We start from the raw sequence: 144,179 nt of genomic DNA on the forward strand, positions 1-144,179 counted from the left end.
GAACAGTGCAGGGTCAGAAAGCGAAGTTTCTTCAGTATCGTCACCAGCACAGGACAGCACAGAAAATGAATACCATTATACACTAGAAAGGGCAACACCATCTCCAAATAAGGACAGCGGAATCGAATCTGACAACTCCCCAGTATCCAGCTATACAACAGAAAATGTTAACAAGGTAAGGCTTCAGACCATTTTATTGCAATATGCAATTCGACCATTTTCATTAAGATGGATTTAAATACCATCTGAGCTATAATTATAACATGATTAGACTGTATCAAACTGTAGTTACTTACAATTATATTGATAACTGTTCACACTACATTTGTATATATGTTAAAGTATGAGGTGACTTATAGGCCCTCAGGGCCGGGTGCAAATAATTTGTTATATGAAAGTTGTATTATCTATTTGTAAATTGCACATGTCACGTTAATAAACAAACATTTACTTACTTATACACAGTAAAAGAGTACACAGTAACATAGAATATGTATCATGTATACTTTTATGTACACATTAAATTAAAAAAATGCCCTGCATAAAGTTAAAGATGCAATATAATCATGTAAATTGAAACACGAAGATACACGTATATGCGCAATCGTAGTGTATTCTGCTTAAAAAGTAAATGTGCTATTAAATTGTACTTCTCTGCTCTCTGTGTATATTATATAGAGAATATTAGTACAGGAATATTGACCAGTTAAATATTATACTTTTTTTTCAGAGTTTGCGGGAACTTGAGAAGAAAGCAGACAAAATAAAGGCATCAAAGACCACCACGACTGACAAGCCATCCCACTCGTACATTGCTCTTATCGCCATGGCGCTTCTCGACTCACGTGACCGGAAGATGACATTGGGCGACATCTATCGACATATTATGGATAATCATCCATACTACAACAATGAAGAGAAAGCATGGCGCAACAGCATCCGATACAATCTAAGCATTAATGAATGCTTCATCAAAGCGGGAAAGGATGAACTTGGTAAGCATAACCATATATAGACTTGCTCTACCACAGTCGCAATCTTTTCTTATTTCTTATCGGTAGCAATTTCACGTGGAATCATCAATATTCAATATACATGTCTGTTTGTTCTGCATGTATTTTTTAAACAGAAATTTAGTTCCAACAATGCTGTTCCAATTTATTAATTGATTCTTCCAATTAAATGAAAAACAGTTCTCGATGAATTGTTTACCTTGAAATGTTCACGCTGAAAATATTCTTACTTGTTTAGCAATGTTGTTCGACCGCAGATAAATCTAGTTCATGATGATTTAATCATTGTTTTTACATTATTAGCAGGAAAAGGCAACCTGTGGGGAATCCATCCAGCCTGCCTCGAAGACTTCAAAAATGGAGACTTCCGGCGGCGACAGGCACGCAGAAGAGCAAAGAAAACACTTAGAGGCATTGGACCTGCCGACTCAAACTCGGCATCAGAATATTCAGCTCGTATCAGCTCAGCTTATCAAACTATGACACCATCATATGTAAACTACCATCCTTATGCTGCTTCCGGTTTAATGCAACGTCAACAACAAATGACAGATTACACACATGCGTATAACGGACATATTCCAATGCCGTCTGCTTCATATTACAACACACTTGGACATTACCCAGCAGCGCAGTATACATCAATGGGCATGTCGAACTATTCTCAACCAACATATGACTATATTCAACAGTTTCCACGTGGTTATTCGGGGTATGAAGTTACCAACGCAACAGGAACGGACAGTGCTGCCAAAAGCAGACATGAAGAGTCAGGACTAAAATATTACCCTTATTCCACCACAGACAGTATGCCATCTCCAAACGACAGCGTTCCTTCCAACAATAACATAGAAATCTTGTAAAGATATCACAATTGTAAAAATGTGCTTTTTACCATAATGTGCATATGTGCTATGTATATACCGATGTATAAATACTGTACATAGAAAGACCAGAAAAATCAGAAAGCCTGTCAATTGGAAGAATGGAAGATTTTATTTCTTAACAACTCAAACCTCTTAGAATTTTTACTGAGACTACGAAAACGATTTTATGTTACCTGTATTGTTTTATAATTTTTATTTGTTTGCACTGATTTTTAAGTTTTCAAATTTTAATGATTATAAAAATAAACTTTGCAAAAAGTGTTGAATAAATGTATATAATTCTAATTTTACTGAGTTCTTACTTTTATACTTTGTGATGTAAGACAGTGTGCAATGTATATAGTGTTTACAAATTACCCATAACTACGTTCTTTTCCCGATAACTGAATCCATTTTACAATGACTAGCCTTTACAAATTACCCAAAATTTTCTTTTCCCGATAACTACAGCTATTGTGCAATGGCTAACACAGTTATTTTCTTTTCTCAAACATTGTCGCCGGAGTGGAATGGCTAGTCCATAGTAGTAACATTCCTTGTATTCGTGAACTGCAGACCAATTTGCAGTTTGTAATTCGATCCGGGAACTGCGAACTTCGAACTGCAGACCAGTTTGCAGTTCGCAATTCGAATTGTGAACTTCGAACTGCAGACCAGTTTGCAGTTCGCAGTTCGAATCTGAAACTGAGAACCGCAGACTAGCCGGCAGTTTATAGCTCCTATTTAGCAACCATTTACTAAATACTAAAATTATAAGGAAAACGTTCACATATACGTTCATTTTGAATTATAAACTGCAGACCAGTTAGCAGTTTGCTATTCGCATCGGAAGCTGAGAACCGCGGACTAGCCGGTGTAATGAAGTATTTCGACCCCCATAGAATAATGACCCCCGGTCATTATTCTATAGAAAAAGTGACCCCCCGGTCATAGTATTATGACCTCCAGATCATAGTACTATGACTCCCCCACGTGAAGTAAACTGAACCTCACGAAGAATATTGACTCCCATAAAAAAACGACCCCCGGTCATTTGGTCAAATTTAGTGATAACTCATGTATCTAAGGCCTAATTGTTGCATTTTATGCCCCCACTCGGGGGAGAGGGCATATAGATTTGCCCTAGTCCGTCCGTCCGTCCTTCCGTTTGACTATTAGCCCCAGATACTATCACTTGACACAGAAATCAGAGCATTCCGCAACGGGAAAAGGGATTCTATTTCTAGACTCTGTATCTTGGTGTATTCATTTTTTTTCAGGAAAATAACAATTCACAATACGTTCACAAAACACACCAGTGTCAATAATCCCTGCAAACTTCGGTATGAAGTAATTCTTCAGAAGAAAACTGCACAAGAAACTGCTAGCATAGAACTTAGTATTAATAGAAGTTGCAATACTTAGCAGTGGCAGCAAAGTACGGTAGCGGCAACAACAGAAAGTAGTAGTAGTAGTAGTAGTGGCAGTGGTAGTGGCAGCAGCAGCAGCAGCAGCAGAGGAATAAGTGACAGCAACAACAGCAGCAGGAGAAGAGGTAGATGTACAAGACGTATTAGTGGAAGCAGGTATAGTAGTATCAGTAGTAGCAGTTGTAGTAGTAGTAGTAGAAGTAGTAGTAATAGTAGAAGAAGAAGTACATGTAGTAATAGCAATAGAAGTAGCGGTACCAGTAGTAGTAGTACAATCAAAATGTTAACTATTGGCAATGGAGGGTATTAGAGTTGTAGATCTAGTAAAATTGTCCGTTAGGTTTGGTGGGGATCACTTTTTAATAGACATTATCGTCGAAAGTCTTTTTAGGAGCCGGTGTTTTACACGGAAACTTTTTTAAATAGAATAATGTCTGGGAATCGATATTGTATGAGAGTTCGAATGTAGTAATTTCGGCAGTGAGTATTTTATATGGAAGGAGTCACTTTTTCTATAGAATAATAACCGGGGTCGTTATTCTATGAGATTCGAAGGGAGTCATCGTTAGGGAGCCAGTATTTTACTTGGAGGCGTCAGTTTTTCTATAGAATAATGACTGTGGGGGTGGGGGGTGGGGGGGGGGGTCGTTATTCTATAGAGTTTTCAAAGGGAGTCAGTTTTTTATAAGGGGAGTCAATATTTTACAGGAAAGGAGTCACATTTTCTATAGAATAATGACCGGGGGGTCGTTATTCTATGGGGGTCGAAATACTTCATTACACCGGCGCTTTGCAATTCTAATGGAGGAGGGAATGCAGACCCTTAACCTGCATTTAACAACAACTTATATAGTTAGTAATTAAATTATAAGAGTAATGTTCCTATATACTTTTATTTTGAATCGTGAACTGCAGACCAGCCCGCAGTTTGCAATTCGATTCAAAAGCTATGGGCTTCGCATTGTGAAATGCATTCTAGTCCGCAGTTTGCAGGGCAGTGCTGATTAGACTGCACTTTAATATTTCAATCGTAAACTGCGGATCAGTTTGCAGTTCGCAATTAGATTCGCGAACTGCAGACCGCAATTCGAATCGCGAACTGCAGACCAATCTACTGTTTGCAATTCGATTCCAAAGCTATGGGCTTCGAATTTTGAAATGCATTCTAGTCCGCAGTTCGCAGGGCAGTGCTGATCAGACTGCACTTTGAAATTTGAATCGTGAATTGAGCAGGCGATGGTTGACCTATATAAAAATTATTAATAATTATAACTAACTCAAAGAAGAGCGGACGCAGTGGTCCAGTGGTAGCAATGTTTGACTACGAAACCAGGGGTCGTCTGCTCGAGCACCCGCTTCTAGAACTTAAAATTTCGTAACAATGGGATAAGAGTTCCGTGTATGGGTGATTTACATCTGACACGCTAAAGAACCAGGGAAGCTTCTAGAATTGGAACGTCTTCTGTACCTTGCACTATTACTAACAGTCTTCCGGAGAAGTCGCCCATATGGGTTGCACCAGTGTCATATATATAGGCCTACATTCCATGTCAAAAACGATGATAATGAACATGTTTAAAAATTTACCCAAAATGTATGTACACCATTAAGTAAGGCTGACCCTAACCTGTAGTCAGTATATTATACGCAATGATACCTAACCTAAATCCCTGCTCCGCGGCTATTAGACATTTGCGAATTAAGTCTACGTGGACTGTGAACACCTAAGACGATCGAATTTTCAAGGGGGCCGTCTCCACATGATAATTTTAATTTATGTTTGGTAGGAAAACATTCCTATAATGATGGTAAGATCTGGCTTATTATGTTACCGCACAGGATAAGATTTGGATTTGTCTTTCCGTCCGTCTGTTTACCATAGAAATGTTTTGTTATACATATCGCAAAAAGTATTAGATCTAGCGTCATAACACTTTCCTGAAATGTTCTTTAATATTATAAGTTGCGCATCTGCGACAAAGTTGAAAAGATGAGCTAGTCTGATCGCAATGTATCCGTATTCCATCGCCGTCGTCGTCCGACATAAAAAATCTAAATTGGGTCAGCTGGGATCAAAATGTAGGTCAGTAGGTAAATCATTGTGAAAACTGTAGAGAACGTAATAGCTTGCGTCTCCATTCCTCTGTTGTTATTATACGCCCGAGGGGACGTGTTTTGGGATACAACAGGTGTTCATCTGGCCGTCTGTCAGTCTGTGTGTTTGTGTGTGTGTCTTTCCGTTAGCAATTTCGTGTCGACTCCGCTCTGTAACTGAACCCCTTAAAGGATTTAAAACAAACTTGATACAAATGTTATCCACATCAAGACGACGTGCAGAGCGCCTGTACCAGGTGGCTCGCTTTAAGGTCAAGGTCACACTAAGGTTCAAGGTCATCTGACTTTGTTTGTGTCCGCTCTGTAACTCTTGATCTGTTTGAGGGATCTTAAAGAAACTTGGCACAAATGTTCACCACAATGAGACGACGTGCAGAGCGCATGGCTCGCTTCAATACTTTTGGCGATATGTGTAGCATAACTTCTCCCACAGAACAAGGGCTGTCCGTAAGGCAGCGCGCTCGACTTTTCTTAGTGCTTGACTCTGAATTAGAGCTTTGCCAGTAAAAATATTCCAAGTAAAAACGGGACATAACTTTGTCAAAATTCAAATAAGAGTAATGGGGATTAATTCTCCGCGTGTAGACTTTGATAGTAAAACAGTATTTTAAGTTTCAAGTCAGAAGTTTTAATAGTAACAGAGATATTTGAATTTATCAAAAATTTTAACAAAACATTCTAAGTGAAAAGGGGGCATAATTCTGTCAAAATTTAAATTAGAGATTGTTTTTCCTGGTGTAGACTACAATAATAAATAACTGTTTAAAGTCAATAGCTTTGATAGTAACAGGGATACTTGACTTTATCAAAAGTTTTAACCAGATATTCTAAGTTAAAACGGGACATAATTCTATCAAAATTCAAATCAGAGTTATAGGGATTATTTCTCCTGGTGTGTGTAGACTTTGATAGTAAATAACTATTATCAGTTTCAGGTCAATAGCTTTGATAGTAACAGAGATATTTGACTTTATCAAAAACTTTAACCAACGGCGACGCCGACGTCGGAGCGAGTGCAATAGCTCTACTTTTTCTTCGAAAAAGTCGAGCTAAAAACAGACACATCCGAATTTATATCACCTACCGCATAATGATGATATAATAACCCAAACCCTATTGTCGTTATAAACTCTTTTTCCTACCGCACATAATATAAGCAAATTATGTTGAGACGATCCCCTTGAAAAATCTATCGCCTTAGGTGTCCACAGTCCACGTAGACTTAAGGATGTATGAGCGTTTTTTTTTCAGGATATCCGCCATTTTGAAAAATGTTTCTTCGAATATTGCTTTCTAACAAAAGTTTTGCCAAAAATTAATGATAAATAATTAAAATATGGCTAATAATGTACCATTTAACCAAATCTATCATGCTTTTTGCGAAAAAAAAATTTTCACCCTTATTTTTGGCTGGCTTTGCCTAAAATTGACGTAAGATTTACAATGGGGTAGGGGTAGGTAATTTCAAATATCTATTAAAGCAGATCAGGTTTGGTTTTGATATTTTTCTGACTGATACATATAATGTTAAGCTATAAATAAAATAAAAGTTTTCAAGATAGCACTTTATATTATCTAGGAAATATAAATTAAAAAAAAAAAGAACAAAAAATATCAAAATTCACCACTTTTTAAGTTTTTTCTTAATAAATCTCTTAGATGCACGGTGACCCCAACTTTTTTTCTTTCCATTTTGAAGCATTTTTGTGTGTCATTAATGCTGCAAAATATTTTGAAAATCTTAACGTCAGATTTTTTTTAAGATCTAAATACGTTTTTTCCCATTGAAAATGAAGTGGGTGGGGTAATTATGTCAACATGTAAAAACTAAAGAGATTTGTTAGTGACATTTGTGCTTATATATAACTGACATCACCATATATTCATATTAACCTGAAAGACCTGAAATCCCTATAAAATTAAATAGGATATTATATGTTTTATAAAGTACCAACATTATAGGCTATATACCAATAAAAGAAATTGTTCTTTGTTTCATATAAAATTCAGCTACTAGTATTTCAGAACAATTTTGTTACAGTTTCTAGATTTTCACTCCGTCGTAGACCTATTTTCCACAAGATATCCATACATTTGCTTCAACAAAACGAAAAGAAAAAGGGGTGTTGAATAGTATGCAGTGAAATGCAAGTCAACTGAAGTCAGGTACCCTCATATTGCCGCATTTCAGAAAGCGGTCCGCAGAATAAACACCCTACTTTCGTTTTCAAGTAAACAACTCGAAAACATGCAAATATTAGCATGAAAAGTGTCCTATTTTATGTAAACTTCATTCCACGAGTAAAATAATGCCCATTTGGTCCCCGATTTACGTGCAAATGCGCGAAAAATGGAAAAATTAGGATCTATTTATTAGGGACTTCTTTCGACCGAATTACTGCATTATAACCTTTTCAATTTTACAAAATTTCAGAAATGCGTAAACAGTGGGTGAAGAAAATACCCTATAAAAACGAGTTCGGTGACCTATGTTTTTTCTGCTCTTGTTTGTCTTAGAAACTATTGTTCTTCAAGCTCACAGGGTATGAAAAAATTCTTAACGTTAGAAAAAATTCGCTCGTACATCCTTAATTCGCAAATGTCTATTAAATTCTAGTCTGAGTCTACTGTGTGTATGCAACCCATGATTACAATAGGTAACAGTTAACGGCTACGTGCCACACGTAAGCACGCAAAACCACAGGCATTTTATATAGAATTTTAAATAAAATAGACTCTATTTTGACAGGCGTCACTGTTCATAGTCTGGATTTTCATACTTTTTCAGTAACAATTAAAGGTTAAAAGGTAGGACTGGAGCAGGTCCTTAAACATACATACTTCAACGGTGTGCATATAATATACATTTCAACGACTGTAAAGGTTACAATGCAGTAATTCGGTCAAAAATGTGCTTCCGTGGTGTTTTTTTTTGGGGGGAGGGGGGGGGGGGGGGGGGGGGTGGAGGGTTAACATCGCACCGACACAATTTTAGGTCATATGGCGACTTTCCAGCTTTGATGGTGGAGGAAGACCCCAGGTGCCCCTCCGTGCATTATTTCATCACGAGCGGGCACCTGGGTAGAACCACCGACCTTCCGTAAGCCAGCTTCCTCACATGAAGAATTCAACTCCCCGAGTGAGGCTCGAACTCTCATCGATGAGGGGCAAGTGATTTGAAGCCAGCGACCTTAGCCACTCGGCTTCCGTGGTGTAGTCAAAAGAAGTCCCTTATAAATAGATCCTATTTTTTCCATTTTTTCGCGCATTTGCGCGTTAATCAAGAGCCAAATGAGCATTATTTCACTCGTGGAATGAATTTTACATAAAATATGACACTTTTCATGCTAATATTCGCATGTTTTCGAGTTGTTTACTTGAAAACGAAAGTAGGGTGTTTATTCTGTGGACCGCTTTCTGAAATGCGGCAATATGAGGGTACCTGACTTCAGTTGACTTGCATTCCACTGCATACTATTCAACACCCCTTTTTCTTTTCGTTTTGTTGAAGCAAATGTATGGATATCTTGTGGAAAATAGGTCTACGACGGAGTGAAATCTAGAAACTGTAACAAAATTGTTCTGAAGTAGCTGAATTTTATATGAAACAAAGAACAATTTCTTTTATTGGTATATAGCCTAAACAAGGAAGAAAATTTGTGTAGTCTCCCCTTATTTAACCTGTAGAAAAATTTAAAACTTCCTGTTTACATGCTCTAATGTAAACTTTGGACATTACCAAACTGGTCAATATCAAGGAGTATTTTTCATATCCAAGCAAACAAATAAATGATTTATTGAAGTATTAGACGTAATTAAGCTGTGTATAATATCATGAAAAGGTTACCTTGTAATGCATTTAAGTAAACAAACCAAATATGGAGGTGTCAGGACGTACAAAATCCAACCAGGAAGATGGAAAAGAAAATATTTTATGCCAGCCGTGCCACGGTGACGGCGATAATGTACCAGCAGAGGGATACTGTGAAACCTGTCATGAATATTTTTGTTCGTCATGTCTCAAATTTCATCGTAAACAGTCTGTAAGCAAGAATCACGTGATCAAATCTAAAGATGAAATGCCGAGGGTCAAAATTCAGACCGATCCGTGTTCTGAGCTATGTGCTTTCCACCATACCGAGATAGTGAAATTCTACTGTCAAGGACACAACTCAGTGGGATGTGGTGACTGTATGGTGTTGGAACATAAATCCTGCAAGGTTCAGTTAGTTTCTGATGTATCTGGTAACTATGGTAACAGTGATGAACTTGAACAAATAAAGAGGAAGATTGAAGATCTCCGAAAAGATATATCAGCCTCAAAACATGAAATAAAGCGAAGTTTGCAAGTTGTTGAAGATGTAAAGATCAAAATTATCAAAGATATAAAATCCTATCGTAGAGAAATGAACAATTACCTAGACCGTGTGGAAACAGAACTTATACAAGAAGTTGAAAAGCTAAATGCTTATGATGTGTCTCAACAAAGTCAGTTTCTAGATGAATGCAAAACCATGGAAAACGAAATCAGCGACTTTCAGGATAAACTAGACAATCATATGGACAAGATTAATGAATTGTTCGTAACAGCAAAGCTTGCACGGATGAAAATAGAGAAATTTCAAAGGGACTTTAAAAAGGTTGCTTCAAGTAGTCAAATACATTTGTGCAAGTTTGAACCCTGCAAAGAACTAGATTTGCTGAAACGAAACCAGACCCAACTAGGAATCATAAAGACACAAACGCAGAAATTTACTGCACAAATCAAGAAAAGTATAGTTGATATGAAGGCACATTATGTGAAGAAGCTCGATGTAACAACTACAGGCGACATATATAATTGTTGGATTACAGGATTAGCAATGATTTCTCCTGATGAACTTCTGCTTGTGGATTATCATAATGATTCTCTGAAGATATAGAATGTAAAAGACAATACAGTCACAACAAGGTATAAGACACCTGGTGAACCATGGGATGTAACAGTGATAAATTCTGAAACTGTTGCAGTCACCTTACGCAATAAAGGGAAAGTCTTGTTTATGAGCACCAAAAACGGACTGACTGAAAGTCACAGCCTGAAAGTTAAAATAGAGTGCAGAGGGATTGATCACCGTAATGGTGTCATTGCAGTGTCCTTTATCGAGCCAGCAGCTGTCCAGATACTGAACATGAAAGGTGATATTCTACATACAGTCAAAGATACCAGCATGTTTGTGTATCCAACCTACATAGCTTTCAGAGGTGATAAGAGTATTATTGTGTCAGACTATTGTAAACAAGCAGTGTATGAGCTAACAATAGATGGGCATCTAAAGGCAACGATGACGAGTGAGAATCTTAAATCTCCAAGAGGACTGGCAGTGACCAGTGATGGAACTGTTGTAGTTTGTGGGCAAGGTAACAGCGGAAGAGTGAGCATGATAGTTCCAGATTCAAGAGAAATTCTGCCTCTCTTTGTACAGCATGTCCAGAAACCTCTGTCAATTCTTGTTTGTGAAGGAGACAACAAACTGTTTGTATGTGAACACAGATTCAGATGATAATCATATTAAAATGTATGATCTAAAATAAAGCCCAAAACTAGTAAAGAACTCTTTATTTTGTACTTAAGCAGTATATACTGTGCATACCTCATAAGAAATTATTAAAAGTCATGTTTATTTTTGTTAAAAATTGTGTAGACAGGTAATGCAGTTTATATAACGTTATTCATTCTGTACATGTAACTTGCTAATAAGGTTGTTGCACCGTTTACTTGATTGAATTTTAGTTATGGTTTACATTAGTTATTGTGCTTCCGGTTACCTATAACAAATCGTTCGTAATGCATTTGAAAGGTTCCCTACAGAGAGAGAGAGAGAGAGAGAGAGAGAGAGATATGAAATATGCCTGTCATAAATTTAAGTTGGGTTAATACACATACACATACAGAGTATATGTCAGTTTGTATGTAAAGGTTTAATACCAGTATTTAGGGCCTTAATACACTAAATCACGATATAAGACTATAGTCTGTCTCATTTTATTTTGGGTAAGACAGACGTTCGTACCACCAAAGTTTATGTTATGTTATAATATTTAATATGTTTTTTCGTTGACTATAATTTTGAATTTCAAAGAATAATTTTAGCTAGATAAATGTTTATAAGAAGATGCATATTGTAACGTCAAATTGGGACAGTGTAGTAAAAATGAGCAGAAAAAAATATTCTGTTTGAGTTTTTTTCCCTCCAAATATTTGTATACTTACTTTGCTACATTTTTTAAATATGATCATGTATGTGGCATTGTAACTACGGGAATCTGAAAATCTTATTATTGAATATACCTAGACTGGCGCCCGTCCCAAGGTTGTTCTATGATGTTCCTAGTATGTTAGTTTTCTTCATTAACTGTTTAAGTAACTCCAGCAGGTTGTTTCTGTCCTTTGCTCCAAGTGTTAGAGTTGTAACGTACAAATGTTTGTAATAGTAAGCTTCATGCTAGAATATCCCATGTGAGCCATTTTCTTGTGACATTGCTCATAATCTCATGATGAGACGATACAAGAGCTGTAAAATCGACGCTTACTAGGTGTTTTGTCCCGTATAATGCATGATAGCCCTTATAGAATTTAAGACAGTATCAATGTTACCATGTGGTTGATAGATAGAAATACGTGTTTGACTTATTTATCCATAGGTATTTGTTTATAAGCTGTATAAAATAAGTAGGCAATTTCATAATTTAAAAAAAGTAGTCCTACCATATATGATTACAAAATAATCATTTTGGTCAATATTTAACGTGAGCTAAAAACTGTAAATTGGTTTTATCATAAAAATGCAACCACAATTATTGGACCAGCGTGTATTTAGCAGTACAGCAGTTACAGCTGTAACAGCAATATTACTGCTATAACGTTGTAGCAGTAGCAACAGTATTACTGCTACTACTGCTGGAACGTTATAGCAGTAGCAACAGTATTACTGCTTCTACTGCTGGAACGTTATAGCAGTAGCAACAGTATTACTGCTATTACTGTTGTAAAGTTATAGCAGTAGCAGCAGTATTACTGTTGTAAAGTTATAGCAGTTAGCAACAGTATTACTGTTGTAAAGTTAGAGTAGTAGCAGCAGTATTACTGTTGTAAAGTTATAGCAGTTAGCATCAGTATTACTGTTGTAAAGTTATAGCAGTAGCAGCAGTATTACTGTTGTAAAGTTATAGCAGTTAGCAGCAGTATTACTGTTGTAAAGTTATAGCAGTAGCAGCAGTATTACTGTTGTAAAGTTATAGCAGTTAGCAACAGTATTACTGTTGTAAAGTTAGAGTAGTAGCACCAGTATTACTGTTGTAAAGTTATAGCAGTAGCATCAGTATTACTGTTGTAAAGTTATAGCAGTAGCAACAGTATTACTGCTGTTAGTGTTGTAAATTTATAGCAGTAACAACAGTATTATTGCTGCTACTGTTGGAAGTTATAGCAAAAACAGCAGTAGATGGAAGTTGTGCGAAATACAATATGAAATTAATTTTAGCAATTTATTTATTATTGGTCATCTAAACATTTTCACAGCTGTTTTAAAAAATATTTTTGTCTTTTTATGTCTAAAGAAACGGGCTCGAAACCCTCTTGCTGCTGTTATTCGCAGCTGCATTCCACGATATCGATATATTGTTGATATGTTGGTTCAAAAGAGACTACATATTACATCTCCGACGGATGTTCAGGATACCGACGGCATCCTGTTTTTTTTTTTAGAATTTTTACATGTCCGAAAATGGGCTCGAATCCTTGTTATTGCTGTAATTAATTCCCAGCGTCCAGGAGGACAACCATATGGAAATTGCTGGTATGTATATCAAAATAATAGTACATATAACATAGCCGACAGAAATTAAGAATGCCGAAGACATAAGTCCAAAGAAGGCCTCATCACGAAATTAGAACAGGTTTTCGTGCTCAGTTACTGCTATATTCTGCGCCGAAACGATGCCCGTAAGATAATATTTGGTTATCTTAAGTCATCGTTGGGGTCTTTATAACATACGAAATTAAATTTATTTTTGCAATTTATGCATAATGTTCTGACAAAGAACAGTGAAATGTGCGGAAAATCGCAATTTTTGCCATTTTTCAGGTGTTCGAAAATGGGCTCGAATTCTTGAGGACTTGAGGATAAATTGAACCACATGGATACATTACTGGTATGTATGTCCAAGTAACAGTATATATTACACTGCCTACGGATGTTCAATATGCCGACGGCATACGTCCAAAGTAGACCTCATCACGAAATTGGAACATGTTTTGGTGTTCAGTTACTGCTGTATTCTGCGCCGAAACGCTGCGTTTAAGCCATTTTTGTCATCTTAGGCCATCGTTGAGGCCTTTATGAGATATGAAATGAATTTAGTTTTAGCAATTTATGCATTATGGGCCGACGAAGAACAGTGAAATGTGTTGAAAATCGTAATTTTAAGCATTTTTCAGGTGTCTGAAAATGAGCTTGAATCCTTGTTACTGCTGTAATTCACTGCGTCCGGGAGGACTTGAGGATGAATCAAACCATATGTATATATTTCTGGTACATATGTCCAAACAATAGTACATATTACATTGCCGGCGGATTTTCAGGATACCGACGGCATACGTCCAAAGAAGACCTCATCACGAAAATGGAACATGTTTTGGTGCTGAGTTACTGCTGTTACTGCGCCGAAACTGGACGCCCTTAAGCCAACATTGTGTCATGTGAGGTCATCGTTTAGGCCATTATGAGATATGAAATGAATTTAGTTTTAGCAATTCATACATTATGTGTCAACGAAGAACAGTGAAATAATATGTTGAAAATCGTAATTTTAAGCATTTTACAGGTGCATGAAAATTGGCTTGAATCTTTGTTACTGCTGTAATTCGCAGCGTCCTGGAGGACTTGAGGATGAATCAAACTAAGTATGTAGATTTATTGCTGGTATGTATGTCCAAATAATAGTACATATTACACTGCCGTCGGATTTTCATGAAAACGACGGCATACGTCCAAAGAAGACCTCATCACGAAATTGGAACATGTTTTGGTGCTCAGTACTGTTGTATTTTGCGCCGAATAGATGCCATTAAGCCAATATTTGGTCATCTTGTTTGTGAGATATGAAATGAATCTAGTTTTATTAATTCATGCATTATGTGCCGAGGAAGAGCAAGTGAAATGTGTTGAAAATCGTAATTTTAAAATTTTTTAGGTGTCCGAAAGTGGGCTTGAATCCTTTTTATTGCTGTAATTCATAGCGTCCGAGAGCACTTGAGGATGAATTTAACTATGTGGATATAGTTCCTGTATGTATGTTCAAACAATAGTACATATTACATTGCCGGTGGATTTTCAGGATGCCGACGGCATGCGTCCAAAGAAGGCCTCATCACAAAATTGAAACATATTTTGGTGCTTAGATACTGCTGTATTCTGCGCCGAAACGATCAAAATGAGCCACGATTTGGTCTGCTTAGGTCATCGTTGAAGTCTTTATTATATACAAAATGAAAATAGTTTTAGCAGTTTATGTTTTATATTCCGTCGAAGAACGGTCTGATCTGTTGAAAATCGTAATTTTAAGCATTTTTCAGATGTCCGAAAATGGGTCTGAATCCTTGTTACTGCTGTAATTCACTGCGTCCTGGAAGATTTGAGGATAAATTAAACCATGTGGATGTATTGCTGGTACATATGTCCAAATAACAGTATATATTACAATGCCGACGGATTTTAAAAATGCCGACGGCATACGTCCAAAGAAGACCTCATCTAGTAATTGGAACAAGTTTTGGTGTTCAATTACAGCTGTATTCTGTGCCGAAACGATGCGCTGAAGACAATATTTTGTCATCGTAAGTCATCGTTGATGCCTTTATGAGATATGAAATGCATTTAGTTTAAGTAATTTATGGATAATGTCAGGTTGAATATGTCTATGTTCTTGCATTGTTTTCTCTAAGATAATAAAGGTATGATCTGTTCTGTTCTTTTCTGTAGTTTACAGCAAACCGGGTTCTAAATGTGGCCACTGGAGTGTAACCAAGCCTTACTATGATTTGACACAGTATGCAAGTTCTAGACATCAGTTGACTAGCTAGTTTCAAGCTGTTCAAAATGTAATTAGATTTCCTTAATACAAAGTTGATTTAGATTTCATCAGGGTAAATACTCCAACAGTGATCCATGCAAATTCGGTACAAAAAGCGGCTTTTGTTAGATGTTTAACAATGTTACCCAGTGTGATCTAAACCAATGATCCATTTTTAGCTCCACTATTAGGAGAATAGGGGGCTACTCTACTTGCCCGGCGTCGGCGTCGGCGTCGGCGTGAGCTTTCTTGGTTTTTCGGCAACCTTTGTTTTTCTGTCACATCTTTGTTACTATTGCTTATATCTTACTGTAACTTCACATAAACATTGTCCAGCATACAAACAAAGTATATGCAGGGGCTGGGTCCATTATACCCAAGGTCAAGGTCACAAAGTCGTTACACTTGGAATTATTTTCATGTTAAATTTTTTTGAAAGCTTTGTTTATAGACATATCTTAGGTTCTTTAAAAGATAATGTCTTGAAATTAAAAATATTTCTTTATTATTTGTGTTACAATCCCCGTAACTCTAATTGTATTTTTGACAGAATCATGCCCCTTTCATACTTTTGGCAATCTTCGCTTTCTTGATGTTAATTTAGTACAATATAAGATAAAGACTTCAAACTTGAACTGTATCTTTATCATCATCATTTGCATGAGTGGTAACTATCCCCATAACTCTGATTTGTGTTTTGACCAAATTATGCCCCTTTCATACTTAAATGTTTTGACAATCTTCGTTTTCTGGACATTACTTTGGTACTAAATAAGGTTATGACTTGAAACTCAAAATATATTTTTACCATCATCATCTGCATGTGTGGTAACAATTCCAATAACTCTAGTTTGTATTCTTGACAGAATTATACCCCTTGGTGTATCTTCCTTTTAAAGTAGAGGTCTCTTATTGAGACATATATTCATTTTACTGTCAAATCGACGAATAGTGGAGCGCGCTGTCTTACAGACAGCTCTTGTTTTTTTATTCGAGACCCAGAATCCAACTCCCCTAGAATTATTGGTTTCGAACTTGATATATCTGGGTAAACAATCTGATCAATTTTCACGTTAACCAACTTGAAAATATGTGTTTATGATGTGACCTTGTGACCTAGTTTCTAACCCCAAATGACCTGGTATCATTTAGAAAATTGGGAAAACATACTAACTAGAGTCCGTTTCATCTGTGCTGATAGCGTGGCCTCTGCTATTAATTAACAAAGGAATTGTTGGCGACGACACACGGTGCATGAATAGCGGACATTGGGCGATCACAATAGCTGAGCAATTGGTAAAATTCTTAGTAAATAAATTTCTCCAAACAACAACAACAAATCACTCACTGGTGAAATGCATTCTAGTCCGCAGTTCGCATGGCATTGCTGAACAGAATGCACTTTGATTTGAATCGCGAACTGCAGACCAGTTTGCAGGCGCGAACTGCAGACTAAATTTAGTCTGCAGTTTGCAATTCGATTCAAAAGCTATGGGCTTCGCATTGTGAAATGCATTCTAGTCCGCAGTTCGCAGGGCAGTGCTGATTAGACTGCACTTTAATATTTCAATCGTGAACTGCGGATCAGTTTGCAGTTCGCAATTAGAATCACGAACTGCAGACCAATCTACTGTTTGCAATTCGATTCCAAAGCTATGGGCTTCAAATTTTGAAATGCATTCTAGTCCGCAGTTCGCGAGGCAGTGCTGATTAGACTGCATTTTGAAATTTGAATCGTGAATTGAGCTGGCGATGGTTGACCTATATAAAAGTAGAGCGGACGCAGTGGTCCAATGGTAGTACTGTTTGACTACGAAACCAGGGGTCGTCTGCTCGAGCACCCGCTTCTAGAACCTAACATTTCGTAACAATGGAATAAGAGTTCCATGTATGGCTGATTTACATCTGACACGCTAAAGAACCAGGGAAGCTTCTAGAACTGGAGCGTCTTCTGTACCTTGCACTATTACTAACAGTCTTCCGGAGAAGTCGTCCATATGGGTTGCACCAGCGTCATATATATAGGCCTACATTCCATGTCAAAAATGATGGAAAGTGAACATGTTTAAAAATTTACCCAAAATGTATGTACACCATTAAGTAAGGCTGACCCTAACCTGTAGTCAGTCTATTATACGCAATGATACCTAACTTAAATCCCTGCTCCGCGGCTATTAAATTCTAGTCTGAGTCTACTGTGTGTATGCAACCCATGATTACAATAGGTAACAGTTAACGGCTACGTGCCACACTTAAGCACGCAAAACCACAGGCATTTTATATAGAATTTTAAATAAAATAGACTCTATTTTGACAGGCGTCACTGTTCATAGTCTGGATTTTCATACTTTTTAGTAACAATTAAAGGTTAAAAGGTAGGACTGGAGCAGGTCCTTAAACATACATACTTCAACGGTGTGCATATAATATACATTTCAAGGTAGCAGGGTACACTTTCGAATTTTGGCCCCCGTCAATATTTGTTATAAATAGAACATCGTGATTTTGGATGTCTGTAAATTAAGGTGAGAGATAATGATTATTAATTCTTTAGAAAATTTATACAGCCGACACATGTAAAATTCTGTTGTCAGTTGGAAAACTAACTGCTGGTAGCTTTGTATGATCAATGAGACACCTTTTCGCGGAAAAATTCAAATCACGGAAGGGTTCTGTGCTTGTTGATTGATACTCAGGAACATTTTCGTTATTTTGTGAAAAAACGAGCTGGATGGGCCCCCATTCCGTTTATGTCCTGACGTTCAGTAAGGACCATTAAACTGAGAAATGCAATAAAATTGGACATTGATCTTGCAGCGGGATCATTGTAGGCTGTTCAAAAGGTGCGAAATTGATGATTTTGGCATGCTATTTTTCATGGATGGTGTAAACCTTCCGTTTCGATAACTTTCTTTATTCTTGTATGAGAATCCTGATCTTGCCATTAATTAAAAGCACAAAACATGCACGCAATTTATAAAATGGCCACCCTAATTTTGCTCATAGGTGAAGTGCAATATTGCGATTCGCTACATGTAAGACCGTCCGTGCCCAAAATTTTCGCATCTAAATGTACCTTGCTACCTCAACGACTGTAAAGGTTACAATGCAGTAATTCGGTCAAAAATGTGCTTCCGTGGTGTAGTGGAAAGAAGTCCCTAATAAATAGATCCTAATTTTTCCATTTTTCGCGCATTTGCGCGTAACTCAAGGGCCAAATGGGCATTATTTCACTCGTGGAATGAATTTTACATAGAATTTTAAATAGGGCACTTTTGATGCTAATATTCGCATGTTTTCGAGTTGTTTACTTGAAAACAAAAGTAGGGTGTTTATTCTGTGGACCGCTTTCTGAAATGCGGCAACATGAGGGTACCTGACTTCAGTTGACTTGCATTTCACTGCATACTATTCAACACCCCTTTTTCTTTTCGTTTTCTTGAAGTAAATGTATGGATATCTTGTGGAAAATAGGTCTACGACGGAGTGAAAATCTAGAAACTGTAACAAAATTGTTCTGAAGTAGCTGAATTTTATATGAAACAAAGAACAATTTCTTTTATTGGTATATAGCCTAAACAAGGAAGAAAATATGTGTAGTCTCCCCTTATTTAACCTGTAGAAAAATTTAAAACTTCCTGTTTACATGCTCTAATGTAAACTTTGGACATTACCAAACTGGTCAATATTAAGGACTATTTTTCATATCCATGCAAACAAATAAATGATTTATTGAAGTATTAGACATAATTTAGCTGTGTATAATATCATGAAAAGGTTACCTTGTAATGCATTTAAGTAAACAAACCAAATATGGAGGTATCAGGACGTACACAATCCAACCAGGAAGATGGAAAAGAAAATATTTTATGCCAGCCGTGCCACGGTGACGGCGATAATGTACCGGCAGAGGGATACTGTGAAACCTGTCATGAATATTTTTGTTCGTCATGTCTCAAATTTCATCGTAAACAGTCTGTAAGCAAGAATCACGTGATCAAATCTAAAGATAAAATGCCGAGGGTCAAAATTCAGACCGATCCGTGTTCTGAGCTATGTGCTTTCCACCACACCGAGATAGTGAAATTCTACTGTCAAGGACACAACTCAGTGGGATGTGGTGACTGTATGGTGTTGGAACATAAATCCTGCAAGGTTCAGTTAGTTTCTGATGTATCTGGTAACTATGGTAACAGTGATGAACTTCAACAAATAAAGAGGAAGATTGAAGATCTCCGAAAAGATATATCAGCCTCAAAACATGAAATAAAGCGAAGTTTGCAAGCTGTTGAAGATGTAAAGATCAAAATTATCAAAGAAATAAAATCCTATCGTAGAGAAATGAACAGTTACCTAGACCGTGTGGAAACAGAACTTATACAAGAAGTAGAAAAGCTAAATGCTAATGATGTTTCTCAACAAAGTCAGTTTCTAGATGAATGTAAAACCATGGAAAACGAAATCAGCGACTTTCAGGATAATCTAGACAATCATATGGACAAGATTAATGAATTGTTCGTAACAGCAAAGCTTGCACGGGTGAAAATAGAGAAATTTCAAAGGGACTTTAAAAAGGTTGCTTCAAGTAGTCAAATACATTTGTGCCAGTTTGAACCATGCAAAGAACTGTATTTGCTAAAACGAAACCAGACCCAACTAGGAATCATTACGACACAAACGCAGAAATTTACTGCACAAATCAAGAAAAGTATAGTTGATATGAAGGCACATTATGTGAAGAAGCTCGATGTAAAAACTACTGATGACAGATTTAATTGTTGGATTACAGGATTAGCAATGCTTTCTTCTGATGAGCTTCTGCTTGTGGATTATCGAAATGATTCTCTGAAGATATTGAATGTAAAAGACAATACAGTCACAACAAGGTATAAGACACCTGGTTACCCATGGGATGTAACAGTGATAAATTCTGAAACTGTTGCAGTCACCTTACGCAATAAAGGGAAAGTCTTGTTTATGAGCACCAAAAACGGACTGACTGAAAGTCACAGCCTGAAAGTTAGAACAGAGTGCAGAGGGATTGATCATCGTAATGGTGTCATTGCAGTGTCTTTTGTCCGACCAGCTGCTGTCCAGATACTGAACATGAAAGGTGATATTCTACATACAGTCAAAGATACCAGCATGTTTTTGTATCCACCCTACATAGCCTTCAGAGGTGATAAGAGTATTATTGTGTCAGACTGTGATAAACATGCAGTGTATGAGCTAACAATAGATGGGCATCTAAAGGCAACGATGACGAGTGAGAATCTTATATCTCCAAGGGGACTGGCAGTGACCAGTGATGGAACTGTTGTTGTATGCGTTCAAGCTAATAATGGAAGAGTGAGCATGATAGTACCAGATACAAGAGAAATTCTGCCTCTCTTTGTACAGCATGTCCAGAAACCACTTTCAATTCTTGTTTGTGAAGGAGACAACAAACTGTTTGTATGTGAAGACAGAGATTCAGATGATAATAATTATATTAAAATGTATGATCTAAAATAAAGCCCACAAATAATAAAGAAATTTTTTACTTAAGCAGTATATACTGTGCATACTTCATAAGAAATGATTAAAAGCCATGTTTATTTTTGTTAAAAATTGTGTAGACAGGTAAAACAGTTTAAATAACGTTATTCATTCTGTACATGTATCATGCTAATATGGTTGTTGCACCGTTTACTTGATTGATCTTAGTTATGGTTTTAATCAGTTATTGTGCTTTCGGTTACCTATAACAAATCGCTCGTAATGCGTTTGAAAGGTTCCCTATATATATATATAGAGAGAGAGAGAGAGAGAGAGAGAGAGAGAGAGAGAGAGATGTTTGCAAATATGAAATATGCCTGTCATAAATTTAAGATTGGCTAATACACCTACACATACAGAGTATATGTCAGTTTGTATGTAAAGGTTTAAAAATACCAGTATTTAGGACCTTAATACACTTAATCACGATATAAGACTATAGTCTGTCTCATTTGATTTTGGGTAAGACAGACGTTCGTACCACCAAAGTTTATGTTATATTATAATATTAAATATATCTTTTCGTTTACTAGAATTTTGAATTTCAAAGAATAATTTTAGCTAGATAAATGTTTATACGAAGATGCATATTGTAACGTCAAATTGGGACAGTGTAGTAAAAATGAGCAGAAAAATTATTGTGTTTGAGTTTTTTTCCCTCCAAATTTGTGGATCGGATACCTTCAATTGGTTTTATCATAAAAATGCAATCACAATTATTGGACCAGTGTGAAGTTAGCAGTACAGCAGTAACAGCATTATTACTGCTATAACGTTGTAGCAGTAACAGCAGTATTACTGCTTCTACTGCTGGAAGTGTTATAGCAGTAGCAACAGTATTACTGCTATTACTGTTGTAAATTTATAATAGTAACAACAGTATTACTGCTGTAACTGTTGGCAGTTTTAGCAACAACAGCAGTATTACTACTGCTGTTGGAAGTTATAGCAGTAACAACAGTAGTTGGAAGTTGTGCGAAATACGGTATGAAATTAATTTTAGCAATTATTTATTATTGGTCGTCGAAACATTTTCACAGCTGTTTTAAATAATATTTTGTCTTTTTTATGTCTAAAGAAACGGGCTCGAAACCCTCTTGCTGCTGTTATCCCAACTGCATTGCACGATATCGATATATTGTTGATATGTTTTTTCAAAAGAAACAACATATTACATCGTCGAAGGATGTTCAGGATACCGACGGCATCCTGTTTCTTTAGAATTTTTTACATGTCAGAAAATGGGCTCGAATCCTTGTTACTGCTGTAATTCCCAGCATCCAGGAGGACAACCATGTGGATAAATAGCTGCTGTGTATAACAAAATGATAGTACATATAACATAGCCAACGGATATTCAGAATGCTGAAGACATACCTCCAAAGAAGGCCTCATCACGAAATTAGAATATGTTTTCGTGCTCAGTTACTGCTGTATTCTGCGCCGAAACGATGTCCTTAAGCCAATATTTGGTCATCTTAGGTCATCGTTGGGGTCTTTATAGCATACGAAATGAAATTAGTTTTTGCAATTTAACAACGTGACCCAGTGTGATCTGACCCAATGATCCATCTTTTTTATTCGAGACCCAGAATCCAACTCCCCTAGAATTATTGGTTTCGAACTTGATATATCTGGGTAAACAATCTGATCAATTTTCACGTGGACCAAGTTGAAAATATGAGTGTTTATGATGTGACCTTGTGACCTAGTTTCTAACCCCAAATGACCTAGTATCATTTAGGAAATTGGGAAAACATACTAACTAGGGTCCGTGTCGACTGTGCTGATAGCGTGGCAACTACTGTTAATTAACAAAGGAATTGTTGGCGACGACACACGGTAAATAGCGGACACTGGGCGATCTCAATAGCTGAGCGCTCTGTAAAGTTCTTAGTAAATCAATTTCTCCAAACAAAATCAACAACAAATCACGCACATTCCCATTGTTGTTTCCTGTAAAGTCTTTAGTAAGGTTTTGATGTATTATTTTTTATTTTTGTCTGTTTTGGGTTTAACGCCGTTTTCCAAAAGTATTTCAGTTATGTAACGGCGGGCAGTTTACCTAACCAGTGTTCCTGGTTTCTGTACCAGTACACACCTGTTCTCTGCAAGTAACTGCCAACTTCCCCACATGAATCAGAGGTGGAGGACGAATGATTTCAGACACAACGTCTTTCATCAAATCGTCACGGAGAACATACGCCCCGCCCGAGAATCGAACTCACGACCCCGCGAAATACATTGACCGTTTAATCGTTTTATAGACGACTTAAGGTACCCGATCCGCAAATAAGCAAGTTCTAACAGTGCTATCAAAATATATCAAATATTGATGCCTGGTAAGCTCATATCATTTTAAAGTGTAGTGTCTACTGGAAAGAAAAAGATAAATTACATGACACAACATGTTGTAGAATTTTTATTTTTTTACTTTATAGTCTTCAATGATACTTCAACAGAAATCCAGTTATTACAGTGTAAGATTTATCATTTTACAGTCAGAAAACATGACTGTAATGATTCTTGCATATTACTGATGGTCATTACTTTTACTAATTCTTGTTCAGCTGACACAACTCTTCCAAATAACACAAAAATAAAACACCTGGGGTCACCATGCAGGCATTGAAATGTTACCTATAAGTAAGTAAGTAAGTTAGTAAGTAAGTAAATATTTTATTATAGTGACATGTACATAAAACAGCAAATACTATTTCATAACATGACAAAACAAAGTTACAGTACCCGGCCCAATGGACCTATATGTCACCTGACTGAAACTTTAAATATATCACATTTAAATGCTATATTTAAACCTATATTGCGAGTGCAGACCCTTAACATTTATTTAGCAACCACTAACTTAGTACTTAAATTATAAGAATAACGTTCCAATAAACTTTTATTTTGAATCGTGAACTGCAGACCAGTTTGCAGTTCGAATCGTTAAGGGGAGGGAGTGCAGACCCATAACCTCTATTTAACAACCACCTTCTAAGTACTAAAATTATTATAGTAACATTCCTTGTACTTTCATTTACTTTTATTTAACAACCACTTTCTTAGAAGTAAAATTATTCTAGTAACATTCCTTGTACTTTCATTTTAAATCATGAACTGCAGACCAGTTTGCAGTCCGCAATTCGAATCGTGAACTGCACACCAGTCTGCAATTTGCCATTCGTTTCCAAAGCCATGACCATCGGATTGTGAAATGCATTCTAATCTGCAGTTCGCAGGGCAGCGCTGGCCAGACTACACTTTGAGATTTGAATCGTGGATTGCAGACAAGATGCAGTCTGCAATTCTAACTGCGAACGGCAGACCAGTTTGCAGTTCGCCATTCGAATCGTGAACTGCGAACTACAGACTAATCTGCCATTTGCAATTCGATTTCCAAGCTATGACCTTCGAATGGTGAAATGCATTCTAGTCCGCAGTTCGCATGGCATTGCTGAACAGACTGCACTTTGATTTGAATCGCGAACTGCAGACCAGTTTGCAGGCGCGAACTGCAGACTAGTCTGCAGTTTGCAGTTCGATTCAAAAGCAATGGGCTTCGCATTGTGAAATGCATTCTAGTCCGCAGTTCGCGGGGCAGTGCTGATCAGACTGCACTTTGAAATTTGAATCGTAAATTGAGCAGGCGATGGTTGACCTATAAAAGAATAATAATCAACTCAAAGAAGAGCGGACGCAGCGGTCCAAAGGTAGCACTGTTTGACTACGAAACCAGGGGTCGTCTGCTCGAGCACCCGCTTCTAGAAATTTCGTAACAATGGGATATGAGTTCCGTGTATTGGTGATTTACATCTGACACGCTAAAGAACCAGGGAAGCTTCTAGAAATGGAGCGTCCTCTGTACCTTGCACTATTACTAACAGTCTTCCGGAGAAGTCGATATGGGTTGCTCCAGTGCCATATATATATGGGCCTACATTCCATGTCAAAAAAGATGAGCATGTTTAAAAATTTACCCAAAATGTATGTACACCATTAAGTAAGGCTGACCCTAACCTGTAGTCGGTATATTATACGCAATGATACCTAACTTAAACATACATTCTTTAACGGTGTGCATATATAGACATTTCAACGACTGCAAAAAAGGAAGAAAATATGTGTAGTCTCCCCTTATTTAACCTGTAGAAAAATTTAAAACTTCCTGTTTACATGCTCTAATGTAAACTTTGGACCTTACCCAACTGGTCAATATTAAGGACTATTTTTCATATCTAAGCAAACAAATAAATGATTTATTGAAGTATTAGACGTAATTAAGCTGTGTATAATATCATGAAAAGGTTACCTTGTAATGCATTTATTACAATTAAGTAAATAAACCAAATATGGAGGTGTCAGGACGTACAAAAACCAACCAGGAAGATGGAAAAGAAGATATTTTATGCCAGCCGTACCATGGTGACGGCGATAATGTACCAGCAGAGGGATTCTGTGAAACCTGTCATGAATATTTTTGTTCGTCATGTCTCAAATTTCATCGTAAACAGTCTGTAAGCAAGAATCACGTGATCAAATCTAAAGATGAAATGCCGAGGGTCAAAATTCAGACCGATCCGTGTTCTGAGCTATGTGCTTTCCATCATACCGAGATAGTGAAATTCTACTGTCAAGGACACAACTCAGTGGGATGTGGTGACTGTATGGTGTTGGAACATAAATCCTGCAAGGTTCAGTTAGTTTCTGATGTATCTGGTAACTATGCTAACAGTGATGAACTTGAACAAATAAAGAGGAAGATTGAAGATCTCCGAAAAAATGTATCAGCCTCAAGAAATGAAATAAAGCGAAGTTTACAAGTTGTTGAAGATGTAAAGATCAAAATCATCAAAGATATAAAATCCTATCGCAGCGAAATGAACAATTACCTAGATCATGTGGAAACAGAACTTATACAAGAAGTAGAAAAGCTAAATGCTAGTGATGTGTCTCAACAAAGTCAGTTTCTAGATGAATGCAAAACTATGGAAAACGAAATCAGCGACTTTCAGGATAAACTAGACAATCATATGGACAAGATTAATGAATTGTTGGTAACAGCAAAGCTTGCACGGATGAGATTAGAGAAATTTTAAAGGGACTTTAAAAAGGTTGCTTCAAGTACTCAAATACATTTGTGCAAGTTTGAACCCTGCAAAGAACTAGATTTGCTGAAACGAAGCCAGACCCAACTAGGAATCATTACGACACAAACGCAGAAATTTACTGCACAAATCAAGAAAAGTATAGTTGATATGAAGGCACATTATGTGAAGAGGCTTGATGTAACAGCTACTGGTGACATTAGAAGTTGTTGGATTACAGGATTAGTAATGCTTTCTTCTGATGAGCTTCTGCTTGTGGATTATCAAAATGATTCTCTGAAGATTCTGAATGTAAGAGACAATACAATCACAACAAGGTATAAGACACCTGGTTCGCCATGGGATGTAACAGTGATAAATTCTGAAACTGTTGCAGTCACCTTATGCAATATAGGGAAAATCTTGTTTATGAGCACCAAAAACGGACTGACTGAAAGTCACAGCCTGAAAGTTAGAACAGACTGCAGAGGGATTGATCATCGTAACGGTATCATTGCAGTGTCCTTTATCATTCCACCAGCTGTCCAGATACTGAACATGAAAGGTGATATTCTACGTACAGTCAAAGATACCAGCATGTTTGTGTATCCAACCTACATAGCTTTCAGAGGTGATAAGAGTATTATTGTGTCTGACTGTTGTAAACATGAAGTGTATGAGCTAACAATAGATGGGCATCTAAAGGCAACGATGACGAGTGAGAATCTTAAATCTCCAAGGGGACTGGCAGTGACCAGCAATAGAACTGTTGTTGTTTGTGGTGAAGATGATAATGGAAGAGTGAGCATGATAGTTCCAGATACAAAAGAAATTCTGCCTCTCTTTGTACAGAATGTCCAGAAACCAATGTCAATTCTTGTTTGTGAAGGAGACAACAAACTGTTTGTATGTGAACACAGATTCAGATGATAATTATATTAAAATGTATGATCTAAAATAAAGCCCAAAACTAGTAAAGAACTGTTTATTTTGTACTTAAGCAGTATATACTGTGCATACTTCATAAAAAATGATTAAAAGTCATGTTTATTTTTGTTAAAAATTGTTTAGACAGGTAGATCTAATACAGTTTATATAACGTTATTCATTCTGTACATGTAACATGCTAATAAGGTTGTTGCACTGTTTACTTGATTGAATTTTAGTTATGGTTTACATTAGTTATTGTGTTTCCGGTTACCTATAACAAATCGTTCGTAATGCATTTGAAAGGCTCCCCACAGGCTGATCACTACCAAATAGAATGTAAGCTTCCGCAGGTCTATTCACAAGTAGTCCAAATATAAATAGTAAGTACTAATCTTTTTTCCTTTCCTAGTGCCTTTTCTCAACAGCAACGTGTTCACTTTTACCCTACCGCGTTCCAGTATGTATCACTTTTCTTTCTATCGAAATCGGCATGTTCCTACCGCATTCTACGAATTTTGAATTTCAAAGAATAATTCTAGCTAGATAAATGTTTATACGAAGATGCATATTGTAACGTCAAATTTGGACAGTGTAGTAAAAATGAGCAGATTTATTGTGTTTGAGGTTTTTCCCTCCAAATATTTGTATACTTACTTTGCTACATTTTTCAAATATGATCATGTGTTTGGAATTGTAACTACGGGAATCTGAAAATCTAATTATAGAATGTACCTAGAAAGGCATCCGTCCCAAGGTTTGTTCTGTCATATTCCTAGTATGTTAGTTTTCTTTATTAACGGTTGAAGTAACTCCAGCAGGTTGTTTCTGTCCTTTGCTCCAAGAGTTGTAACGTACAAATGTTTGTAATATTAAGCTTCATGCTAGAATATCCCATGTGTGCCATTTTCTTGTGACATTGCTCATAATCTTATGATGAGACGATACAAGAGCTGTAAAATCGAAGCTTACTAGGTGTTTTGTCCGGTATAAATAATGTACGATAGCCCTTATAGAATTTAAGACAGTATCATTGTTACCATATGACTGATAAAAAGACGGAAATTAATACGTGTTTGACTTATTTATCCGTAGGTAATTTGATCATAAGCAGTATAAAATAAGTAGGTATTTTCATAATTAAAAAAGGTAGTCCTACCATATATGATTATAAAATAATCATTTTGGTCAATATCTAACGTGAGCTAAAAACTGTAAATTGGTTTTATCATAAAAATGCAACCACAATTATTGGACCAGCGTGTAGTTAGCAGTACAGCAGTAACAGCTGTAACAGCAGTATTACTGCTATAACGTTGTAGCAGTAACAGCAGTATTACTGCTACTACTGCTGGAAGTTATAGTTGCTGTTGTAAAGTTATAGCAGTGAAAACAGTATTACTGCTGTTACTGATGGCAGTTTAAGCATCAACAGCAGTAAAACTGCTGCTACTGTTGGAAGTTATAGCAGTAACAACAGTAGTTGGAAGTTGTGCGAAATACAATATGAAATTAATTTTAGCAATTTATTTATTATTGGCCGTCGAGACATTTTCAAAGCTGTCTTAAATATATTTTTTCTCTTTTTATGTCTAAAGAAACGGACTCGAAACCCTCTTGCTGCTGTTATTCGCAACTGCATTGCACGATATCGATATATTGTTGATATGTTTATTCAAAAGAGACATATTACATCGTCGACGAATGTTCAGGATACCGACGGCATCCTGTTTTTTTTTGTTTGTTTGTTTGTTTGTTGTTGTTTTTTAGAATTTTTGCATGTCCGAAAATGGGCTCGAATGCTTGTTATTGCTGTAATTCCCAGCGTCCAGGAGGACAACCATGTGGAAATTGCTGGTATGTATATCAAAATGATAGTACATATATTATAGCCGACGGATATTCAGAATGCCGAAGACATACGTCCAAAGAAGGCCTCATCACAGGTTTTCGTGCTCAGTTAAGTTCGGAGAACAGGGGGGCTATTCTATTCGCCAAGGCGTCGGCGTCGGCGTCGGCGTGAGCTTTCTTGGTTAATTTTTTTCGGCAACCTTTGTTTTTCTGTCATATCTTTATTACTATTGCTTATATCTTACTGTAACTTCACATAAACATTGTCCAGTGTACAAACAAAGTATATGCAGGGGCTGGGTCCATTATAGCCAAGGTCAAGGACACCAAGGTGTTATACTTAGGTTATTTTTAAGGTTAATTTTTTTCGGCAACCTTTGTTTTTGTGTCATATCGTTGTTGCTATTGCTTATATCTTACTGTAACTTCAAATTAATATTGTCCAGCATACAAACAAAGTATGTGCAGGGGCTGGGCCCATTATACCCAAGGTCAAGGTCATCAAGGTGTTATACTAGTACTTAGGTTATTTTTAAGGTTAATTTTTTTGGCAACTTATTTTTTCTGTCATATCTTTGTTATTATTGCTTATATCTGACTGTAAGTTCACATAAACATTGTCCAGCATACAAACAAAGTATGTGCAGGGGCTGACCCCATTATACCCAAGGTCAAGGTCACAAAGTTGTTATACTTGGAATTATGTTCATGTTAATTTTTTTTTTGAAATCTTTGTTTATAGACATATCTTAGGTTCTTTAAAAGATAATGTCTTGAAATTAAAAATATTTCTTTATAATGTGTGTTACAATCTCCGTAACTCTAATTATATTTTTGACAGAATTATGCCCCTTTCATACTTAAATTATTTTGGCAATCTTCGCTCTCTTGATGTTAATTTAGTACAATATAAGATAAAGACTTGAAACTTGAACTGTACCTTTATCATCATCATCTGCATGAGTGGTAACAATTCCCATAACTCTGATTTGTGTTTTGACCAAATTATGCCCCTTTCATACATAAAGTTTTTGACAATCTTCGTTTTCTGTCCATAACTTTTGTATTATATAAGGTTATGACTCGAAACTCAAAATATAATTATATTACCATCATCATCTGCATGTGTGGTAACAATTCCGATAACTCTAGTTTGTGTTCTTGACAGAATTATGCCCCTTGGTGTATCTTCCTTTTAAAGTAGAGGTCTCTTATTGAGACATATATTCATTTTACTGTCAAATCGACGAATAGTGGAGCGCGCTGTCTTACGGACAGCTCTTGTTGTTGTTTTTTGGAGACCCAGAATCCAGCTCCCCCTAGAATTATTGGTTTCGAACTTGATATATATGGGTAAACAATCTGATAAGTTTTCACGTGGACCAAGTTGAAAATATGAGTGTTTATGGTGTGACCTTGTGGCCTAGTTTCTAACCCCAAATGACCTAGTATCATTTAGGAAATTGGGAAAACATACTAACTAGGGTCCGTGTCGACTGTGCTGATAGCGTGGCCTGTACTGTTAATTAACAAAGGAATTGTTGGAGACGACACACGGTGAATAGCGGACCCTGGGCGATCTCAAAAGCTGAGCACTCTGTAAAATTCTTAGTAAATCAATTTCTCCACAACAACAACAACAACAAATCACGCACATTCCCATTGTTGTTTCCTCTAAAGTCTTTAGTAAGGTTTTGCTTATTAGTTTTTGTTTTTGTCTGTTTTGGGTTTAACGCCGTTTTCCAACAGTATTTCAGTTATGTAACGGCGGGCAGTTTACCTAACCAGTGTTCCTGGTTTCTGTACCAGTACAAACCTGTTCTCTGCAAGTAACTGCCAACTTCCCCACATGAATCAGAGGTGGAGGACGAATGATTTCAGACACAACGTCTTTCATCAAATCGTCACGGAGAACATACGCCCCGCCCGGGAATCGAACTCACGACCCCGCGAAATACATTGACCGTTTAATCGTTTTAGAGACGACTTAAGGTACCCGATCCACAAATAAGCAAGTTCTAACAGTGCTATCAAAATATATCAAATATTGATGCCTGGTAAGCTCATATCATTTTAAAGTGTATTGTCTACTGGAAAAGAAAATATAAATTACATGACACAACATATTGTAGAATTTTTATTTTTTTTACTTTATAGTCTTCAATGATACTTCAACAGAAATCCAGTTATTACAGTGTAAGAGTTATCATTTTGTTGTCAGAAAACATGACTGTAATGATTATTGCATATTATTGATGGTCATTACTTTTACTAATTCTTGTTCAGCTGACACAACTCTTCCAAATAACACAAAAAAATCACCTGGGGTCACCAGGCATCGAAATGTTACCTATATGTGGATCGGATACCTTCAGTGGAAAGACGACCAGAGGAGTCCGTTCAACCAACAGTTACATGTGAAAAATCACGTCGAACACACCTTATGAAATATAATAAGCATCTAGGAACATACCTTATTTCTAGTGTGGTTCAAAATGTGAACACTTTACGTATGTGTGGCGCACTTACTATACCCCACCTCGATAGTCATTCCTTCTTGTTTATTGCTTTTACACGTAATGTTTTGTCTATATACAGAGTTCAGTCATCATATCAAATACTGTTTTAATATCAGTGCATTTTGTCACGCAAATCGGATTGATTTTAACAAATGAAGATCCGTATATAATCTTTTATTATCTAAAAATGAAATCTATATCTAAAATTGGCCTATAATTGAACGCAAAAACAGTGAAAAATATCACAGCACGATCTTCTGTATCGTATAATTATATATTATCATCATATTGATATAACATTACTGATACCATCTCATTCGTAAAAAAAAGAAATAAATAATTTCATTTATTGATATCACCTTCCTGATACCATCTTACTGATATCATTTTACTGATATTGCTGAGATCAACTTACTGATATCTTATTCGATAAAAAGAGAAAAATATCTAACCACGATATTCTGTATCGTATATCATATAAAATCGTATTGATATCATATTATTGATAGCATCTTATTTGATATCATAAGAACTGCTGTACCTGCAAAGATTACCATCACAATTCACCGCCGACTAAAGCACACTCAGTCTGCAATATTTAACAAAAGACATCATCAAAATTAAAAAGAAAGAAAGCAAACCTGACGACCTGTGGACTGGCGTATGATTTACATACTGGGTTCTGGACATTTAAAGAAATGAAGAAAAAAAACTGTTTCAGAATTGATGAATCGTATTGTAAGCATGCAGGAATAACTAAATCCATCCGCATGGCCGAATTGTTAAACGCAATGGTTCTTTACAAAATAAGTAGTTTTAATTTTGAATAAAAATAAACAGAATTAATGTTCAAGATCGCTATCTGGAGGGTTAATGTCTTCATATTTTGAGAAGATATAAACATCTGGACTGAGGCACGTACATTGATTAATTTTACTCCTTTAGACTATTTTGTGATCATTTTACACCGCAACAATTACAGACTTATTGTCAGTACACAAAATTAAGGGTCAGATGTTAAGCATACAAAGAATTATCTCTATAAGGTATGTATCATATTAAAGCCTATAATCTATGAAGATGATCGGCATTTTAGATCGATTGAATTGTTTAGGTTTATGAAAAACCTTCAATAAATACTGACTGTAAAGGCCCAGATGTATATCAGAATTGGATACTTTAATAATATTAATATTTACCATAAAATCATTCAATTTTGAAATATGACGTCTATTGTATCTCTTTCAGGAAACTAAAAAAAAAAACGATTTCATTTGTACATATTTTAGACAGCGAGTGTTTTTCTATACAAATTGATACTGCGCTATACTCACAGTATCACTTCTTTTAACTTTTTTATTGTAAATTACGTGTTTTGAGATTAAAATAAAATTTCAAAAAATCGTGTGGCCTGCCCCTTTAGCAAAACAATTTGAATTGTTTTAAATTACCAGCTAAATCACTAGCAATTAAAAAGATAGGTTAGGTTCTTATATAACAATATGTTTGCAACAGACCAAAGAAATAATAAAAAATTGTTTGCTTATAATGTTTGAATAGAAGGACAACATGTAAATTTCACAATCCATAATAAAGAGATGTATGAGAGAATTTTACAGCACTATTCACATATAATCATGCAAAGAACATCACTAAAACAACGTGTTCATATCTATGATACTGTTTTTTTCGAGATATATAGCCAAAAAGTCATGACTTTGCTTGACAAGTAGTGCGGGTTTTTTTCCACGAAATTTATTTACAAATGATTAGTTGTGCGTTTTTGTTTTGATTTTTTTTGTTAGATTTTTTTTGTCACGAAAATTATTGACTCGCATATTTTCATGTAGTACAGTATATTGAATTGATTCCTGTCAGTTGAGATGAGAATGATAAGTGCCTTCATTAAACTTATTCATAAAATTTGTAAGATTACAAAAACATGTAAATTATTAAAGCAAATTACACATAAACTTAGACAATAATTGATACCCGTGGTATATCATAGGATTAAACTTTAAATGTAAAATTACTGGTGACTTTTAGAAACATTTGTAACAAATTTACAATTCACCGAGTTTTTTTGACGCAGGAATTATTTCAATGAATTCTTTTTTCGAAAGTATGGAAAATTAGTGATTCGTTAAAAAACTTGGGAGTTAACAAGAGAAGCAAATAATTTCAAAACAGCAATGTGATATAACATTTGGATATTTGGAAATGAAATCTGCGCGGACGCCGACAGAAAGTATGTCAAAGTTTCAGTACTTCCAGACGGGGGCAGCGCACCCCTATGCTCACAGACTTCGCTTAAAGCCAGCTACGTCATATATACAAAGTTATGCCCCAGAACGTTCACTCACAGTTACGAATTTACAGATTACTCCGCGAACGGCATTCGAAATGGAACGACCCCAGACTCGGGGCCCGCCGCATTTAGTGGTTATAAACACATCATTTAGGACATCATTTCCAGACAGAAATACGCCACGAAAAAGAATCCCGACATTCCCAAAACTGGCTACGGATAAGCCAAATCGGCAGACGAACATTTCCCGCCAAACAAACTCTTCTCTTACAACAACTCGAAAACCGAGTAGTCGTTCAACTTTCAGACGGGACACGAACTCAGCCAACATGTACACAAACAGTGCCCGTATGTCAAATCATGAACGAGAGAATTCATCAAGATCAGACAGGCGCTCTGCAAATCGAGGATATCTTACACAAAGACAGACTAACACTTTCGCTGCATACGCAAAATACAATGATATTGTACAATCAACAAAAGCGCGGGAACGGGCCAGTGAGAGCCCAATTACAACAAATATTAACGATCTGAGTGCTTTAGTCCCAGAAAAAAGACTTACTCCACAAGAAGTCACGTTATCAAATGAAAAACATGTATGGATATCTGACTGGGTGGCTAGTACTTCGGCTGCAATGAGATTGGAAGATGTCACACAAGAAGAACCCAAAGTGACAAAAACTCTTTCTGTAATTCACGAACATTAACAAAGTGTTCTTATACATGTATATCAAAATCAGGCCGTGTACATACCCTTATCTCTTCAGAATCGCTAATAACAACTACATTGGATAAAAAGTCAAGTTAAGCTATAATGAACGTAAATAATCATACTGTTCAGTTTGATTTATAACACTCTTTGACTGCCTTTGTGTTACCGCTTGTTTAATTCATTGACTTCTTTGTGTATGCCAATGCTTGTTCTGGTATATTTTGAATTAAATTCAATGTCAAAAAATCATCGGGTAATTTGCTCTTTGTCTTAATCAGGTAAAGCTCGGTGACTTTTTGTGTGGAAACGAACTATAGTGAGAAAGAAAATTCTCCACAGCCCCTTAAAGTAATTAATCAGATTTTGGTCAGTTGATGGATTTGTTTGAATATTTAACAACTGGTCAGTTACACCTTTAGCCTGCTGGTGGCAAGAGATTTTGCCTTTGCGACAAGTGCAGACCAAGATCAGCCCGCACATCCGTGCAGGCTGATCATGGTCTGCACTGTTCGCTATTCAGTCAGTAAATTTTCAGTAAACACACCTTCGAATAATAAGTGGTACGGCCTAAATTGAATGATGGAACAGTCCATTTTAGAAATTTAGCAGGGTAAGGGTTAAAACATGTTGGACTTTCACTAGAGATATTTTCTTATCCTGGTTAAACCAAGATAAAAATATTTTAGCATAAGTATAAATTTGATAAACCTATTGATATGACTATAAGAACTATAACATCATATCTGTCAAAGATTTACGCTGTCAGTGATACATACAGCCGAAATTTGTAAGACATGCAAGCTTGTTAAATTGCCTTTACCTGTTTTGGTTACGCAGCCAAGCCAGACATTGTCATTTTGTTTTTATTATGTCTATAATGCATATGTAAATCTAGAGAAAAGAAATACTCAGGTTTTTGAATACTTTCATATTAAAGTGGGGTGTTATTACAACTTTTATATAAAAAATACATTTTAATAGGGATATAACTCAATGTCATCAGTCTTTTTGTTCCTAAAATAAACTTCTGACAATACGAAAAGTGACGAATGTCTTAAAATGTTGTTGAAATGTGATGACCACCTTTAAAAATGTGATTGACCACCTTTAAGATATTATAACAAAACCAACAAGTCATGTAGATTAGCATGCATGGAAAGTGCCAAAAGGAAAAATCCCGTTTAGCCATTGTTTGCATACGTATATTAAGTCTCTGTTGTAGGGACAGCATGCAGTATCTTTTTTGGATGTGTTCGATGCGACTATTTCATTGCCACACATGTTGTCCATGGGTTCAATGCCACTTTCTTGAGTTTGTCGTCACTTCTATGACCATACTTTCAATTAATGATTAGACCTCACTTGGCAATGAACTTCAACAGACATTTTACAAACTCATAATTCTTTTTAATTAATTTAACGTCTGCAACAACTATGTTGACATGCTACTAATCAAGTGCCGAACAACCTATTACTTGTATATATTTATGACTAAATCAGAGCAAGGTTATTCTACGGTGGGAATTGTGAGAAGTAAACACCATGCAATTATATTATACGTAAAAGTATTATGGCTTGTCGGTCAATAGACAACAACCTGCTTAAGGTTCGGTTAGGAATAATATTAAGATTTTATGTTGTCTGATTTAGAACAGTTCGTTTTGTTCCGTTGGCGTGCACGCAGCTTATACAGCACATTTCACTGTGTTGTCCTGGCGTGTGTGCCAACGCGCCATCACGAAATTTTGAAAGTTGTTTGTGTTTTGGCGCGCGCACCCTCCCTACAAAACGTAACTAACAATGCGACATAATAAATCATAGAACGCAACAAACGAAACGTTTTATTATAATTCTATGTTTCATTAGGTCGAGTTGTTATTTCTTCTACTGATAAAATTATGTCCGCTGGCTAAATCTTATTTTTTTTTTAATTCATGACTAAATCTAGTACCAATGGTACTAATACTGAAAAAAATATATCCAGTGCATTTTCAAACAAATACGGAATCCTGTTTCCGACATCGACTTTTCGATTAGACATATACGCGAAAACTTGAAATTAAGCATCTAATTTCAACTTCTCGCGCTGAAGATCAAAAACGCCCGTGTATTGCCAAGGTAACCGTAAGTTCAAAAAAGATGTTGTACGCAATTTACTTCAATTCTAGTGGGCCAGTAGTTCAAGTGCCTTGTCTTGTCATACAGTCACTGGACGGTTCTACAAGAACTCTGTACTGAAGACAGTGAAAAAGCTTTACAATTAAAAAAAAAGTCCAAGAAAAGGATGGTCAGAGTCCATCTTAAACACGACAACGCCTTCTTTCACAAGTGCGGGGTTGTTAAGTCTTTTTAGCTTCTGAAAAGGTGGATGTTGTAAACCGTCCACCTTATTCACCTGACCTGAGTCCCTGTGACTTTTTTATTTCCAAGGCTTAAGAAAATGCTTTCTAGAAAGAAATATAAGTCCATAAGTCCATTCAATAAGTTCTGTCAATCATTCCGTGAGGGCGGCCTATCATATACGAAGTACATTTGCTATTTCATTAAAAATGACATCACGGTAATAACCAAATAAGTGCGAAATTTCTTAAATTCATTCCGATGAATTAGTTTATCTAAGTACCACAAAACATCTCTCTTTTCGGTACTGTTTCTGTTTTTATTCATTTTCTGTCAGTAGCGGCCATGCAAAGTATTATCTTTCTATATTATCTACCAATCTTGGCTGATTTCTAGCAAGTTTGTCCATCTTTTTAGAACATCGGGCAAACGGAAGGACGGCACTCCATGCCCCAGAAGTTAAAGTTAATGCGCAACTAATGGGTTAGACTTGAATATAGAAAAAATGTTTGGACTTTTCGTCTATCCGCGGGGGAAAAAGACGAAATATGACATCTTAAATTAGAACTCTGCCTTAGATCTAACCTGCATATATATTTGAGCCGTGCCATGGGAAAACCAACATAGTGGGTATGCGACCAGCATGGATCCAGACCAGCCTGCGCATCCGCGCAGTTGGTCAGCTCCATGCTGTTCGCTAACGTTTCTCCAATTCAATAGGCTTTAAAGCGAACGCATGAGCCTGACCAGACTGCGCGGATGCGCAGGCTGGTCTGGATCCATGCTGATCGCATACCCACTATGTTGGTTTTCTCATGGCACGGCTCATTTTATTGATTGAGCTTCAGACACCTGTGCTCTTATCGGTAAGTAGTTATATAGAAGTAGAAAGTGGTTGACAGCGGGAAAGAATTTTCTTATTAAGCTCAAGACTCCATTTTGCATCGTAAAACTTTTTGTAATGTTAAATTAGTATGAGCCGGTCTACAACGGTACAGTACGAGTTTTATACAGCCTTGAATTACTCCCCTTGAGAAAAAGCTCTTCAAGAAGGAGAATAGAAGCTATCGAAAATGATGGTTTGTTTGTTTGCATTATCAACAAAATCTAACTTAATCAGCCTGTTAGGCATTTTAATGTTGTCAGTTTAGCCATGAAAGACGAATATATCCATCATTTATACGAACTGGAGCTATATTTTTGAAAATGCTTCGAAGTTTACACATAAATTTTGCGTTTCAAATTTTCATGTGTAAACTTGTAGAAAACACTGGAATGTTCTGTAGTACGATGGCATAGTCAAATGCTACAAATATGGTAATTTAAAGGAATGGAGGTTTACAAGTGTTTTGATTACAGCAGTTGAAATTTATGTTCAGAAAAAACTGCAAAATTATGATCGTGCTGATTCCAGAATTTCTTGGTTTCTTTTCTTAAATGCTTCTGGTGTGGTGGTTTGGGGTAATTGTCCTGAGATCATGGTTCAAAATTCTAAGTTCTGGTAATGTGATCAGGTCTAGTATTTCATTGTTTTTACAGATATTCTGTAATTGAAGGGACAGTCCATGAAATTAAATATTTTTACAGACTTGTGTATGAAATTCTGTTTAAATCAGGGATCAAATTTAACTTTTTTTCCCACTAGCAAAGTGCCATTATTTTTCCACTAGCAAAATGATGGATTCCACTAGCAATTATTTAAAAGCAGTTTACATGCTAAATTTATAATGTTGTTTGGTTTGGCAATAGAAAATTAGTTTTTAGATTCTCATCCCCGCCCGCCCCTATCTGAAACCCCCCGCCTCGAAATTTTTTATTGGTCAAAATCCAGATATCCAAAATTTCATGTCCGGATACTGGTACACTTTCATAAACATTACATAATTCTAGAGTTTAAAGAAAATGTTTAACATATTATGGTAATGCAAAGACAATTTAACAGCATTTGACAGTATCTGATATTAAAATTTACCATGACATTACCTCTTATTATAACAAATTAAGAAAAATGATCATAAAATATCGGCAATTCACACGACTAGCAGACGTTCTGGCAACCTACTTTCGATTTCAAAAACTTTTAGAAAAAGGTAAAGCCAATGTATTTTCTTATCCTTATTTGATTGTTATTGATTTTTATTGATTAGAAATAAGTATCTGTTGTCTGGATTTCAATATTTCAATTGTGTTTAACACGGACATTTGCCTTCGTGGGGAAGCCTGACATGCCATTTTCACGTGCAAAGTATACTGAATTACCGCGCTATTTGTTTCATAGATATGGAAATAGGATTAAAATATGCTGAGCATGCAAGTGCATCTAATTAAGAAATATCTGATTTTTTTCAAGTGTAGAAATACTAGATTCCTCGTATTTTAAACTTTAAGCTCGAAAGTCAATATCATCATCATCATCGGTTCCACGGTATATAGCACATGCTCAGCAGGAATGACAGATTGATTGTTTTCTTTAAAAATCGTGGCTGTACTTCGACAGAACTAAATATTTTGAATTTTCAAATACACTGAACAGACAAATATAAATTTGCAGTTGTTGTAGATTTACTTTTTTGTATAGGATACAATCAACCATCAGACAAAATGATTTACTATCACATTATAAACAAGATAAAAGTTTATGACATAAAATTATTTTGTTTATTTCAAAATTATTTCAAAATGGGTTTTACATATACAAGCATTTCAAAGACACAGCAATACACACTAGAATATCAATACAGTGATATTTTAAATATAATTTGTCAGATTGACCTCCACAATACCATATTTCCAAATTAAAAAATTAAAAATAAAAAGTGCCCACCCGCCCCATTTTTTCTCAAAATTCGGATGAGAATCTAAACATTTATTTTCTCTGGCCTTTCATATAAATGTTTATGGTCTGGACAGGCCGGGGACTTTCTGGTTTTGAAAGTATGATACGAACCAAAGGACTAATGATTCTTTCGACTTTTGGCTGGGCGTTTTTCTCGGGTCACTGCCTCTGTTAGCATTTTTGGTCTTCGCAGGCCTTTTTGCACCAAGAAACCTGTAATTTTCCTCTCCATTTCTGCAGAACTTTGCAAATTACAGACCAAAATGAAAACAAATATTGCCTAGACACTTACTTAGATATCCGATAATTACTTTTGTATAAAGCGACGAGCGTCTACAAGCAGTCACGTGATTATCGGTAAATTAACTGCCCCAAAGGAGTTTTTAAAGAGAAAAGGACAGTTTGAACACATTCCCCAATTTTCGAACGTGATTGTGAAAATATTCGAGTGCCATGATTTTCTACTCGAGTCGCATTTTTTTATTCTTACTCGAATTTTGCGAGTAGCAACCGCTAAATTCGATCCCTGTTAAATTGCAAACTCAAAACCACAGCTTAAAATGAAATGTTACTCTTATTGTATGCCTAGATAGAACTAACAGGAGAATTTTAGACAGTTCTGATCTCATTAATTTTTTCACATTTACAAAATATTGGCTGAAAATCGCAAATCACCTTCATTCTGTAAACCATTTAATTTCAAACAGTGGTTTTAAGTTAAATTGTAATTTCAACATACTTCGCATACACAGTTTGTAAATTTATGGACTGAAAAATCTTTAAATTTATGGATTGTCCATATATAAATTTTACAAATTGTCTGTAAAAACGGTGTAATCCTAGACCTGCAGATTGCAGGTCTCCCATTCTGACCCAGGATAGTGGCTTGAAGTTGAATGCTTACTTAGTTTCAGAATCAAGGCTAGGGGTCTATTTGCAAAGAGCTAGGCCATCATACCTGAATTACATGTCTCAGAATCTGTTTCTCAGTGTTATTTACAGGACTGTTAGGAGTGATGTTTGGTTCCCCTGCCCCCATGTAGCGTACATATCCCCTACCTGCTTTATAAAAGGACCTCTGGAAATTCTAAAAGTCTGTAATGCCATTTGACAGTGAACATCGTATTTTTATACGATGTCAATAATTAGACAGTGCTTGTTTGTGCGGCACACAGACATGACAGAGCTGCTACTTAATGGCAGTTATCTTACACTTGAAAACAAATTCAATATTTAACTTCAGGTTTTAATTTTCAGCAACCTCAGATCATCTTGTTGAAGGAGGGGACAGACTCATCACAGGGAGTCCCACAGATAGTAAGCAATATAAATGCTTGTGGTGCAATTGCAGATGCTGTTAGGACCACTCTCGGCCCTAGGGGCATGGACAAACTCATGGTTGATGATAAAGGTATATAAAAAAATTTGTCACCTCTTCAGATGCACAACTATAGTGTCTAGACCTGGATCCTAAAATCCCTTAAAGCACAATTTTCAGAAAAATTTTAAGTGTTGTATAGCCAAATGGTAATTGTTAATCTTACACTTTATTTTAAGGTCAAATTTTTACTGCAAATTGCAAATTTTTAATGTATAAGTCTACCTCTTTTTTTTTCTTTTTTTTTTTGACAATGGCAAATTTCAGAGGCGACTGCAGTTGATTTTATCTGTACCCAGATTTAAACTGATGATTTAGAAAACGTGTAAAAGATGCTTTTGTTCTTCGCCTCAGCATTCAATGTTATAGTGAAAATGAAAAAAGGACTTTCAGTAAGCAACTAAATAATATAAGCTTTCTTACATATAAACAACTTTTGTTTTTCTTTGCAGGAAAAGCAACCATATCAAATGATGGTGCTACCATTATGAAGACACTAGATATTGTTCATCCAGCAGCAAAAACACTAGTAGATATTGCAAAGTCACAAGATGCTGAAGTAAGTTAGTCCTTATAGTTTTATCAGCTAGATTGTTAGCGTATTGTGTGTCTGTAATAGATTCAAGTAGAAAACCAGTAATATTGCTGAAAACACCTTACAAGTACTAGAATATGGCAAATATATGGTTTTAGTAGAATGGTATTAAGTGTTGTGAAATATAATATAGTGACTGATAAAAAGTGTTATGATATTAAAATATATTTAAAGTTCTTGCACTTGTGTGTGACTGAAAGGTATGGTCTACAAGAATATGGAAGGTAGAAGTCTTGCACATTTTATAAATAGCCCAGTGCTATGTGACTTGCTATTAGCTTAAAGATATTTCTGATAAAGTAGAATGAATTCACATTTTATAGGTTGGAGATGGAACAACATCAGTGGTATTATTGGCTGGAGAATTCCTGAAACAAGCTAAACCTTACATAGAGGAGGCAGTTCATCCACAAGTTATCATCAAGGCATTCAGAAGGGCAGCTGCATTGGTAAGTACATGAATGATGGAAAAGTGTAATTCAAAGTGGTCGCAGGTAAGCATCCTAATCAAATGGGTTACACCTCAACAGCTAAATGGGTTACATCTCCGTGGCCAAGTCTCTTACATCTCCGTGGCCAAGTGGGTTACATCCCCATGCCCAAGTGGCTTATACCACCACGTCCAAGTGGGTTATGTCTGCTAACATCCAGTAAGTTGACCCATGTCACTGTTGATCTGACCCTCTTTTGTGTAAACATTTGTTGCTAAGACACAATCTTGCTGGCATGAACAAGGGCTGTGGTTTTTACCAAAACGCCAGTCTGTGTCAGAAATTCTGCGATGAGAGGCTTTTGTTTTCACCAATACATCTTTAGATCACCCTAGCTATAGGTGTGATTTTAAACCTTTAGACCAAAACAGAACAAGGAATAATACTTTTATGCTATAATTTTGCAGATGAAAGTGATTAATTGATAAATTTATATAAAGCAGTGTTATTAGATTGAGGTTTGATACTTAGGAGAATTTTGCACTTTAAAATGAACTTACTTTTGTATTTTGATCCACTCCTTTTGGCTGTCTATGTTCTGTTTATATGATGGTCGATCTAGGGTGGTATAGAAAATCTTACCATGTCTGATGAAGATTTACAACAATTTGTATAATCAGATTTCAGATGTGGAACAAGCTTTTCCTGTCTCGAAAAATTTCCAAGTTTGCAAACTAAAATTTGTGGTGGGTTGTATAACTTGAAATGATTCTGTTATGACAAAATGTATTTGAAAGAAAAGTCCATTATCTTCAGAAGTTTAATCCTTACCCTGTTAATTTCTATAATGTACTTGTCCATCTTTCAATTTGGATAGTACCATTAATTGTTATAAGGGGTGCTTACCAAAGACAAGGTATTTTTTTTACCAAGAGGGGAAGGGGCCCAGGCCTGTGATTTGGGGGAAAAATAACTCGGCATTTGGGCAAATGGGAATAAAAAACTTGATGTAAAGTCAATTTTTGGGGAAAACTGCATGATTTATAAGAAATTTTCTAGAAGGGGGAAAAAAACCCTGAAAAGATACTGACTGAATGGTGAACATTGCAGATCATGATCACACTGCATTGATGTGCATGCTGAACATGATCTAAACTGGTCGCAAAGGCAGAATCGGTCGTGTCCAGCATGATAATCTGAGCCCAGATATTCACCACTGTTTTTTTTTTTTTGGTCAAAAATGGCAGATTTTTGAAATGCTTAGTATTCTTTTTTATCTAGCAATTTTTTAATGTCTAACCAGTAAGAGAGCATATAGTCCATGGCTCACACCCAGATAGATCATACTGTTAAATTAGGACAGATTATAATAAAACTTTGTCTGTAGATGTATCCTATTCCTAAATGATGTTAAGTTGAATTCACACTTGCTCCAGTTATCAGAATGTTCGAAGACAGGCATTGGAGCTGGATATATTTCTGTCGCTGTATGACCATAATACATTAGTATTACTCAGAAATTTCTGTGACTGAAATTTCTTGTTGTGAAGTTGACTGTTGTAGTTTGGTGAGTGACTTGAGGAAATGAGACTTACAATGTACCCTGCCATTTTTTGTGTTACAGAATTATTCAAGATCATTGAATTTGTGTCCTATGATTGAGGTCAACATTTTTTGTTATTTCTTTTTACCAAGATGAAAACAATGACAATATGACATTGAATTTGCTTCACATTTGAAAAACATTTGGCAAATTCATCAGATTTGATTGCCCCTTTCTGCAGTATGAGATCCACTCCTTTTGGCTGTCTATGTTCTGTTTATATGATGGTCGATCTAGGGTGGTATAGAAAATCTTACCATGTCTGATGAAGATTTGCAACAATTTGCATGATCAGATTTCAGATGTGGAACAAATGTTCTCCAGACTTGCTTGAAATATTATATTTTTTCAAAGGCTGTTGGTTCTACCCAGTTGTCAGGCCATGCCTGAAACAGTTTCGGGAGAGAACCTAGGGTCTTCCTCTACCTTCAGATGCTGGAAAAATTGCCATATGACCTTAATTGTGCGCAGCTGGTATGACTTGAGAGCCAAAACGTGGTCTTTATTTGGAGGTGGTCATTATTCACAGATTAAAATACACTGTAAATGTTAAAATGGGAAACAAAACATTTGGTCTTTAGAGTCAGGTGGTCTCTGTTCAGAGGTGGTCTTTAAACACAGGTTTAACTGTATATAAAAGAGAAGCAAATATAACAAGAATGGAAGGTTAGCAAGATTTTTTAAAATAAGTTTAAAGGTAAAAGTAAATGGATAATTTGCACATAGAATATAGGGGTATAACTATAACGCTTTAAAAGGGCTTTAAATTATCCATGAAAGATGTTCACATGGTTTTTTGTACATTTGAACCAAATACATCTAGCAATCTAGCAAAAAAGTTTGTCATTATGCCAGTTAGTTATTACGAAGCTGTTGTTCGAACATAGTGAGAAATTATGATGTTTCTGACTCCTTTTATGGTTATGTAAATTCTTTAACTGCATTACTGTAACTGTGTTACAGAAGATATTTTGACTGATAGTAGTTGTTGGTGCCTATGTCTGCATGTGTTGTTTTCATTGATGACTAACCCTGTTGGTAAGGCAAATGAACAAATTTGCTTTGCTATTACAATGAAAGGAAAATAAAAAAAAAATAGGTTTGATAGTTCATGTATCATTTTGATCCACTCCTTTTGGCTGTCTATGTTCTGTTTATATGATGGTCGATCTAGGGTGGTATAGAAAATCTTACCATGTCTGATGAAGATTTACAACAATTTGTGTAATCATATTTTAGATGTGGAACAAACTGTATTTACTTAAAATGGGGAATACACAGAATTCAACTAATGCTGTTACGCAATAATTAATTTACTGGTCATTTAGAATAGAAACTTTAGAGAAATTTGAAGTCACTGGAACAATTAGCAGAGGGATTAGCCATCATGTAGAGGCAGATTTGCCTTGTTAATAGGTGATTTTGTAAAAATGTTTCTGCATGTGAGGGAGTCATTTAGCTACATGTGAGGAAGTCATTTAGCTGACTTATGGAAGGTTGGTTGGGCTACCTGGGTGCTGTCTATGAAGGAAATAGTTCTAATGGCTTACAGAAAGTTGGTTGTTCTACCCAGGTTCACACCTTATTGAAATGATTTCGAGAAGGGCACCAGTGGTCTTTCTCCACCTCCGAAAGCTCATCTTAGCTGTAAAGTTGCCATATGACATACAATTGTGTTGGTGTGATGTTATACCCAGCAAAGATTTCTTAGGGCACCTGAGATTTCTCTTCAAACAATGAAGAGGTGAAAAGTCCTCATTTAATATAAACTGTGTAAAAATTTAAAGGAGAGATTTTTCATCACTCTCAGTACCTGAAAAGTTGTCATAAGAACTGAAAAGTGCTTGTGTGCAATTTTAAGGGACCAAATGAACAAACTTGTCTAGAGTAGGAAATAACTGATATTTTCATCTTTCAGGCTGTTGAGAAGGTGAAGGAGCTTGCTGTACAAATTAAAAGGAGTAACCCTGAGTAAGTTGCTTTGTTCATCATATTTTATGCAAGTATACTGTAGAACATAGTTATGCAAGTATATACTGTATTATGCAGGTATACTGTGTAACATGTTTATGCAAGTATACTGTGTAACATGTTTATGCAAGTATACTGTATTACATGTTTATGCAAGTATACTGTATTACATGTTTATGCAAGTAGGCTGTATAACATGTTTATGTAAGTAGACTGTATAATGTGTTTATGCAAGGAAAATATATACCTTCTGTTCTATCAATTTGGGAATGCCACTAACACTTGTTGAACTGGGAAAATGTCATTAAGGTATTAGATCACTAATAGTAATGTTTACAAAATGGCCTTTGCTTGGTATATTCTGAAAGGTAACCGTGTTTTGCACTATTTTGCAATTTTTAAACAATTTTTACCGTGCCGTTTTTTAGCTCATCTGATTTTTTGAAAAAAAATGATGAGTTATTGTCATCACTTGAGCGGTTGTCGGTGTCGGCGTCGGCGTCTGCGTCGGCGTTGCCTGGTTAAGTTTTATGTTTAGGTCAGCTTTTCTCCTAAACTATCAAAGCTATTGCTTTGAAACTTGGAATACTTGTTCACCATCATAAGCTGACCCTGTATAGCAAGAAACATAACTCCATCTTGCTTTTTGCAAGATTTATGGCCCCTTTTGTACTTAGAAAATATCAGATTTCTTGGTTAAGTTTTATGTTTAGGTCAACTTTTCTCCTAAACTATCAAAGCTTTTGCTTTGAAACTTGGAATACTTGTTCACCATCATAAGCTGACCCTGTACAGCAAACAACATAACTCCATCTTGCTTTTTGCAAGAATTATTGCCCCTTTTGGACTTAGAAAATCAGTTTTCTTGGTTAAGTTTTATGTTTAGGTCAGCTTTTATCCTAAACTATCAAAGCTATTCCTTTAAAACTTGCAACACTTGTTCACCATCATAAGCTGACCCTGTACAGCAAGAAACATAACTCCATCCTGCTTTTTGCAAGATTTATGGCCCCTTTTGGACTTAGAAAATATCAGATTTCTTGGTTAAGTTTTATGTTTAGGTCAACTTTTTCTCTTAAACTATCAAAGCTATTGCTTTAAAACTTGCAACTCTTGTTCACCATCATAAGCTGACCCTGTACAGCAAGCAACATAACTCCATCCTGCTTTTTGCAATAATTATTGCCCCTTTTGAACTTAGAAAAATCATTTTCTTGGTTGAATATTATGTTTAAGTCAACTTTTCTCATAAACTATCAAAGCTATTGCTTTAAAACTTGCAACAGTTTTTCACCATCATAAGTGGACACTGTACATCAAGAAACATAACTCTATCCTGCTTTTTGCAAGAGTGATGGCCCTTTTTAGACTTAGAAAATCATGGGTAGGACAATATTTCTATTATAAAAAAAAAATCAGATGAGCGTCAGCACCCGCAAGGCGGTGCTCTTGTTATAAACTTTGTATAGCTTATGGTATCTACTCAAGCTCAGGTAGAGACAAATTTCAAAGTGATAGCCACTATCCAAAATGTTTGCAGAGCACTCATTTTACCATTAATTTTAATAAAAGAAATATCAAACTATTGGTAAACAATTATAAAACACAAAATAAAAATGTCAATATCATTTTTTCTATGGTGCCTCAAGTAAACGGATTTAATGAGACAGAATTCATACTTCAACATCGAAAAAATAGGGTCGAATGCTGTGCTTCTGTTTTGAATTTTGCTTACTCCATTTAAAAACAACCTTAGGGCAGACGTAAAACCTACCTAAATTTCTTCCACAATATATAATCTAAGAGTGAAAGCAAAATAGAGAACTTTCACCGTGTGTAACTCGATATTTTTAAAGATGTGTAACTCTACCCCTTCTGTTTAAGTGGTAAATTCACTTTGAACACCAAGAAATCGCTTATAAGATTCATCTTTTTCCATTTTTGTACAAGAAATCAATAATAAGTCTTGAAAGAAGTAAAAACTTACTAGAAAAAAAGTAAAATAAGGGGAAAAAAAATTGGTCCCAGTAGGGCTTGAACCTACGCCCCACTAAGAATTGCAGTAAAAGTAGGTTTATGGTAGGAATTTAAAACTCTTCAAAAAGAAGGTTCTTTATTAGTGATCTATTACCTTAAACTGAGAAAATTTGAAACATATGAAGATACTTTTACACGTTTTGGAATGGCATTTTAATAATTGTTCCACAGTTAATGTTGTTTACTTAATCTAAATACAAATGAAAGCTGACAAAGCAGCAAAACAGTCGTAAAACGGCAAACATTAGGGGTTTGCTGTAGGTTACATGTTGTTCCTTTTAAATGCACAAAATGTCAAGTCAAGATGTCTTGTATTTTGGCCTTTCAGTAATACGTAAATAAAATTCAATTTACATCAAAAGCTTAAGTGTATGAATTACTATAAATACGACTGCATTAATATCTTTGAATTCAGAAAATATAAATGAGAAATCTACTGTAAATGATGCAAGACCTGAAAATTACTAGCAATGCTGAAATATATCCATTGATTAGGCTTGCCATGTTCTGTATGAACTTTGCATACAAAAGCAATGGTATACAAAGATGGTCCCACGAACATTGCCTGTGGCAGACCATGCCCTTGTAATGGAACCGGGACCAAACAAGTGATGTAAATTTGTATCTTGCAAACAGTGCCAGAGTAATAAGGATGTTAGAACTCTGGGGTATAATGAAATTTTGCTTGCTATATTTCATTCGTGCCAGTACAAATTTATGTATTAAGAGACAGAATAGTTCCTCATACCACATGAAGTCAGCTGTCTTGCTTTATAGCTCTATAGTGTTACGACTGTGGTATATTAAATGACCTTGACCTTTACTAGAGTCTCTAGTCGTTCTGACTGGAGGTCTTGGTTTTGGGTCATTGTCACCAGTGCTTCCAGAGAGTTGTGACTTGTTTTAATAGCTGGTTACTTAGTTTGTGAAGCACATATTAAAATGGAACAAAAGTTATGACCCTCAGTTTTTTTGTTTTTTTTTGACAGTTGACTTGCAATAAGGTATGAAAATATTCTGTTTTTGTTTGAACCACATGAAGTCCGCTGTATCGTTTTATATGGGTCCGAGGTAGATTAAATGACCTTGACTGCTGCAGGGCTGAGTCTGGTTTAAGGTCATGGTTTTCAGTTGTAGTCACCAGTGCTTCCAGTCTTGGATTTTGTCCTTTTGATAATTCATCAATAAAATTAAACTTTAATTAGTTACAATATTAGAATCTTCTACATGAATTAGGCGTAAAAAAAAATATGTATGTTTCCGGTGACCCGACCGACCCTAATTTTAGCCCCCGACCCTAAACTTTTTTTCGGACGAAAATTTGCGGGTACGAAAAAAATTATATGCTCTCATTTAGGAACATCCGATCGATGTATTTTTGAACAAGTCCACCCGCCGACAGGCAGTTTCTTGAGAAGGATCTGACAGTTCTATATTCACCTCCATCGTACATTGACGAGTTAAATTCTGGATAGGACGAGTCAAAGAAATACTTATTTTTATAGCTCTTTGGACGAGTGGACTTCGCTGTATACTCGACCGATCGGGCGAGTGGTTTTAACGTCGTAATTTTACCAAATTCAGAAATTATATCACGGAAAATTACCTGGATTGACTGGAATTAACCCGCGAATCATAAGGATATCAAAACGTCATGCCGGTAATTTTCCATTCCACGAGCACGTGCGACCTATCGTAATATCTGATCTCGCCGTTACTTTTGTTTATCGACACGAACACAAAAAACGCGCGTAGTGCATTCATTTTTTAATATAATCGCTTCAAATTTTCAACACCGCTTGAGAAGTAATACAGTTTAAATTCTATAATAATTTTAATAAGACATTGACAAAAATGTAGGCAAAATTCTATAAAAACGGCCGAATTTTCATGTAATCACTTGTAACATTTCAAACAGCGCGATCTTAATTACTTATTTCTTTCTTAAAGTAAATAAATGATACATAATACGGTCATAAAATTCAGACTTTTGAACAGAAAGTATAAAAAACATAATTAAAAAATCTTAAATAATGAAAAAGCGGCAGCAATTTAAATACATGGAGTAAAACGATTTTTCGCAAACAGATTTCTGTTAGAGCGGCAGAATAGGTTACGTGACCTCGTGAATGTAAATAGAATTGTGGCTTTAGAATAACGCAGTATGATGTTGTTGCGGTTTTTAATTAAGTTTTAAATGAATCTTTTCGTACAAGATTTATTTTTGACACGACACTTTGTAAGATATTCTTCTCTAACTAACAATAATGTAACAATGATGTAAATTCTTTGAGGGCAAACAGGTCACAGAGGTAGGGTATCCGGTATAATTGTTTGACACATTTACCTGTCAGTTCATTCGTGATGTTGTACATTCGCTTTTAAAAAAAAGTAAAGAAGAAACTTTTTTATTGATTTCTTCTCAGCAATTTAACCAAGCGAGGCGGTACGATCAAACATTGATGTTTCACATGGCGCGAAAACATATGACGTAATGCCATGACAATCTCGGGCAACTATACCGCTTTGATCTTCACTTCAGATGCCATGATACCGACACACTTCTTTTAGCTCTTTGGAGGGTGTTAATTAATGATGAAAACAAGGCCAATTACTTAGCTTATAAACAGAATAATTTCCGATAATTGTTTTTTTTTCCGCTTTCACAAATTTAGGGTGTGTGGATGATGATAATTATGTCCATATTTTGGGGACACTTTTCAAAATAATTATTTTTGGGAAATAAGTCTTGAGAAAATGAAAATAACTAAATATTTTATGCTGTCCTAATAGTTTAGGAAAATACGGGAGGGGATAGACTTTAATTATTATTACTATCGCTGCAGTTATTTTGGAGAGCAACTGGCTGGTGTTGCTGACAAAAATACAGGAAAGAAAAATAAAAATGTCTGCTGTAAAAAGGAAGTTTAAGAAGAACAAATATGCCACCTTAAAAAGGAAATGTAGGGTACAAGAGAATAGTATTTGTCTACTGAGTGTTACATTTGAAATTTACTTATTGTATAATTCTCCTTTCATAAAAGTGACAATATTAAACATGTCAATTATAAGGGCAAGTGACTGTTCACTACGGGCAAGCAGAATTTAGTGGTTAGTAGTCCTGCAGGGCAGGTGGTAGGGAAAAAAAAATACACCCCTGCCTTGACATAAAATATCATGAGTTTAAGCTAGGCTTGAACCAATGGAAAACCAAAGGTGCATTCTGTTGAAATATTCTGACGGCATGTATTTAAAAATTTGACTAAAAGCCAAAGGGAATATAAAAAGCAGTGTATTTAAAGTGTATAGCATCTACCATCTAGTACAGACATATATGTATTGATAAGACAATAGGAAAAGCAAAGACAAGGGAATTCCACTACTGTAAAGATGTGTATTCTAAAAAAAAAAAAAAAAAATTAAAAATCGACCTACCTACCCTATTTTTTTCTGGCATGTCACAGGAAACATACATATATATTTTTTTTGGCCTTACCATAGTCTTAATATTCTTAATCTTGATGAGAAAGTAACAGTAAATTATTAAAGTTTTAAGACCTGAAAATTTACAAGCACAGCTTAAATATATCCATTGATTAGGCTTGCTATGTTACATATGAATTTGGCATTCAAAGATAGTCCCACGGACATTGCCCAAGGCAAGTTATGCCATTGTAATGGGACTGGGATAAAACAAGTGATGTCAAACTTCTAAAAGCAGTATTTGAGTATTTTGGGTGTTTGAAGTATGAGGTACATGTATAAAGAAGCTGTGGTCACCGGATTTGGTTTGTGTTAGTTTGCATTGGGAGAGTATTGGTTAGCATTAAAGAGAATTTACATTGAGTATTATAACTTCCATGTTAAAGATATTTGACTTGTAACATGTTGATTAAGCCTTATCAAGGGTGCTCTGTTATACCCCAGAATTCAAACTCAGTAGGTGCTGTCTTTCGTTATAGTATGAAAGGTCAAGTCAACAAGTCTTGTGTTTTGGCCTTTCAGTAATATGCATGAATAAAATTCAGTTTAAATCAAAAGCTAATATACATGAATTACTATAAATACAACTGCATTAGTACCTTTGAATTCAGAAAACATAAATGAGAAATTTACTGTAAATGATGCAAGACCTGAAAATTACTAGCAATGCTGAAATATATCCATTGATTAGGCTTGCCATGTTCTGTATGAACTTTGCATACAAAAGCAATGGTATACAAAGATGGTCCCACGAACATTGCCTGTGGCAGACCATGCCCTTGTAATGGAACCGGGACCAAACAAGTGATTGTACATAAATTTTATATCTTGCAGACAGTGCCTTAGTAATATGGATGTTAGAAGTCTGGGGTATAATGAAGCTGAGATTTCATTTGTGCCAGTACAAATTTATTCATTAAGAGACAAAAAAGTTCCTCATACCACCTGAAGTCAGCTGTCTTGCTTTATAGCACTGTAGTGTTACGACTGTGGTAGATTAAATGACCTTGACCTTTACTAGCTCTTCTAGTCGTTCTGACTTGAGGTCATGGTTTTGGGTCATTGTCACCAGTGCTTCCAGAGAGTTGTGACTTGTTTTATTAGCTGGTTACTTAGTTTGTGAAGCACACATCAGAATGAAAAAGCTGGGACAAAAGTTCTGACCTTCAGACCCTCGAGTCTGGCTCAAGGACAGCCAAGGTCATGGTTTTTAATCATTGTCACCAGTGCTTCTAGTCTTGGATTTTTGCCCTTCTGCTTTTACAAGAATTACCATAGACTTAACATTCTTAATATTAATAATGTGGATGAAATCAGAAAAAAGAGAAAGTAACAGTAAATAATTTAAAAACCTGAAAATTTACAAGCACAGCTGAAATATATCCTTAGATAAGGCTTGCTTTGTTGCATCTTGCTGTCCTATCTTTGAGGTATAATGATGAGGAAGCCATCCAGCTGGCTTACGGAAGGTCGGTAGTTCTTCCAAGATGCCCGCTCGTGATGAAATAATGCACGGAGGGGCACCTGGGGTCTTCCTCCACCATGAAAGCTGAAAAGTCGCCATATGACCAATAATTGTGCCGGTGCGACATTACACAAACTAAATAAATTAATTGAGGTATATAGATGAAGCTGTGATCATCAGATGTGGTCTGTGTTAGTTTGTATAAAGAGAGTATTGGTTAAGCATTAATGCGATTTTACATTGAATATTATAACATTTTATGGATATTTGACTTGGAACATCTTGATTTAACTTCAGCATTGGTGCTCTCTCTTACCCCAGAATTCAAACAAAATGTCTGAGATAACTAAAACTTAGCTGAGATAGGCGAGTTTGAGATACCGAGTTTCAAATATATATTACCTTATCCACAACATGGTCAGCTGTGTAACTGAAGTGTTACTACAGTTCTACATTGTGTGGTAGATTAACATATATGTGCATTACCCACAGCAGAAATACATACAGTTCTCTATTTCAATGTGAACTGCACACATTCTGTTTGCTGGTATTAGGAATGGTTCTTTCTTTGCTACATGTAACACAAACATAGCTACCAGTTGTGAATATTAACCCAGGTATTAAATGTGTGTGTCTAATTCTGTACATGAATATGACTGCTGATATCAGATTGCGAAATAAAAGCAATGATAACATTACTGAATCTTAAGAACAAAGTTGTGAAATATCTTGGGATAATTTTTTTTCAGGGATCAGAGACAGATGTTGTTGAAATGTGCATCTACATCTCTCAGTTCCAAGCTTGTTGCCCATCAGAAAGAATTCTTTTCAAAAATGGTTGTAGATGCAGTTCTGATGTTGGATGAGTTACTCCCCTTGAACATGATCGGAGTGAAAAAGATCACAGGTGGCGCTCTTGAAGTAAGTTTTAAGTTGTGTGACAAAAAAAAAATGAATTGTAAAAACCTCATTGGCAGAGTGCTAAGATTGCTGAATTTACATCACTTGCTTGTTGCCGGATAGTTTCAGCTAACTTTTACCATTCATTTGCCTAGAGGAAGGTGTGTTCTACCAAGGAAAATGTCTTTGTAGTGATAGTGCCTAAAGGGCAACTTATAGTCTCTCTGTCTCAATAAAGTGGGAACCAAATCTAAATATTGTCTACAGACAAAATAGTTCTTCACACCATATGAAGTCAGCTGTCTTGCTTTATAGCACTATAGTGTTACGACTGTGGTAGATTAAATGACCTTGACCTTTACTAGATCCTCTAGTCGTTCTGACTGGAGGTCATGGTTTTTGGTCATTGTCACCAGTGCTTTCAGAGAGTTGTGACTTGTTTTATTAGCTGGTTACTTAGTTTGTGAAGCACACATCAAAATGTCTGCTAAACCTTGCATTAAGGTAGTTCTTCACGTTTAATGATTTAAAGCAGAAGTTGTGGCATAACATCTAACCAGATAACAATTAATTAGAATAAAGTCTAGACCTGGAATGTGTAAAAGGTAAAGCATGCTACATATAAATATAGTCCTGGGTGTACATCTGTAGAAATGGCAACATTGCTTAAAATTCTTTTTAAAGGGAAAAAATGACACAAAAAGTTGAAGCAGATAATACCTTCAGATCCGCTTGAAATTTGTGAATCTCTTAAATAATGGGCAAATATCTCAGAAATAAGCACGCCTACATGTACATTTTATTTGACCATAAAATCTATATGTTGATTGTTATTACTGTGAAACGAAATTAAAATCTGCATTATAGAAATATTTCTATTCACAAAAATGTCATGAAAATTGTCATTTTCTGATAGATTCCCATTCCGAAAACTTATGTGAGGTCCTAATTTTATATCAGTCTAGCAATAAAGCAAGCACACAGTCCTATATTTCTTATTTGCTGATTTTTAGCTCACCTGTCACATAGTGACAAGGTGAGCTTTTGTGATCACCCTTCGTCCGTCTGTCCGTCCGTCAACAATTTCTTGTCTGCACGATAGTGGTTTCATTTATGATTTTATTTTAACCAAACTTGCACACAACTTGTATCACCATAAGATTTCGGTTCCTTTCTTGAACTGGCCAGATCCCATTATGGGTTCAAGAGTTATGGCCCCAGAAAGGGCCAAAATTAGCTATTTTGACCTTGTCTGCACAATAGCAGCTTTATTTATAACTTGATTTTTACCAAACTGGCACACAACTTGTATCACCATAAGATCTTGGTTCCTTTCTTGAACTGGCCAGATTCTGATATGGGTTCCAGAGTTATGGCCCCTGAAAGGGCCAGAATTAGCTATTTTGACCTTGTCTGCACAATAGCAGCTTCATTTATGATTTTATTTTAACCAAACTTGCACACAACTTGTATCACCATAAGATCTTGGTTCCTTTCTTCAACTGGCGAAATTCCATCATGGGTTCCAGAGTTATGGCCCCTGCAAGGGCCAGAATTAGCTATTTTGACCTTGTCTGCACAATAGCAGCTTCATTAGCCAGCCATCATCAGATGGTGGGCTATTCAAATCACTCTGCGTCCGTGGTCCGTCGTCCTTCCGTCCGTTAACAATTTCTCGTTATTGCATCTCCTCAAAAACTACTGGGGGGATTTTGACCAAACTTTGTCAGAATGATGTATTTGTACCCTAGTTGTGTCCCCCTGAAAATCAGACTGGTTCAACAATTTTTGAGTGAGTTATGGCCCTTTATTTATTTTTATAATTTACACAGATTTATATAAGGAAAAACTTTGAAAATCTTCTTGTTCAAAACCACAGGGCCTAAGCTTTGATATTTGGTATGAAGCATCATCTAGTGGTCCTCTACCTAGATTGTTCAAATTATTTCCCTGGGGTCAAATATGGCACCACCCTGAGGGTCACACGGTTTACATAGACTTATATAGGGAAAAACTTTATAAATCTTCTTGTCCAAACTACAAAGTCTAGAGCTTTGATATTTGTAATGTAGCATCATCTAGTGGTTTTCTACCGAGTTTGTTCAAATTATCCCCCTAGGGTCAAATATGGCCCCGCCCCAGGGGTCAGATTGTTTATATAGACTTATATAGGGAAAAACTTTGAAAAACCTCTTGTCCAAAACCACAGGGCCTAGGGCGTTGATATTTTGTATGTGACATCATCTAGTGGTCCTCCACTAAAATTATTGAAATTATCCCCCTAGGGTCAAATATGGCCCCGCCCTGGGGGTCACATGGTTTACATAGACTCAGGGCCCACGCTGTCGTTCGCCACTCGAGCCATTTGGCGAATCTGCGATGAAAGTGGCGAAGAAAAATCGCGAGTGGCGAAAATGAAAAAATGTTCGTAATTTGGACCGCCATTTTGTTTCAGACGTTCTAAATTGTGACCTCCGAGAAATTATGTTGAAAAAACAGTTGACTGGTTCCAATAATTTTACCTTATAAAATTAACTTATTTCGGGATAGTACTACCCAGTCTGCGTTTACTTTACATATAACAATGTGTAATAAACATCTTGACACGCATGAAGATGCAATTTGCAATCAATTAGCAACCGATTATCGGGTTAAAATAATCTTTTTGTTTTGTTGTCATTACGGCAGATTAAATGATTGATGCCTTTAATTTCCATGGATCAAATAATTAATAAATAAATCGGCAAAATAATGAATGGTTTGATGAATTTTTTTACCTTGTCGCCACCGTCAGACAGTATCTTAATCACAGGCACAGGTCCAGTGTATTTTTTGTTTAATATAAAAATCCTTTTTTTTTCACACAAATATACTTTTTATATGTTAGTCAAATGAAAAAAAAAAATGATGACAAAAAATCCGGTCACAATATCATACACGACACTGTGACCGGATTTTTGTCATCATTTTATTTTTCATTTGACTAACATATAGAAAGCATATTTGTGTGAAAAAAAGGTTGTTTTTTTTATATTAATAAAAAAAAAAAAATACACTGGACCCGTGTCTGTGATCTTAGTAAGTAATTAGTAAAGGTGTTTGCCAAGTTTTTTGAATGTCTTTAAAAGTTAGGAATGGATTTGAAATGTAATCCTGTATCAGGGTAGATTTCTCGGAAGCACAGAGCACCAAAAACACAACCCCAGGGCCATGCATTTACATAGTAGGCCCACAACAAAAAGAAGCCATAATGGAAAAATATTTCAGACAGGTTGCTTCAAACATCCAACAACATTTTAAAATACAAAACTTGCTTTAGAGGTATACCCACTTTCATTCAAAAGTCCCCCTATATAGCTAGAATATCACCATTTGCTTATGGGAAGTAACAAAAATTTTCAACGCGCCGCGGGAAGGGAAACCTCTCCAGCACCCTCCCTACCGTTCCCAAGAAAAAAGGTGGCTCCAACCTTTTTCAGCCCAGTGTGGGCCCTGAGACTTATATAGGGAATAACTTTGAAAATCTTCTTGTTCAAACCACAAAGCCTAGGGCTTTGATATTTGTAATGTTGCATCATCAAGTAGTTCTCTACCAAGTTTGTTAAAATTATTCCCCTAGGGTCAAATATGGCCCCGCCTCGGGGGTCACATGGTTCATATAGACTTATACAGGGAAAAACTTCTTTTTGTCGATAACCTATAACATTCAGATTTGGACCACATGTATAGTTTTGAGAAGCAAGATGAACCTTGATATGAGTTGACCTTGATCTTGACCTAGTGACCTACTTCCACATTTCTGTAGCTACAGCCTTCAAATTTGGACTGCATGCATAGGTTTGTGTCCCGAAACAAACTTTGACCTTGACATTGACCTAGTGACCTACTTTCACATTTTTGAAGGTACAGGCTTCAAATTTGGACCACATGCGTAGTTTTGTGTTTCGAAATGAAATTTGACCTTGATTTTGACCTAGTGACCTACTTTCACATTTTTCAAGCTACAGCCTTCAAATTTGGACCGCATGCATAGTTTTGTGTACCGAAATGAACTTTGATCTTGAGATTGACCTAGTGACCTACTTTCACATTTTTGAAACTTCAGGCTTCAAATTTGGACCACATGCATATTTTTGTGTTCTGAATTGAAATTTGACATTGATTTTTACCTAGTACCTACTTTCACATTTCTCAAGCTACAGCCTCCAAATTTGAAGCACATGCATAGTTTTGTGTACCAAAATGAACTTTGACCTTGAAATTGATCTAGTGACCTACTTTAACATTTCTCAAGCTACAGCTTTCAAATTTATAACACATGCATGGACCACATGCACAGTGTTCTGTACCGAAATGAAATTTGACCCTGATTTTGACCTTGAGCTAGTCTTGAAATTTGGAACATTCAAAAATGGCTCAGTGGTGGGCGCCAAGATCACTCTGTGATCTCTTGTTTATGATTTGAATTTAATCAAACTTGCACAAAACTAGTGTCACCATAAGATCTCGTTTCCTTTTTTAAACCGGCCAGATCCCTTAATGGGTTTCAGAGTTATGGCCCCTGAAAGGCCAAAATTAGCTATTTTGACCTTGGCTGCACAATAGCAGCTTCATTTATGATTTGATTTTAACCAGACTTGCACACAACTTGTATTACCATAAGATCTTGGTTCCTTTCTTGAACTGGCCAGATTTCATCATGGGTTCCAGAGTTATGTCCCCTTAACGGTCCAAAATTGGCTATTTTGGCTTTTGCAGCCATATAGATACTTCATTTATGCTTTTATTTGATACAAACTTCCAAAATATCTTCAGCAACAATAAATCTTGGATTCCATGACAAATCAGATCCAATCGTAGGTTCCAGTTATTTTATATCTGATTACCTCCCCTGATTGTAATCAAAATGGATTTATATCAGCAAGTACTTATAGGACTTATTTGAAATTTCATTATTGTCATTAGTTGGACTGAGACAATCAGGGTAGATAACTATGGACTGATTTTATGTCAAATTACCTCCCTTTATTTCAAATTAAAATGGGTATATTTCCGTAACTAATGAAGATACTGATCTGAAATTTCATTTATATCAACAGATTTAATTGGCAGATCCTTCTTTTGTTCACTTACAATAATTTTTTTTAGCTCACCTGTCACAAAGTGACAAGGTGAGCTTTTGTGATCGCGCAGTGTGCATCCGTGCATCAGTCCGTAAACTTTTGCTTGTGACCACTCTAGAGGTCACATTTTTCATGGGATCTTTATGAAAGTTGGTCAGAATGTTCACCTTGATGATATCTAGGTCAAGTTCGAAACTGGGTCACGTGCTGATAAAAACTAGGTCAGTAGGTCTAAAAATAGAAAAACCTTGTGACCTCTCTAGAGGCCATATATTTCAAAAGATCTTCATGAAAATTGGTCAGAATGTTCACCTTGATGATATCTAGGTCAAGTTCGAAACTGGGTCACTTGAAGTCAAAAACTAGGTCAGTAGGTCTAAAAATAGAAAAACCTTGTGACCTCTCTAGAGGCCATATTTTTCATGGGATCTGTATGAAAGTTGGTCTGAATATTCATCTTGATGATATCTAGGTCAAGTTCGAAAGTGGGTCATGTGCCATCAAAAACTAGGTCAGTAGGTCAAATAATAGAAAAACCTTGTGACCTCTCTAAAGGCCATATTTTTCATGGGATCTGTATGAAAGTTGGTCTGAATATTCATCTTGATGATATCTAGGTCAAGTTCGAAAGTGGGTCATGTGCCATCAAAAACTAGGTCAGTAGGTCAAATAATAGAAAAACCTTGTGACCTCTCTAGAGGCCATACTTGTGAATGGATCTCCATAAAAATTGGTCAGAATGTTCATCTTGATTGTATCTAGGTCAAGTTCGAAAGTGGGTCACGTGCCATCAAAAAGTAGGTCAGTAGGTCAAATAATGAAAAAACGTTGTGACCTCTCTAGAAGCCATATTTTTCATGGGATCTGTATGAAAGTTGGTCTGAATGTTTATCTTGATGATATATAGGTCAAGTTTGAAACTGGGTCAACCGCATTCAAAAACTAGGGCAGTAGGTCTTTAAATAGAAAAACCTTGTGACCTCTCTAGAGGCCCTACCCTTGAATGGATCTTTATGAAAATTGGTCAGAATTTTCACCTTGATGATATCTATGTCAAGTACCTTTGAAAACTAGGTCAATAGGTCAAATAATAGAAAAACCTTGTGACCTCTCTAGAGACTATATTTTTCAATAGATCTTCATGAAAATTGGTCAGAATTTTTATCTTGATAATATCTAGGTCAAGTTCAAAACTGGGTCACATGAGCTCAAAAACTAGGTCACTATGTCAAATTATAGAAAAAACAACGTCATATTCAAAACTGGGTCATGTGGGAAGAGGTGAGCGACTCAGGACCATCATGGTCCTCTTGTTTAATTACTTCCCTTTACGTTACTATAAATAGCTTATTTTTAGTAACTTTTTTATTATTGGCCGTAGGGAAAAATCGAGACTACTTTTCTGTGGTACAACATGGATGGTACCTCCAATTTTTAGGTGTATTTTGACATATCTGTACCTTGTAAGAATTTTTTTTTCTTTTTGGTTAAATTTCTTCCCTTTGTTGTTCCTGTCCTTTGGATATTTTTTCTGAGGACCTTCTTGTCCTCAAGTGCAATGATAACAGGTTAGCGATATAGGGCCATCATGGCCCTCTTGTTTGTATATTCTGAATTTTTAAAAAATCAAGGTCTAGTCAAATTCTGCATTGTGGAAAAAATTAATAAAAATAGTAATTTCTGATAATTATCATTATGAAATAGCCTGAACATGATTAAAGTTGATTCATATGTATATTAGTGAAAATGTTTTGAATATAATAAGTATATTTGAGTTTAATATTTTGTATATCCATTGAAAAACGTAATTGTTACGGTATATTCCAGGTTTTGTTTTATCCACTTGAAGTCAGCTGTCTTGCTTTAAGCTCTATAGTGTTACGACAGTGGTAGAATAAATGACCTTGACCTTTACTAGATTCTAGAGTTGTTCTGACTCGAGGTCATAGTATTCTGTCATCGTCACCAGTGCTGCCAGAGATTTGTAGCCTATACCTTGTAGGTAACATAGTTTGTGAATCACACAGTCGATCGCTTACCTTAATCTGAAATAGATTTAATGCATTACTTGAAATCTTTTGTATAAGGTTGAAATCAATGCTTTTAATCAAATGCCTATGATATACCATAATTTTTCCCCCTTTAACCTTTACCCTGCTAAATTCCTAAAATGGACTGCTCTATCGTTCCATTTGGGCAGTACGGATTATAATGTTAAGAGGCGTTCACTGAAATTTTACTGACTGAATAGCGAACAGTGCAGACCAAGATCAGCCTGCATGTTCATGCAGGATGATCTTTGTCTGCACTAGTCGCAAAGGCAGAATCACTTGCTGCCAGCAGGCTATTAGGTTAAATGAGGAATAATGTGAAAAAAGTGCCTCCCATGTTAGCAATCAGGAATTGAGGCTTGCTATGTGACTTTCAGTGTAGCCTTTTCATGTATTTAACTTAATGAAAATTATTCTATAGTCCAAGTAAAAATTGTTTTGCATAAAAAAAAGCAGGTAAATGCTGATTTGTTATTTCTTCATATATACGGACAGCTGTTTGCCAGTCAGACATTTCAGTGTTTCATGGTTTGGTAGATTACATGGTTTTCTGAGGGATGTCATCCTTTCATTTGTGGTGACTTAGTGAAACCAAATACATGTTGTATTATATAAATAGAAAAAAATATTTATAGAACCAGACGACCTCATTAGCAAAAGTTTCCAAATTCCAGTCCAAATACACCACTTTTCTCATTGTACCACAGTTTCCCAATCCCAGTCCAAATACACCAGCTTTCTCATTGTACCACAGATTGCCAATCCCAGTCCAAATACACCAGCTTTCTCATTGTACCACAGTTTGCCAATCCCAGTCCAAATACACCAGCTTTCTCATAGTACCACAGATACCATATTCTTGTCATGCTAGCATTCTCAGATTTATCAGAATTCTCAGTAAATGTTTCAAAGTTCCACTCCAGATCTACCAGCAAATGTTCTGAGATATTCTCCGAAATGATTGGCCAATTTATGTAAATGAATATGTTGGCTTTCTCCACATACAGACAGCTGTTTGCCCATTTGGCAGTTCAGTGTTTCACAATGTGGTAGATTAAACGGTTCTCAGAGTTGTTACCTTTCTGTGTTGTCTGGTAGCATAGTTACTGAATCCAACATTGTATGTTAAATGTTGTTGTCACGACATTGATATATCCCTACTTTCTATCTTGACAGCAAGAGCTTCAGGTTCAGAGATTGCTATGGCAATTTAAATACTGTTCCTTAAAAAATACAATATGAATTTTGAAATGCAATTTCAAGCTATTTACAAGTTTATTATATTTATTTAGAATTTTGCAACTAAATGTGGAATTTTAGGCTTTCCACACACAGACAGCTGTTTGTCCATTTGGCAGTTCAGTGTTTCACAATGTGGTAAATTGAATGGCTTTGTCAGAGTTGTTATCTTTCTGTATTATCTGGTAGCATAGTTACTGAATCCAACATAGTATGTTAGATATTGTTATCTCGACACTGATATATCTGATAATCCCTACCTTCTGTCTTGACAACAAGAGCTTCAGGCGTCGGGTTCCGAGATCGCTGTGGCAATTCAAATATTATTCCTTAAAAGATACTATAGATATGAATGTTGAAATTCAATTTCAGGCTATTTACAAGTTTTAATAGTATATTTATTTAGAAATTGCAACTAAATTTATGTGGAATTTTAAGCTTTCCACATACAGACAGCTGTTTGTCCATTTGGCAGTTCAGTGTTTCACAATGTGGTAGATCAAATGGTTCTCAGAGTTGTTACCTTTCTGTGTTGTCTGGTAGCATAGTTACTGAATCCAACATATTATGTTAGATTTTGTTATCACAACATTGATATATCCGATAATCTCTACCTTCTGTCTTGACAAGAAGAGCTTCAGGCTTCAGGTTCCGAGATCGCTGTGGCAATTCAAATATTATTCCTTAAAAGATACTATAATTATGAATGTTGAAATTCAATTTCAGGCTTTTTACAAATTTAGTGTATTTATTTAGAATTTTGCAACTAAATGTGGAATTTTAAGCTTTCCATATACAGACAGCTGTTTGTCCATTTGGCAGTTCAGTGTTTCACAATGTGGTAAATTGAATGGCTTTGTCAGAGTTGTTATCTTTCTATATTGTCTGGTAGCATAGTTACTGAAGCCAATATACTTTGAATAAAACACTGTTTATAGAACCTGGATGTGCTAACATGTTCAACATCCATTTCTGATGTATCTAGTTCAGTCCCAGGTATCTCTAGAGTTTCCTACTTATGATAAGACTATGTACATAATATTTAATTTTTCCACATACAGACAGCTGGTTTGCCCATTTGGCAGTTCAATGTTTCACTTTGTGGAAAATTATATGGGTATTGTTTATTAGCGTTATTAGTGAAACCAGTACACTTAGTGTGTTATTAACTAAGTTAGTGGACCAATAATGACAGTTGGCAATTTCTGTTTGGTTAAGTATTTTCAGAATATGATTTCAGCATTGCCTGACAGATACAACAAACTTTGTGCTTGTGAGTGTTGAAGAATGCCGAAGTTGGATACAGAAACTATGTAATTATACGGAAATTGCCGAGAGTCATCCAGGGTCAACTTCCTTAAATATTTCTTATTTTGAGTTTTCCTTTGGACATACTTGTAGAACTTTGTGATGTTTTGCGGCACTTTTTGGAAAATTCTTGAGTTACGATTGAACTGGATTTTACTTTGCTTTTAATTTTTCCAGGATTCCAGGCTAGTAGATGGTGTAGCTTTCAAGAAAACATTCAGTTATGCAGGTTTTGAAATGCAGCCAAAGGAATACGAGAATCCTAAAATAGCATTGCTTAATGTTGAGCTGGAGTTGAAGGCAGAGAAGGAAAATGCGGAAATTAGAGTTGATAATGTTAAGGTAGGTCTTCAGGTCACCTGAAATGAATCAGTACTGTCGGTATCATTTAAAACTCATCTACATTTACTCATGCTCTAAGTCTTAATATCAACTTCTGTCACGTCTGTTTTAACCTTGCAGGATTTTATCGGTTAAGTTTGAAGAAGGCTGGTACTTTACCTACACAAGCCTGACATTATGCTTTGAATGGCTCTATGGAATAGCTAGAAAGTTGATTATGATTCTAGAGAATATGGTCCTGTGTTAACTTATTTTTGTAAACATTGGCTAAAATGCCAGTCTGAACTGTGTTACAGTGGATCCTGATTAGAAGTTGTATGGTTTGCATTGTTCCTGTTGGAAATCCAAGGATGCACTTTGACTTGCCACTGTAAAATATATCTAATTACATCAAGAAAATGGCATTACTTTAAACAGAACTTAGTTCAGTTTTAGTAAGAAGTCCTAGTTTTCAGGCTTCGATAATTTAAGGGTAAAAAGATATTTATCTTTCTTACAGGAATATCAAGCAATAGTAGATGCAGAATGGAAAATCTTATACGATAAATTAGATAAGATTCACAAGAGTGGAGCAAAAGTTGTTCTGTCCAAGTTGCCTATAGGAGATGTAGCGACACAATATTTTGCTGACAGGTTTGTAGTCCTTGCATCATTTTGGACCCTCCATTTTGACGTCCAATAGAGAGACCAGACAGATGACGGGTATTTCAAAATAAAATGGCACACCTGCTGAGCTCAATAGGGAGAGTCCAAATTTACGGATTTGTGGATTCTCTGGGGTGACATTTGTTATCTGTAACAATTTGCTTTCACCTCTGATGCATGTGAGAAATTGACAGTAACTTCCAAAGTAAGTCTGTAGGCATTTCGATTTCTGACCAATATCTTACTAAGACTTAAGAACACGGGCCTTCAGTGGTCAAACTTCATAGGATGATTGCCTGTGGTCCAACAGAAGATAGCGTTGGTCTACGGATCGCGGGGTCGCGAGTTCGATCCTCGGGCGGGGCGTATGTTCTCCGTGACGATTTGATAAAAGACATTGTGTCTGAAATCATTCGTCCTCCACCTCTGATAATTCATGTGGGGAAGTTGGCAGTTACTTGTGGAGAACAGGTTTGTACTGGTACAGAATCCAGGAACACTGGTTAGGTTAACTGCCCGCCGTTACGTGACTGAAATACTGTTGAAAAACGGCGTTAAACCCAAAACAAACAAACAAAACCAACAGAAGGTCTGTGTTGCTTGGGGGATTTGTGGATCTGCGGTCAAGGTCACATTGATCTTCAGACTGAAAACCATTTCAACCATTTTACTGGAGAAGCCCCTGACCTACTGTGGTCAAACTTTATAGGATGCTTGCCTGTAACCAGTAAATGAGCACTCTGATTTTGGAAATCAGTATAGGTCAAAGGGTCTGAAAAATGTTGTTGAGCTTTAACCTACAATGGTGGAAATTCACTGGACAGTAGTTGACCCCAATTGTTTATATGTTGTCTAAAGGGGGGTGCATATAATTGCCACCTTGTCTGTCTGTCTGTCCGTTCGTCACACTTGTCCGGAGGATAACTCAAAAAGTATTGAAGGTAACAAGTTGTAACTTTATACAATGATAGAGCTCATTGAGAGGAAGGGCAATGGTAAGGAACCATAACTCTAGGTGGTCCCATTTTTAGCTCACCTGAGCCAAAGGCTCATTGTGAGCTTTTGTGACCACTTGATGTCTGTCGTGCGTCTGTCAACAATTTCTTGTCTGCACGATAGTGGTTTCATTTATGATTTGATTTTAACCAAACTTGCACACAACTTGTATCACCATAAGATCTTGGTTCTTTTTTTGAACCAGCCATATTCTATTATGGGTTCTAGAGTTATGGCCCCTGAAAGGGCCAGAAATTGGCTATTCTGGCCTTGTCTGCACAATAGCAGTTTTATTTATGATTGGATTTTAACCAGACTTGCACATAACTTGTATCACCATAAGATCTTGGTTACTTTTTGAAACAGCTATATCCTGCCATAGTTACGGCACCTGAAAGGGCAAAAATTGGCTATTTTGGTCTTGTCTGCACAGTAGCAGTTTCATTTATGATTGGATTTTAACCAAACTTGCACACAAGTTGTATCCTCATAAGATATCCATTCCTTTCTTCAACAAGCCATATTCAACAATTGGATCCATAGTTAGGGCCCCTGAAAGGGCCAGAAATTGGCTATTTTGGTCTTGTCTGCACAAAAGCGGTTTCATTTATGATTGGATTTTAACCAAACTTGCACACAACTTGTATCACCATAAGATCTTGGTTCCTGTCTTGAACCAGCCATATTCCACCATGGGTTCCAGAGTGAATGGCCCCTTAAAGGGTAAAAAATTTGCTATTTTGGTGATCTCCATATTCAAAGACAACATAGCTTTCTATAGAATGGAATTTTCTGAACATCACACAAAATGCATGTCCATACTTGTAAATTAGCAGTGCTCAGTCTGAAGTATTTAAAGAGGAAATAAGATACCACTATCAAATACAGACCATATGACGAAACAGGCAGTAATTTTAAAAATTGAAGAAAGTACAGTCAAAAGTTAAACCACTGGTCCAATTTGTCATTTATAAATGTTCCTTAAGCGACCCCTTACTAAATTCTTTCAATATTTGGACCATGTTCACAGATTTCAATACTTCTGCTTTATTTTACCTACTGACCTACTTTCTTGTTATTGATTACATGTAGGCTATTACTCAGGTGAGTGATCCAGGGTCATCATGACCCTCTTGTTTAATCATCTCTTATGTTGAATACCTTGCCGGGGGCATAACTCGAATACTATGTAAGGTATTGACTTGATACTTTACATTTTGATAGAGGGCAGTGAGAGGGAGTGCAGTGACTTATCTCCCTTTTAGGGAGCATCCATTGTTGTAACCGATTGCCTTGTTTTGTTTGGTTGTAGGGATTGGTGATGTGTTAGTGAAAGGTTAGTGTCACTGTGACTTTTAGAGACTGCAAACAGTTTCTGACCAGTGACTGGAGAATGCTCTGGTCTGTTGATACCGAACTTCATAGGATAGACGATATGGAGGGCATATCTGTTTTTAGCTTGACTATTCGAAGAATAGTCTAGCTATTCTACTCACCCTGGCGTCAGCGTCGGCGTCACACCTTGGTTAAGTTTTTGCATGCAAGTACATACAGCTATCATTTAAAGGCATATAGCTTTGAAACTTATTTATTCTTTTTCTAGGTCAATTACCAACCTCACTGGGTCAAGTTCCATAACTCTAACATGTATTTTGAGCAAATTATGCCCCCTTTTGGACTTAGAAAATTCTGGTTAAAGTTTTACATGCAAGTTACTATCTCCAAAACTAATGTAGATATTGAATTGAAACTTCACATGTGCCTTCGGGGTTATAAAACTAGTTGATAGCACCAAGTCCCATAACTCTGACCTTCATTTTGGCCAAATTATGCCCCCTTTTGGACTTAGAAAATTCTGGTTAAAGTTTTACATGCAAGTTACTATCTCCAAAACTAATGTAGATATTGAATTGAAACTTCACATGTGCCTTCGGGGTTATAAAACTAGTTGATAGCACCAAGTCCCATAACTCTGACCTTCATTTTGGCCAAATTATGCCCCCTTTTGGACTTAGAAAATTCTGGTTAAAGTTTTGGGTGCAAGTACATACAGCTATTACTAAAAGGCATATAGATTTGAAACTTATTTTTTCTTTTTCTAGATCAATTACCTACCTCACTGGGTCAAGTCCCATAACTCTGACATGTATTTTGGCCAAATTATGTCCCCTTTTGGACTTAGAAAATTCTGGTTAAAGTTTTGCGTGCAAGTACATACAGCTATTACTAAAAGGCATATAGATTTGAAACTTATTTTTTCTTTTTCTAGATCAATTACCTACCTCACTGGGTCAAGTCCCATAACTCTGACATGTATTTTGGGCAAATTATGCCCCCTTTTGGACTTAGAAAATCCTGGTTAAAGTTTTACATGCAAGTAACTATCTCCAAAACTACTACAGATACAGTCGAACTTCGATGGCTCGAACTCGAGGGTCCCGTGGAAATTAGTTCGAGTTTTCCGTTGTTCGAGCCATCCAAATGGCGGCCATTTTGAATTTGGGAATTCGAGGGCATGATGTGTTACAAACTTACATCGTAATATATTGTCATATTGTACCTAAATATGAGTATGATACGATGACAAATAAGAAACGAACGCTGAAATATGCTTAATTATTTATTTTCAAACATGACATGATACGGAAAAAACACAAAATAAAACACTAATATAATTATAAGAATTTGGTGATGACAGCATCAAATAGAAAGACATGAATAACAAATCTTTTTGAATCATAGTCCAGTACAAATATTATCAAATTTATTGCTTTCCAGTAGCCGACTTAGCTATCCCCCCGTATCCGGGTCCTTTACTAAGTTGTTCAGCCATGCTTAAGCAGTATGAAAGTTGACGTCGGATCTCCCGTTTTTATGCAGAAAAAAAATAAAGACAGACGTAGTATGTACATTGCTCAATCATTTTAAATAATTTTATTCGCATAAATCAAAGGCCATTAAAGCGTTGCAGTGAACGAAAGTCACTTTGTTTAATTTGTTTGTCGTATACTGACGCTAATTACGTAAGCGTGTGAAAATTACGCACGCGCCGGTTAAAGGGGAAGCTTGGCGAATGTCAGGCAGAAGTGTGAAAAACTTTGTAAACACAAGCCATCCCGGCAAAAAGTGTCTGTTCGACTGAATAGGTGTAATTATCACTGTAATTAAGCCGAGGGGACCACCAAATGAGTTCGAGAGTTCGAATTATCGAAGTTCGAGCGATCCGAGGTAGAACTATATAGAATAAAGAAGGAATAAATTCGGGACCGGGCGAAGAGTTCGAGCGATCCCGGGTGTTCGAAAGATCCGAGTTCGAGCCATTGAAGTTCAACTGTATTAAATTGAAACTTCACACGTGTCTTCGGGGTTATAAAACTAGTTGATAGCACCAAGTCCCATAACTCTGACATGTATTTTGGGCAAATTATGCCCCCTTTTGGACTTAGAAAATCCTGGTAAAAGTTTTGCGTGCAAGTACATACAGCTATTACCAAAAGGCATATAGCTTTGAAACCTATTTATTCTTTTTCTAGGTCAATTACCAGCCTCACTGGGTCAAGTTCCATAACTCTTAACATGTATTTTGAGCAAATTATTCCCCCTTTTGGACTTAGAAAATTCTGGTTAAAGTTTTACATGCAAGTTACTATCCCCAAAACTAATGCAGATATTGAATTGAAACTTAACATGTTTCTTCGGGGTTATAAAACTAGTTGATAACATCAAGTCCTATAACTCTGATATGTATTTTGGTCAAATTATGTCTCCTTTCTAACTTAAAACTCTTTTGATATTTCACATTTTGGGTAATAATTTCCTGCTTCTGTGACAATATTTCGAATAGTCGAGCTTGGCTGTCTTACGGACAGCTCTTGTTCAAGTAGCTCTTAATTAGGTTTTCTTGAAGTTCATGGAGGTTTGAATGATTATAAAGCATTTTTTAACAATTTTGTAAAATGGCAGATGTGACCCTTCTGATTATTGTTGAATTTTAATATTATATACTACTTTTAATATTTCAGAGATATGTTCTGTGCAGGCCGTGTTGTAGATGAAGATTTAAAGAGAACAATGAAAGCATGTGGTGGTTCTATACAAACCTCAGTTGGCAATCTCGTAGACAGTGTCCTAGGTTCTTGTGCAAAATTTGAAGAAATACAAGTGGGTGGGGAACGGTAAGCATGCTAGAAAATTATATATAATTATAGGCTATTGTTTTATCCATTCAGATATGTTTGTATTCAGTACTATATTTACCAGAGCTAATGTCAAAAGTTGATAACGGGCATGGTTGTTAAGTCTATCCCTTGCTCTGTGGTCTCAGAATTCTGCTTGATTTAAACTAAAATGAAATGGCTCTTAATAGCAAAAAGCCTTACCAAATTTTAACCTTTAGCCTGCTGGCGGCAAGTGATTTTGCCTTTGAGACCAGTGCAGACCAAGATCATGGTCTGCACTGCTTGCTATTCAGTCAGTAAATTTGCAGTGAACAACCCTTAGAATAGTAAATGGTATTGCCCAAATTGAAGGGGAAAGATGGACCAGTCCATTTCAGAAATTTAGCTGGCTAAAGGTTAAAAAAATTGCAGTGTAGTCCATTTATGAAGCGTGATATATTGTGTAATATTTGCCTGCATGTGTGTTTAATATTTGTTTTGCAGTTATAATTTGTTTACTGGTTGTCCACAAGCAAGAACCTGTACATTGCTGTTGCGTGGTGGTGCCGAACAATTTATTGAAGAAACAGAAAGATCTCTACATGATGCCATCATGATTGTAAGACGAGCCATGAAAAATGATTCTGTTGTAGCAGGTTAGTAGTTGTAGCAACATGTAGTGAATGCTGTTGAAAAGCTTGAGCCAATTTTTTTTTTAGCTCACCTGTGAGCTTTTGTGATCGCCCGTCGTCCGTCCGTCCACAATTTCTTGTGAACATGATAGAGACCACATTTTGCAATTGATTTTAATCAAACTTGCACACAACTTGTATTGGCATAATATCTCGTTTCCTTTCGAAAACTGGCCAGATCCCATCATCAGGGTTGCCACTTACCTTGAAAAGTCGGAGGGAAATGTCTTTTTTTTTAAAGGTCAGTGATTGTCAGGGAAATCTTGATAATGGTCAGTGAAAAATAAAATTTTAGAAAAGTCAGGGAAAAATGAAATTCTGGGTTGATGTTTAAAATTGTCATTGGCTAAGGCAGTCTTCAAGCAGTATTTAGAAGTATTTTCAAACACATTTTGGTGTAATTGTGTATAAACATAATTTACCTGAGTTTGAATCAATTTCGTTTTTATGTTAATTTTGGTATTTGTTAATGAAAGTTTGTTATATCTGAAACAAAATAAATATGAAAGGGTGGATTGGACATCTGTAGGGGAGGAGGAGGCCGAAAAAATAAGGTGGTATTGGTCAGTGAAAAGTATGGGAAAAGCCAGGGAATTTCATTTTCTCAACTAAGTGGCAACCCTGATCATGGGTTCCAAAGTTATGGCCCCTTAAATGGCCAAAATTTGCTATATTTTGCAATCGATTTTTGAAGCAAACTATTGGCATAATATCTCGGTTCCTTTCGAAAACTGGCTAGATCCCATCATGGGTTCAAGAGTTATGGTCCCTTAAAGGGCCAAAATTTGCTAACAACAATAGATCTATGGATTGCCTGATGAATCTGTCAAATCGAATCATAGGTTCCGGAGGTTCCGGAGTTACGGCCCCTGAATCACCCCTGAAAGAGCCAAAATTTGTTAATTTTTACCTTGTGAACACGCTAAAAGTGACATTTTACATTTGATTTTAACCACATTTACACACAACTTAAGTCACACTAAGATCTCAGTTCCTTTCGAAAACCGGCTAGATTCCATCATGGGTTCTAGAGTAACTGCCCCTGAAAGGGCAAAATTTTCTATCTTGGCCCTTTCAGCCATATAGAGGTTTCATTTATGCTTTGATTTGATACAAACTTGCACAGAATGTTTATCTTGATGATCTCTAGGCAAAATTAAAAACTGGGTCATGTGGGGTCAAAAACTAGGTCACCAGGTCAAATCAAAGGAAAAGCTTGTTAACACCCTAGAGGCTACATTTATATCCTTATCTTCAAGAAACTTGGTCAGAATGTTCATCTTGATGATTCCAAGGCCAAGGTTAAAAGGTGAGCGATATAGGGTCATTAAGACCCTTTTGTGTTTTTTTTTTTGTTGGAATTAGAGTCTTACCGACACAATTTAGGTTATAAGGAAATTTTTCCAGCCTTTTGGTAATGGATGAATATCCTGTGTGGCATTATATCAGTCTTGGGCGGGCACCTTGGTCGAACCGCCAACCTTGCACAAGCCTACATGACGGCTTCCTCATATGAAGAATTCTACACCTAGTGAGGTTTCAAACTTACACCATTAGGGCAAGTGATTCAAAGTCAGCCATTATGGAAACCCCTGCATTAGCCAACACTCCAGTCTTTGTTATACGCCCTTTAAACAGGAATATTAGATGATCACTTGTGGCAGGCAGTCATACACCCAGTAAAGTTGTCCATTGTCTAACTCGAGTAGTTCTTTTTTGGTGTTCACCAGACTGGGTCACAATATTAATGGGCATAATATCCCAAGCTAAATTTGATAACCATTTGGATTCTCCTAGAGGCTAGGAGTTATGGACTTCGAATTACTAAAAATTCCAAAAAAAAATCGACAAGGGGAGCAAGGTGTTGGCTGCTCAGCCCAGATGTTGTGGGTTTGAGCCCTAGTGGGGTCATGATCACCCCTCTCGTAAGACACCAGTACTGGTTTTTCCAGGAAGCGGACTTGAGAGTGGCCCAAATAAGCTTGAAGCTTTCATCATAATCAAGCTAAAATAAATTAGTATAGACTAAACTAAAAGTCAACAGAGCAGTTCTTATCCAATATTCACCATTGTTCACAATGTTTATGGACATCTGAGACAAGTTTGATAACCATCTGGATACTCCCTCGCATTCTTCAGTTACGGCCCTTGAATTACCTAAAATTGCAAAAGGTGATGCCCACTTAATAACATAAGTTCTTATCTAGTGTTCCCCATACTTAGAATGTTTATTGGCTTTTTATCATGTTTTGAACTAGATGGATAGTGTGTTTACTGCATACCATTTTGATGACATGGCTTCTGAAATTATCACAGTTTAAAAAAGCAAAATGTTTAGAAAATATAAATACGGTGTTGGACTGTTGGTCAGATCCAAAGCAGTTTCAAGACGCTTTAAAAGGCACTGATTATATAATGGATAAAAAGACAGTAAATTGTTCATACATGTATTGTTTTCCAATTTACTACTCCTATTTACATGAGCAATGAAGGGTAATGAGTTTCTTGTGACCGTTTGGAGCGGGAGGTCGTTGGTTACCTCCCAGGCTGTGTCATTCCACTGATGTGAAAAATGGTACTAGTACATTCCTCGCTTGGCACTTGATATTTACAGGGTAGTTTCAAAGACTGGTCATACAGGTGTCTGTATAATGTGACTCTATGGGTTATGATGTCGGGCGTGCATAGCGTGAGGTACTTCAAGTTGGGCATTGTGCTCACTGCTACAAGTAGACAGCTAAAAAATTGTTGAAAAACACACTTAAACCCAAACACACACAAAATCAAAAAGTGATATATGGAAGTTAAAGGACAATTGTATGTACATTTTCAGGTGGTGGAGCTGTAGAAATGGAACTTAGTAAACATTTACGAGATTGTTCACGCACTATAGCGGGTAAAGAACAGTTACTGATTGGAGCTATGGCTAAGGCATTTGAGATTATTCCTCGACAGTTGTGTGACAATGCTGGTTTCGATGCTACCAATATCCTCAATAAACTGCGACAGAGTCATGCTCAAGGTAATAAATTAATACATGTTTGCATAAATTTCTGTATATACATACTGTAAGAGATATAACTTTTAAATAAAGCTATGGTCTGTGCTTGTGCACTTGTAAAACAGTTATTTTCTGGAACCCTCTTTTTGGTTCATTTAGTTCAAAAACAGGATTATCTGTGAATAATTAACTTAGCATAGGGATGTGAAATTTATCTTATTTTTGCAACAGACAAGTTTTTGTGATGATAGGGTTCTGATCGGTTCTGTATTATATTTCATGTTAAAGGTTCTGATAAGTAAAATGGTTGATATAAATTATTGCAGGTGGAAAATGGTATGGAGTTGATGTTCTGAATGAAGATATAGCTGACAATTTTGAAGCATTTGTATGGGAACCATCAGTTGTTAAGATCAACGCTATCACTGCCGCTGCGGAGGCCACCTGTCTTATATTGTCTGTTGATGAAACAATAAAAAATCCACAAGCAGGGGGCGAAGGCGGGCCACCAGGAGGAATGGGACGTGGTCGAGGGCGACCAATGTAGACTAAAACAATTTATATAAATAGAGCCTCAGTGTGATTGTTATATATGTGCTGTTTTTGAGGATATTATTTATTTCTCATCCTGGAGTACTTGTGCTGGAGATTTTTACTTGAGGATGCCATGGCGGCTATGCATAGGTTCAAGTCAAACTCCCCATTGATTATATCACATGGAACATAGCTGTAATGTTCCTTTATCTGGTAAAACGAAGGTCTAAAATTTCTTGAATCTGTTTTGAAGCCGTGTTCAGCATATGAAAATAAATGGTACCGTAAAGTCATCTACACCTTGGTGTAAAACTATTTTATTAGCTTCCTTATCAATCCAGAAATGTATACTGTTCTATTTTTTTGTCTCACATGTTTAGTAAAATTTCATTAGGTCTGGCAAAGAAATGGAAATTTACAATAAGCATATTGGAAATTGATTGGTAGGTCTGGTAAAGACTAGCCATCCTTGTTGAATATGTTCTGTGCTGTCAGCAACAAATATTTTTCAATGAAAACTAATACAATGTACATGGGAAAGAAAATTGACAAAAACAACTATTTTGGTCACATAGTATATCATTACATTTTCATACAAATAGGTATTGAACATACATAAATGCATTACTTGAAATTTATGAATTTTCATTTATGTGTTCATAAAATTTTGTGTTGCAGAAATGTGGAGTTCTGTGCAGAAGTCTATCCATTACATATGATAAACATAATGTCATCCTGTGATAATACATCCATTAAAATAAATTTATACTGCCATAGTATCAAAATATTAAGTATGTAAAACTGTTGCAATAGAAGCCTATCTGAATTTGTGGAAAAAGACAACAATGATCACTTCCTATTTTTGTCATAACTTTTCCAGTCTCCTTAAGAAATTCAAAGAAATCTTGAAAATAGGTATTATTTCAGTGTATTACAGAATTGAGTTGTATGTTTTGTTTGCAGCAGTTTTACATCTAAGGCACAGCTGAATGTTTGTAATTTTTGTACATGCTTCATTTTAATGGTCTTCTTCTACTAAAATAAATTGATGAAACTTGCACAATTATTCCTTGTTTTTGTTTGCATGGTGATATACAGAATGCACATGGAATTATATTGGGCTGACCGTAGGGGAATATTGTTTTTTTTTGTCCCAGTCTGTTCATTATCTGTAGAAAAGCTTGTTAATGATGTGGTGAATTGTTGGTTTGATATGGCGAGTGAGTAAGCAAACACTAATAGTATGGCTTCTACTTTCGTCCAACAATACCTTCTTGTACAACTGAATTAACAGCTTTGAAATCCGGGTGTTTAACTATTAAGCAGGGTTGGGGTGCATTCTGCAATTCTCGGGTGAGAAAAGTGTTTGAATTGGCACTATACTTTAACTTGAATAGTGGGTATACTGTTACGTATAGTGTCTGACCGACGACCATTTGGTTTCTGCTAGATAGAGAATGCAGAATGCTTGGCCTCGCAATGATTAAACTTTGTAGAGTGATTGCCTTTGCCAAAAAGATTGCCCCACTTGTTTTAGGGGTTTTTTGGTCAAGGTCATTGTGATCGAAAAACTTACCGCTTACTAACTAAACAACACTACCGTAACACTTATACATGCCACAGATCACCCTTGTTATCTGGATAATACGAAATGATGTGATAATTCCAAAATGCTACAAACACGTGGAAATGTCAAACTTGGTATGGACATTGTTTTTGTCAATATTTTCTTATTACTCATTCTGATTGTTTAAAAGTATTATAACTGATTCAACATGGTTTAGAAGCTGTACCATTTGCACTAAACAATTTGAATATAGGACATATTGTTCAGTATGAAGAACCCCAAACAATTGTGAACATTTTGCTTTTGAGAATGAGTTTGGCGATTCAAAGCGTTGTCATCCTCATTTAATGGACTTTCGATAATGAATATTATTTTGTATTATTCAGTTATTATATAAACAATGATATGAATATGTTCAAAAGTTTTTATTTTAGATCAATTAACCCACATTGACAAATATATAAGCATATGTAGTAGTCGATGGATACTGACCCAAGTGTTCATAGAAATTTCGAAGATAAAGCCCGAAATGCTATGAGGATAATAGCCAATATTGTAGTTTGAAATTTTGCATATGCTGTTCTAAAGGTACCGATTGTTGTATATTTAAGAAATATCCTCATAAAATGTGGTAACTAATGGCTGTAGCATGCCCAAGGTAATGTTTTATAAACATGGTCAGTACCAGGTATTCCTGAAACATTTTATCAAAAGGGTAAATGTCTGTATTATTGTAAAATTCCGTTTTAAAACTCAAGTCCGCTGTCAGAAGGTTCTAAAGCTTACACGCCTGTATCTTTGTGCTAGATTTTGGTAAAAAATTAAACAAGCCAGAACAGGTAAATTTAACACCTGAATCTAAATGTGCTGAGATTCCACAGGGGGAGGGGGTAGACCCATATTTACAAATTAAGTATGCTAGGGGTCTGTTACCATTTTAAGAGTGTGAAAATAATGGCACTTTAACAGGTCAGTTTTGCTGGAATATGTTGAATACTGCTGTGAATTCATAGAAGTACATTCCTTTAATCCCTTGACTGATAATAGTTTGATATTGTACCTAATAATTTAGTACACTTGTTAACTTTTCCGTACAAAGTTGTCCCCCAACCAAAATTTCATCTGCAATACAAGACTCGCATGCATTTCTATACTGAAATATAAAGAGTTGGTCCCAGTGTATAGGATAAGATCTATGTTCATTAACTTAATGTTTAATCAATATCCCCTTCCCTCTTCTGTAAGTTCAATACATTTTTGCTTTGTTCCTTGGGCTATAATAACCATGGTATTTTGACTGCTGTTTAAAATCTGTGGTATGTTTTGTGGTGTTGAAAATCCTGTGCATTTTTGAAGACAGTATTATACGTCTCGTAGATCTTGGTAGGTTGAAGATAACCTCCAGCCAAACTCAAAGGCCATTTCTAAAGGAGCCAAAGATCTGTATAGGTGGACTGCCGGGTTCCCCCCCAACCCCACAACCAGTACTGAAACAAGCGCCAATATGGCCATATCTTTTTGGCATTCGATCTTTATCCAAAGTCATCATTCGGACTATCTCTGTAATTGTAAGAATTACATTCATGGAAAGAGAGTGTTAAAATTTCTTTCCGATAACATATGAGGCAAAAACTCTTAATCTGCGATGGGTTTCATATGCTGTACTTATTAGTATGCTGTGTCTGTTACCAGTATAACAAGAGCTGTCGGAGGACAGCAACACTCGACTTTTCAACAGCCTTGTCAACTGAATGAATACAAAAGTCGAAAAAGGGGCATAATTTTGTTAAAATGGGAAAAAGTGTTATTGAACCTTCACAGAGCTTATCAGCTCATGACTGAGTGTGTGAAGTTTCATTCCTTTCCCATTAGTGGATACTGAAATACCAGCTTACATACAAAAACTTAAAACAAAAATACTGCTAAGTTGAAAAAGGGGCATAATTTTGAAAAAATGCAAATTAGAGTTATGGGACCTGCACAGTGCATGTCAAATCATGACAGTGAACAAGTGTGTGAAGTATCAGTCCATTCCCATTAGTGAGACCTGAGATACCAGCTTACATACAAAACCTTAACCAAATCGGGACGCCTACGCATGGGTGAGTCCAATAGCTCTACTATTCTTTGAATAGTCGAGCTAGAAATCGTTAACAAGCTCATATCATCATGTTGTTACAAACTCATTCACCAAAACATGTCCACACACACAAAACTGGTCAATGTGTAATGGTATGTAAATGAAAGAAGTCAATGACGGCTATTATCCACTTTCAAAGACAACACATGTAGGGCATTATCCATGGTCATTTTCGGCTATTATCCATTTTTCACACAAGGATCAAAATAAATGGTTTTGACATAAAAATGGCAAATGTAAACAAGTTACTCTAAACTATGTCAGATAGTGAATTGGTAGAGCTGTATATACAGTGAATTACAAGCATAAAAAACAATTCTAAATATTTTTTATGAATTTTCAAACTAAACTTACATGGATTTTGTAAACTATTTAACATACTGTGTATTGTATTCTCAAAAATAAAGTAAAATAGTTTGAGTTCCATGGAAACAAATCACCATTCGTTCTTTTTGCAACATCTGGTGGTCAAGCCACAGCAATTTACTGAAAAACCTGAAATTTTCAGAAGCGTTCATCTGTCATTTTGTAGCATTTTGGTATTATCACATCATTTCGTATTATCCGGATAACAAGGGTGAGATAGGTTGTGCTCTATTCGGTCAAAAATAAGATCACAATTTTAACTGCAAACAACACGACTTAAGGAGCAGAAAAGTGCAGAACACGTCCACCCTCTACTTATGGTTTTCAGTACAGGACTTTTCGAAGTATTTAACAGAGTAGCATGTAGTTCCGTAAAACCTAGCCTGGGATTCAGGCGTTGATATTTTTTTATAACATATGGGCTATTTCATACGTATGAGCAAGTCGCTGTTACTGGTCGTTTAGTTTCTGATAGTATCGATGCATATGAAAAATCGACAGACTGGAACCCAGGCTACGTACAACCCTTTGGAATGTGGTACTACACCGTCACCAATATGCTGTCAACATAGCCAGTTATCTTTTCAATGGAACTTGAGCGTTTTTCTAGTCTTTTTCTTTTCATTATAAGCCTATTGGAAAAAAATATCGCTGACTTGCAAGTTCACTTACATGAAGGACTTCAAATATTCAATATAATTTGGGCAGAATTGTTCAAAAGTTCTGCCTTTTTAGCGCAGGTGAGTAATTGTTTTTAGTGTTCTTCCTTGTATTCTTTAGATCTACTGTTTAACACATTGGAGGCCACTTTTCTTGTTCAATTTTCGCAGAACATGTATTGCCATAAGGTCTAAGATGGGCAAGATTATTCCAGTAACACTGCAGTCATGGTCCATGAAGAAGTCTAAATTGTCTCATTTCGCATTGTTACCACTCTACAAACCACATTTTCTACTTCTTCTTTATGAAGTCCTGTCAGAACGTGTACGTGGTCAATATCGAAACTGTATCATCAGAGGTATTTGGTCCTATTTTAGTACCGCGTGAGCTTTGCGAAAATTCTGAGATGAGCCATGACAGACCTCTAGTATGCGAGAATGATATATACGAAGCCTGGTAACAAAGATTGTCTTAAATCTAGGTAAAGTCAGAAACTTGGTAGTCTTAGGTCAGTAAGTAGATCACTAGGTTAATCATTGAAAATCCTATTAACAGTATGAAATTTAGGTCGTGTACAAAAGTCTTGTCATCTATGGTTTAAACCTAGGTCACTAAGTCAAATCAGGCCACACTTCCTGTGCGGTCATTAAGAAACCTAATGAAAATGGCTCGAATAGGTCATCTCGAGTAAAAAAACTTGGCTACCAGGCCAAAGAATGTTAACACTAAAACTGCTACATTTTCTGCATGGTTTGCATGAAGCCTGTTTATATTTGTTTTTACATACGAAATCTAGGAAAAGTTCACAGTTGTAATATTATTTAAAAATTGGATCGGTGTCCAAGCGGTTATGGTCGCGCTCACTTCGAATCATTTGCTCCCCGCCAATGTGGATTCAAAAGTTCGCTTTGGGTGTATAATTCTTCCTGTGATGAAGCTATGTAGCTAGCTTACGGAAGGTCAACAGCTCGAAAAGTCGACGGCATATGACAAAATTAACTATACTGTGTGATTGTGACTCTAAACCTAACAAAAAGAGGTCAAATAAGCCTAACAGAGAAGGCAGTAGCTAGTGATACTTTTCGGTGCGAACAGCCTTAGATTTTAGCAGTACATGAGCCATATACGACTAGAATGTTTGGCTAGTCGTGCGGAACTGTTTTGTTTAAAAACACAATTCCATACTATTTCATGGAACCTGGTCAGACTGTTCGTCTCTATAAATCAAGACCGGATGTGAAACTAAGTCACCTTCTCATTAAATTAGGTCACTTAGAGTAATTGTACTTGGCGAGATTTAACATTAGAATGCTGACTGACCACATTGTCCTCTTTTCACGACCAGCAATGACCTACCCTATTTGGTCCCGCTGGAAACCATAAATATTGCAACCATTTTCGTTTCGCGGACTGTTTTCCTTTTCTGTGTAATCCGTCCGTTTCGTTGAAATTTTGTCCATTTCGCGAAATGTTAACGGAGTTTGGCGGAAAGAACCGAGAATCTGCGGACACTTGAGGTAGGTTGTTTAAGCCAATTTTTAAAGAAAAGATCTAACTTAAGCAACGTTAAATACTATTTTAATTACTATACTCTTACTGTGCTCTACTTTCGTTTTCATTACGGAACCAGGTACAGGTAAGAAGTGATTGTTTATCGATCAGTTTAATTAATGTTAGGTCGGTAACTAAGCCAACTTTCCAGGGTAGTCCCAACATTCTATCTGCACGTAGGTCAGTTATCCTGGTTCCCATCGTCAAAATGACGAGAAGAACCATGTCATGGTAGACCTCTGGTATGCGAGAATGCTTTATCATTGCCTTTTTGCTGCCTGTAGCATGATAAAGTATTATCCAGGAAGTAAATTTAGTCTCTTTGTATATTTATTTAGATATCTGCTATGTGATTATTTATCTACAATATGCTTTAATGGGAATGAATCCAGTCGGAACCGGGTTCGATTCTAAAAATTTCATAGATTTAATTTAATTGAAAGAAAGTACACATAAAATCACACTCAATGTTAACAAGCACTCGAGTTACTGCTGCAGTTCACTGCCTCGGTGACAACCTCCAGATTTGACGGTTTAAGATTGTATTTGATTGTTATGGTGTCTGATGAACCTTCTGTTCGTTGACTGCAGAATTATAATTTAATTAGGTAGTTTTAATACTGGAAGTTTCATTTGTTAAAATATTTCTTACAAGTTTTAATACTTCACGTGAAAATGTTTACTTTTGCTTCTGAATCTCTTTAGTTTAGCTTTTAAGCGAATTCATTCATCCCCGTGAATATAAACTATACACGTTTTATTGGCTTCCAACCAAGTTAGATAACAGAAACATTCAGCAAATGCCTAACTATTTGACAGAAATTCGGAATACTTTGAATACATCTGTACGTTAGTCCGTTGATTACAGTGTGTTTAACATTGTGAATATAATTCTTATACGCCAGTATACGCGTTTATTACAGAATTACATATAGCAATTACTATGTTTTTCACAAAAAAGGAAAAAAAACCCTGTTAACTTGTCTTCGTTATGTCATAAAGGGAAATACAGACCGAAAACACAACTTTTGAGCCTTCCTAGCAGTGAACACAGTTGCATTTATGTCAAAGCCTTTTTTAAGCGCCCAACCACGGAACGGGGCGGCATATAGTAATAAGGCCATCCGTCTGCCCTACCCCTTGGTAGACGACCGATGACCCTTGTAAATTTTGAGGCTGGTAGATCAAAGGTCAAGCGATTGTGGTGATCTTGAGTTGAATATCAGTTTCCGACTGATAACTGAATCTTGAACGCTTTGGCCTACAGTCGTCAAACTTCATAGGATGTTTGCCTGTGGTCAATGTTCCGCAGTTAATATGTCAAAGTTAGGTCAAGGTTCCTTGAGCGAAAATTTGGCTTGCGAATCCTTTAGCCTATAGGCGTCAGTCTTCATAGGATGATTGCCTTTGGAGCCAGTAGCTAAAAGGTCAAAGACGCGGTGATGTTGAGCTGAAAATCGGTTTCCCATCAATGATTGAAGAACGCTTTGGCATACAGTCATCAAACGTCATAGAATGATTGCCTGTAGATAGCAGATGACCGTTCTCTTTTTCGGCTAGTAGGTCAAATGTGAAAGGTCATAATGACCTTTGAACTGGTAAAGGTCTATGTTCCATACTAAGGAACGCATTGGCCTTTAGTCATCAACTTTCATAGGATGATTGCCTTTGGTCAGTAGGTCAAAGGGCAGTAATTATACCAGATTTATATAGGTTATAAACTGAAAATGGGACAGTCCATCGTGCAAATAGGGAGGCGGTGGGATGTTTACATTACAGGAATCTACTGACGACATTCTAGAACTGGTAATATCATATTTTGTCAGAAAGGGTACTTGTACGGTATTTTTTACCGACACATCATGTTTTCACATGGTTTACTGTGAAGGTAAATAAATAGCAGCGGGTGTTCTGCCCGAGGAGTGTATATCTTGTACTATATGTCGTTGGCAGTAATTTATAAACATAACTGTTCCCACTTGAAATCGTTAAACATCCGTTTTTTAGCTCACCTGAGCAATGCTCAGGTGAGTTTTTCTGATCGCTCGATGTCCGGCGTCCGTCGTCTGTCTGTCTGTCGTCTGTCGTCTGTCAACATTTAGCTTGTGTATGCGATAGAGGCTGTATTTTTCAACTGATCTTCATGAAACTTGGTCAGAATGATAACCTTTATGAAATCTAGGCCGAGTTCGAAAATGGGTCATCTCGGGTCAAAAACTAGGTCACTAGGTCAAATCAAAGAAAAACCTTGTGTATGCGATAGAGGCTGTATTTTTCAATTACTCTTCATGAGTATTGGTCAGAATGATAACCTTGATGAAATCTAGGCCGAGTTTGAAAATGGGTCATCTCGGGTCAAAAACTAGGTCACTAGGTCAAATCAAAGAAAAACCTTGTGTATGCGATAGAGGCTGTATTTTTCAATTGATCTTCATGAATATTGGTCAGAATGATTGCCTTGATGAAATCTAGGCCGAGTTCGAAAATGGGTCATCTCGGGTCAAAAACTAGGTCACTAGGTCAAATCAAAGAAAAACCTTGTGTATGCGATAGAGGCTGTATTTTTCAATTATTCTTCATGAATATTGGTCAGAATGATAACCTTGATGAAATCTAGGCCAAGTTTGAAAATGGGTCATCTCCGATCAAAAACTAGGTCACTAGGTCAAATCAAAGAAAAACCTTGTGTATGCGATAGAGGCTGTATTTTTCAATTGATCTTCATGAATATTGGTCAGAATGATTGCATTGATGAAATCTAGGCCGAGTTCGAAAATGGTTCATCTCGGGTCAAAAACTAGGTCACTAGGTCAAATCAAAGAAAAACCTTGTGTATGCGATAGAGGCGGTATTTTTCAATTGATCACAGAATTTTGGTCAGAATGATAACCTTGATGAAATCTAGGCCGAGTTCAAAAATGGGTCATCTGGGTTTAAAAACTAGGTCACTAGGTCAAATCAAGGAAAAACCTTGTGTATGCGATAGAGGCTGTATTTTTCAACTGATCTTCATGAAATTTAGCCAGAATGATTACCTTGATAAAATTTAGGCCGAGTTCGAAAATGGGTCATCTGGGGTCAAAAACTAGGTCACTAGGTCAAATCGAAGAAAAACATTGTGTATGCAATAGAGGATGTAGTTTTCAATTGATCTTCATGAAATTTGGTCAGAGTGATTGCCTTGATGAAATCTAGGTCAAGTTTGAATATGGGTTATCTGAGATCAAAAACTAGGTCACTAGGTCAAATTAAAGAAAAATCTTGTGTATGCGATAGAGACTGTTTTTTTCAATTGATTTTATGAAATTTGGTCAGGATGATTGCCTTAATGAAATCTAGGTCGAATTTGAATATGGGTCATCTGAGGTCAAAAACTAGGTCACTTGGTCAAATCAAAGAAAAAACTTGTGTATGTGATAGAGGCTGTATTTTTCAATTGATCTTCATGAATTTTGGTCAGAATGATTGCCTTGATAAAATCTAGGTCGAGTTTGAACATGGGTCATCTAGGGTCAAAAACTAGGTCATATCTAAGAAAATGCTTGTTTTATCGCAAGAGACCAATTTTTTGGTCCAATCTTAATGCAAATTGGTCAGAATATTTGTTTCCATGAAATCACTAGGTCAAACATGTTTTACACTGTTATGGTGTTTCTTAGGTGAGCGACCTAGGGCCATCTTGGCCCTCTTGTTTAATGATCCGCATTAGCAATATATGACTGGACATAGTGATTTTTGGGTACCGTTCGCGAACGGCATTGGCGATAATCAATTGTAGATAAATTATAAAGTATTAATCAATCATAAAGGATTGTGCTACAAGTACTTGCTTATTTACTAGTAATTGACTTATAGTCAAATTCGGAATATGGCCTTTTCCTTTATGGCCGACACATCTAGGCATCTGATGAATGGGGTCGTCGGCCAGGTTATAGTAATAAGAACTTTCGATAATCGCCATTTTTGAGTCATTATGTACGGCATAGCCAGCTCAACGGTCCTGGTACATTCGAAAAAAAAAAAGATAAAAAAAATGAGGGTGGGTGTCAGGGGTGGGTCAGTCAAAATCCCCTTGAAGAGATATTTGTGCACAAATATTGGACACAATGTTTTATTTGACCCGTACCTGCTTTAAAATTCAAGAGAAGCATATCCCATACCTATCTAGAAAATACGGCTGCAGGTTACACCTCGGGACTTTTTGTTTCTATTTACGTTTTACCAAAGATGTATATATTTTTTTATTTTATAGCTCACAAAAAGTTGATCTGCGGAAAAGCATATGTGCTAAGGAAGTCGAAATTTTGATTCAGCACAAAACCACTTGCATAAATACCCGCAAAATTTTAACGTCTCCCCGGCAAAAAATATAAATGGGCTGCTTTTATTAACTCTTAGATAAGGCTGAAACGTTTACCTACTGCAAATCATTGTTTAATGGATTATACTGATAAATTTCAGGTTGAAGCCAAACCAATTGTAAAAGTATTTATAGAGCAACCAGGTCTTTTAGTGACAATAAAATGGCAGAGAAGCAAGGTGGCAGTACTAAAAAGGGTATAGATCAGATAACGTACCCAAGTTGGGGTGGATCAGGTGGAGTTAGTGCAAAACCAGATGCCCACGAAAACTCTATGCACATGGGATCAGACGAGGACAGAGAAATATTCTGCGATCCCTGCGAGATAGACGAACAGAAACATCTGGCAGAAAGATATTGCAAAAACTGTGCAGAATTTCTTTGCATCAATTGTTATAATAACCATAGAAAATACAGACCAACACGACATCATATTCTGCTTGATAAACATGAAATGCCGACAATAAAAAACGTACATATACAAAAGGATGTATGTACAGACCACTGCACATACCATGAGGATAAGGTTATTGAATACTACTGTAGTTCCTGTGATCAGTTTGGATGTTCACATTGTTTCATTCTCGGTCACCGAAACTGTAGTGTTGCCCCTATTCAAGATATAGTCGCTGGACTTGAAAAATCAAATGAATTCAAACTGTTTAAAGATCGTCTAGCAAAACTTAAGGGTCAGCTGAGAGTAAATGGCACTACACACCACAGTAATAGATCTGCTGTTGATGTATTAAAGGGTAGAGCAAAAAAAGAAATTTGTAAACAAAGAAATGCCATCAGTGCCTTTTTCGATAAATTGGAAAAACAAGTAGATAGTGAAATTGATAGGATAAGAAATGAAGATACTGAACTAATGGAAGATGTTGCCAAAAAATACAAACTGTTTGCATCTGAAATTCAGACCAAGTTGTCTGACTTTGAAAGAAAGGAAGAATTGGGGCAGAGATGTCAGTTGTTTGTTGACATGAAAACATCCGGAGAGTATCTTCAAGAAATGGAAGACAAAATAAGTCGTATCAGTGAGGAAAATAAAATCCACAGATACGAGCTTCTTATGTCTGAGGAAATCCTCAGTATAATGGAAAATCTGAAGCAAATCTCAGTATTGTTTAAGAAGTATGCTGTGTGGAGAAGGAAACCCATATTTGGCGGCAAAATAAATATGCAGGCGGCGGGTGATAGAAATAAGTGCAACATTACAGGGATGTGTCTGTTGAATAGAAACCACTTGTTTGCTGCAGATTCGAATAATCTGTGTGTAAAACTTGTGGATTTGGAACAATTTCGCACCAGTAAAATTGTATGCATTGTACCAATGCCTTCATGGCCATGGGATATTTCCACAGTATCAGACGAACAAATTGCTGTTACGCTACCGATCGTAGGGCAAGTGTGTTTCTTAACACAAAAAGGCAGTCAGGCCAGCCGAAAGTTTACCAGCAGGACCATCGATGTTGGGCGCGAGTGTAGAGGCATTGAATACAGTAAAGGAAATCTGATCGTGAGCTTCGCTACTGATCCTGGAATCGTGAAAATACTGACAGTTAATGGCAATGTTTTACATGTCTTCAGTACAGGGCAAGATGGTCAACAGTTGTTTGGTCGGCCTTACTACCTGGCACTTGGATTGGATCACAATGTGATATATGTTTCCGACAATGAAAAACACACGGTTACCAGTCTGGACAGATATGGAAAAACTGTCAAGGACGTTTGTAAAATTGAGGATGTTCGTTGCCCAGATGGAATGGCTGTGGACAGGACTGACTCATTGTTTGTGTGTGGGAGTGGTAACTACAATGTTAATCAGCTGTACTCGGATTTAAGCCAGGTTCAAATCCTGCTTGACCACAGCAATGCAGAAGAAGCACCACAGTGTATCACTTATTGTGGTGCCACAAACATGATATTCATTGGAATGCAATATAAAAGCTTTGTGAACATGTTCAAACTTATGTAAAGTTGATCTAGTGACTACGGAAATAAGTCATTGCCTCTTTAAAAAAAACTTTTCCATGTCTCCATGGTAAGACCAACTAATTGGAGAGAGTTTTTATAATTTCTGCATGTGTTTGCCCCTCCCCTCCCCACCTCAGCTCTCATAGTTAGAGGTCTTCAACCCCATTCCTATACCTGTAATCAGATGTTTGGTAAAAAAACCATTCACATCAAATCTACAGGATTTGGCACTGGTGGAAGAAAAATTGCTGGTTTTTTTTAAATTAAGGGTAATAAGTTTGGTGTAGGTGTGTAGAGTGTGGTCTAGGAGTCTGTCTGTCTGCAGCCATATCTTTTTAATGGCTCTCAAGCAGATGTTATCCAAGTTATTGCCTCTGGTTTGGTTAAAACTTTTAGCTTAAAATGCTTTTTTTGACATGTTTCTAGTAGTGTACTAACTTTAGTGGATATTACTTCTTAACGTTTGTATTAACTAGTGGATACTTTTCAGCAAATCAAGTTAATTTCACATTTACATAGAGTTATGTCCCTTGAACTAATTAGAAACTACTATTTCTGTCTGAATGGTTTTATATTCAAGCAAATAAATTTTAGCAGATGCTTTCTCACTTGCTGTATTAATATGACAGTTTTTGCCTGAAATAGTAATAAAAGGGAAAAAAAGACAGCCTTCACCTAGATGTCTGTATATTACAAATATCTTTATTTCCATGACCAGTTCACTACTAACTTTACTTTTTACTAACTGGAAGGGACAATGCATACATTTCATGGGGGATATTAATTCACTGAAGTATCCAAGGGAGGCTACTGTATTAATTGCAATGATATAGGGAGGCTACTCTATAAATTGCTATGATATCCAACTCTTTTCGTATAGCTTAGATATTGATAATTATGTATATGTATTGGAAATTAGTTTAAAAAAACAGTACAAAAGAAGTATGACAGTCAAATATTCTTGATTAAATTTAGAAAAAAATCTAAAGCCCAGAACTATTCAGAAACTAAGTTCATTCATTTTGAACATAATGTCTGTTTTCATCAGCTACCTGCTAAAAATTATTTAAAAACATTTAAGTTCTAAATTTAAATATTTAGATTCTGCCAATCCAATCAAACAGTTGAACAAATCTATGTTAAGCTTGTTTTAGGGTGATTGTTAGCTGATCAGAAGTTTTCAGGAAAAAAAAAATTCTCACCAGTCATACCATGAACCTTTTTTTTACGAAACCTTTTGTTGGTATTTATCAACACTTTTTTAATCAGAATATTATTATCAGCCGTTCACTACAGAGGTCATTGTTTAGAGTCCTACTGGGGCTACCACCACACCTCATATGGAACCAGTATTGGTTTTACAGGAAGCGAACTTGAGTATGATTTAAATAATTTTTAAGCTCTCATTGAAATCAAACCTAAATTATTATAAAACTAATCAAAATATTACATTTTGTCAAACTGAGCTAAACACTGCAGATGTGCAAAAACAAATACTGTAGAATCTGGTAAATAAGCGCATATTTGAATATAAGCGCGTATGAAAAGTATGCATACGGCCTTACTGTTATTCTGTATGGAATAATAAGCACGTCATTTCATTACCGTCAGTTTGTCTTGACAGATGCAACAGCGTTACTAGTATTATACTGAGATACTAGTAGTTGGTAATCATGAATGCAGGTGACATGTTTTTACCTGCTGAATAGCCGATGGGTGTTAAAAGATTTTAGTGTCTATTAGTAATGTCTATTGTTTGGTAAAACATTAATCGTTCACAATATTAAATCATGATTGCCGTAAATTTGAATACCAGAAAAGTTGTTTGCGTTGTCATTACAGTTTGTCATACTTGTATAAATCTGTGAAAAATTGTGGGTAAATCACCTCGTAAGTGCAAATCTTATTCTAGGTTTCAGTTTCAGTTTAGGGAAAAGAAATTAGAAATTGTTGACTTTTACAAAAGATGTTGGAATCAGTACTGCACATGTGAGGTGTATGAGACAGCATACAGCTTGTCTATAAGCGCATATCAAATATAAGTGCATAGTTTTGGGCTTAAGTATAAGCACATATAAATAATAGGCGCACAAAAGTGTCACTAAAATCATTATAAGCGTATACACTTACTGTGAAATCATTAATTTTCGTGGGGGACTAATTTTCGTGAATTTCGTTTAGTGTCAATCCACGAAATTTAATCCCAACGAACAAATAAAATTCCCATTTATTTTATGTTCAAAAGTTGAAATCCACGAATTCATATCCCCACGAAATTGCCGTTTTGACCAAAACCACGAAATTTCATGCCCACGAAATTAAATGATTTTACAGTATTTACCAGATTCTACAGTAAGTGACACCATCACTAGAATGCCTCATGTGAGTGTCTTATAATAAAACTAAGACAACAACATATTTTCTCCTTTTATGATAATTTTATTATCTTGAAAAGGCTGAAATGAGAGAGAAGAAATTTCATATTGCTCTCTGAAATGCATAGACAACATGCCATTTAAAAAGACATCAAGATTTCTGTAACTTGTAATACGTTAACAAATCATCAAAATCTTCGTCTTCTCCGTTTTTCGCTTCATTCAGTGTCAAATTTTCAATTTCATTTACAACCGTGTCATTTGGGTCTTTTTCCGAACTTTCCCGTCTTTTTTCTGACTTTTTCTTCCGTTGTTCCTCTTCCTCCTCAGAATCATAAACACTTTCTTCCTTATAAGGTTCATACCTTACAGCACCCCCTGAGTCATGTGGGTGATATTTAATTTGAATATGTTCATTTACGTTCAGGCTACAACCATCACTTAACATTTTTATGGCAATTCTTGCAATATTGATAGAGTCGTCTATTCCGCTGTGCGGTGATCCTTCAAATTTCATCCCTGTAACAATACAATATATCAACTCATATTACTGAAATATGTTTTCTTTACGCTTTTTTGGTTTTCATTCAAATTTTTCAATGGATCTGCGGAAGTTCATTAAAAATTTACAAAACAATCTCCTAACATTTCTTTCCTACTAAGCCTGACTAAGCTATCTACATACAAAGTTTCATTGCAATATCTCATTCCTAGCTAGAGCTATTGAGCAGAAAGTGTTTTTCTTTTCTTAGTAACAGTGACTCCAAATACAGTCCAAGGCTAGTTCTTCATAATAAGATTGCTGTACACTAAGTCTGGTGACAGAATGTCAATTGCAACTGAAGTTATAAACCGGAAACCACATTTTTAATGATTCCAGCCAAAAAAATATTTAAAATCTATTTTTAGTAACTGTGACCTTGACTTAGACCCTATGGAAAAAAAGTTAAGACTCTCCGTGGGATTTGAACAGCGACCCATGCTTTCATTAGCACAAAATGTTGCTTTGGTACAACGCTCTAGATCAGTGCCAAAGGTGGAATTTTCTAAGTATGCACATTAAATCAGTTATTACTGACCCCACTGACCCCATATGCAATCCCAGGCTTGTTTTTTCTATAATCCATCGATTGAAACTTAAAAGTTATTAACTTAAATCAGAAACTTTTTCTTTTCTCTATTTTTATTAAGTGACCTTGACTCCACTGACCCCTAGGTCAATCCAAACCTTTGTCTTACTATAAGCTACCTAAAGGCCAAGTTTCATTTCAATATCTTAACCTAAACTAAAGTTATTGAACAGAAACCAAATCTTGAAGCCACCCACCATCCGCCCAAAGAAATCGCTAATTTAATAATAAGGTTTTCAACTTTGAAAAACCTGGCTAAACATCTAATTGTTTTCTTACATCCAGGTTGTAGCTGAGAAAGGTCTGTTATAAATATATCACACTTTTAACATCTTTAGAACACGAGGCCATGATGACATTATCTCGCATATTAATTGCTTTTACATAAACAAAGTATAATGTAAGAAACAATAAAGGATTGTAATTTGAAAAACAAGTATGCTCCCTATGATGGCCTACAGGATTCTCTAGTTGTTTATCATAAACCATTTCTAGCCGAAAGTATCTGTGACCCTAACCTTTTGATCTATTGATACCCTCACGGTCACCCCACAAAACAAGAGGACCATAATGGTCCTGAATCGCTCACCTGTCCCCACATGACCCGGTTTTGAACTGAGTATGATGTCGTTTTTTTTCTATTATTTGACATAGTGACCTAGTTTTTGAGCTCGTGTGACCAAGTTTTGAACTTGACATAGATATCATCAAGATAAAAATTCTGACCAATTTTCATGAAGATCCATTGAAAAATATGGCCTCTAGAGAGGTCACAAGGTTTTTCTATTATTTGACCTAATGACCTAGTTTTTGAAAGCATGTGACCCAGTTTTGAACTTGACCTAGATATCATCAAGGTGAACATTCTCAACAATTTTCATGAAGATCTCATGAAAAATATGGCCTCTAGAGAGGTCACAAGGTTTTTCTATTATTTGACCTAATGACCTAGGTTTTTACCGCATGTGACCCAGTTTCGAATTTTTCCTAGATATCATCAAGTTGAACATTTAGACCAATTTTCATGGAGATCCATTGAAAAATATGGCCTCTAGAGCGGTCACAAGGTTTTTCTATTTTTAGATCTACTGACCTAGTTTTTTTACCGCAGTTGACCCAGTTTCAAACTTGACCTAGATATCATCAAAATGAATATTCAGACAAACTTTCATACAGATCCCATGAAAAATATGGCCTCTAGAGAGGTCACAAGGTATTTTTATTATTTGACCTACTGACCTAGTTTTTGATGGCACGTGACCCAGTTTCAAACTTGACCTAGATATCATCAAGGTGAACATTCTGACTAACTTTCATGAAGATCCATTGAAAAATATGGCCTCTAGAGAGGTCACAAGGTTTTTCTATTTTTAGACCATCTGACCTAGTTTTTGAAGGCACGTGACCCAGTTTCGAACTTGACCTAGATATCATCAAGATGAACATTTAGACCAACTTTCATACATATCCCATAAAAAATATGGCCTGTAGAGAGGTCTCAAGGTATTTTTATTATTTGACCTACTGACCTAGTTTTTGACGGCATGTGACCCAGTTTCGAACTTGACCTAGATATCATCAAGGTGAACATTCTGACTAAGTTTCATGAAGATCCATTGAAAAGTATGGCCTCTAGAGGTCACAAGGTTTTTCTAATTTTAGACCTACTGACCTAGTTTTGGACCGCACCTGACCCAGTTTCAAACTTGACCTAGATATCATCAAGATGAACATTTTGACCAACTTTCATAAAGATCCCATGAAAACTGTGACCTCTAGAGTGGTCACAAGCAAAAGTTTACGCACGGACGGACGGACTGACGACGGACGCTGCGCGATCACAAAAGCTCACCTTGTCACTTTGTGACATGTGAGCTTAAAACAACACTGGGGTCATCTTCTAAGCACAAGCAATCATCCTAGTAAGTTTGACAGTCCAAGGCCTAAGTGTTTTCAAGTTACTGAGATGAAACTATTTTCAGTCTCACGGTCACTGTGCCCTTCACCTTTGTCCAACGCAGACCATTAACTGACCACTAAAAGATCAACCCCTGAAGAATGACCCCTGCAGGCCTAAAAGTTCTTGAGGTACTGATCCGGAACCAGTTGGTTTACTAATGGAATATACTCGGACATATCAATATTTCCCTCTTCTAAAAGGTGGGGGATGGGGAGTGTGGGGTGAATAATGCACTCACCTAAATTTTTCAGCATAATCTCTATACCACCTCTGCCACAGTGGTAAAAGTTACAGTAAGATTTCCTGATGTTCACCCATTTCTTTGACCACAAAGGCATTTCAATATCACTTTCCTTACATTGGTAATACATAAACCGAAACATGTCCCAAGGTCTGAAAATAGATAAAAGTAAAAGTTATCAAAGTAGTTGAATTAACCAGAGAAGTTTACACAAGAGAAATTATGTTTGACAGAAGTAACTGTAACAAAATTTATCATTTTCTAGGCCTTATTTTATGCAAGTATCTGGGCACTTGGATAGTACCACAGACCTACTGTAAATTTGCTGGAGGCTTTCTCGTATGCAAGAATACAACCATTGACAAGGCTCCAACCAGCAATGGTGATTGATAAAAGCTTTTGAGTCCACTACATGGCTTTTTTGGTGGTTAACAAAATTCCAGTAGGATTATTACATGAACATTATGAATTTTAATCTCTTAGCATAAAGAAGGTAATATCTGTGACAGTTTTGTTTTCACAAATATGCAAAAGAATTGGGAACAAACATGTGTATCCAATTCAGGGTTCATACAGACAAACAGGTGAAACATTTAAGGATATTTCAAGGATGATTTTCCCCTTCAATTTCAGGACTACTTTTCAACTGTTTTCAAGGGTTTATCATTGCGCTAAACTGTAAAATATGCTTGATTCAAATAATTCTGGCCAATAATAGGTTTCAAAATTTCCTCCACTTTTTCTATGTGATCACACTCCAATTTCACCTATGTAATTATTACATGTATTATGTTTCCATGGCTGACTTGTTTTTCACATAATTTACACTCACAAATTTTAATGCCTATTAGCTCCCTTTTAGTTTGACCATGATACAAGTGATGTATTTCACTATTTTACATTTAGATTCACCAAATTTAAAACCAGATTTTTTTCCATCATTTTTTATCACCCTACTGGTTGGGAACCATTTTCCGGACACATTTTCATATTTTGGCTCCATTATTCCCTAAAAAAAATATTTGACATAAATGAAGCCCACACTGCACAAACTTCAGCTCCTTCCACATCCGATGTTGTAATCAGCATAGCGTTGTGACGTAAAATATGGGTCCCATGGGGCCTCAAATGGGGTCACTAAAATAAGTTATTTTTCCCGTCAGGTAAACCAGTATCCGGACAAATATTTGGACGGTGTTTTGTTTTTAATTTGATATCAAAATAAGTAATTAAACTATTTCTACACATTTCTTTATCATTCGTCTCTTCAAAATTGCACATGAAACATAACCCGACGTCCAATAGCAGTTACGAAAGCAAACCGAGGTTGACTATAAAAACTTGAATTTCGTCTTATACGAATTCTTGATAATTCCAATAGATATAGAATAAAATTAGTGCAAAAATTGACAGCCCTGCATCTTACGTAACCTTTAGGGTGAAATTAAAAGTAGAACATGTTATCAGCAAACAATCATTATGTAGTTTGATTATTTCTTCCCCACTTGATACCTCAGCATATGTAAACTAATGTGCATGCGCAATGCTATCTTCATGCCCCGTTAAGACAGAAAGTTGTTTTGTAAACGCAGGTGAGTTATCATCAAAAACCCAAACATTACACAGCCTTATAAAATAGTGGTTTGTTGTAGACATAAAGAACAAACATTTAAATGATCTAGATGAAACAATTACATGAATAACAACGAAATAAAGCGGATATTACGTGTCCGGAAACTGGTTCCCAACCAGTATATATGTAACAAAACTTCAATGAATTAACCTTTACCCTGCTACATTTCTAAAATGAACTGGTCCATCATTCCATTTGGGCAGTACCACTTATTATTCAAAGGGGTGTGCACTGAAAATTTACTGACTGAATAGCAAACAGTGCAGACCATGATCAGTCTGCACTGATCACAAAGGAAGAATCAATTGCCGCTAGCAGGCTAAAGGACATTTCAAGCATTTCCAAGAATTTTTCAAGACCTTTTAAGAGCCAGGAGTAAAATCAAGTACTTTCCGGGACATTTTGACTTTTTCCAGGACTTTTTAAGAAATGGCATTAACTTTCAGCCCTTATTAAGACTGTATAAATCTTGGAGTCTTAACAAGATGGTCCTGTAACAGACGAAAGGTGCGTTGTATTATGACATATCAAAGCTCTATTACAAAGACATTCTGAAAAAACAATGTCATGTTCACTGACACAACTGAGACCATTTTGTTGATCACTTCAAAAAATATTCCCTTGTGGCTGTGCCAGAGAAATTACAGGTTATAAGAAATAAAAGGCTGTATTCTACCAGGCAATGGAAGTTAAATCTGGATGGTTCTTGTAAAACCCGGTCAGTACAGAACTGTCAAATAATGAGCATACTGGTAAAATAATGCATGGGTCAGAATGACAGAATTTCTAATGAGAAATTTGTAATTTCTATCCATGAGCAAAATAAAGTAACACATCAAGGGAATTTAAAGTCCGCGAGATATCGAGTGTTTTGAAAGAACCAAATATAAAATATATACAGAAAACAGCTGGGAAACACACTGACTGCCTCGAGTGAGCCAAGGAGATTAAGCCATCGATGCTTGAGCGAGTTGTGTTTCACTGTAGAAGTGAAGCATAACTACCAAATACACCGAAACAAGTGTTCATCTTCGTACATAAACCTTCAGCAAAGATATCTCTCATGTAAAATGGATGTCTAGTATTCTAAAATAAAAGTATCTGACATGTTAAACACAAACATAAGAACATACCCATCTGTTAATACAGCGTATGACTTTTCAACACCAAGCTGACGGTCCTGTAGCCATGTTTCTACCCTCCCTAACACCTCTGGAAATAAATCGGCTTTGTCAACCTTTTCCTGCAATTTAATGTACACTATTTTTTATACGAGAACTGTTAACAACCCTAATGTGGGTCCTTTTTGAATCCCTTACCACATGGAGTTTGAGCTGAGCCTGAGCCAAACTTTTTTCATGTACACATGCTGTGCTGCTTGCTTGCAGGTTATTTGTTCAACCCGGATGCATGGTTGCAGCTGAAATAATTTCTCCCATGAGAAATTGAGATTTACTTGCATTATTAAAGTTGAAAAGAAGCCATAAAATGTAGCATGTTTAAGTAGCAAACCAGATGGCAAAATGGACCCAAAGAGCTCATAATCTGTTGATGGCAAGACAGGATGAAACAAGTACAGTCAAACCCTTTGGAAATGGAAAAAGTGGTCTCTGTTGACTGGTGGTCTCTCTACACAGGTAAATTTACACTATTAATGGATAAATGGGAAGAAAAAATAGTGGCATTTATATCAAGATAGTCTTAACCTCTGGTTTAACTGTATAGGTTGTATTACAGATAAAACTAGAAATTGTGTCCATAGGACACGGATGATGCCACACGCACATTAGTCAAATAGTATGAGAGGAGTTGGACACTCAAGATTTCAGGACATACGTACGTAAGAACAGCAGCAATGCTATTTATGTGGGGGGATAAAAAATAGTTCATTTAACACGTACACTTTTTTGAACTGTACACTTTTTTGAACTGTATACTTTTTATAACTATGTATTGTTTAGATATGAATCTAATTTCTGATCTAGCTATCTGTTAAAACTGACAAATCTGACCTGAACTTTATATTACAGCCAGGTCAACTCAGTAGGTGAAGCATTATAAACAAAGAAGTTGAAAATTCAAATCCCAGGTGCAGTGTATTTTCTTTGTGACAATATGACAGGACACAGTGGATCCTCCAACTCTTGACTCATATGGGGAAGTTGTCAGTAATTTATCCAGTATACATCAGTACTTGTGAAGAATCCACTAACACTGGCTGGGTTAAGTGACAGCCACAACATAACTACATACATGTAACTGAAATAGTGTTGGAAATGGTGTTTATCCTAAATAATCAAAATTTTATGATTAAATTTTGTCTGCCCAAAAGATGTCATTGAATGCTTTTTCCTCTATCCATCAAACTTGCCATCTCTACATGTTTTTCAGGTTTTAGTTTTTGTTGGGTTAAGCATCACACCAACGCAATTATAGGTAATCTAGCAAATTTTCAGTTTTAGAAGGTGGAGGAAGACCAAAGGTGCACCTTCATGCAATATTTAAGGCAAGAGAAGGCACCGGGGTAGAACCATCAATTTTCATAAGCCAGCTGGATGGATTCCTCACAAAAAAAAAAATTCTACAACCCAAGGGTGATTTCAAATCTACAGTGATAAAGGGCCTATGATCTGAAGTCAGTGATCTTAACCACTCTGTCATGGAAGCCTACTTCAAGTTTTTTTTGTACTTCTCAAGGAGCTATCCTGGCAGCTTACAATGTAAACTTTTTAAGAGATAAAAGTTAACCTACCTGAGTAATACCTGTAAGTTTGGTACAAAACGCTGTCAGCTGAGGATTAACAACTGGCTTCACATATTCATGGAACTTATCAACCTGAAAAATATTAAAATTTATTTGCTATCCTGTATACAATGTAAAGTATACTGACAACTGTTAGAAGTTTTAAAATTAAAATTACAATGTATTAAACTTAACGGCTGTTTTCTATATACCTAGCCAGTGTTTGTTTGTAATGCATTATCATCAAATACAGACAGATTAATACACAGTTTTTGTTAGGTTTAGATTTGCCATGACACAATTTTAGGTCAAATGGCAACTTTTCAAGCTTCATGTGATGGAGGAAGACCCTGAAGGTCTCTCCGGGATTATTTCTTCCTAGCTGGCACCTGGGTTGAACCATCGGCTTACCTAAAGCCAGCTGGATGGCTTCTTCACATGAACAATTCTAAGTGAGATATTGAACCGACATTGGTGAGGGTCAAATGATTCAAAGTCAGTGACCATAGCCACTCGGGCATAGAGGCCCTTCAATATACAGACCAAATTCAGGAAGAAGAAATAAAACTTAACTTTGACTAAAAGAAATGATTCTAAAATATTCAGCCAAGAGTAACTTTTCAGTTTTTTTTACATTTCTCAAATGACAGCTACGCTAATGAAAGCCTGGGATAAAATATATGTCTATTTTTATCCTTTCAAACTGAAGTTTAATTAAGGACAAGTCACAACCAATAATGATTATCTGGTAGGTCAACTGAATATACACTAAAACTACACATTCCAGTATCACTGCATCCAATCGTTAACTTTGAAAAACCGGATCAGTAATGCATTATCTTGGATCAAATGGAGCGGTTTTGGTGATTTTGGGTAAGAAAATTGAAGTCTGAAGCAAATCCATCAAGTTATATCAGAGAGAAAGTGAAATGGAATTAGTACTTTGCCCGAGGACAAGGATGCCGAGGCCAGGGAGAGTAGTACAAAGGAAAAGCTAGTAAACTCTTTAGAGGCTACATTTATGATCATATCTTAATGTAACTTGGTCAGAATGTTGATCTTGATGATCTTTATGTCAATATGTCAGGCGAGTGATACAGGACCATCATAGCTCCTCTTGTTTATTTGTTCTTGTTGTAAGAGAAATTGTACATTTTAGAATACAGATTACAGCAAGTCACATTTTCTTTATTTTGACAATACTTATTTCAAAGCCTGACAAAAGCATCCAGTACTGTTATTAAAAGTTGTTATTCACAGTTCAGCTATATTTCATGTATGGATAAAACAAGTTCTGTGATCTGTGATCATTATAAATGTGTATACAGATAAAACTTAAACATGTGAACAGTTTATTCAATAAATAAAGTGTAATGCAAGTCTTTGTGATGTGTATATAAAAACAAAATTAGGATTTGTTTTACGAGTAATTTCAGAATTACAATTAACACAAATAGAAAAAACCAAGCCTGCACAAGAAGGCTAATATGTCTCCCTAGACTGAGCTCTTAACCTGCCGTGGTGCAAATAGATTGTTAATGTGTGTGTCAGTTAAGTCTTGCTAACAGTGAGTTGCAATCTAGTAACTTTTCAGTTTGTACGATTTTTAGCTCACCTGAGCACAGTGTGAGCTGTTGTGATCACCTTAAGTCTGTCATTGTGCTTCTCAACAATTTGCCTGTTATTAAACACCCTAGTAGACAGTTTTTTGAAATGTTAAAGGGATGAGTTGAAGTCTGATCGATTCCCGATTGAGGCAGTGCCTTATTTCATATTAAGTCCGCCTGTACCGACGATATTGTGTCTTTTAACAAGGACAGTTCTTTTCTACAATCACACTGGGTATTAGGTTTAGGTACCTGATGCGTAGAGGGGTCTATGGAACGAGCCGGGGTTTGACTCAGTGACCGCCCTTGGCGACCGGTACTTATCAAGTCTTTCATAGCTTGCATATCATCTCCTTCAAGAACGGACAGCAATACATGGATATCATTCGCAAGTTTGACACAGAGGGGGTCCCCCCTTCGTGTAGAAACTCGACGTTTAAGTTCAGCTTGTAGTCCGTATGGAAAGTCGTCACATTCCCTTGCATTACAGAACAGCACTTGTCTGCTCTGTTCAAGCTTAGCTTCACAGGAAGCGTAAGTCTTTAGCAACTGTGGCGTAAACAATGCAGAAGGGTAGTCTCTATACATGGTAGTGAGTCTATTATATTCTTCTAACTCGTGGTCCGACTGGGCTTGAGTAACACTACTGTATACGCTAGGGTTTGAACTAGGTTCCGCAGTGAAAAGCGCTTTAACAACAGTGTTGTCACTATCTTCATTCAATGTCATGGATACACTTGTACCTAACTCAGATTGGACCGACATCTTTATCAGTTTTGCATAGATTGTAACAATAAAGTGTAAGGATTAAGGATTAACGATCAATGTCCCAGTTTCACACAACCGCAAAATAATGTGCCCCGGGCATAAACACAAATAAGTATCCACACTATCTGACAATAAAAGTTTTTGAAATTCTATTGTTCTCCAGTTTTTCAGTCACCACGTTTTAATGAATAATTGTCTTAATTATTAGAATCCAGCATTCGAATCAGCAGTAAAATCCACACATTTTCATATAAATTTCAACTAATAAGTCCAACTGAAAACCGTTAAAAACCAAATAAATCTAGGAGGTTACTCTATACGTCTTGACTAAACAGTATCACGTCATGCATAACGTTTATAACTTGCTTCAACAACGTACAGTCGTTCATAAGCAGCATTGTTTCCAACAGCATGGTAGAACATGTTTGTCGAGGACTAAATCGTTTTTTTCTCTAGTGTTCATGCATGTGTAAACCCTGCTGAATAACGCACATACTGGATAAAACCCCGAATGGAGCTTTACGTGTACGGTAAAGACGGGGTTTAAACATGCGTGAACATGCAATGGATTCAATCCTTAAATTTCCAAGTAAACATATTTTCTCATCAATTTTCATTTTTTTAATGAATTTGCTCTCTGCATCAGTTACGTAATTATCGACATTAACAAAGACCCCTGTAAGAGCAAGATCATCGTGTTCGGAGCAAACTACGCTGGAAGCAATGTGTTCAACAAGTTTGATGATCATCGGTCAAAGCAAATAAAATCGTTATTTTAAGTTAATGACAAAATGTAGATTTATGATAAAAATATGCCTTAGTACTCTAGCCCTTTATATTTAAACGTTTTCCTTTTTGTTTATGAATGTAGAGTATTTAAAATCTGATATTATGCCACTGACACCTAGATAGAACTCTTGGACAGTAATGAGGTAGTCTGCACCATCCATACTGCAAAGTTATACAAAAGATGTATACTCATTTTTCGACTAAAACTGAAGGGACATGTTATACTTGGAAACAATCGGGCATTATGAGACGCACATAAATGTTGTGAGTCATCACGAGGCCAGGTTAAGCAATATGGTTATAGTTAGGGACGAAATGGGCCTGCATGGCAAGTTTGCTGTATTTCTCAAAATCTGGTAGGTAGGGGATCTACACGGACGTCGGTTACAGATGATAGAATTAAGATTTCAGTGTAATACTTACCTTCAGTGTGATAAACTTATTACAAATAAGCTATTTTTCATTTATTACTTTTCAAATGTTGAAACATTATCATGCCTTAGGCTAATCTAACTAAATTAATATAAAAGAGTAGTAGAACCAGAGAGCCATTTTCAAGATTATTAATCTGCACAGTAATCATAATAAAGCACCTTGTTTTCAATAAATGGTAAACTGGACACAAAAGGAACATTCAGATGGATTTTCTATGCGAGTCTCAGTTTCGAATAACACTCCCACCATTATTAAAGCCGACGTCGTAAAAATGATGCACACTTTATAAAACACCCTAATAATTATGAAGAAACATGTACATTTTCATTAAAACACGACACTACTGATGTCACTTTGATACCAATTCTTTGGCGTCAAACTGCTATCAAATTTGCAATCGAAATGGTATAACAGAACGGTAAAATACACACTCTGAATATTTATTAGGCGCACAAACAAACCGCATTCCTAAATTTTTCATTTGGGCGTGTTACCTAGTGTATTTTAACAGTCGTAAAACTCAGTTACTTGTTGACGTCACGTCGACCTACTATAATTTGGCGACATGTATGTGCCATGAAATAGTGCTTCCCAATTTCGCCAACTGGTTTACATGAAATACATACATGTACTAGAATCGAAATGAAATATATCAGGACCGTGTTGTAATATATTGAAAGAATTTGAAGATGTTAAACGCCTGCAGAACGATTTCACGAGGGCACAGGAAATGTAAGACATAACGTATATTACGTTCAGCTACCGTATTATCTGCGTATCTGTTACATAAAAAGCAAGGGGTGTTTTAAAATAATATGTGTTATCCTCATCGCACGTTAAATTCGTCGTCAGGCAATTAATTTAAGACTGTTACGACATTTATAGGAAGCTACTAGCTTACATTACGTAAATATGTCACACATGAAGTGTACATATGTTTTTCTAAAGTAACATGCTGAATTAAAAAGTAACATCAACTTTCATTGTTTTTACTCAACAGCTGCTGCATAAAAATATGTTTGTTTAGTAATTTTACATTGCCACCGCTGCATCGAACTTGGTCTTTCCTGCTGGTTTCTACTATGTTTAATAAGAGATATTGTACCAGTACATCTTCTTTTGCGATTTACAGAAAAACAATTCACGAAAATATCAGAAGTTTCTCATTTAGCTGATGTGTATGTCAGGATACGAGTTATATAACCCAGGGAAGTGCCTAAAATCACTACTCGTAAGCTTACAAAAAATGCATTTGTTCTAACATTTTCTTATCACTGTACGAAAGCTTCCGGGTGGTATATGTTCTTAAGACGAATATCACCTATAAACAGAACTGTCTGAATAAAAATTGTTACGCCCTACCCAGGCACTACTGATATACGTAATAAATTATCATCAACTTGAAGAAAATATTTATGACTTTGCCTTCTTTAACTTTTAATATTTGACAAAATTATAATTTATTTATTTTTTTCGGATGTTTTAAGCTCTTAGTATCTTTGTTAATTGCGATGTTATTTACATTTGATTACATGGTACAGTATTGTGTAGTAGCTAATTTCGATTTTTATTAACAGAAATTTGAGTTTATGTTTTTTATAACGAAAGATTATATAGATATTTTTACAGAACAATGCGAATGATGTATAACTTTATTCGACTGAGGCAGACTTAACAAATTTAACAAAGTTTAAACATTGTAAAAGATGTGAAGTATAACCTGTGTAAAAAGGTATACACAAATTCAATTATAACTGCTCTGTCATACTTTCAATGTATTCACAAAGTGTGTTTAAGTGATATTTACATATATGTGCCCGTAAAGCCCCTATTATATATTTGTTTGTTTTGCTTTTTTAAAAAAAACCTTGGTTTGAAAAATTGGCTTCAGACGCTGTATCCATTTATGAAAATCTTGAAAAATAATTAGGTTCCAATGAAGACCTTCTTTTTTCTTTCCACACCAGCAACGCAATATATTTACTTCCAGAAGGTAGGTTAAATGGCACTTAGTTTTAATAAACATAATTAGTTAAATTTAATTCATTTGTCTTATAGTGTTTACTTTCAGATGGACATCAAAATGTAGATAACTTTTAAAACAAAAAGTAAGGACAATGAAATATATAAAAAATCGTTAATCGATTTTATTAAAAGTACACTGTTAAGAAGCTGCTATGTTGCACAAATATTTTACCGCTTTTTAAATATTCCGCATACTGAATCATTTCTACTTTAGCATATGCAAATTACTTACATTTGTGAAAGTTTTTTCTAATTTGAAATTTAGTGGCAATATGCAATATAAACCTTACCGGTAATTGAAAATAAACATTTGTAATAGCAAACTTTAAAGGTAGAAGTAAAAGCACAGACTGTGCACGACTCAACCAACAAAACGCCAACAATTATACAAATTTGTTCGTCTATCAATATAAGGTAACATAGTAAATATATGAGACATTCTCTTTGAATGCAGATAACAGCTTCATTTTTAATGTATACATTCACACAACTTGTGATTGTTTTCAGTGTTAATTATGCAGATCATTTTAGAGATAGTAAATGTACAGAAAAATATCACAGTTATTAGATAGACAACAAACTTACGCTAGTAAATACAGTAATGCATGCTACTTTGGTTTACATGCAATATCCTTATTATTCAATTTCTTTGTACCTTATTTAGCTGTTTTAACACGTACGGACCAGACATTAAAGTCTTTCCCATTTTAGCTAAATACCGACATTCATTTATGTGTATGTTACAGTCTATTAACATTTATTATAACGTTTAACGTTTAGTGTTAAATATTTAAAAATAAAAAATGAACGAAACCAAAACTATATACAATAAAAGAAGATATGTAAATCAGTAAGATACAGTATCGTATATTTCTATGTATGCATACGGATATTACCAACATTAAAGCATACTTTAAATCGACAAAAAAGCTTGATAATTTGATCACCATCTTACATTATGCATGCTTGCATGACCAAAAAATTCTTCACTGTCAGTCTGTATTTCATAACAGAAGTCATTTTTAAAACTAATCACCGAGGCGTGTTGTTAGATATATTACCTTACATTAAATGTAAGTGATAAAAACGACTATTTTTATTCATACTCTACAGTCAGTAGATGTTGGCGATAAATATTGTACGTGAAATATCTCGCTGGAACAAATGCTTTTGTAACACTGCAATGCATGACGGAATTTAACGCCAGGAAAAATAAATATATTAAATAGAAGGTTCTTAGTGATGTAATTAATAGAACATTTAAAATTCCAATCAGAGTGGAGCTGTGATATGTCTTTTCAAAACAAGGAATATTACCTTTTTCCAACGTGAATTGATTAGGTCATTGCATTATAATATGTCACGTGCTACACCATTAGGGACATACGCGCTGCATTTTGTAGTTTGTGTCTTAATTGTTGGCAAATCGGCCTCTTCTAAGGCTCAGTGTCAGTTGGAAAATGGTAAATGTACGTATAATATCAACCTTAATCAGGGGGGCACATGTTCGCCGCCCACGAAAAGTTTGGAAGACTTTTACCCTAAGCCGGAAGAGTTCCGAATGCCGGCTGATGAAAAAATGAATAAAATGCAAAAAGATTTTGACGTTGTGAAATCCGATCATGAAAACAGAATCAAAGAACTTGAAAATTCGATACAAAAAGTGTTGAGAAATGCTATTTCGCCGGCACCAGTTCAGTACTCTACAAATCAGTTACATGTCTCTACTGCTTCCCGACGTAGTAACACCATTGATTCAAGGTCACCAAATAAAGACGGGTCAGGAAATATCCTACTTTTTCAACTACAAAATCAATTTAATACTTTACGGACATCGCTAAGTCAAAGGACAGCAGATTTATTAGAAGCCAGAAATAAGCTGAATGAAACAACAGATTTGTTAAAAGCTGCACAAAAACAATCATTTGAATCGAATTCCAAACTAGTTGGTCTAGAAACAAAATCGGCGGTTCTAGAACGTGAGAACAGAATTCTTAAAAACAAACTAAAAGACAAAACAGAACGGTTGGAGTATGCTACAGAGACATTGAATACAACTGAAACTAAATTGATAAGTATTGAAAATCAGTTATATGATGTTGTGCGGTCTGAAGCAACGTTAAAGGAAGAACTAGAAACAGTTAAACATTTGCTGAAAGAAACACAAACAAAATTAGAGGAATTACAGAAGAATCATACGGAACTACAATTGAAATATAAAAAAGCAAGGCGGACTTTAAAGATCCGGAATGAAGAACTTATGGAATGCTACACAGGTAGGTTATTTTCCCTTTGCAAACATTGCTTTCTTTTTCTAGTTCATTGAAGTTAACTGCCAAACTGCTAATTTTACTACTGCCATAATTATGTTCCACAATAAAACTGACAAAATGTCTGTTTTGTGGCTGATGATTATCAGCTCCTCTTCAGCAGAATAATGACTAAACGATTTCAGTTTGAGCATTTTAAATTACCGTAAACTAGATGAGAAGTACCATGCGTAACATCTTACGAGATATATATTTCTAAGTTAATCAGACTTCCATGAATGCAATTATCGCATTAAGAAAAGAAATCTCCCCCAACAGAGATAGCGCTAACTAATATTTATATGAATTTTACCGTCGAATTTGTTATTTGATAATAATCTGAAAACACTTCTGCGAAAAGGGTATCAAAATCAGACTTTTAAGGGAAAAGTATTCAAAAATTTCATGAGACTCAGTTCCATGAATAACTTGCAGTAGGTTTAAGCAAAATAATTTAATTAAGAGTATATGACAGTTGAAAGTTGTAGTTTCCTCTCTGTGTCTGAAGGTAAAGGTGGACCACTTCATGATAGACATCTATTGTTGCTTTGATCTTCTGGTTTTGTTGGACCTTTAATGTTGTCTCTCTTTTTTTTGCTTTGCTTTTTGCAAAGGTATTGCGTACATCCGTGTATTTATACATTTTACAGCGTCATATTGTGTTTAACATTACATCCATTCTGTGAGTGTAACGTGTGTAAGGGATTCATAGGAAATTTCTTTTATTTCCACCATATAGTAATTTTTTAACACGGTGGATATTAACCTTGAGGGTATGCGCGTAACTGACAGGACTAAGCTTACCATCAATGATTATATCACTGACTGTTCAAAGGCGGTGTCCTGATGTATTTCTGTACGTTTTTGTCTTCCTCTTGCTTCTTCTTCTTGTCTGTTTTATTTCCTGTAGTCAACACAATCATACAAACACTGTTGTAGGGTTTTGCTTTTTGGATACTGCGATCTTTGAACTTGGCTATTCATGTTGGGTCTTTGACTTTAGGGTGACTTCCCATGCGTCTGGCTTAACACAACGTTAGGTAATTTCAGCCGTTATCGAAGTATATAAATATATGAAACATACCCTCTAATGTACAAAAAGTACAAACACTTTAATAGTTTAATATCGACTGCGTATCCGTGATATTATTTTACCTTACATATGATGAGATATTAAAGTTCAACAAAAAGAGAATTTGAGATTCAATACCCAGCAAAAGTGTATGATTTATTTATAGTAATCGAGTTTTCACTGTAATACCGGTCTATTTTGAATGTTAATAAGCGTGTCAAGCGGAAGTAAATGAGACGGTATTGTGATTAAATGATGAAACTGTAAAAAAACTAAATAACAGATAATATCATAAAGAGATAATATTGTAAATGTTTAGATTACTGTCTCTCAAATATTGGTTAATATTGTAGAGGGTTTGCTTTTATACATAAGACCGCTTAACTCTTAGCCTGCTGGCGGCAAGTGATTCTGCCTTTGCGACCAGTGCAGACCAAGATCAGCCTGCACATCCGTGCAGTCTGATCATGGTCTGCACTGTTCGCTATTCAGTCAGTAAATTTTTAGTAAACACCCCTTCAAATGATAAATGGTACTGCCCAAATTGGAAGATGGACCGGTCCATTACAGAAATATAGCAGGGTAAGGGTTAAAGATGATGTTCCTTTCGTTGGATTCCCCGCACCAAAATTGATAGAAAAAGCAAAAAACAAAAATTGCTTCTATACCGCTCGAGCGAAAAAAAAACTCGAAAATAATTATTTTCATTTCTTTACCGGAACATACGGGAAATATCCTATTCATCAGATGACTGTGCGCTTGTCTGATTATGTTTTGTTGTATTGGGCAAGGCTTCGGGGAGTTAGAACAGTATTTCCCAATCGATGGTAATGAAAATGTTCTTGTTTGAAGATGTGTGGATCATTTTACTTTAAGTGGCAGAACTGACTAACATTACCGGCAACACTCTGACTCGGTCATAAATTAAATCTGTGCTTGATTCTCATAACAAGGTCTTTCATTGCGTTCTTGTCAAACAACGTGCTAAAAGTTGTAATAATAATCATCACTGAAAGAACTCAGGGTGTAGTACAACGAACTTCTTTCTCAAAATATATTGATTCAGTTAGTTTGGAATTCATATTCAAAACCCATTTTGACAGAGTACTTTACGTTAGATGTATATGTCATCCATCACCTAGGATCATATATATATGTGTGTGTTTTAACTAAGGTTAGAGAGGCGAGGGAGGGCTGGGTGTGGATAGTTTTTATTTTTTTCTTGTTTGGTTTAACATCGCACCGACACAATTATAGGTCATATGGCGACTTTCAGCTTTGATGGAGGAGGAAGACCCCACGTGCCCCTCCGTGCATTATTTCATCACGAGCGGGCAACTGGGTAGAACCACCGACCTTCCGTAAGCCAGCTGGATGGCTTCCTCAGGTATCCTCTGTCGGTTGCAAAACATCTCGACGTATCTGGACACGGTTTCGTTTATTTTTCTGGCTCTTTGGGGTCACTGAGTCTAACCAATGTATCTGAAAAATACATTTCAGCTTGAGCCTGTGCCAATTTTCGGTTTGACTGGCATTGCACATTTCATTGCCTCTCAGAGACAGAATCAATCAGCTGGAATCTAATTTCATTTCGTTTGGTTGCGTTCTATGTTCTATGTTCTAAAGCATCTTTTTAATGTTAATTACTTCATTTGATGTTAGAACCCTACACTAGTTTAATGATATATGAACTTTAAGGTTGCATGTTCATTTACATATTATAAATATGTGACAAAAACAGTCAGTGTTTCATATGCTTATCTTGAGACCATAATTCCTATAATGATAAAGTATGGCCATAACGTAAGGTTGATAAAATATATCTTAAAAATTCAAAAAGCTTGGATACCTGAATAGTGATATATTTTGTATTCAGTTTAGGATATATTAACATATTTTTGGACTTACTGCCGAACAAAACAAGCTTCTTTATGTATGGCATTTTCTAATTAAATCAAGTATTTAGTATTGTTATCATGAGTAAAAGGGAGATACATTCTAATTGTTGCTTATGTAATACAATGGTAACCGTATTTTATCAGGTCATCACATTAAGGAATGTAACTTTTTATTATTTTTGTATTTTTCACTCACTCTTCAAAACTTAAACTATTTCATTCCCTCCATTTTACTATAAATCCGTAGATATATGTGTGTGTTTTAACTAAGGTTAGAGAGGCGAGGGAGGGCTGGGTGTGGATAGTTTTTATTTTTTCTTGTTTGGTTTAACATCGCACCGACACAATTATAGGTCATATGGCGACTTTCAGCTTTGATGGAGGAGGAAGACCCCACGTGCCCCTCCGTGCATTATTTCATCACGAGCGGGCAACTGGGTAGAACCACCGACCTTCCGTAAGCCAGCTGGATGGCTTCCTCAGGTATCCTCTGTCGGTTGCAAAACATCTCGACGTATCTGGACACGGTTTCGTTTATATTTTCTGGCTCTTTGGGGTCACTGAGTCTAACCAATGTATCTGAAAAATACATTTCAGCTTGAGCCTGTGCCAATTTTCGGTTTGACTGGCATTGCACATTTCATTGCCTCTCAGAGACAGAATCAATCAGCTGGAATCTAATTTCATTTCGTTTGGTTGCGTTCTATGTTCTATGTTCTAAAGCATCTTTTTAATGTTAATTACTTCATTTGATGTTAGAACCCTACACTAGTTTAATGATATATGAACTTTAAGGTTGCATGTTCATTTACATATTATAAATATGTGACAAAAACAGTCAGTGTTTCATATGCTTATCTTGAGACCATAATTCCTATAATGATAAAGTATGGCCATAACGTAAGGTTGATAAAATATATCTTAAAAATTCAAAAAGCTTGGATACCTGAATAGTGATATATTTTGTATTCAGTTTAGGATATATTAACATATTTTTGGACTTACTGCCGAACAAAACAAGCTTCTTTATGTATGGCATTTTCTAATTAAATCAAGTATTTAGTATTGTTATCATGAGTAAAAGGGAGATACATTCTAATTGTTGCTTATGTAATACAATGGTAACCGTATTTTATCAGGTCATCACATTAAGGAATGTAACTTTTTATTATTTTTGTATTTTTCACTCACTCTTCAAAAACTTAAACTATTTCATTCCCTCCATTTTTACTATAAATCCGTAGATATATGTGTGTGTTTTAACTAAGGTTAGAGAGGCGAGGGAGGGCTGGGTGTGGATAGTTTTTATTTTTTTCTGTTTGGTTTAACATCGCACCGACACAATTATAGGTCATATGGCGACTTTCAGCTTTGATGGAGGAGGAAGACCCCACGTGCCCCTCCGTGCATTATTTCATCACGAGCGGGCAACTGGGTAGAACCACCGACCTTCCGTAAGCCAGCTGGATGGCTTCCTCAGGTATCCTCTGTCGGTTGCAAAACATCTCGACGTATCTGGACACGGTTTCGTTTATTTTTCTGGCTCTTTGGGGTCACTGAGTCTAACCAATGTATCTGAAAAATACAATTTCAGCTTGAGCCTGTGCCAATTTTCGGTTTGACTGGCATTGCACATTTCATTGCCTCTCAGAGACAGAATCAATCAGCTGGAATCTAATTTCATTTCGTTTGGTTGCGTTCTATGTTCTATGTTCTAAAGCATCTTTTTAATGTTAATTACTTCATTTGATGTTAGAACCCTACACTAGTTTAATGATATATGAACTTTAAGGTTGCATGTTCATTTACATATTATAAATATGTGACAAAAACAGTCAGTGTTTCATATGCTTATCTTGAGACCATAATTCCTATAATGATAAAGTATGGCCATAACGTAAGGTTGATAAAATATATCTTAAAAATTCAAAAAGCTTGGATACCTGAATAGTGATATATTTTGTATTCAGTTTAGGATATATTAACATATTTTTGGACTTACTGCCGAACAAAACAAGCTTCTTTATGTATGGCATTTTCTAATTAAATCAAGTATTTAGTATTGTTATCATGAGTAAAAGGGAGATACATTCTAATTGTTGCTTATGTAATACAATGGTAACCGTATTTTATCAGGTCATCACATTAAGGAATGTAACTTTTTATTATTTTTGTATTTTTCACTCACTCTTCAAAAACTTAAACTATTTCATTCCCTCCATTTTTACTATAAATCCGTAGAAAAGGTAATTAATTTGGTGTGGCCAAAGAGAAAGAAGATTAAATGATAAGTCAAAAAGAACTTTTGTCTGCGTGTTTTCGTAATAAAACATAATATTCCTTCTAAGACATACAGAAATACCTCTTCCATAGCATCTTTTTAACACATGTTGTTTGTTTTTTTTCTAGCTGACATGTCTTTTGCGATTAATGGTATGATTTGCTATTCATAAATATGCATATCAGAAGAATAATGAAGTTTTATTGAAAAAGTTGTATCCTGCTTAATGGTAAATCAATGAAATGTACCAAAATGATTGTAAAGTTTCACGGTTCAAAAGAGATTTTTTTTCTATTTGATGAAATTTCTGACACTTAACAGAGAAATATTTCCCTATATACATATGTATTTCACTTTGTGGGTCGTCTTTATGAAACTCGTAAAATGTTCTTGTTGCATGTACACAGTAACTGCAGAAAATCTCAATCATAGTTTAAGCTAGGCTAACTAATTTTTCCTTGTCAGTCGAAACATATAATTCTGCAGTTGTCAAATCATTTACGCATATCGATTGTTTACATTTTTCGTGTTTTAATCTGAAATGATTTTCCGATTACATTAAACAAAATATCGACATTGCGCCGAAAAGTTATAAAAATATATTTGGTATAGCGAAATCATTGTCTAATTGCCGTAAATCTTGAATGCGTGTTGAGTAAGTCTTCTATTGGCAAAAATTGTTTTTAAACAAAATGACTCAATATTCTATACCACTGCTCGATAGTTTATATGGTTATCTTTAGCGCATGAATAACGCAGGACGACATCCTACATAATTCCGTATGTTCTCTTATTACATACTCGTTTCTATTCCCCGTTAAGTTACACTGGTACCGGAAACGTCAATATTTTTCCATATACTGACGTCTGAATTTCATATTGGGTGCGTGACGTAATTCAGTGTTTGTTCTTGCACAATTTTTTTTTCATTTTAGTTCAGTATTATCAATCCTATTCAGGCTATTGAACATATTTATGATATTTACATAATATTTATACGTAGATACGTATGTAATAAAAAGGTTATTATCTTTGCATCGGGAAATATGCACTCGTTCTTCAAGCTAAGAATATTGCGCTCCTAAAGTCGCGCAATATAATCAATATTTCCCGATACAAAGCTAATAACCTATAAATAGTGTCGGTCTTACATGCATTTGTAAGCATATAACAAACAGAAAATTGAGCGTATAACATAAAATGAGTACTGCAAAATCGCATTTTAGGTATAGCACGCTTTTAGACTGCATATTAGGTATTTTCATTGGAAAACATTACACTAATTGACATGTTGTATGCCCAATAACAAAGCATTCTTTTCAGACTAGAAGGTATTTTTGATAACTATTCCTTTGAAAGTAATATGTGTTTAGGGCACTAAATGTTTTTAGTAATAAGAAAGATTGAAATGGCGACATGTTGAAATAAAATACAATGATTTATAGCCGCCAGAGATTAATGTGAATGTGCGTTGCTCGATATTTTAATTAGATCTGTAAAAACGTTGGGATGATACACATTTAGGGCAAATGTAATCAGATAAATAACTTTAGACTAAAAAATTCGCTTTTGCTTTTAATGCATATGTACAAATATCCAAATGTGTCTGTCAATGCATATAATCAGTACAAATCTACAATATATCAACTTTTAAATATGAGATGTTATTACTGTTCTTTTAATCAAGTTGAATCAAATAAACCTTATATATTCATACATACATTCATACATCATTCAGCAATATTTGTCAAGATATATCTCTCTTTCTTACTCCTAAGCCCAAATAAAACAAGAGGTTTATTGTTTTCTTCTTTTTGAGGCTTGGTGATATCTTTTAGCTTTCAGATCCTATTTGGTAAGAAAATATTGAACGCTTCAAAAGAGTAGATATTTCGGTAATTATAGTTAACTTCAAAATAAAAGTAAATGATAGATCCATTACTAACAAAATCAATATTTAGTAGATAACAGTGCAAACTTATAAAAAAAGGGACCTCCATGGCAAAGTGGTTAAGGCTGCTGGCTTCAAGTCACTTCCGCGTTTTCGCTGTACGTTCAAAAACTCTCTATGGGTATTGCGTGCTATCATGTGTGGAGGCCATCAGACTGGCTTATGGAAGATCAATGGACCTATCCAAGTGACCCATCGTGCCTGACATAAAACACAAAGGGGAACCTGGGATCTTCCTCTACCACCAAATGCTGGGAAGTTGACATATGATATAATTGTGCCAGTGTTAAACTAAAACTCAAATATAACAGGCACGCTGAATGACGTTTTCTTATATTCTACAGAAAAAAATAAACGGGTGAAGACCATTCTGCTACTACCTTGAAGTTATTTTTTTATTTTGATAGTTCGGGGCTAGGTAAAATGAAATATTTATCTCAACTGTAAATAAAACTATTGGAACGTTTGGAATAACAAACACAGGAGAATTCACACGGACGTTTGTTTTATGAAGAGTTGTCTTTAGATTGCAGTGAAGAGAATATTGTAATTAGTTCGCAAATGACATGTTTACATTAATTGTAATATCATTTATAAAATGTGTGGTCGAGAGTGGGCCACGTTGTTTTTATCGAATTTATTTTACAAATCATACAATTCGTATGCACCATAACACAAAATAACATTTTTTTTTTCGTTAACTTTGTGGATTTTAAAATTTTTACAATTTTACTACTTATAAATTTGTATCCAAGTTTATTTCTTATAAATGTGTCAAACGCAATGCAAAATTGAAAAAGAACAATAAAGAAATCTATATTTAAACAACATTTGAATTCGCATTCTACGGGGTTTACTTCTGTTACTTCAAAATCGAACTTGCATATCGTTACAAGCAAACTTTAGTATTATTTACTGAAACGTTTTCATGCATATAAAGATAAAAGGTGAATTTTCCGGCATTGTAAAGAAGACAGTAATGTCCATTGGCCAGATATCATGTCAAAATGCTGTAATGAAACGGTATGATAATCAAAGTACTGAAAGTACAGAAAGGCTGGCTACCACAAAACACTGAATGAAAACTGTGCGGGAAAGATGTTTGCAAAATCTTAGATATTATGGGGTTTCCGTATTAAACTAAGGCGAGCATAGGGTATTGTTGTGATCTTGATTAACTTGTGCATCCAAGTTAAAGTTCAATCGAGAAATCTAGTTTATCGGACGTAAACATGGGTCTAAGAGAGTAAACTATAGTTTAAGCCCGTTATACTGTGTGTTCGCTCGAAAAGTTATGTTAGTATTCGATAATCATAGTTTTTCGACAAAGAATGTAATTGTTGGATAATTTGATTGCCGAGAACCATTGTATACGGACGTGAACCTATGTTTACGACCATGAACTTGGGTTTACGAGCGTGAACCATAGTTTATGAAAGTGAACGTAGGTTTAAGTTCGAAAAACTTGGTTTCTCGAACAAAACTATGATTTTTGGTCATTATCCTATGTTCACCAGCGTTAACCTATGTTTACGGTTGTAAACCCATGTTCACGGTTGTAAACCTAAGTTCTCGATCGTTAACATATATTCACGTTCGTAAGCTATGGTTTACACCCGAGAACCCATGTTTACTCCCGTAAACATAGGTTCACGCTCGTGAACTTAAAATAACGGCCGAAATTCAAAGTTCAATTGAAAAACCTAGTTGAAACCTGGGTTCACGGGCGTGTTTTCGCCCGAAAATATGGGTAAGTATTAGAAAAACCTGGTTTTACTTTCGAAAATCCTTGTTTATCTGTAATTGTTAATTCTACTTTTTTACCGTAAACCTGGGTTAACGTTATTATTGGACAATTGGCGTGCCATAACCGTTTATATATGTTTCTTACGAAGCGATAATAAACATTGAGGGACATAATATCAGATAAAATATAAAGGTAACAAACACAACATCTATATTTCGATAAGCAATCCCCCACCCAACACACACATTATGTGTGAATGTATGAACATTGATCAAATGGGGCGATTTTCTTGTCGGTATGAGGGAAATTTTGGGCTCGAACCCCTCTATAAACCGGACTGTTAATGATTATTGTTTAGTCATGTTGCTTCCTTAATACGATGGTTAGGAAAATTGACGTACCCGTAATAATGTTTTTTTTTTTTGAAGAGTATTCAATTCCTACCATGAGATTACTTTAACTAATTTTTCACGAGGGCGTAGGTTCAAACCCTACTAGGACCAAACTTTGTTCATTATTTTCCTTTTTTCGAGTAAGATAAACTGTTGTTTTTTTTAAGACATATTATCATTGATCTGTCGTACAAAAGCGGAAAGGTTTAATTTGATTAGCCATTTTTTAGTCATTTCTTGCTGTTTTAAATGAATTTGACCTGAAGGGTGAATGTTTAGACATCTTTGAAAAATACTTAATTACATTTGTAAAAGTTCTTGATTTTGCATTTATTTTTACAAAGTCTTTATTTCTGCCCCATGGTTCTTTATGAATGCATAGAGCAAGGTCATAATTTTCAAAAGTTGGAGCTTAATTTCTTTCCGATTAAATCCTTTTACTCGAAGCTCCCCAGAAAAATTGTTATTGCCAATTTTATTTTGTGTTTTATAATTGTTACGCACTATTTTGAGGTTTCATTTAAAAAAATATTTGGTAAAATGATTTCTCTGTGATCGTTTTGCACAATGGCTATCACTTTGAAATTTGTCTCTGTTTCAGCTGGAGGAAAAAAAAGACATAACTTATACAAAATTAACAAATAAAAAACAAACAAACAAACGACACGGTAAAAGTCATTTAAAGATGAATCACAGTGCGAAATATGTTAACTTCAGAACTGTATCAAGTTAGTGCAATTGTTAAACATTACCAATACGGATCCACTATCTTAATATAACCTGAAAAAAGTTGAAAACGTGTGTTTAAACAAAACTCGCTACATCTACACCCCACCCTTAAAGCAAATTGGTGACAAAGCGCTTTTTACATTATATCTTTCAGTATTCGTCAGAATGTTTAAAACGAATTTAGTATAAAAATAGCCTAAAAACAGGTATAATGTGGTCATTTGTTTCTTATCACGTTACTGTGGCAATCACGCAGAGATTACGTCCCTTAGTACCTATAGCAAATGATCTGAAAGAATAGTTTCTTAAAACTTAAGCCCTAAATATAAGACCTGACATAACTCATATCACTATAAGTTCATTTTAATTGATATTTCATATTTCTTATTTTCCACGTTATGTCAGGTCGTCGAATAATGCGCAGTATAATTCATATAATAATAATAATAATAACTTTATTTTCTGAAGGTGACATACTAAGTGTACAAATACAGATATTTTACAATTTATTTCCAGTATGGCCTTCAACTGATACACATTCACACATACACACAGTCATACAGTCAATTTATAATTTAACATTTATACAAAAATACACATATCAGAATTACTTAAATTTTCTCGACAAACACGTCTCAAATTAAAGAAGTCTTAAATAAACGTAATGTAACAATAACTATGTTTTAAAAGAATTACCATGCGTCACAATGATTATACATGACAATTAAGATACATACAAAAAAGAAAGTCTGTCCCATAAGATAATAAATAGTTCCAGATTTGAATAATAAGATAGTATGACTATTATTATTATTAGAATAGAATACAGTAACATCAGTTCAACAAAATTCTTGTAATTACAAGTAATTAATTGCTAAAAACTATTGTTACAAGAGAAAATTCTTTAAATTATGCTTGATATCGACGATTGTTTCTCGGAACCAGCATTTGTTTACTTAGCTCCTTATAGACCGAGGTCATAATCTATAACGAAACGGTCAACGTTGAGTTAGTTCCATTCATACGGACATTTCATTCATGGAGGCGAATTAATTTACCATCATTATGTAATATTTTCTAATGTTATCTTTCAAGTATTTACCGTTAGAAAAACAAAACATTATTATAACATGTTTGCGCAAGTAGATCTATTGAAACAGGTAAGTTTAACAATCTTTATACAACTCTAAGGCAAAACTGATTAACGTGGCGGACTATTTGAATTGCGCATAAAATTATATTTTGTGTTGTCAGTCTCAGCACCTGTTGAACTTTACAGAAACTCGATATATGGTTGTAATAGTCTGGCGAATATCGCCAGCCTAAAAACCTTAAACAGTTAAACCAATGTAAATTGAGTTCTAGTTTTGTTAATATTTAAATGCATTTCCCTATTTCAGCTATGTTATTAACCTGAGGTTATCTAAGGAAGCAATATTAAGACATCATGAATTTTATATTAAATTGAAATCGTGTAGTATAGTATGAAATATTTTGAAATGAATGGTTCATGTTAAAGGTAAACAAAAATCAAATTTCATACAAGTGCTACATACAGTTTATATAAACCCATGAAAATTCTAGTTTATGTATGCTAATGATACTATGTATTAGGTTTAGACATTGCATACGTAAAACACGTATACTAAACACAGTATAAGTGAGTGAGGGAGTTGGGTTTTACGGCGAATCGACACAAAATGGTCATATATCGCCGAGAAGAAGTTATATTGAAAACGCCAATTGTAAAGCATACCTTAAATCATTCATGTAAAAATGTAAAGCATATCTAAAATCATTTATGTAAAAATGTAAAGCATATAAAATATAAAGCATATCTAAAATCATTTATGTAAAAATGTAAAGCATATCTAAAATCATCCATGTAAAAATGTACATACGTATGTGTTAAAATATCAGCTGGAAACATAATAGTATTGCAAAAGATGTGAATAAAAACACAGTATAAATGTGTTCTACCACTAAAACTACTAGATGCTTTTTTACAATTGATTGTTACTGCACGACATTCAATTACGATTATAGCTTTGCACACACATTATATTCATATAAAGTAATGGTAAAGCTTAAAACATGTGATGAGGATTTAAGGTCGCCGACTGTGAATCGCTAGCCCCTCATCTATATGGGTTCGAGCCTCACACGGAACGGCGTTAAATTCTTCATGTGAGGAAGCCATCCAGCTGGCTTTTGGAATGTCGTTGATTCTACCCAAAGGCCCGCCTGTGATGAAATAATGCACGGAGGGGCACCTGGGGTCTTCCGCAACCTTCAAAGTCGTCATATGACCTAAATTGTGTCGGTGTGACGTTAACCCCACCCCCCCCCCCCCCCCCCCCCCCAACACACACACCCAAAATAGCAACAGAGTAACTGTTAATTTGCTTTGTTAATCCGACCATACATTTCAAAGAGTCTCGGAACTTCCACTGATAAAACATTACTATTTGTTCGTTTATCTGTTTGAAAATAGTGTTTGCACGTAGCAGCTGCAAATATTTTAAAAAGTAGATTAACAATCCGCCTGTTTTATTTTTGGAATTATTTATAGATTCAAAAGTATTTTAGTTGCCATCAGTCAGATGGTATCGTTGTGGTATTCTACTGAAAATAGATTAAATCGGTATCCAAAAACTATAGCTACCTAGAAAAACATCAGTCTAAATGTAATATTGGAATTAAGCTATTTTTATAACAGTCTAGCTTGGCTGTCGGCAATTGAAGAAACTTCCAACTGAAACATTATATTTTGTCTTCTATTTGTTATCACTGATATAATGTGATCTTTGTCGGTATTATCGTATGATATCAAATCAGTAGAAACTCGAAGAGTCTTTGAAATTTTTGGTCGGACGGCACAGTCTATGGCGACTTCCCAGCTTTAAAGGACCCTATGTGCCCATCTGAGCATTATTTTACCACAGGCAGGCATCTTGGTAGAATCACCATCATTTATCATGAAACAGAGCTCTGTTTAAGCCGGTGCAAGATAGCATGAGGGTTGTTACTGATTTTTATTACCTGTAATGAACAGATGCAGTTAAACCAAGTGTAATATTATATTGTTTAACTGTGTGTAATATTTCTAAAGGATTCACTTACCTTCACGATAACAGTCACTAAAATGCCATATGTCGATCGTAGAAAATGTCTGCACACTCAAAAATATGATAGATTTGTTCTTTTGTAACTATTAGTCAATTGCTTCTTTGATAAAGGAATTCCATCGAAGTCGGTGCTAGGAAGTACGATCAGAGTGTCACACTTCTCACGTAAAAACAAATGAGTCTGCTATAATTTTCCTTGGTGTATCGCCTTATCCTTTTAAAGAAGCATTAGATGGAATTAATGATTTCAACTTCACTGTTACATAGAAAATAATTCATGATTAATATGAGGTTAGCTAGTTTCTGTTATGTATTGGTACTCTGAAACTAGTTACTGTCATATGTCGTATCAATATAAGGTTTGTGAATTCATTGCGAAATTAAATGTTTACATAAAAACGTGTTCGTTGAATTTCGTCCTCAAACTATTCCAGGGTTCATCCACCCAAAATAGTGAATTATAATATAAAATAATATAAACATAACAATTGGCGACGAGGATTAACTTATGATAGTGATAAAAAAAAATCCTGAATTTCACAGGAGAGTGACAGTCATCGCCGGAAATTTTATCCGAATTTATGTACTGTCCGATTTGTACGCTACTTGTTGGGCACGGACTAAATTCTGTTCGAACTATTCTTCCATCGTTGTCATCAGGTTATACAAATCTATATAATAACGGATGAAGATTCTGTGTCAGGCTTATAAAAATTTCTAAAGTGAATTCTACACACAATTGAAATTAAAATGGCCTCCATTGGAAAAATTGAGCCTTTTGACAATTCAAGTGAAAATTGGACTTGCTATAAAGAAAGATTAGACCAGTATTTTATTGTCAATGAAGTAGACGATGGCAAGCAGGTACCAGCTTTGCTATCTCTGATCGGTTCAAAAACGTACGGTACATTGCGGGATTTGTGTTCACCGGATTAACACAAGGATAAAACTTATGCCGCACTCTGCAAATTGCTTTCAGAGCACTATAACCCTGAACCCCTGTTAATTGCGGAACGCTTTAGATTCTGGAAACGCGACCAGAGACCGGATGAGACTGTGAGTCAATTTAATGTCAGTCTCAGGAAACTCGCGGAACATTGTAAATTTGGAGGAAATCTTAATGACTCATTAAGAGACAGATTTGTTTGTGGTTTAAAGACTGAAAGTATCCAAAAGCGATTATTATCTGAAAAGGACCTAACCTACGAGAAAGCCATTGAATTAGCCACTGCAATGGAATGTGCACAGAAAGACGTTAAGGAGCTGCATGGAGCTACCCAATCTCTGAATAAACTGACATTAAGAAAGAAACAAATAGCAAAAACACAACCACAGGCACTAAAAAGGGAATCACCATGCTAAAAATGTAACAGAACAAACCATAAACCTGACCAATGTAGATTCAAAGACGCTACCTGTAATAAGTGTGGACGGAAAGGACACATTTCCCCCAGCATGCAATCAGCAACAAAGACCTAGTTAACAGCAAAAGAAACAAAAGGGTAGAGCTAAGTTACATCAAGTGGAGGAGGAAGAGATTGATATAGATAGTTTGTTCAAACTAGATGAACATGACACCGGAATGAATAGGGAACCTATTTGGTTACAACCGATAGTACATTGTAAATGGCAGAAAGGTCAGAATGGAATTAGATACTGGTTCGGGAGTTTCTATAATTCCTATGGAGATGAAAGATACCTTGTTTCCGAATGACACAGTGCATGAATCAGACTTGAAATTGAAAACATATTCAAATGAAACCTTGTTACCAGAAGGTTATATAAAGTGCAAAGTTAATATCCACGGTCAAGAGAAGGATTTGAAGTTGTATGTAATGAGAAAAGGAAAAGTCCCTTTGTTTGGAAGAGAATGGTTGTACGCCCTAAAGTTAGATTGGACAGAAATATGGAACTTAAACCTAGACAGAGTTGCACAACTTAAGAACAAGTACAAGGATGTATTTGACAGAGACTTGGGTAAAGTGAAGAACTTTAAGGCTAAGTTGAAGTTAAAGCCAGAAAGTACGCTAAAGTTTGTAAAGGCTAGAAGCGTGCCATTCGCTATGAAGCCGCAGATTGAAGAAGAGTTAGATCGTCTTGTAAAAGATGGAGTTCTGGAGAAAGTCGATATAATACTTTAATAATATATTTGGAATCGCATCAGCCCCAGCAATCTTTCAGAGATTGATTGAACAGGTTGTAGGAGATATTCCTAACGTGGAAGTAATATTAGATGACATGATAGTCACAGGACAGGATGACAATGAACACTTAGAAACACTCGAAAAAGTTCTGAGTCGGTTGAGTGAATACGGGTTAAAAGTGAATGTCGAGAAATGTGCGTTCATGAATGACAAAGTGGTGTTCTGTGGCCATGAGATTACCAAAGATGGTCTCCGCAAGACAACTGAGAAAATTAACGCGATAAAAGATGCACCGCCAATCAAAAATGTCAGAGATCTAAGATCATTCCTAGGAGTTGTCCAGTATTACGCTAAGTTTTTGCCAAATTTGGCAACAGTGTTACATCCCCTGCATCAACTATTGACCAAGAATGCTAAATGGAAGTGGACCAAAGCGTGTCAAGATGCAGTTTCCAAAGTGAAGGAGATGATAACATCTGATCTTGTGCTGATCAACTATGATCCTGATCATGATCTACCGATTATTCTCGCGTGCGACGCAAGCTCTTTCGGAATCGGAACAGTTCTCAGTCACAAGCTACCTAATGGTACAGAGCGACCGATAGCTTTTGCATCGCGTAGTCTCAATAAAGCTGAAAAGAACTATAGTCAAATTGACAAAGAAGCACTTAGCTCAGAGTCTCAGAGTAATTATCCCTTATTCCTTGCGGAATTCTGTACTACAGGAGTTGCATTCTGGACATCTTGGAATTGTCAAGATGAAATCCTTGGCAAGAAGCTACGTCTGGTGGCCAGGAATCGATAAAGATTTGGAGGGAATTGCTCAATCATGTTATGGGTGTCTCACAGCGAAGCCTAGTCCTCCTGAAGCTCCAATTCATCCCTGGGAATACCCGAATCGACCTTGGACAAGAGTTCATGTGGATTTTGCTGGGCCATTTATGGGCCATATGTCTCTAGTAATTGTGGACTCATATTCCAAATGGCCGATAGTGAAGATCATGAACAAAACATCCACCAGTAAAACTACTGAGATATTACGAGCAACGTTTGCAGGATTTGGACTTTGTGATGAGTTAGTGAGTGATAATGGTCCTCAATTTTCTAGTGAGGAATTCAAGATTTTCATGAAACTTAATGGAATCAGGCATATTACTAGTGCTCCGTATCACCCTAAGACGAATGGACTCGCTGAACGTTTTGTTCAAAGTTTTAAACAGGCATTGAAATCCTCAACAAATGACAAAGGAACATTGCAAACAAAATTGTCTCGTTTCTTAATGAATTACCGGAATACTGAACATTCAACTACTGGAGAAACGCCTGCCAAACTTATGTTAGGGCGCAATCTGACTACGCGTTTGGATAAAATCAAACCCAGCTTAGAAGAGCGTGTAAGCAAAAACCAAGCAAAAATGGTGCGTTCTAACGTAGAGCGAAATTTCGAGGTTCAGGACAGTGTTATGATTCGTGATTACCGTGACAAGCATGAGAAATGGATTCCTGGAGTAGTTAAAACCAAAACTGGTCCAGTGTCTTACAATGTGGAAATATATCCTGGAGTTACCTGGAGACGTCACGCAGATCAGCTCAGAGCCGCTAATGTAACACCTGCAGGAAGCCCAGAAATTTTCGTTGATCCAGTGATTCCATCAACTCAGTCTAAATCATCAGTTGAAAGTGTTTCTCAGCCTGTGGAAAGTTCAGGTCCTACATCACCTCAGAAGGCGAAAGTTACGACACCGAAACCGAAAGAACCGCCTCCTGTTGTCGAATTGAGGCGTTCTTCACGCACAGTTAAGAAACGTGTATTAATGGATCTATGAAAAATATCATGAGTGTTAATGGGGCATAATAATCCCCTTTGCGTGATATTGCTTAAGTGCATATAATGTGTTCAATTTTTTTTTGTTCTGTGTTGAAATTATATTCGTTTTGATTTGAAATTAAACTGTGTGGAGTAACACATACTTAATACAGAAAGATATTTCAAACTTGGATTTTTATAGTTCTAGTCTGTGTTTTCTAGTCTTATTCATTTAAATGTTTGTATTGTTTTGTGTAACTAGTGTTTAAAAGTAACATTCTATGACTAAATATCCATTTCACATTTAGAAGTTCAACATCATTATTATTCTTTATACTTATTCTCTGATTAAAAGTAATGTTGGTTTAAATTGTATGAACATTTTAAACTCAGTCCACCCGTTTATTATGTCAAAACTGAAACTTGATAAATTTAATCTTAGTGTGGGGGTGTGTTATGTATTGGTACTCTGAAACTAGTTACTGTCATATGTCGTATCAATATAAGGTTTGTGAATTCATTGCGAAATTAAATGTTTACATAAAAACGTGTTCGTTGAATTTCGCCCTCAAACTATTCCAGGGTTCATCCACCCAAAATAGTGAATTATAATATAAAATATTGTAAACATAACAGTTTCCTGTTCATTAATTTATTATCTTTCACAGTTGGCTATCCGTGCCGTTTTATTGGATTTTTTAATGGTGTTGTCGTGTTATCTTGCAACATACGTATTTTTATTGCAATTTTAATTATGCGTATTCTCTTTATGTGTTCGTACGAAAATTTGTGTAATTTTTGCAGATGAACTGATTTGCATCCGGTAGTTCAGTTCAATGTGTTTTGACTTTTTAATGCCTGTCTGAAGGATGTCGGCTGCTCATGTTAAAGTCCGCACTAACTTATTTTCATTATATCAAGGTTTTAGTGCATAGTTGAAAAGATCCGCAGATATTTTACAGATATTTTTATTCATGAAATTCATTTGTGGTGGAGCAGAAACCTGAGATCGTTGTAAATGCTGAGATATGTTTATGGTAACAGTATACCATAAAAATAAAAACTGACAGTTTTATTTTGCTGATATAGTTTCTGTATCACAGGGGAATATCGTTTTCGTATAGCAGTATCGGGTATTGCCAAAATATTATTTAGATAATAGTTAAATATTGACATTAAAAGTGCATTACATGTATGCGTGTGAATATTTTACGACCAATAATCATATCTTAAAATAAAAATGTTAATTTTTATTAGAATCACACCGAGCAATTTGGGTCATATTACATTTGTCATGGGTCTCGTTCCGAAAAGGCCGGTTCGCGAGCCGCAAGCTAGTTAAATGAATGGTTACCAACTTCTATCCGCCTGGCGCCTGGCATATGTAGTAGAAGTTGGGAGGTAACTGGTACGCACAATAAATTGGCTAAAATTTACATTAACATGAATGATCTTTTTTTCATAAGAAAATGAAATAAATCTTTTCCTTTAAAACTCTTTCTGGGATTACATGTATTTTTAAAGTAAAACTAATCTCGATACAATTTACATTGAAACCAGTATGAACTTGTGTATGTAAACGTGCACTTACTAGATATATATTTCAAAAGCTATTTGAATGCAACCCGGAGGTATTACATACCACATGCAGTTGCATTTATGTTTGATATAGATATCTACGAGAGTCATATCTGTGACGAAGTAAAGAAGGTATCGTATAATTAACCGATTTTTTTCGGTGCATGTTCTTAACCAATGCACATATTTAATGCAAAATAAATTACCTTCATGACCCCTATAGGAGATATTAATCGTGATTAATGGTCATTGTTTATTTATATATAAGAATTACGTTATCATTTTTAAAATGCGTGTTTCCAAAATTATTATAAAACAAATAAAATGAGTTTAATAAATATTTCTTTTCCATGGAATGATATTTAGGTAAATATTACACAATGCCTGCTGGCTGTTACAATTTACTCACTGACACTCCCATTGTGCTTACTGGTATAGTAATCATGCATGCTGGCACTTTTAACACGCCTGTTGACAATGATATCACGCTTGATGACCATGTAACCATGCGTGCTGGAAGTTACAACTTCTTTGCTGCTTAGACCCTGACGTCTATATCATAATTTCATTTGGCAAAATGACAGTGCCGTGTAGCGTATTGGAATATTTCAACATGCCGGGACTGTATATAAGCAACATTGCACAGTTACAATGCTCACAGAAAAAAATACACGATGTGACCACACAATATGAAAGGTGCAATCAACCCCTAAGCAAGTTGAAAGTAAGCATAATGCAAAGTGCAACATTGCACGTCACATTTTGATACCAGGTGGCGCAAATTCGTAGTTTTCACGAACGGTAACGGGAATATCCGGCCTATAACGGATTTTAACTAGCTTTTGGCTAAACCATTTGCTATCAGTTATGTCCCTTTGTTTCAATTACTCCATTTATTAGCGAGAATTTTTATACGTTCAGCGCTCATTCGCTGCAAGAAAATCAGCCTGTTTAGCGCACATTTGCTGCAAGAGAATCAGCTTTACATGTAAAGTTTATATAATTTTTGTACGCTTTGACGATTTGACACATTTTACAGACATTATTTTTATAATTGGAAGAAATACATCGCCTCTGTTAAAAGTTTCCTCGATGTTTCTTCTACCGACTTTCGCTGTTTGGGCCTCGTTATGTTTTGTCTCTGTAAACTGGTAAATAAGCATAGGGTTTCGGCTCAATGTTCAGAGTGGCCAATCTGATAATGTTGACAATGAAACCGTTGAACTTCTGGCCGAATCCCTATATAATAAGTTTGTTGGGCATAGTATACTGTCTTAGGTGCTAAGAATTAAGCTGGAATGATGTTGGGATCCTACTACGGCTACGACAGGTGCCGGGCTAGCTCAGTTGGCAGAGCTACGGACTAGTATCCCGGGGTCGTTGGTTCGGGTCCCAGGTCGGGTGCACTTTCCCCCATGATTTACTTTATTGGTGTTAGAAGTAAAAACGGTGTGGCGACGCCTGGAATAACTCTGCCTTGTTGGGAAGACATTGGTTTGTCTCACAAGATAAAAGGGGGAAGAGTGTAGTGACGTTGGGATCAGCCTGCAACAGGCACCCAGCTAACTCTATTGGTAGAGCTATGGACTTGTATTCGGGGGTTATGGGTTAGGGCGCACTTTTCCCCTTTGGTTTACTTTAGAGCCATTCTGCACTAGTCAATTGCAGTCATTTCCTCCGCACTGTAGAGGAACTGGGTATGGGAGGGGAAATGACAATTTACATGTAAAGCTGACTTTCTTGAAGCAAATGTGCACTAAACAGGCTGATTTTCTTGCAGCGAATGAGCGCTGAACGTATAAAAATTCTCGCTAATAAATGGAGTAATTGAAACAAAGGGACATAACTGATAGCAAATGGTTTAGCCAAGAGCTAATTAAAATCCGTTATAGGCCGGATATTCCTGTTACCTTTAGTGAAAACTACGAACTTGCGCCCCCCCCCCCCCCCCCCCCCCCCGGTATCAAAATGTGACGTGCAATGCTGCACTTTGCATTAGGCTTACTTTCAACTTGCTTAGTGGCTGATTGCATCTTTCATATTGTGTGGTCACATCGTGTATTTTCTTCTGTGAGCATTGTAACTGTGCAATGTTGCTTATATACAGTCCCTGCACGTTGAAATAGTCCAATACGTTACACATGCCAAATGAAATTATGATATAGACATCAGGGTCTAAGCAGCAAAGAAGTTGTAACTTCCAGCAGGCATGGTATCATTGTCAGCAAGCATGGTATCATTGTCAACAAGCGTGATATCATTGTCAACAAGCGTGTTAAAGGTGCCAGCATGCATCATTACTATACCAGTAAGCACAATGGGAGTGTCTGTGAGTAAATTGTAACAGTCAGCAGGCATTGTGTAATATTTACCTTAATATCATTCCATACTTTTCCTTTCGAAAGAGCACAAGCGTGTTATGAGAAGTACAGAATGTAAATGTAAAAAAAAACAATACATGAAATAAAATACTGATAAATGCATTCAACTATTGATCGAATATTGATAATTTGAGAAACATACATTTTGGAGAAAGATGCAAAAAAGCTTCGTTGATAAATTCAATGTAACTTCGAGTGAGTATGTCGAAATTAAACTAATAGCACTAGAGTTTAATGTATTTCCATAGGAAATCTCCAGAACGACCACGATTTATTTCCTCATCGGAAAATTCTACTTTGGGACAAAATTTGACCAAATACTTTTATCATTTTGTATTTTACAACTAACAATTTAATGTAAGTTTATTACCAAATCTTTTTGGATCAAATGATTTATTCGTCAGTCCTGTTTATCATATCTGTCGTGTAGGGAAGTTTTATTCACCTCCATAATTGGTTTATACGAAACATCACCTGCAGTGTATTTCAATGTGTTTTGTTAAGTGCTATTTTACAACGAATTTAAAATATATAAACAGTTATTTGATGGTTAGATTTGATGAGCTTTAGATACGTAAATATGCACATTGTGCATGTGAGAATGTCTGCTTGTTTAAGTGTTTATCAGCGTTTATGCAATCATGTGCTGTTGCTTGGGCGTGTATAGTTGCATGAGTGTTTGAAAGTGTATTGACAATAATAAGCATGACTTTGCGAATATATTTGTGTATAATGGATATATGGATATAAAGAATTATAATTCATCACAAACAATAACGTTTACGTTACAGAAATGCTTTTAAAACTAATCACTCACTGTCTATAAATAACAACATGATCTTTGTATATATTTTTATATTTTGATATAAATATATTTATTGTTTGTTTACGTAGTTAAGTAATATGTAATACATACGCATTTATTTCTACTGGATCTGGCTGGTTTATCACTCCAATAGCAGAGACCATGGATCCGATTCTTGGCTGCATTAAACTAAAAATAATAAATGTTGCAAGAAGTTTCCTAGGTTGGGGCTGAAATATTATCAAATGTGTATGATATATTTACAAAAATAAAGAGGGCTTAATGCGGTCCTTACCTATTTCGAATGTCAGAAAGTTTGTCGAATGGAATAACGTGTGAGTAATGAAACGGTTAATTTTCTTTTAAAAATATCATATTTAACAAACTGTTACAAAGGAAATGATATGAATTACATTTAAGTGAAATATTTTTCAAAATAGAAGTTGTTCATTCTACTAGTTTAGAAAAGATATTCACCCTTTCTACTTCTCCTTTTCTGTAAGGGCAATATGAATTTAGCAAATGACCTCTACAGTTGATGCTTAGTTTCTCATATTGCTAATAAATACTCAAAGAAGGTAAGTTTCTAACAAAAAAAAATTGAATCGGAAATGTAATAATATGGTGTCTGGTTACAACAATAATTTGCGAAACGTAATATATTTAGGTTTGAGGTAATTCAATTTTGTATCGTAGTAGAATCTTTGTTTGGAATTGTAAGCATATATGAGCCGTGCCATGAGAAAACCAACATGGTGGCTTTGCGACCAGCATGGATCCAGACCAGCCTGTCCATCCGCGCAATCTGGTCAGGATCCATGCTGTTCGCTAACAGTTTCTCTAATAACAATAGACTTTAAAAGCGAACAGTATGGATCCTGACCAGACTGCGCGGATGCAAAGCCACTATGTTGGTTTTCTCATGGCGCGGCTCATATGGCTTTGTTTCCAGGCGTAATGCATGGTACAAAATACGGAGAAATATGAATAACTTTTAATAAATTGGTTTGTATATTTTGTATATGATTAATACCTGCAGTACAGAAAACATTGTGATAATCTGGCTTTTTGTTCTTATATAGAACTTTATTTAACATATCCTTCCATATGTGCGCCATTTATCATTGTTGACCGAATGTGCAATGTCTGACTCGTTTCATGTGCGTGTTCACTTCCGGGCATTCTAATCTGATTCGATTTACGGGATATCAGTAGTTTTTTTTTAAAAATCAACTGACTTTTATCCACTGTATGTACAAGCAGTATGAAATAAATGTATTTTTGTAATTGTTCTTATATCCTTTTTCATCATAAATTATGCATATGTACACGTAAACTTCATGTAAAGGATTTATATCATTTTATGGTATATAAACGCAGTTTATCGCAGAGATATGACTATTCTTTTTGTCTTTTCTTTTCGTTAATGGTACATGTGTCTTTTTCTGTCTACTTCCAACGTTTGCATAGGGATTTTTTGAAATGTATTTCACAATAATTGTCAAGTACGTCCATGTGAAGTGAAGTAACAATATTTCCCGAATTTTTTGCTATGGTGTAACGTCTATGTATTATTTCAACATGTAACTGCCTAAAAATAAATTTAACATGGACAGCCCTTAAAGTGAAAATTTCAAGTAACAGTTAAAGCTCATAAGTCAACTACAGTTTCCTTGCGACTGGACTTATAGTGGAGAAAATGAGAAATTTGTTACCCACGGTGTTGAATCAAGTTCATATTTGTGACAGGGTGGCAGTTTGCAATAGATCTATTTATGGTATAGAAATGCCAGAAAAGTAAAGGCTGGCGGGTTTTTATAATGCTCATTTAGAATATTATACATCAAAGGGAGATGTCAAATCTATCTACTAGTATTTTGTGAAATATTATCAAAATGTTATTTGAAATGAAGGTTACAGATTTACGTTACATGAAAATAAAAAAAGTCATATTGATAGATTTATAGTGCGATTATTAGCTCAAGATACTTTTAAGCGCCAGATGTTGTCTCAGTACATTAAGCGTCGCATAACAGACATTAAATGAAAATCATAATGTTTATATATTCTTGTGAGGCAAATTATTAACTTTTATGTTATCAAGTTTTACGTAATAATTCATGTTTAATGACGGCTTTAATTGCTTTGTTACGTTGCCGGCATAATTGTGCACAAAAAGTTTCAATGCTGTCAACTCTTAAAATATTTTTACTGATTCTGGAATGAAATTTAAATAAAACACAACCCTGATATTTGAATAGAAACAGTTTTTTTTTTCTGTGAGATAATTATCTTCATTGCAAATAAATAATTTTCCACATTCATGACGAATAGCTATTTATTGCGGATATGAGAACATAACGACGTACGTATTTGTATATTGAATAAACTTATTTTCCTGTCAAATAAAACTTGTTTTAATTGCAAAAAAAATTAATGCTGAACATCAGTATCATTTTTTTATATGACAGAGCTGTTTTCTGTCGCCGGAATAATGTTTTGAATCTAATGCAAGTGATACAAACAAGAACATTAACTGTCTAGATATATGTCTGTTTTAGTGTCTCATAAGTCAGTAATGGCTGGATGTAAAACTGTTTTTAACGTGACTGTTTTATACATTATGTAAAATTCTATGAATGTTTTACATGTGACACTTTAATAAAATATAAAGTTGTAAGTTGTAAGTTGTTATATAATGATAAAAATTAGGGAAAAGTATCAAAATTCAGAAATTCATTTTAGGCTATGTTTATTTACTTCTTCTTCTTGTCGTTCGCGACTACACTGTCAGACCAGCAGCCTCGATGAAACTTGTGGTTTGCCGCAGATTCTCAATGCCTCCATACAGTTTCTGGTGGATTGAGGTATCTATCGGCCAAGTCGCAGCTCGCTCCTGGTCATGCCTTATACATCTCTGAAGTATATGCTCCGCAGTCTGATCTTCTTCACCACATGGACAAGTTGGCGATGATGCCAGTCTGTATTTCTTGTATATGTGAGCATTGCAAAATGACACTGTGTAAACCCTTTATGTGACAACTCACTTTTTTTGTAGGAAGCACACACAAGTATAATTGTAGGGCCTATTATATCACTTTACGAAGTGATTTAATTGATGAACCAGTTTTGTTCAGATTTAAATATGATGAGTTGATAAAACTACGTGTAAGATGTTTACTTTTAAACATTTTCCTAAAAGCCCGAGATATGGTCTGGGAAACATTTGAACTAATGACGGTTTTCATCATTATTAGGAATGATGTATTCAACCGGAAATAACAGTACAAAATACTTGTTTTAACGCTAACATGCGTATATTGAATAAGTTATGGGGAGTCTTAAATTATTGTGATGAATGGGTCGTAGCTTTGAAGATTTTTTCCGTTTTGCCTCGCAGGCCAAGTGAGTCAGTTCACTGATTATATGGATCACTTACACCTCACGCGGTGGGTTTGAAACCTCGCTTCTGGTGTAGAATTCTTTCATAAGAAATAACCGTCCAGTGGCTTTCGGAAAATAGGTGGTTCTACTCACGTGCCTGCACGTGCCTGAAATATTGCCCGGAGTGGCACCTGGTGTCTTCCTCCACAACAAATGTGTGATAAACCATCATATAGCATAAAGCATAAAATTGTGTCGTTGGGATTTAAAACTCAACACAATAAAAATCTTCATCGAAGTTGGTACATACATAGATGCATTCTAAAGGATAATCCTTAAAAGATTACTATGGTTGCTGTGCCATAAGAATCGTTTATTGTTAATAATGTGTTACTTTTGCCGCAAGTGCTAATGCTATTGCAGTATTTTTTTTTCATTTGAGGTATACTTCATGAAATTTGTGGTATAGAAAAGCTTATTGAAATGGTTTTTTTTTTAATTTTATGTTCATTTGAATTGCTTCAATGTTTTGTTATAACCTTTGTTTTAATTCAGTATCAAGTATTATATTTTTCCTTGACATATTTGCAAAGCGACAGAAAACTAGAAGTTTAAACGATTGGAACTGGTTTTGAACACTTTATTATGTTCTTAATACAAATGTATATGTCTTTTATTGTATAATTGCTGTTTCGTTCATAATATTCATACATTTGTTTTCAATTATTTTATTTACCCAAATGTGCAAATAACCGTCCCTTTTGTATTTTTGCTCCTCAATTAATAAAACTGTTTCCCATGAAAATTGTACGGAAGGTCTCAGATATTCTTCATAATCTTGCTTTAGATTTATCAATTCAATAAGTATTGTGCTAAAACTTACCTAGATAATAAATCCACATTCAGATTTAATTCATGCAAAATTATTCTCTAAGATTTTATTGTGACTCACATATTTAAGTGCTTTGCTAAAGTAACAGACCCTGAGAGCAACCCACGACAAAATTTATGTACGTCATACGATGACCCATTTGGATTATGCAAGCGAACACATTACTGTAAAAGAAGAAGTTTTGCTGAGGTCAGAATTTCTTTAGAAAAAAATAAACACTTCACAATGCATTTTATTATATATATATAAGAGAAGATCAGCTATAAAGATAATTTGTTAACGTGTAATTAAAAACTGATTCAAATATTTTGAAATTTTAAACCATCATATTACCAACCTTTAAGTACATTCAAATTAATTAGATTTATGGTTAAGTATTGACTTAAAGTAAAAGGAAACCTCGGGTCAACTAGATTGTTTATGTATGCTTTATTGTGTTTCCCGTTGATTATCATTAATCAATATTGAAGCTTAAAAGAAAACATGTCAGACATTTTGCTATAGAAGAATGAATTATCCTAGTGTAATGATTATAATAAGATAAAAATCTATATTACTCAGAAATGCAGAAAACGATTACAGAAATATTTGGGAAGAATTATCTTTAGTTCATTTTCAGCGACAAAATCAAGGTTGACATTTAGATCTTGACAGTGTTCAGAAACTTCACTTGATTGCAACACAACAGCTTATAACAACTGATTGAAAATTTGCCAGAAAATTACAGCAATCTAGCGGCAAATTACTGACTTTCTACTGGTAGCAAATACAAGATATACTGATCTCCGTGAACGAGCTAAATACATTTATTTCTGAAGCGTATGACTTGAATTTAGCAGTTCTAAAGTGGAAACAAACCAAAGATGTTACTTTCTAAATCATACTTGTTACCTGAGATACTTTATGTGTCAGCTTTACAGAAGTTCAGAATTTGTCATATGAGTTGTTAACTGGAAAGAGAGCTCAGGACAATGTTTGTAAAAAAATGGCTGTTTGTTCTATGTAGACAGGAAAAGAAGCGTTCTATTCAGACATGAGATATTACAACAGTGATAATGGTCAAACAGACTGCCTGAATTCACTTTGAAATTATTTTTTGTCCAGTGGCATTGTAGTATTTTTCAAAATATCTGGAAATTTATTTTAGTAAATCAACATTATTTACTTCTCGGTAAGTCACATACTGTAGGCGGAGCTTAAATTTGTAAACAAAAAATAATTTCAAACACTAAACAGTTTAGTGTTTATTAGTAAGCATTTATCATATTAAATTGGTCGCCACGCCAGACCAATTTAATTTGATAAATGCTTACTAATAAACACTAACCTATACTTAAGGCCAATATTAATTTAGTACATAACTTCCAGTATATCTTAGTTTTCCAAACAACAACATTTCTCAATATATATTTTGTATACTGTAAATAAATTCGTTTTCAATGGCTAGAATTGTGCAAGCTTTCAAAAAAAGGTTGCAAGCTTTCAAAAAAAAGGTCTACTCAGTTCTAGCGTTATAACAATGCACGGAATTTTGAGCGGTTATATTAGTTAATCCGATAAGTACTGACATATGAACATTGTTATTCGTCAAGTAACAAAGAAACTAAATGCTAAAAATAAAAGACAACAAACATAATCATGTAGTTTATACTAGTAGTTAGTGTCTATCCAAAAACAAACAACTTACTTCTTTTTTAAACAAAATAATTTACACCAGTAGTTAGTGTTTATGTAAAACATTAACTTTCTTATTCAGTCGAGACAGTAATGTTCATATGCCAGTCCTTCTTCGGAAAATGTTGAAATTTGTGAATGCCGGATCTTAAATTCTGGAGGAAAGTCAATATATTCTTATCATGCAATTTCAATACTTCAAAATCCTTTTTTACTTTTCTTCAGAGTGTTTAATATTTGTCAATGAAACATTTTTCAAACTAACTTTCAAAATATTTGTGTTTTTACCGAAGGAAATGTGCCCGCACAATACAAACAATGAGAACGAAGATCCTTACGTATGCATAATATGTCTAACCAGAATATAAAAATAATAGATTAAACCTGTTTTATTTATCATTTCCTCTCACAGGTATAGTTTCTTGTCTGTTTAGGGGATACCACTGCCATTGTATCATAGAATGAGCTATAATTAAAGGTTTACATTAAAACACATTTTCCAGGTAAGTATTATTTCATAAGATGATATTTTGTCCATTTTGCTTATATGTGCGCATTTTATAGTTATATCAAAGCGAGACAACTGTTTTTGTTTATCTTTAGATACAAAAGAAAACCTGACCATTGCTACATCAGGATTTCTTCAGTGTCACAAACCCGGTACGCGAGGCTAGCAGATTGCTAAACTAGGAGAGCATATAAAGCTAATGCCAAGTATATATAAGTCGTTCAATTGTGTTTGTGTTCAGGCTTAGCATCTCTTCAACATTTTTTCAGTCATATATTTTATTAAACAATAGTGTCTGCTTGTAGCAGTGATGCGGGGCTCTACTACTAGACTACTAACTTAAAGGCAGTCGTGAAGGTTAGGAGTATTATAAACTTGTGAAAAAGACTAGAATTTAATCAAACTTGAATATTTAGTTATGCAGCAAAACATGCAAAACAAATATTTAAAAAAAATCTTTTGATGAAACAAACCAAAGATATAGCTCGCTAATTGTCCTGCAAAACAATTTTATTGTCTACCTAAAGACCCAACAATTTACTAGATGAACTTCAATTTTTAACTTCGTAGAAGAATGTACCGAATTGTTGCAGAGTACATAGTCTGTACTTCTTTAAATTTGTCATGTTGTCTTGAAAGTCAAGGTATCAAGTGACATAGAGTAGAAACATTATTGTCTGGAACATACATTTGGTATATCCTTATACAGAATTTAAACTAAGTAGAAATATTAAGAACAGCCTTTTTCTGGTCGATACTTAGATTTCGCCTCTCTTTAAATTCAATGTCCGTGCGGGGCAGAAGGATACAAAATATTATACTTTTTTATTCAAATCTTCTTTTTGTGTCTCATGTTCTAATTTCCCAATCCTGGGGATGTTGATTCCATACTCCATATGCAAAGTTAATTGTCTCAATGGATTATACAGAAAATGATTTGGGATATCTTTTAACTTTTTCATTGAAGTTGTTGTCTTCAGAAGAATGTATTGTGGTCTCTGTAACATTTATTTCTGTTTCTGCGTCTGTTCTCGAAGAGAACAAGAAAGTTCTTTTTTATTTCCCTTTTTACGTTTAAATATATAATAATTAAAAGATTAACATGCTTGACCAAGGGGTGAAAATGTTACAAAATATGTGGCTTTAGTATAATTTCTAAAATTCTGAAAATAAAAATAGAACCTTCAAAAGTACAAATTGCTGTTATGTTTCAAGCAAGACACAGTGTTATCCAGTCTCATTAATTGCAGTACGAATGTGAGACATACAATTATAACACGTGTCTGGATCGTAGCAAAACACATACCTGCTATAAAAATGGATCAAAATATATCCACAGACATTAAAATCTCATCATCATATGTGACAATTATTTCTTTCTTGTAAGTTATATGCCAGTGTTTAACTTATGAATATCATGTTAATCTGTAGTAAACTATATATACTGGTATACGTGAATCTTATGCCCTCGTTAAATATTTTACAAAATATAAATCGACAACTTTTGTATTCAATATTCATTGTAGTCTGAAAATTTAACTACAGGCTTATCTTAACCTTTTGGTCAAGTAGGAAACAGCTACAAGACCAAAGCATCTTTGCGATTTAGACTTAAAATGGCGATTGTTGGCGATTTGTTGTTTCTCTTGTTATATTATTATGTTAAATACAATCTGCAATTTGAAGCTAAGATACAGGCATCTTCACATACGCTAAGGGAACGGAGTGTATTTAATAAGACATGGTGAAAGAGTTGACATGGTTTCAGCATACCTCTTTGAATCTGTTTAAACATTTTCAGTTCATGTTAAGCCGTGAATAAAGACCACGAAAGCATGAAGACCATCATTTGACTTTTTGAGTATGGTCTTTACAGTTAAACCTGTGCTACTACCATCAATGAAAAGAGACCGCTTGGCTCTAAAGATCAGTGGTTTCATTTACAAATTAGATATTAATTTTACCTGTAAATAAATACTATCTGCACATTAAGAACACTATTTGACTTTCCCATTTACCGAAGAGTTCTTTTTTTATGTTCAAATGTTTTCATACATGTACTGTAGAATGAAAAGAGCGTTCGTGTTATTTTATTATTAGGTTGCTGGTTTAAAACTTTCTATATAATAAAATGTTGTTATTTCTCTCAAATCAGATAAAAATGATAACAAAAATTCAGGTCAAAATATAGCTAAAATCTATTAGGTAGTGTCAATTACTGTAATTAGAACACTTGAATAATAGACCTTAAAACTGAAGGAAGTGGAATAAGCATGTTTATATAGACAAAACATTTTCGTTATATATCAGCACCAATTATGTCTAATAATATGTGTTACCATATTAATCTTATTACAAAAAATAAAGGAAAATTGCCGCACCATTGAGAAAAAAAAATCTAAAAAGGAAAAATTGTATGATGCATGTATGAAGTCGATATATAATTTCTTCTTGTTTTAGAATGAAAGTCCCTGCTTTCGTCTTTTCACTGAGTGTATGCGGTGAATATTGCTTACTCACTTCGCTAAATGAGTAATATTTTCAAAGTCCCTTTTCCTTCCATTGAAATTTTTGACGTTCATTTTGTATGGACCGCAAAAGGCAAAGTTGATATAGTGCCAATGTTTTGACGACATTTGCTTGTAGTCATTCTAAACGTTCCTTAGATGACGCCACAGTTGTTCTGTCTTGTGAAATAGTATAATTCAGATGGAATTACTTTCTATTAATCCGTGAACGTTACTCAGTCAGTATTGTTGTGCTCCCAGTACAGAGTACTGTTAAGTGAACTGTTTTCTATGTATTTTGTTCAGTGAGAAGGCATTCACTGAGTATTGTAAGATGAGCTTTACTCTCATGTCTTGTTTTTAGTTTAAGTTCATAGAATTTGTTCAGAGAATTCAGCTCAATGGTCAATACCAACTGAGTTTTGTTCTAATAGTAGTATAATCATTGTTTAAAAAGTATTGTTGAATTGTTCAGTAAAAAAAAGATAAATAAATAAAAAAGAACAATAAACGCATAGATGCAGAAAAATGGGTTCTATTCGAAAACTGTTAGCACATTATATAAATTGGATTATTACATACTCGTTTCTATTCCCCTTAATACCACAGTCACACATACGGTGCAAATAGCTACGTCTAGCTACGGATAGAAACATAGTAACCCGTATCGATCCGTACCTGAGCCGTACGGATTGGTACGAATTGATACGGACTACTACTTTTAGGTACGTCTCAGGTACGTATCAATACGGATAGATACGGATTACTACGTTTTTATCCGTGGCTAGACGTAGCTTTCCGCGCCGTATGTGTGACTGGGGTATTAAGTTACAATGGTACCGGAAAAGTCAATATTGTTCAATACACCATAGTCCATCTTATTCATGCTATTTAACAAATTTATTATATTTACATAACACATATACGTGTAGACATGTATGTAATAAAAAAAGTTTATTATCTTTGTATCGGGGAATATGCAGTCGTTCTTTAGCGGAAAAATATTGCTTACATTTTGTGTCTGTGATTTTTTGTCTGTGTGTCTAATAGCATTTTTCAACAAAATGGTCATGTCATTTTTTAAAAAAAGAAGTGTTGTAACATTTCTGTACGGGGTTGGTGGAGGGGAGGGTCCTTCCTCGGAAAATGTTGAAATTTGTGAATGCCGGATCCTAAATTCTAGAGGAAAGTCAATATGTTCTTATCATGCAGCTTCAATACTTCAAAATCCATTTTTACTTTTCTTCAGCAGTGTTTATTATTTGTCAATGAAACATTTTTCAAACTAGCTTTCAAAATATTTGTATTTTTTACCGAAGGAAATGTGCCCGCACAATACAAACAATGAGAACGAAGATCCTTACGTATGCATAATATGTCTAACCAGAATATCAAAATGATAGATTAAACCTCTTTCATTTATCATTTCCTCTCACAAGTAAAGTTTCTTGTCTGTTTAGGGGATACCACTGCCATTGTATCATAGAACGAGCCATAATTAAAGGTTTACTTTAAAACACATTTTCCAGGTAAGTATTATTTCATAAGATGATATTTTGTGTGTCCATTTTGCTTATATGTGCGCATTTTATAGTTATATCAAAGCGAGACAACTGTTTTTGTTTATCTTAAACAGTGAATAAATGGTTAAATACCTCCGTAGAGGATAACTTTACATCAGTAAAACATTTTTGTTGTATTCACCTATTAAACAACCTTGCTATAAGAGATAAATGTTTATTATATGGAAGGAAATTTAAAAAGGAGAACTTCCTTCTTAATAATATAAAATTTATATCAGTTTCAATAACTTAATAAAACCCTGTGTAGCTCTGTTTTGTGTAGATACAAAAGAAAACCTGACCATTGCTACATCAGGATTTCTTCAGTGTCACAAAACCGGTACGCGAGGCTAGCAGATTGCTAAACTAGGAGAGCAAATAAAGTTAATGCAAAGTACATATAAGTCGTTCAATTGTGTTTGTGTTCAGGCTTAGCATCTCTTCAACATTTTTTCAGTCATATAAACAATAGTGTCTGCTTGTTGCAGTGATGCGGGGCTCTACCACTAGACTACTAACTTAAAGGCAGTCGTTAAGGTTTGGAAATATTACAAAATGTGAAAAAGACTAGAATTTAATCATACTTGAATATCTAGTTATGCAGCAAAACATGCAAAACAAATATAAAAAATCGACATCTTTTGATGAAACAAACCAAAGATATAGCTTGCTAATTGTCCTGCAAAACAATTTGATTGTCTACCTAAAGACCCAGTAATTTACTAGATGCACTTAAATTTTTAACTTTGTAGAAGAATGTACCGAATTGTTGAAGAGTACATAGTCTGTACTTCTTAAAATTTGCCATGTTGTCTTGAAAGTCAAGGTATCAAGTGACATAGAGTAGAAACATCATTGTCTGGACCATACATTTGGTATATCCTTATACAGAATTTAAACTAAGTAGAAGTATTAAGAACAGCATTTTTCTGGTCGATATTTTCACCCATCTTTAAATTCAATGTCCGTACGGGACAGAAGGATAAAAATATCATACTTTCTTATTCAAATCTTCTTTTTGTTACTCATGTTCTATTTTCCATATCCTGGGGATGTTCAGCCCCTACTCCATATGCAAGATTAATTGTCTCAATGGCTTATACAGAAAATGTTTTGGGATATCTTTTAACTTTTTCATTGAAGTTTTTGTCTTCAGAAGTATGTATTGTGGTCTCTGTAACATTTACTTCTGTTTCTGTGTTTTTTCTTTTAGAGAACAAGAAAGTTCTTTTTTATTTCCCTTTTACGTATAATAATATAATAATTAAAAGATTAACATATTTCTCAAGCTTGGCCAAGGGGTGAAAATGTTACAAAATATGTAGCTTTAGCATAATTTCTAAACTTTTCAAAATAAAAATAGAACCTTCAAAAGTACAAATTGTTGTTATGTTTCAATGACACAATGTTATCCAGTTTCTTCACTTGCAGTGCGAACAGTACGAACGTGAGACATACAATTATAACACATGTCTGGATCGTAGAAAACCGAGTGCAAAACACATACCTGCTATAAAAAGGGATCAAAATATACCCACATACATTAAAATCTCATCATCATATGCGACAATTATTTCTTTCTTGTAAGTTATATGCCAGTGTTTAACTTATGACTATCGTTTAAATCTGTAGTAAACTATATTTACGTTTTTGCTACTATAAAAGAAACCATATATACTGTTATGCGGAAGACAGTGTGCTTTGTTGATTCTCTTGTTATATTATTATGTCGGATCACCAACTAAGATACAGACATCTTCACATACACTAAGGAAACGGAGCGTATTCAGTAAGACATGTTAATGCAGCTATCGTGAAAGAGTTGACTTTGTTTCAGTATACCTCTTTGAATCTGTTTAAACATTTTCAGTTCTTGTTGAACCGCGAATAAAAACCACGGACGCATAGTTTTTGAGCATGGTCTTTACAGTTAAACCTGTGCTACTATATACCATCAGTGAGCAGAAGCCGCTTGGCTCTAATGACCAGTGGTTTCATTTACAAATTAGATATTTCACTTCACCTGAAAATAAATACCTTCTGCACACTAAGAACACTATTTGACTTTCCCATTTACCGAAGAGTTCTTTCTGATATCAATATTTTGCTGTTCAAATGTTTTCATACATGTACTGTAGAATGAAAAGAGCGTTTGTGTTATTTCATTACTAGGTTGCTAAGTAACCAGCTTTAAAACTATCTAGATAATGAAATGTTGATATTCCTCTCAAATCAGATAAAAAAAATTCAGGTCAAAATATAGGTGGCATCTATTAAGTAGTCTGAATTACTGCAACCAAAACATTTTAATGATGGGCCTTAAATCTAAAGAAAGTGGAATAAGCATGGATATATACACAAAACAGTTGCACCAATTTTGTCTAATAATGTGTGTTACCATATAAATCTTGTTGTAAAAAAAAGAAATATTGCCGCACGATGCGGTTGAAAAAGGGAAAATCTAAAAAGGAGCAATTTTATGCTCCTGTGTAGGGACCGCTTATGATGCATATATGTAGTCAATATATATAATTTCTTCTTGTTTTAGGATAATAGTCCCTGCTTTCATCGTTTCATTGAGTGTATACGGTGAATATTGCTTACACATTTCACTAAATGAGTAATATTTCCAATCTCCCTATTCCTTCCATTGAATTTTTTTTACGTTCATTTTGTATGGACCGCAAAAGGGATAGACTCACAAGTTATATACCGCAACGTAATGATAACGTGTCGATGTTTTGATGACGTTGGCTTGTCATCTAAAACGTTCCTTAGATCATGTTAGATGACGCCACAGTTCTGTCTTGTGAAATAGTATAATTCAATGGGAGTTACTTTCTATTAATCCGTGGTCGTTACTCAGTCAGCATTGTTGTGTTCTCAGTACAGAGTACTGCTAAGTGAAGTGTGTTCTATGTATTTTGTTCTGTGAGAGGGCATTCACTAAGTATTGTAAGATAAGTTATACCCTCTTGTCTTGTTTTTAGCAAAAATTCATAAAATCCGTTTAGAGAATTCAGCTCAATGGTCAATACCAACTGCGTTTTGTTCTAAAAGTAGTATGAACATTGTTTAAACAGTATTGTTGAATTGTTCAGTGAAAAAAAAGGAACAATTGGTAAATAGATAAAAAGATAAAATAAATGCATATATGCAGAAACGCGGGTTCTATTCGAAAACTGTAGGCACTTGATAATTATATCCAGTATATAAATTGGATTATCATGTTCTAGACAATTCTATCAATATCTTAGAACATTTTATAAATCCTGTAAAAAATCGATTTTTTAATATATCATTTTATCATCTAAACCTATTTTGATATTGCATATCATTAATTTAGCGAAACATTTCAAGAATTGAAATTATCTATATGTGTCACTGAATCTATATACAACTTCCAGACCTTTATATGCAACCTTTCTATGCTGTAAAATTGTCCACAAGGTAGTCCAATATGGCTATTTTGGTAAAAATTAATCATAAAAAGTTAAAATCTTTTATTGTTTTCTAAACATCGAATCCTTCTTAAACAAATTCTTTATGGAAACATTTTCCTTCTCCTTATTTCTGAGTGCTGACGAAAAGAAAGTTTTGACCGGAAATGCCCTAAGAGGTATTTCTGCGATGTATCTCGTAGCAAAGAAGTTTTTGCTACTGTCGCAACAGCTGAAGATAAAACTTAAATTTCTATGACATTTTCTGATTTTCATTTCCTGATAATTTGGGGGCCGAGTTTTGCGTAAAGTCACGCGTACGCTCCTCAATTTTCAAATTCTAACCATTATTATACAGGGTTCTTTTTCTATAATGTTCACTTGTTTGCCCTCATATAAAAAGCATTCAATGAATCTTCTAAAGTTATCAAGTGTCGGCTATGGTAACGATAAAAGGAAATATTTACGGAAATCCATTAAGCACATTAAATTACAAATCCTGTATTAAAAGCTTATGGGTGATGTATGGTTCCCTTATGGTTTAGTAACATGAAAACACACCAGCCGTATTTATCTTACTTTTTATGAATAATTCATGTAATTTGCAAAATGGTATGGTCATCTTTAATGGAGGACAATCTAAGGCTACCTGTGTGGAAAATATAAGAATCAATCTCAATAAAAACGATACAATAGTATTTAAAAGATGTAAATAAATACATCTTTCCCATTATAATTAAACACTTGCATAGTGATTCTACTATAGCTGATATTCATTAATATTTCTCAAAGTTATGCTATTTTCTACAATATAGGTATCAGTATATCATTGTTTATACTGTGTCGGAAATAAAAATAAACAACATTTATTCCTTGATATGGTTGATTTATAAAAGGCAGAGTTGAAATGAATCCATTTAATATTTCTCATATAATGTAACATGTTCAGAGTAAAACTGTATTAAGGTTGGATATAATCATTTATGAATATTTATTTGCAAAATTCTTTCAGAAACTTTCATTAGAGAAAGATGTAAATTTTATGACATAGAATGCTACCCCTAGCTTGATCTTAAATTTGCTCCAATTTTGAATATAGTTACTTTGTAACAGATTGTAACTCCGCCCGTCCGTCACACTTAATTTTCGATCAATAACTTGAGAACCATTTGACCTAGAACCTTCAAATTTTATAGGATGATAGAAATTACGAACTAGATGACACCTATTGCTTTTGGGGTCACTCAAACAAAGGTCAGTTTCACAGGGGCCTGAACATAGAACACCGTTCCCGATCCGCAACTTGAGATCCATTTAACCCAGAATGTTGAAACTTCACAGAATGCTTGTACTTGCAGGGCAGATGACCACTATTGATTTTGGAGTCTTTATGTCAAAGGTCATAGGATGATTGGAAATGCAGAGTAAATGACCTCCCTATTGAATTTAGGATCACTCAATCAAAGGTCAAGGTCACAGGGGCCAGAACAAGGAAAACCGTTCCCGATCCATATCTTGAGAACCAATCAACCCAGAACGATGAAAATTTCATAGAATGATTGTATTTGCAGAGTAAATGACCTCTACTGATTTAAGGGTATGTAGGTCAAAGGTCAAGGTCGCAGGACCAGAACATGTAAAACCTTTTCCAATTGATAACTTGAGAACTATTTGACCCAGTACTTTCCAACCATATACGGTAATAGAGCTGATACAGTAGATGGCCCCTATAGTTTTTAGGGTCACTCCATCAAAGGTCAAGGTCACAGGGCCAAGGACATGCAAAACCGTTTCCGCTCAGTTACTTGAAAACCACTTGACCGAGAGCCTTGAAACTTCACGGATGACTGGACATGCGAAGTAGAATACCTCTATTGATTTTGGAGCCACTCGGTCAAAGGTCAAGGTCGCAGGGACCAGAACATGGAAAACCGTTCTGATCAATAACTTTAGAACCACTTCTCCCAGAACGTTGCAGCTGATGACTGGACATGCCAAGTGGATGGCACTTACATATTTTGGGATCACTTGGTTGAATTTTTGAGGTCACTTAATCAAAGGTCAAGGTCACAGCGGCAAGAACAAGGAAATCCGTTCCCGAACCTCTTAAACATAAAATGATTATTGGGCAAGCCAAGCAGGTGACTCCTAATGATTTTGGTGTCAGTAAGTCAAAAGTCTAGCTCATAGGGCCCTGAAACATGAAAAACAGTTTCCGATCCATAACTTGAGAACCACTTAACCCATGACCTTGAACTGTCATAGGATATTTGGACATGCAAAGTAGATGACTTCTATTAATTTTAGGATTTGTAGGTCAAACGACAAATTGTGCTTTACTGGTACTTGTACTCTTGTTTTCCTGATCTACATTTATGCTAATTGTTTTGTTTTCTTTTCACCTGATTTTATTGATGTCTTTTGTTACAATTATGTTTTTACAGAAATGTTTACATTGTGATGACTACTAATGCAGTACTGTAGCCGTTTAAAATTTTCTGATTTTGAAACGTTATCGTTTTAGTATTACATGTTCAAAAATAATTTTAAGGTTATCCTTCTACTCGGTGTTTTTCTAAGCGAGTTCTTTATTTCTTATATTGAACTTGTAATATTCTTTCAACTTAATTTTGTTCAGTTTCAATGAAGCTGTAAATTTATTTTTCATATCTATGTACGTAACTGTAATATCGCGTTTTATAGCTATATTGTACTTGTTACGTTTTGATTGTATTGATACTTTCATTTTCTTAGCTATGTATGTACTTGTAATTTTGCTGAAAACTGCATTCAATAAAAATTGTCTTGTTTTGAAAATATAATATTATAATAAGTTCTGTTTGTATTAAGTTTTGTTTTGCAGATGAATTCAGAATAGATTATCTACATATATTGAAGATTGCAAACTAGAGGAAACCCATAACTACAGAAATAGTTACATACTGGCTAATGTGTAACAATGGCGGAAGACAATCATTTGTCAAATGTGGATCTTTCTTGCTTGAAGTCTCCAACCTTCAGTACTGTGTCACTTACTGTATATGTGATTGTGTGCACTGCAACAATTTTCGGAAATATCTTAATTCTTTTAAGCATGTATAAGTATTCAAATCGGTTTAAAGGTAATCTGTATATGCTTATAGGAAATTTAGCAGTTGCCGACCTGTTGTTAGGTTTTTGGTTGCTTTTATTCATATACGAGGAAATAGTTCCAGAAGTACAACAAATCTGGTTTTTCTGCTTGGCAAAACCTGTCGGAGTCTTTATATCGTATTGTTGTTCAACTTTTACTTTACTTGTAATATCTTTTGATCGTTTCATAGCAGTAATGTTTCCACTGAAATATATAGAAAGAACGCACACACGAATGTTGTATATAGTCACGTTATTTACCTTGTGGTTCATATCTATTGTCATTGGAAGTCTTCCTGTGATTTTAAACAGCATCGGACCCCCACAAGAAACATTTGTTTGTAAAATTGGTGCTATCCTACCCCATGATCTGGAGCTTTTACCGCTAGGAATACTCGGGACAGTCTTTATAGGCTTTACATTGTACGGGATTATTTTGCGAAGGCTCAGAAGAAAGGAAAGCACTGGAAACAACGCTCGAATGAAAAGGGCCTCAAAAACAGTAATGATGATATTTGTTTTTGTTGTTTTTATGGTCCTTTGGCTTCCATTTATAATATGTTCATGTCTTATGCAGGTAGATCTTGCGCCCTCTCTATTTAAAAATGTGGTATGTGCAAGGGAATATTTAATGAGACTTGGGTTACTTAATTCTGCACTCAACTGGATTATTTACGGCCTTACAAATGACAAATTTCGCATGGCGTTTAGGAACATTATTTGCTGCAAATAAAGAACATTTTATTGACCCGAATATGCATTTTACAGAAGGGAGTAGAGCAAAGTCGGCGTATAATGAGATGTTACATTGTGTGGAACATCATTAACCAAATACAATTGTATGCACGTTCAAATGTAACAGTGATACTCGTTGCTTATACGCATAATAAGATACTAGATTCTATTGGGTGTTTGGACGTTGTACGTA

The 144,179-nt window shown here is 35.4% G+C and overlaps 9 protein-coding genes across 9 annotated transcripts in view; 8 read left to right on the forward strand and 1 right to left on the reverse strand.

The window, feature by feature from the left end:
* The window catches only part of LOC123546704 (forkhead box protein E1-like), a 3,484-nt gene extending 1,299 nt beyond the window's left edge, over window positions 1–2,185 (forward strand). The window contains exons 2-4 of the mRNA XM_045333196.2: window positions 1–175; window positions 731–995; window positions 1,317–2,185. The exon at window positions 1–175 is cut by the window's left edge and continues 254 nt beyond it. Coding sequence (XP_045189131.2) covers window positions 1–175; window positions 731–995; window positions 1,317–1,876 — 1,000 coding nt within the window. The 3' untranslated portion in view covers window positions 1,877–2,185. The remainder of the gene's footprint in view (window positions 176–730; window positions 996–1,316) is intronic.
* A 7,117-nt stretch (window positions 2,186–9,302) lies between these two features.
* LOC123546043 (transcription intermediary factor 1-alpha-like) lies at window positions 9,303–10,346 on the forward strand. Its single transcript, XM_045332230.2, has one exon. It carries the CDS (start codon window positions 9,303–9,305, stop codon window positions 10,344–10,346), a length of 1,044 nt encoding a protein of 347 aa, XP_045188165.2.
* Window positions 10,347–19,350: 9,004 nt separating this feature from the next.
* Window positions 19,351–21,051, forward strand: LOC123546044 (uncharacterized). The gene has a single exon (XM_045332231.2). The coding sequence runs from the start codon at window positions 19,351–19,353 to the stop codon at window positions 21,049–21,051; it is 1,701 nt and encodes a 566-aa protein (XP_045188166.2).
* Window positions 21,052–26,333: 5,282 nt separating this feature from the next.
* Window positions 26,334–27,092, forward strand: LOC128559233 (uncharacterized). The gene has a single exon (XM_053550458.1). The coding sequence runs from the start codon at window positions 26,334–26,336 to the stop codon at window positions 27,090–27,092; it is 759 nt and encodes a 252-aa protein (XP_053406433.1).
* A 10,697-nt stretch (window positions 27,093–37,789) lies between these two features.
* LOC123546707 (T-complex protein 1 subunit eta-like) lies at window positions 37,790–74,669 on the forward strand. The gene is made up of 12 exons (XM_045333202.2): window positions 37,790–37,898; window positions 40,913–41,066; window positions 41,486–41,592; window positions 41,952–42,077; window positions 45,581–45,633; window positions 53,368–53,539; window positions 63,417–63,581; window positions 64,081–64,214; window positions 69,245–69,397; window positions 69,884–70,035; window positions 72,905–73,093; window positions 73,399–74,669. Exons 1-12 carry the CDS (start codon window positions 37,893–37,895, stop codon window positions 73,617–73,619), a joined length of 1,632 nt encoding a protein of 543 aa, XP_045189137.1. The 5' UTR covers window positions 37,790–37,892; the 3' UTR covers window positions 73,620–74,669.
* A 5,258-nt stretch (window positions 74,670–79,927) lies between these two features.
* LOC123546708 (uncharacterized) lies at window positions 79,928–87,198 on the forward strand. Its single transcript, XM_045333204.2, has 2 exons — window positions 79,928–79,975; window positions 84,352–87,198. The coding sequence occupies exon 2, from the start codon at window positions 84,414–84,416 to the stop codon at window positions 86,223–86,225; it is 1,812 nt and encodes a 603-aa protein (XP_045189139.2). The 5' UTR covers window positions 79,928–79,975; window positions 84,352–84,413; the 3' UTR covers window positions 86,226–87,198.
* Window positions 87,199–88,642: 1,444 nt separating this feature from the next.
* LOC123546709 (uncharacterized) lies at window positions 88,643–98,678 on the reverse strand. The gene is made up of 5 exons (XM_053550459.1): window positions 98,097–98,678; window positions 96,316–96,423; window positions 94,697–94,806; window positions 91,928–92,082; window positions 88,643–89,118 (listed from the first exon to the last, which is right to left on the reverse strand). Exons 1-5 carry the CDS (start codon window positions 98,676–98,678, stop codon window positions 88,751–88,753), a joined length of 1,323 nt encoding a protein of 440 aa, XP_053406434.1. The 3' UTR covers window positions 88,643–88,750.
* A 21,853-nt stretch (window positions 98,679–120,531) lies between these two features.
* LOC128559234 (uncharacterized protein K02A2.6-like) lies at window positions 120,532–121,407 on the forward strand. The gene has a single exon (XM_053550460.1). It carries the CDS (start codon window positions 120,532–120,534, stop codon window positions 121,405–121,407), a length of 876 nt encoding a protein of 291 aa, XP_053406435.1.
* Window positions 121,408–143,028: 21,621 nt separating this feature from the next.
* The window catches only part of LOC123546717 (sphingosine 1-phosphate receptor 1-like), a 1,204-nt gene continuing 53 nt past the window's right edge, over window positions 143,029–144,179 (forward strand). The window contains exon 1 of the mRNA XM_045333214.2: window positions 143,029–144,179. This exon is cut by the window's right edge and continues 53 nt beyond it. Coding sequence (XP_045189149.2) covers window positions 143,079–143,984 — 906 coding nt within the window. The 5' untranslated portion in view covers window positions 143,029–143,078 and the 3' untranslated portion in view covers window positions 143,985–144,179.

The sequence above is a fragment of the Mercenaria mercenaria genome, chromosome 9 (assembly GCF_021730395.1).
Source record: "Mercenaria mercenaria strain notata chromosome 9, MADL_Memer_1, whole genome shotgun sequence".
NCBI lineage: Eukaryota > Metazoa > Mollusca > Bivalvia > Venerida > Veneridae > Mercenaria > Mercenaria mercenaria.

Bases quoted from the DNA above. Each gene is read 5' to 3' on its own strand.
- LOC123546043 (XM_045332230.2), top strand. From the start codon at position 9,303: ATGGAGGTGTCAGGACGTACAAAATCCAACCAGGAAGATGGAAAAGAA.
- LOC123546044 (XM_045332231.2), top strand. From the start codon at position 19,351: ATGGAGGTATCAGGACGTACACAATCCAACCAGGAAGATGGAAAAGAA.
- LOC128559233 (XM_053550458.1), top strand. From the start codon at position 26,334: ATGAAGGCACATTATGTGAAGAGGCTTGATGTAACAGCTACTGGTGAC.
- LOC123546707 (XM_045333202.2), top strand. The intron at 41,593-41,951 runs GTAAGTTAGTCC...CACATTTTATAG, and splicing joins CAAAGTCACAAGATGCTGAA to GTTGGAGATGGAACAACATC. The intron at 45,634-53,367 runs GTAAGTTGCTTT...ATTTTTTTTCAG, and splicing joins ATTAAAAGGAGTAACCCTGA to GGATCAGAGACAGATGTTGT.
- LOC123546708 (XM_045333204.2), top strand. From the start codon at position 84,414: ATGGCAGAGAAGCAAGGTGGCAGTACTAAAAAGGGTATAGATCAGATA.
- LOC123546709 (XM_053550459.1), bottom strand. From the start codon at position 98,678: ATGTCGGTCCAATCTGAGTTAGGTACAAGTGTATCCATGACATTGAAT. The intron at 94,807-96,315 runs GTAGGTTAACTT...ATTAAATTGCAG, and splicing joins AACTTACAGGTATTACTCAG to GAAAAGGTTGACAAAGCCGA. The intron at 92,083-94,696 runs GTATGTTCTTAT...ATCTATTTTCAG, and splicing joins TACGCTGTATTAACAGATGG to ACCTTGGGACATGTTTCGGT.
- LOC128559234 (XM_053550460.1), top strand. From the start codon at position 120,532: ATGTCTCTAGTAATTGTGGACTCATATTCCAAATGGCCGATAGTGAAG.